Source organism: Nannobrachium achirus, assembly GCF_963921795.1.
Source record: "Nannobrachium achirus genome assembly, chromosome: 17".
Classification (NCBI taxonomy): Eukaryota; Metazoa; Chordata; class Actinopteri; order Myctophiformes; family Myctophidae; genus Nannobrachium; species Nannobrachium achirus.
In genome coordinates this window covers 17,924,363-18,046,258 of record NC_137824.1, presented here as the reverse complement: position 1 = coordinate 18,046,258, position 121,896 = coordinate 17,924,363, and the positions used below count along the sequence as shown (strand labels likewise).

Here is a 121,896-nt window from a genome sequence, read left to right as displayed (position 1 = left end):
CATGTGGGTGTTGGGCTGAAATAGTTTGGTGTAGTTTTACATTCCTTATATAGCCTCTGAGGATCGTGGAGAAGCAAGGACTTGCCTCTTGTCACAAGAAGGAGGGAGGGGGAGAGAGACACAGAGAGAGAGAGAGAGAGAGCTCACCACCTTTTGGCTGTAGACCTCCTCTCATCAGGTTAGGGTTGCCAAGCGAACGCCACAGGACAAGGTATAGGGGTGGGCGATATGGTGATAAATATCGTTGAGACGATACAATTTCTCCTTTTCAGAGATATCGTATATATCGTGATGCAATGAGGGAGCCTTATGAAAAAATCCTGTTGAATTGTTAATACAGAGATTCATTGCAGAATTAATTTAAACCTGCATTTTGGTCTAAATCAGTAGTTCTCAATCATACAATGTCAAGGTCTCCCCTTAACTCTGACAGTATACAAATGAAACCAAATATGGGTCCATTTGGTTTCAATATATACTGTTACATACTTGTAAGGGTCAATTTAGACCTCCCAAAAGGATCCCACAGAGTCCCTAGACCCCACTTTGAGGACCACTGGTCTAAATGGTCTTCACTCCTTTTTCTTTCAGTTTTTGTTACCTTGTAGGTAGTTGTACTGTTAAGTAACTTGAAAAATAACCATAAAAACAAACACAAGAAAGAATCGCGATAAGATCATGTATCGTGATACCGCTTGGGAAAAATATTGTGATATTGTGTTTTTTCCATATCGCCCACCCCTAGGACAAGGTAGGCTTGGATGGCAGCAAGGGGCTGTATGTCATGATGATGAGTGCTGCTATCTTGTAGTGGGGAGTGGGAGGAAGGGGGGGGGGGACACACATAAAGAGTGGAGTGAGGGTGCAGGTATGTAGGTCACGTCAGACAGTCCCTATGCCCGTAAGTCACTTGGTGCCTTTGCCCCGGCCCGGGCGGTGGCTCAAGTTGCCCTTGGTTCTTAGAATTACATGATAGGGGTTGTAATCTTTAAAAAGCCATAAATGCAAAATGCACCATTCAAATGACGTTTAAACATTGAGTCACATGTCTTTCTTCTGCCTTATAGCTGTATTGGCATTCTGTCAAGTGTATAATGTACACCAAAGTTCACGATAATTGACGAACATTTTCTATAGTGAATTGAACCCTGAATCTAATAGTTAGAGATGTGACAATTGATTGGTGAGTGGTCGCGATCGGCTTTGGTCGCTAGATCAGCTATTTTCACAACATTTATCTGTGAGACTGAATTTAACCTCAGCTTCAACTCCTACAAGTTGAATTGGATACTAAAGGATCTCAGCCAGCGATCTCCTTATACTTAATATACAATGTCAATGTTTTGTAAGAAGAATCATTAAATATATAAATGCTGCTACAGTAACACAATAAATGGAAGAATTTACGGATTTGACGCTGTGATCAGGAATATCGGTATTGGCAGATACTGATTCCAGTTGATCGGTGATCGACATCGACCCAAAAATCGCAATCGGAGCATCTCTACTAATAGTCCGCTGATGTTCCAGGTGCAGTGCACGCACGGGGTGTTTAAAGTATTATTATAATATGCACTCCTAACGCGTCTGACTCTTGAATGCAAATGTGTGCCAGAGAGCAGTGTTAATGAACTCCATAAGTATGTAGGTTACACTCACAAGCCAGTAGGTTAGACCTTATCTCTGATGACGATATCCTCCTCAGTGTCTGTCTTCCCATTTTTCTCCCCAGTTCAATTGTTCAGCCTCCTATAGTTGACATTGAAGCATGACTCATGAGGGGGGAAACAATGTTCTAGAACACAATGTTTTCCAAGCGATCCAACTAATTAGCGTTTGTGTTTTTCCCTTCTCTCTCCCAAAGGCCATGAACGTATACAGCATAACCCTGGAAGGCCCAGCGCCCTGGGGCTTCAGGCTGCAGGGTGGCAAGGACTTCAGCATGCCCCTCACCGTGTCAAGGGTAAGCACACCTTCCTGCTTTGTTCTGTACTCCTCTTGTATCTGTGATGTTGATAGGGCTGTCACGATTAGGACATTTTACATGATGATTAATCGTCACTCAAATAATTGCAATTAACGATCTAACGATTGTGTTTTTGTCGTTGACAATTACATTCCTGTTTGGCTTGTATGCTTTGAAGTTGCACATGGCAGATATGACACATAACCTAAATATGCAAAGGAATGACTGACATGTTTGACAACTTTATAATTAAAATAGAACTTTGATAGTGGAAATAGCCGATCTACAAGCTCACAACGCGTCGCATCGCGACGCGTTGTGAGCTTGTAGATCTGCTATTTCCACTGTTTTTGAAAATGTGTACAAATATATATGAACATTTTTCAACATGGAAACGATCATGACGATTATGCCAAAATAACTGTGATTATAGAGAAGAAAGTAGTTTTTTGCCACTCAGTCAGTAGACGTTCCCGCATAACTGGGTATGATGATGATGATGATGTCACGCGCATACCCTCTATAGCCAACGCAAACATCTAAAATGACAGATGCTTTCCTGGGTTTTAATGAATGAACGGGTTTTTATGGATCGAGAAGTCTAGAACACTGGTTCCAAGGGGTCCTTGAGGGGGTTCCATGGGATCTCTAGTTAACATAGCATGTGTGTGTGCACAGTTATATATGTACATTATACTACAGTATGCCCCTCACATTTCTGTGCGTATCTCTCAAACCACCACGCCGATCAGCACCAGATCCCTTGGTGCACACCCCACCGCCTGCAGAGGCGGAAACTCTGTCCCCAAACATCTTTCGTAAGCCGTCGACGACGACAACCCGTTTTGCATTTATTTATTTTAATTATCTCAGACTTAACCACCATCCCTCCAGGGATGGTAAGTCTGGAGCCGCCCCAGTAATTTTAGGCCAGAATTTATGATCCCCCCCAACTCCCACATTTTGGGGGGCGAGTGGTGACGTGATCCGTATGACGTCAATAAAGGAAGCCACTCCGTCCGTGTTAGACCCCCGCCCGTCTAGTTCTTTTCGGGTGGAGGGACCCCCCTCCCTCCCTCCCTCCCTAAAGAATGCGGCAACCAGTTACACTCTAGCCCCCACTGTCACCCCGCCAGAGCACCGTAACTCTGCCTTATGTTTCTATGTATAAAGGGCTTCGATCTATTTTTGAAGCGTCTATTTGCGTTTGCAACACAAGCACAACCACACACACAGCAACGATGACCCAACCTGATCTGGATTCTATCCTCCTTTTGTTATACGTTTGGTCCAGTGATCCTCAAGCTTTTTTGATTTCGAGGTGTCTCAGTTTGATACTCCCCCCTGTCCCCCCCCATTTGATAGCATCCTCTTTTTTCATCCCAATCTGGAAGTAAAATCTTCAGTGTTAATTTAACTCTTGAGAGTGTTCTGTTCGTACACTCTCAGAGTTACAAACTTGTAATGGCCAATGCATACTCTACTTTAAGACAAATTTATTTCGGTTCGGTTCGGGGAGTCACAAAGTCTTGGCGGCACCGAACAGCCGCCGAAGGTTCCCCCGAATGATGTCATTTTGCAGTTTAGACAGAGCCGAACCGAAATAAATTCGGCTCTAAAAGTGGAGTATGCATCGGGCTCTAAGGATCCGTTTTAGACCGTAGAGGGGAGGGGGAAGGGGTAATAAACCTTGACGGTGAATCGGGTTTCTGTTAGTTTTTCCAATTTGCCGTTCGCTCTCGACATTCTTCTCGAGGCATGTCAGCAAGCGGTGGTCCGGTGTGTTTTGTTTTGTTGCCGGGGGTCCGGCGTTCGCTCCGTTGGTATTAGGTGATGCTTGCTTCCCCTCCCTGTAAGGATGTGAGGAGCAGGATGATGATGATGGGTAGGGCTTTGTTTTGTTTATCCGTCCCCTGGAACACGCTGTGCCGTTAATGTGTCCGTTTTAGGTCACTGGATCTCTGCTTTAAATGGATTCTCTCTGATTCTCTTATAAACTGCCGTTGACGTGTAAAGAGGATGAGGAGAGCAACAAGCCATTTCCAGGCCTTATATGTGCAGTGTTTCTTTGCCTTGACACACACACGCGCACGTACACACACGCGCACGTACACACACGCGCACGTACACACAATCATACACACGGTGCTGCTGGCAGACCAGACGTTCTATTATGCAGTCATTTTCCACTGACAGTGTTGTATTGTTACCTTAGAGGCTGAGGTGACCTTTGAACATTATACTGATTTACATAGAATTTACCTGTGTATATCGTCGTTGTCAGGTGGAAACCTTGTATGTCCAAAATTGTTTGTTTTGTATTTATCATTTAAAAAAATGATTTAAACTAGTGAAAACAACCAATGTACAAGCACACAACGCCTCGCACCGCGAGGCGTTGTGCTTGTGCTTGTAGATCTGCTGTTTTCGCTACTTTTGTGCGACGGCCTTGTATGATGAAGCAGGGCTTTGCTTTGCGAAAGAAATTACAAATTTGAAACTTGGAGATACACGGTTTGTGCCCGTGTGTGTGTGTGTGTGTCTGTGTGTGTGTGTTGCCTCTCCAAAACTGTTACTTTTCAAGAAATGGAAAAGAAAACCTGCCTGTGTTCCAATGTTTTTTTTTAAAGAGGTCAGTCTTTAGACGTGAGATGCCTCTGTAAGTTTTGACTTGCGACTTGCAAGAATATCAAACCTGTTTGAATCCGAGTCTCATATGGGTAAAACTAAAAACCGTGTCAAACTATCACCTCATACCTCAACGATTGAGTAACGACTGAATGGCGGGAGCGCGCCTTGACTCGTCAGGATTTTATTACGACTTGACCGTAAAATCAGCAGGTGTAAGGCCAGCTTAACCTGCATCGAGAGCAACAATCATTTCTCTCTCACCTGCCAGTACATGTTCCTTTTACCTGCTCGTTTCACTAGTCTGTCTGGCAGGCATCAGATAGAACAAAACACAATGTTCCCTTTGGACGCACGTCGACAAACACTTTTTCTTCCACCAAAACAAGGCCGGATGGATGGATGCAGAAACGTATTAAGGGAGGCCAAACTTTTTTTTTGGAGCTGTGGAACACAAGCTCCCAATAGACAGGTATGTCCGTGGGTATGTGGCTGGGTGGCTGGCTGGGTGGCTGGGTGGCTGGCCGTGTCCGTAGTCTGGCAATACCTTGAGTGGCCACACACAACACACTAGTTAAAGGAGGGGCGCTGTTTTGTGCAGGCCAGGCACACTCACCACTCACTCATAGGAACAGTTTACAGTTCACACACACACACACACACACACACACACACACACACACACACACACACACACACACACACACACACACACACACACACACACACATAATTTATAGATCTAGAACACATAGAATTTATATATAGAACACTTAGAATTCATAGATCTAAAACACATAGAATCAAAAGCATAGATCTGGAACTGCTCAAATTCACAGCTCCACTTCGAACGAGGTTTGATTTTTTTTTAGGGATAGAGGAGGGCAAGGCTCAGGAATTTACAGCAGTAGCGGTTGGCATTGAATCAAATCACCAGCTTGAACAAAAAAGGCAAAACCTTTCCATTATTGTTTGGGGGGAAAAAAATCTTTTGCCTTTTTAGTGATATACACAAAGAGAGGGACGCCACCTTGAAAGTGGTTGGTCGGTGGGGTTGGTCTTACAATATTCAAACAACACTTTTCTTTTAACTGATTATTATCTATAATATGGTAGTCGTTATTTAGGTGCTTTTCCCCTCTCTTGTAAATTCTAGATACCGATATAAACCTTTCACTCTGCCAGTCTGTTGGTCAGTAGCCATCGTGAAATCGATATTAAAACAAAAGTGGTTAAATAGATTTCCTATATAAATGCATTCACAGCTTGGGATCCCCTGGAACACTAATCAAATTAGTCGACGAATTCCCATATGATTCGACTAAGAAAAAAATGTCTTCTAAACAAGTGGTTCTCAAACTTTTCCGGCCGCGACCGCCAAAATAATCATATTTTAACTGGGGACCCCCCCACCCTTACGAGCACTAAGAGTTGAGAGATTACATTTTGTATAACTCGGTCCTATTGTGAAAATAGCAGATCTACATGCTCACAACGCCTCGCATTGCGAGGCGTTGTGAGCATGTAGATCGTCTATTTTCACAATTTCTAAAAAGTCCTTAAATTGTCACTTTAAAAATGTGCAGATACCCTCTTATCTATACACTTAAGCTTTATGTTGGTTTGTTTACTATCGAGTGAGAAAACAATGTTGCACATTAAGTTAATCATCTGGGGACCCCCCAAAATAATTTGGGGCACAGGTTGAGAACCATTGTTCTAGTCAAGGACAGCAACCCTATGAATCATTTTGGGTTTTGTGCGTGCCTGTGACATGCAACCCCGTGCGGTGACATATCTCTCCTTAATCACCAGCCGGTGCAGACCTAAGCCAGTTTGCTCACAATTCAGGTACATTACATCGTCTTGATTACTTTCCTTCCTGTCATAGAAACATGACTCACATGTTCTCTTGAACTGTGCGACTGCGAAGCCCTTTTCCGCTTCCCTGTTTGTCTCACTCACTATGCCGTCATCATATAGCGTTCAGGAGCTGTCTAGTAGCCTGAGGGAGAGGGTGGATACGGGTGGTTCAATGATGTCATAAGAAGAAGACAAACAAGTGATTTGTGGGCTAATATATACCTAGTGTTTTCCGGACCAGTAGCGCCTCTCTCTGGCTTCGGGGCATGATGGGAGCCGTAAACGTGTGACTCAGGATTGTTGCTTGAGGTTTTTTTCTCCCTGCCGTTCCCGTGTTGTCTGCTCCAGGGCGGCCGTAGCTGAGAGGTTAAAAATGGGCCTTTATGTTGGTTTGTTTACCGTTGAGTGAGAAAAACAATGTTGCACATTAAGATAATCCTCTGGGGACCCCCCAAAATAATTTGGGGACCCCCTGGGGGTCCCGACCGAAAGATTGAGAACCACTGTCTTAGAGAGGCAGGTCTGACTGGTAATCAAAAGGTCACCCGTTCAACCCCCGGCCCGGTCTATTTGTCGAAAGTGTGCCTGAGCAAAGACAGACTAACTGCTTCCCCACGCCCTGGAGCGCTCGTTGTGGCCGTCTGAGCAAGCCAGACATCAGCTGGGTGAGGTGGGACTTAAAGGAGTAGTTCACCCTCAAAAGGACTTTTCTTCTATTGATTACTCACACCATGGAGACTTGAGTTCAACAATATTTTGTTGTTTTTGTTGCAGTCCTAAGACAAAAATTTGATTGCAAGAAATGTACCCCCATTGATTCCGGATGGGGACCCGAATGGATTTGGGCCCCCATCTGGAATCCTGATGGGGGTAAATTTACTATAATCAAAATTTAGGAATGCAAAAAAATAAAAATAAATAAATAAACGTATTAAAGTCAAGTCTCCATGGTGTGAGTAATCATTTGAAGAAACGTCATTTAGGGTGAACTACTCCTTTAACAGAGGTATCCCTCTGCCTGTCAGCTGTGCCTCTCCCCCGTCTGTCGACACTGCTCTGGCCTGTCATGAAGGAATCGAGTGAATCCCGCAGGAATACTGCTGGATTGAAACGAGCCTTCCCGGGGATGTAAAGTTCAAAGATATTCTGTGCTCCCTCACTGCTGGTAAGACTGCTGCAAGGTACGGACAGGCGGCGGAGGGAGGGGGGTGACGGCGGAGAGTTGGGGGGGCTTACAGCACGTCGGTTTCGTGGGTGGTCTTAAGCCGTCAGATAAGCATCTCTCCCCCCCCCCCCCCCCCCCCCCCCTCCTCAGACGAGTCACTTTAAAGGGATTACGCAATAAAGAACCCCGGCGAGGACTTGACGGGACAAAAGGCTCCGTTTTTGAAACGCTGGGAGGCAAAGCCGACAACGCCTCCTGTGATCAATGTGTCTTTAGCGTTTGATTTGTGGTGGATGAGGGAACGTTTGAGATGGGATGATTTGAAAAGGGGAGGATTACGGTTTTATGTGTGGGGGCTTTGGGCCTCCGATTTCTTCGAAACGCTTCAATAAGTTGTATATCAGAGCGTTTATCCTGCAGATGTTCTTCTGTTATTGATTTAGAAAAAAGAGTGTGTGGATTGTTTTAGTAATAATGAAATAAAAGAAATACAGTAAACCAAACGGCACACACTGCTCTGCTGGCTCCAGATGCGAGTGCTAACTACTGTATGTGATGGACGTCCATTGTCCATAAGCTTTCCGCCTGGCTCTTCTTGTGTCTTGTTCTCCCGAGTGCAGCGAGGGAGGATGTTGGCCCTCGTGTTCCTTCTGTGAACACATTTTCCTTCCTCCCTGCTCCGCTCTGCTGTGCGAACCGGGAGAGGAGACCAGAGAGCGCAGCTTTCTCTGCATTCCAGGGATTCTTCTCATATCCATCTTTGGGGTGCCAACAGACTGGCCCATTGTCTCATGTCATCGCCGCCGGGGCAAGGAAAACTTGTATGTCCAAACAAAACCATTGACTTTTCAGGAAATGAGGAGGAGGAGGAGGTGGTTTGTTCCAATCAGCTCCATAAGCTCTGTAACTTGTAGATCTGCTGTTTTTGCCACTTTCGCATGACACTTGCACATGACCAAGTATCAAATCATTGCTGTTGTTGGTCAGAAACGCTCAGTCTTATCTCCCTGTTTTATCTTTTTGTAATTTTTTCCCAGTAAATTAATAATGCCCTATTTGATCATATTACTAGTGTCACGCAAAAGCATCAAAAGATCTGCAATGCGGTGCGTTTTGAACTCGCAGACTCACTTTTGCCCACGGTTTGAATTTGAATCCTGAAATGAAAGAGTTTTGATCATATAAGGTTTCCACCTGACAGACAGGATATACAGGGCACTATTTGAAACGCCACTAGAGGATATATAAGCTTCTCCAGTTGCAGCCACTCGTTGACTCATTGACTAATGAAAAACAAAGAAGGTGAAATTATCACGGAGATATGAGGTATCCAGTCGACACTGAACGAGACGTGCCTGGACAGACATCCAATATGTCCAGCGACACTTCATTTCCTCTGTCAGCTGACCTTCCTCCAGCGTCAGAGGGAATACTTTCCCAGTGAAATCAGTGCAGTTGCGACCCTCTCTCTATTAAGACCAGCTTGGGGGGAGCATAACCCCACATATCCCTCCCTGGCGGATAAGCGTGTCTAGCTATCTATCCATCTGTCCGTCCCTCTCTCTCCTCTCAGCAGATCTGCTGGCGTTGTGGTGGTATAAACATGGCGATAGATAGCGCTGCTCCCAGGCCCTCGGGGGAGCCATCTGCTTCCTATCAACAAACACATGCCGCCCGCCGCTCGGCCGGACTCGCAACGTTAACGTGCTGGAGGAAATTACACATGAAGTCACGTTAATAAGCGTGGTGGTGGTGGTGCCGGGCTCTGTGAACGTCTCTCTCCGGTGCCACAGCTGGATGAGGCCCGCAGTCCTTTGCTGTGGCTGCGGCTGACCTTTTTAACTAGACTGCCTGTTGATTGCACACATACGCACACACACACGCGCGCGCGCGCGCGCACACACACACACACACACATGCGCGCACACGCCTGAGCGCACACAATAGACACGCACACATTTCATATTACTATACTAGTGAGACAAACAGGGACGTGCAGAGAATGTTAGAGAGGCAGGGGCTGAAACTTCTAAAAAGGGCACTTTTGTTGAAAATATTGAAAATAGCTGACCTCCAAGCTCACAGCGTTGTGAGCTTGGAGGTCGGCTATCTTCGGCACTTGATACCACACTGAACTAAGCACAATCAAATCAATAATGGAGATGTTGCATAACTGCATGGATTTCTACATAGAGAGGGCAATTCTTTCAACATAAGATGCTGTATTCAAGTTCAGGAGAGTTTGGACAAGGCAATTCTCTTGAATGCTGCCTTCATGTATGACATGGGAAGAGGGCATTTCCATTTCTTTCACCATAGTAAAAAGTAAACTGTATATCATGGTCTGGAGAGGGCACTTTTTACAGACTGGTAAAAGAGCAGGGGCTCAAGCCCCCTTTGAAGTCTATGTGTGAACGTGCCTCGAGACAAACGTTTCGGGACAACAGCAATTACATTTTGCCGTTTTACCCTAACCCCCGAAGCCGAGAGTATAGCCGATATACAAGCTCACAATGTGTCGCTGGCTGTGTCGCGTTGAGAGCTTGCAGATGATCGTCTATTTGCTGTCCGTGAGACCAACGTGCAACTGGAAGTATAAATGAGGCAAATTGTCCTCACAATGTGTTTCTCAAATTCTTCTATAGACCTACTTGCATTGGGCCTTCGCAAGTATAGTTAAAAGTGAACACACACACACTCTCTCTCTCAACTCAACAGTAACGGTAGACTTGTTAGGGGGGAGCGGGTGAATTAATAATTCAAGGCCACCTGATAGATAATCCCACAGAGGGAGCTTGTGTGCCATGGCTGTTCTTTTTTAAAGCTGTGAATGCCTCCTGTTTGTTGTTGCTGGCCCGGCGGCTGCAGCAGCGCTGTCTGTCTTTGAGGTGAGTTAGTGCTACTGTTAGGGCAGTAGTAAGGGGATTTTATAAGATATTTGACCAATCTGCGAAGTAAATCGTTACCAAGAAATTTCTTCACCAATGTGTTTCTAAAGGTGTGTAATAATATGTACTAAAAGGTTGAAATTCAACTCCTGGGGGAAACCTCATAAAAAACTGATTTAAGTAGCATGTGAGGGGTCAAACTAGGGGTTTTTCATGATGCTGAATCCATTGCAAGCATTTGTTTTGCACGGAAAACATTCCTTGGGCTAAAATCGGACCCACAAAACGATGGTTTAGTGATGAATCGTCACTTTTCACTGTTTTGTGGGGGCCATTTATCGCCCATGGAATGTTTTTCGTGCAAAACAAATGCTTGCAATGGATTCAGCATCATGAAAAACCCCTAGATTGACCCCTCACATGTTACTTAAAGCAGATTTATTTTTTGTAGTTTTTTCCTGTATAGTAAAGTTAATGGGACACAAACACAAATCAGTTTTTTTATGAGGTTTCCCCCGGGAGTTGAATTTCAACCTTTTAGTACATATTATTACACACCTTTAGAAACACATTGGTGAAGAAATTTCTTCGTAACGATTTACTTCGCAGGTTTTCTTATGTTCCCCTTACTACAGTTCTTCCCAGCCAGGCCATTTAGCGGCCGGTTCGGAACCCCGACCGCGGCTGCATGCTACAGGTTTGGCTTTCCATTTCTCGGAGGGATATTTCTGGCCTCGCATCAGCTGTGCAGTTGAGACTGATGTAAGGTCAAGCTTGTCTCTCAGCAAGCCTCCAAATAGCCGCGGAAAGAATAAAAAAAAGTTGTCCGTTTAGCGGGGAGTTAAACGCCCGGCGATGAACTCTGTTGTGATTGGTCTGGTCTAGTTTGTTGGTCTAGCAGTAGACCAATAAGAGTAGGGCTGTCACGATATGACATTTTACATGACGATTAATTGTCACTCAAATAATTGGCGATTAACGATTTAATTGTGTTTTTGTCATTGACAATTACATTTCTGTTTGGCTTTTAGGCTTTGAAGTTGCACATGGCAGATATGACACAAAACCTAAATACACAAAGAAATTAATTACATATTTGACAACTTACCACTTAAAAAATAACATTGACAGTGGAAATAGCCGATCGACAAGCTCACGACGTGTCGCGATGCGACGCGTTGTGAGCTTGTAGATCTGCTATTTCCACTATTTCTGAAATTTTTCAACATTCACGATTATGACGATTATGACAAAATAATTGCGATAATGTCAAATAATCACGATTAGACGATTATGTAATAATTGTGACAGCCCTAAATAAGAGTCTAGTAGAGTCTTGAACCCAGAACAGCCTGTGGGCTGGGGGACCACTGGTGGTCAGTGAGGATATTGCAAGTGGGCCCCCAAATAATTGGCAAAACGCTAAGAAAGAATCATAATAAAAATGTGTTGTGTAATTAATTATACTACAGTAGTTCCATTGATCCAAGCCAGAAAACACAATCGATTGATAGATTGATTAATCGTTTACAATAAACAGGTTCTGAAAATGCACTGGGACCAACCTGTCTGACCACCTGGCTAACGGCTAACAAAAATTCACGATACAAAAAAAGATATACAAGCTCGCAGCGCGGCATTCTTTTTTTTTTGCAAATCTTTGAATATATCTTTTCAATTATTATTTTCAATTATCTCAATTATTTGATTCTGGGGGGTCGCTGAAAACGTAATATGGGGTCGGCGGCCCTACATATAATTCTAGGGTCCCTTGACGTTAAAAACTTTGAGCACCACAGATAAAGAAACATAGCATTTAAAAAATTCGGATTTAGAAGACATTTTGAGGTATTTTGAGGTATTTCTCAGGTATTAAGTAGGCAGATGGGCAGGCCAACGCTTCAAAGATTCTTTCAAGTGGGCCCTTATCTTTTATCAAGTGGTCAAGAACAAACACAAGCCTGACAGGGAGCCTGCCAGCAGGCCTACCTGTAGTCTAGGGTCAACCCAGGGAAGCACTTGGAAGATGTGAATCTGAAACCCTGCCGTTGGAAAAGGTTGGCGAGTGCTTTGAAATACTATAGCACACAAAAATATCTCTCTCCCTCTCTCCCTGTCTCTGTCTCTCTCCCTCTCTCTCCCTGTCTCTGTCTCTCCCTCTGAGACAGTGGGGGAAAGTATCCAAGTACATTTACTCAAGTAGCACTTAAGCTGTTAGGGACTTTTAACTTACTTGAGTATTTCCATTTTTTCTGTATTTTATACTTCAACTGCGCTACATCTCAGTGACTGATATCATACCACCACAATTATTTGACGCATAGTTACATGTCGCTTTACAGGTAGAGATTATTAATACCAAACATACTGTACATTAGATTAAACACTTACAGTAAGCCTCAAGTTATTTATTCTAAATACGTAAAGTAAGTTATACTCAAAAACAGACGACCTACAAGTTCTCATGTGAGCTCTGCTATTTAAAAAAGTTAGTTAAATTATGAAGGATTTTAGCACTTTAACTCATGTCAAATTTTAAATATCCTGAGTATTTTTAACAACAGAAATCTGAGTCTGCTGCTGTGCTGCGCTGCACTTGCTCCGGAAATTAGACAACGACCGCTTAGATTTTTTTTCCCGACTAAACCCCTCAATTATGGCGAGCATCAATCAGATAAAAATGATGTCGCGCCATAAAAGCTGTCCACAGATGTTGTCCGACGGAGTGATCTGCGGCGATAATTCACTCTCCCGAACCGCTCACGGTTTCACACAGTGATGTACGAGGCAGATGTTGCTAGTTTGTTAGCTCGCAACAAAGACGGATGGCACGTATTTAAAAAGTCATTTTTATAGTTTTTTTTTTGGGGGGGGGGGGGGGGGGGGGGGCTCTGTGTCGTGCTGCGTTGTCGCATGTTTTCCAATGTCCTTCGGCCGTATTGACTAACTGTGGGTTGGGAGAGGGGAGGAGTGGGGGTGTTAGGTTTCTGGTGTCCCCCCCTCCCCCCAAAGGTCTGAGCACAGCAACATTACTGCTGCCTTCTCAAGTGAGCGAACAGCTGCTCCTCTGAACCTGAGCCAACAGCACAGGTGTCTGTGTCCATCACGCACGTACGCAAGCACGTACGCACACACCAGGCAGGTGCACACATAGACATCAAAGGGGGCTTTAAAAAGTGCCCTCTCCAGACCATGAATGCAGTTTTTACTGTGGTAAAAACTGCAAATGACCTCTTTCCATGTCATACCCAAAGGCAGCGTTCAAGAGAATTGCCTTGTTCAAACTCTCCTGAACTTGAATGCAGAATCTTATGTGGAAAGAATTCCGCACCACATCTCCAGTATTGCATTTTTTATGCTTAGTTTAGTGTGTTATGAAGTACCAAAACTACTCGCGCTGCGACGCGTTGTGAGCTTGGAGGTCAGCTATTTTCAATATTTTCACCAAAAGGCCCTTTTAGACATTTCAGCCCCTGCCTCTATAACATTCTCTGCACGTCCCTGACACACACACACACACACACACACACACACACACACACACACACACACACACACTCTCGTGCACACATCGTGCACATATCGTGCACATATACTCGTGAGGACATCGACGTTTTAGAACTGCAGTTTTTACCTTGTCTGTTGTTGCCGTTTCGGTTTTCAACGCCCAAGCCTAAAGCCTAAAACCGAGAATAGGCTATAGCCCGATCTACGACCTTATAAATCGTCTATTTTCAGCGCACGCCACCGGCGCGTTACTATATTTGTAAATCGTGAAAAACTCCAACCCCCACCTCAGCCTCTGAATGTCTTCATTCTAACCCCAACCTGTTAGCCTAACTCCCCTTAGCTTAAGCTTTTAAAAAAAATCAAACCTCGGTTCGAAGTGGAGCGGTGAATCTGAGCGTGCGTGCGCGCGTGCGTGCGTGCGTGCGTGCGTGTGTGTGTGTGTGTGTCTGTGTGAGTGAGTGGTGAGTGTGCCTGGCCTGCACAAAACAGCACCCCTCCTTTAACTAGTGTGTTGTGTGTGGCCACTCAAGGTATTGCCAGGCTACGGACACGGCCAGCCACCCAGCCACCCACCCACCCACCCAGGGACATACCCACGGACATACCTGTCTATTGGGAGCGGTTGGGAGCGCTTTCACCGCTCCAAAAAACATTTCTCTTTGTGAGCACCAGGAAACGTCACAACATCTATTTCTCTATTTTAAAAACGATTTAAAATAGTGAAAACAGCAGATCTACAAGTGCACAACGGCTCGCACACTTGTAGATCGGCTATTTTCACTACTTTTGTACAACACGAGATGATGGAGAAGCGGGGCTTTAATTTACGAACACACTATTTTGAAACTTGTAGATACAAGGTTTCCGCCCGACAGTAGAGTCTCTCGATTACAGACTTCTGCATTGCTGCAAAAAAGAGCGACAGAACTTTTCCCTGACGATGGCTAGCCAGATTGGCCCGACAGTGACGAAATCCTACTATAATTGTTTGAACCTTTGGCCCTCACAGGTGTAGTAATCCACACACACACTACTCTGGGGGAAGGGGAAGGGGGGGGGGGGGGGGGGGGGGGGGGCGACAACCACACACACACACACACACACACACACACGTACATCCAATTCCTCAACCTTTTCTCTTGATCTCACCGGGGCGTATCATTAGTGGAATCACACTGGCATCCTGGAAGGAATGCTCTTTTCTCCCTGTCACGCTCTTGACTCGTGCGTGTGTGTGTGTGTGTGTGTGTGTGTGTGTGTGTGTGTGTGTGTGTGTGTGTGTGTGTGTGTGTGTGTGTGTGTGTGTGTGTGTGTGTGTGTGTGTGTGTGTGTGTGTGTGTGTGTGTGTGTGTGTGTGTGTGTGTGTGTGTGTGTGTGTGTGTGTGTGTGTGTGTGTGTGTGTGTGTGTGTGCGCGTGTGCGCGTGTGCGTGCGTGCGCACTCGCGTGCGTGTGTGGACAAACTACTCAACACGCAGTACTTGAGTCACGTTTTCCCCGAAACATTCAAAGGACTTTCCAGAGATTTTCAACAAATCTCAATAATGAGTGAAAATAGCAGATATAGAAGCTCACAACCTCACGGCACATTGTGACCTTGTAGATCTTTTCCTCACTTCCCAAGTCCCGCGTTAGGGTGCGTTTGGATATGTACACTGGAAGCACAATGAGCGCACTTTTTACAGTAGCCTGCCCTGCTGTTGCTCAGACTAATTCACACACTGCGTGCACCAGGGGGTGGGAATAAGTTGGGCTGGAACCCAGGCTACTTTTACCGTACTAATACCCAGTACGTGAGTGCGCTCTCACCTCCCACTGTAAAAAATCCACACACGTTTTCCGCAGTAGCTTACTGCAGTTCTTGGTATCCTTGAAGAATCTCAGCAACACTTGAGCGACTTCATATTTGTCCGTGACCAGACAGACAGTTGCACCCCTGCGTATCAGGGAGAGTGGATTGACAAGCAAGGGACCCTAGATACCGCCTTCCCAAATACAAAAAAGGTAACTATGTTCCCAAAAGGGGCTACAGATCTACAAGCTCAAACGTGTCTGCTACTTTTGATGCTATTGTGTGACGCTTGTAATATGATCAAGTAGGTTGTTAAATATTCATATTTGGTTTTGGGCTTTTATGCCTTTATTGATAGGACAGTTAGATTGACAGGAAATGGGGAGAGAGATGGGGAGCAACTGGCAGCAAAGGTTGTCGGGTTCGGGATTCGAACCCGCAACGCACTGTCAGGCATCAGAGCCTATGTGGTTTGCGCCTGAACCGCAAGGCCAGCGGGCGCCCCATGATGAGAGGTTTCTGCCCGACAGCAACGCTTTGAAATGTAGTGGAGTCAAAGTCACACACTAAGTATACAAAAATACCAACGCTCATTAAAGCACAGATACAAAAAGCTACTTTGGAACAGTACAGTACTAAAGTAAACGTACCTCCTTACTGTCCACAAGCGCTGGCAGCAGGCCAGACTCTCTCTCTCTCTCTCTCTCTCTCTCTCTCTCTCTCTCTCTCTCTCTCTCTCTCTCTCTCGGTGTGACACACGCAGCGTCTGGAGGCCGGAGTTGTTTTTCTGCAGTCCAGGCTGTTTGAAGAGCACTTTGAAGTGCTTGTTCCCCACTGCAGGAACCATGACTCCTTAACCCTCCTAATTGCTTCCAGTGAGTGTGAATCAAAGGCAATTAAAAGTGATGTTTGAACTTGGCTCCAGAACAAATGTGTTTCTTTTTTGTCCGCGGAATGCATGAGCCGATTGCCTTAAAAAGAAACATTTACTTTGCATAGGTCATAGTTTCGGGGCAAGGTTTTGAGGGGGAAAAGGAACAGTGCGTCTTTTGTGTGTTTTCCGCCCCGTTCTACCCTTCGCGTTCCACACACTGCAGCGCCGGCTAGCCCATTAACTCGCTCTCCACGTTAGTGGTTGTCTTTTAATGTTGCTGGAATCAAAGCCAGCGAGCACCAATAGCTTAGCGGGAACATGCCAGAAGGCTATTGATTGAAGCCTTGTGTCCTGTGGGCCTTTTGATGAGCTAACGCTCGCAGGCATCCGTGACATCAGAGAGTAATCCTGATAGGCTTTCTCTTCTTTCTTTCTTTTTGCCAGAAATCCCGGCGCTCATGATGCCGTGGCGCACTGCACACTTATCTGATGTTGAACACTTTGTACTGCAGTTATCTGAGACTCTGACACAGGTCTTGAGTTTCATTAAGCCTTAAGGGACCCGCTGACGAAAGTCCTTACTAAACGCGCCTTGGCATCTTCGCTCTGTGTGTGTGTGTAATATCAACGGATTCAAGAGGACATTATTGATGGTGTGTGACGTGATCCTGATTATTATGATCATAGAGTGTGTTGAAAATCCAATGAAACACTTGTGGTCTCTCAACCTTGGATTACTAAAGGGGAGCACACACCGGATTCGGGGGGCTGCGCAGCGTCGCGGCGCAGTGCAGTATTGCCGTGCGTGAAGTGCAGCGCGGTAAAACCAACTGGTGCCGCGGGGCGCTTCCATATAACTCTATGGGCGCATTCATTTCCCCCGGCGGGGAGAACATCTTCACCGCGCGGCAACGCTGAAAAAATAGAACAGCGTCGTATCGGCGCTGCGGGCGAGGCGGCAGACCCGCGGCTGACGCCGCCGGTGTGGGTTAGTTAATTGAAAATAATGGGTCTGTATGTTTTGAAGCGGCACATCCGTGCCGCCTCCGTGTCCGGTGTGTGTTCCCCTTTAGTTCACCCCCAAAATGTCTATTTTTCAATCAATTACTCACCCTATGAAGCCTTGCATTCAAGAAGTGTATTTTGTGTCACACACTTGATCCAATATTCCAATATTTAGTTTTAGAGTTAAAGTAAATTGGGAGCCAAAGCTTAAATATTTTAGCTAGCTAATCTTTCACTCAATAAGATCAATGCATTTTGCAAGTTGATGTAATTTGTCCATTTGTGGTCTATCCCCGCATGTGAAAAAAACAAACAACGTAATACTTCCTACGGTTAATATCTGCATCAAATCAATATTTTAAATGTATGTTTTTTTTGGAAAGCATGTTTGCACATGCTTTCCATAAATTCCATAGGGATAGACCACACATGGACAAATCACATCGTCAACTTGCGACAGGCATTGCACCCAATGACTCTAATCAACTCTCACACTGTAATGTGTTGAATATTATTGGATGTTATTTTTATGTTGTTCAAAGGGACCGTTCACCGCCAGAATAACATATTTTCTATTAATTGCACACCCCATGGAGAATTCATGGATATTTGTTTTAGATTTTGTTGCATTCCTACGCCAATAATCTGATGATTAGTGGTTCTGGTTCCCTGTGGAGGCACAGGGACCAAACTATTGTCTTAGGAATGTGACAACAACATAAAAATATGCCTGAATTCAAGTCTCCAAAGGGGTGAGTAATGGTGAGTCATTCATATAGATCAGTTATTTCTGTTGCACACCCATGTGTGCATCTAAGTATAAACTCAGACTATTACTCATAGCTTGGGATTCAGTGGTGTAAAATAACTAAGTACATTTATTCAGTTACAGTACTTAAAGGAGTAGTTCACCACTTTTCAACCTGTCTTCATATAATAGGTCCTCACTAATGTTCATGATAAAATATAATTTTTTTTCCCTACTCAGTCCAAGTCTCCTAGGAGAGCTGTGGGAAGTTCAGGGGTGGTATAGCTCAGGGGTAGAGAAACTGGTATTAGAGCACGAAGGGTATAAATCCCGAAGGGTTCCCAGTTCGAATCCGGGCTCCCCCTGAGTGAATGTCGAAGGGTCCTTGGGCAAGACTCTGAACCCCTAATTGCCTCCGGTGAGTAGGTTGGTGCCTTGCATGGCTGCCTCCGCCACCGGTGTATGAATGTGTGTGTGAATGGGTGAATGTAATGCACAATCTATGTAAAAGCGCTTTGGATTAAAAGCGCTATATAAATGCACCATTTACCATTTACCATTATTTCAGAATCCATCGTCTTGTGACATCATCATTTTCCAAAAATAAAAAATGTAATCAATATTTTTGAAAAAGATATTTAGATTTTTATTATCGCGAGAACAATGGCTTCCACTTTAAAATTGCAACTTTTCAGGAATAGAAAGCCTGCAGTTTCTATAAGCTGGATTGGCAATCGATGATGTCACAAGACGATGGGTTTCTGACCTGCCCACAGCCCTCCTCTGAAAAAAAAAAAAAAAAAAAAAAGAATAAGCTATTTTTGAGTGAGGACCAATTATATGAACATGGGTTGAAAAGTGGTGGAGTGCCCCTTTAAGTATAGTTAAGAGGTGTTTTTTTTTTTGTAACTTGACTGAGGTCCTTCCAATTTTCAGTAGCCTACTTTTACTTCTACTCGGTCCACTACATCGCAGAGGCAAATATTGTACTTTTACTCCACTACAACTATTTGAAAACTTTAGTTACTAGTTATCTTGTAGATTTTGATTATTATTACAAAACATTCATTATCCACTTCAGCCCTATATACATTTGAGCATTTGAAAATAGACAATCTACTGTACAGTACAAGCTCACAATGCATCGCGATGCGACACATTCTGAGCTTGTAGATCTGCTATTTTCCAAAGATTTCAATACATTTTGAAAAGTTTGAATTTCTGCATACCTCTTTCAGTACTTTTACTTTTGGTACTTTGAAGTACATTTTGATAATAATACTCTTGTACTTTCACTCGAGTAAATTTCGAATTCTGGACTTGTACTTGTAACAGAGGCCATTTCTACGTTCAGTGTTGATTTCGTTGACTAAAACTATGACGAAAAATGTTTGTTGACTGTTTTTTTCACAGACGAAACTAAATAAAAATGAAACAAAAACTAAGCTGTGGTGACTAAAACTAAGACTAAAAACGTATATTGACAATTTCGTCAACAAAATAAAAACTAGACTAAAACATTAGGGTTGACTAAATCAACTCAGAACTGTAGATTTAGTCGCCTAAAACGTTTGACATTTAGTCAACTAAAATTAGACTAAAACTAAAACTTTTCAGGTGACTAAATCATGACTAAAACTAAATTACATTTTATTCAAAAGACTATGACTAAAACAAAATCAAAAACAACATTGTCTACGTTGCAGTATTGACTATTGATATACTTTTACTTAAGTAAAACAAACGCTACTGCATGGCCCGAAGCAGCAGAGGGGATGTCACTCTTCGTTATTAATGACTACATGATGATGATGATGATGGGGATGATGTCACTTATTGGCTAACGACGTACCTGTCTGGACGAGTTGCGCTGCATTTCTGCCAGTGAATAAATGATGCAGAACATTGCTAACAACAAAGGTCACCCGCCCTCTCTCTGCGTCTTGTCGTCAGTCCAAGTTCATGTTGAGAGTTAGCGAGTTAGCGTACATGTGTGCTGCATCATGGAGATGGGAGCTTGTGACGGGTGACATCATAGGGGGAGGTAAACCTAATAAATCTCTTGTCCCGACAGTGTTAAATTAAATTATCGTCGATGACTCCTGGAAACCTTGTATGTCCAAAAGTCTTACTTTTCTGGCCCATTTAGGCCTATTATTTAATTCTTTAACTATTGAAAAATAGCAGATATACAAGCTCACAGCGCGGCACCGAGTGCCGCGCAGCGAGCTTGTAGATCTGCTATTTTGGAAAAATCATGATTTTTTTCGTTCTTTTTGCAAGTCTTTGAATATATCTTTTTAAAAGTGAACATTTGTAACTCAAATATTTGCTTCTGGGGGGGGTCCCTGGAACAACTTATTTTGAGATGGCGGTCCCCAGCCAAACACATGTAATTTTGGGGGTCCTTGACATGAAAAAGTTTGAGAACCACTGATTTAGAAGAAGGATTTAGAAGACATTTATGGAATCGGGTCAAGAATATTCAAAGACTTGCACAAAATGTTCACGATTTTTCAAAAATAGCAGATGTACAAGCTCGCTGTGAGCTTGTATATCTTCTATTTTTTAATAGTTAAAGCATAAAATAATGATGAGCTATTTTCGCGCGACACTCTTGTATGGCGAAATAGAGGGTATGCGTGTGACATCATCATCATACCCGGAAGATATGTGGGAAAGCCTACTGAGTGGCAAAAACATGTTTTGACAGCCCATACATCCAAACAGTCCTATCTGATTGCCGCTCACTTTGCCACTCGATTTGCCACTCACTTTATGCATGCGCATACCCTCTATAGCAGATCTACAAGCTCATGTATATACTGTAGAGCTGACGTGGTTAATGTGTTGTAATAATAATCAAAATCTACGTAACTAAAGATTTCATTTAATTGTAGTGGAGCAAAATGGGAGTAAAAGTATTTGCCGCTGGAGTAGAAGTAAAAGTACTAACAATTAGAAATAATAATCCACTTAAAGGAGTAGTTCACAACTTTTCAACCTGTCTTCATATAATAGGTCCTCACTAATGTTCATGATAAAATATCACAATTTCTTTCTACTCAGTCCAAGTCTCCTAGGAGAGCTGTGGGAAGTTCAGAATCCATCGCCTTGTGACATCATTTCCCCCGCCAAAAAATATTTAGATTTTTATTATTGCGAGAACAATGGCTTCCACTTTAAAATTGCAACTTTTCAGGAATAGAAAGCCTGCAGTTTCTATAAGCTGGATTGGCAATCGATGATGTCACAAGACGATGGGTTTCTGACCTGCACACAGCCCTCCTCTGAGAAAAAAATAAAAAATTAAATAAAAAAGCTAGTTTTGAGTGAGGACCAATTATATGAACATAGGTTGAAAAGTGGTGGAGTGCCCCTTTAAGTACCGTTTTGAGGTACTTTTACTTAAGTACAGTACTTAAGTAAATGTACTTAGTTACTTTACACCACTGGCAGCGAACAAGGACGACCCTGACCCTTGGTGAACCCAGTCGATGGCTGATTGCTGCCAACAGGCCACCGAGGTGAACTCCGCAGAGATAAGTGTGAGATAAAGCCTGTTGACATAGCTGGCGTTTGAGCTGTTGAAATGCTTCAGCGATTTGTTATTTATTTGACAGAATTACGACTTCCCTCTCGGCGATGATGAAAGGCAAAGTTTGCGGGGAAAAAAGACACAGTACTGTACTGTACGCGGTGTGATCGAGATCTTTTTAAAGGAGCACTGCACCCATTTTAACCTTGTCTTCGTATAATTGGTCCTCCTCACTAATGCTCATCATAAGATGACTCCATTTCGGTCTACTCACTGTGGGTGCGTTCTTGTCGTTTGTTTATTCCGTGCACTTGGTTGACAGTGTGGTGCGTCAATGCAGTGTTTTGATTGGTTGGTTTTCATGGCAGTGTCTCGGGCGTTTTTCAGCGGTGAACAATGGCGTAGGAAATGATAACAAAATGCACCATTTGCGGCATTACTGGTCCTTTGGGCTTTATTAACACATTAACAGCAGGTAGGCCAGGTAGGTATGTCTATGTTATGATTATGAATATAAATTACCTTTCAGTATCAACGTTACGTTAACAACTGCTGCTTTTCAGAGAGTTTTTCTTCAGAGTTCAGACTGAAAAAGCGCACAGCTGCCCCTTAACTGGTCTTTCGTAAATAAGCACGTTGTAGACTGTATTGCACTCTACAACGTCACCGCCCACTGCACTCACTGAACTGAGCACACACCCGATGTGCATTTCCGAACGCACCCACACTGTGTCTCAGAGGTGGGCTGTGGAGTGTGGACAGTTCAGAAACCTACCTACCAGTAGGCAGTTTTGGTCATTTCAAACCTAATTTAAAACGTTCATGGTGCAGTAACATTGCGTTTTTGCAGGGTGGAAACCTTGTACTGTAATGTATGTCCATAACCGTTCGTTTTGTATTTAACATTTTAAAGACAATAGCTGATCTACAAGCACACAACGCCTCGCATTTCCTTTCACTACTTTTGTGCAACAGCCGTGTATGATGAAGCAGGTCTTTACTTTACGGGAGGAAAAAAAACACACGCACATTTGAAACTTGGAGAGGTTTCTGCCCGACAGTGAAGATTGGTTTCTATTTTAGCATGCGGTCTTTCCAAGAAGAGAGGCTATTTGTACCTATTACTGTACAGTATTACCCATTTAGGCCTAGAATTATTGAATGCTTTAACCAGTGAAAAATAGCAGATCTACAAGCTCACAGCGCTGCGAGCTTGTAGATCTGCTATTTGAAAAAGTCGTGAAAATCTTGTATGTATTTTCAAAGCGAACGTTTGTAACTCAAATGTTGCTTCTGGGTGGTCCCTGGAACTAAATACTTTGAGATGCGGGTCCGTGGCCAAATAAATATCAGTTTGGGGGTCCTTCACATGAAAAGGTTTGAGAACCACTGACATAGTATTCTCTCAAGAACAGACTAACTGAGCTCCAGTTAAGTGAAAAGGACCTTTTCTTTGACGATGGCTGGCCAGATTGCTGACATAGAAACATAGGTTTTTCAAAAAATCTTAGAAGGATTCAAAATACACTTATAGAATCGGGTCAAAATTCTAATTTTCACAATTTAAAAAAAATAGCAGATCTACAAGCTCGCAGCGCGGCACTCGGTGCCGCGCTGTGAGCTTGTATATCTGCTATTTTTCAATAGTTAAAGCATAAAATAATGATACACAATAATGTGTACCGAACCCCGTTCTGAATGGGTTGGTACAGTATTATTATATCCATTGCTGTAGCTTGGAATCCACATTGATGACAACATTGACAGGCAGGCTTCTGAAGTGTCCTCTTGAGACGCAGATGTGAACAGACAGACACGAGCGTTCTTGAGGACCGATGTTATACAGTATGAAGATGGGGTCGACAATGGTCGCAGTGCTACTTTTTTTTAGAGTCCTTCTTCTCACATGTCTCGCCGTGATCCTGGAAAACATTGCGATAAAAAGAAATCATGAAACTATTCAACATTTCTATGTGCAGCTGTTCTGAAAGACAGATGGTAACAAGGGAAAACACATCTGCGTGATTTCATGGCTAGTGAATGTTGACATAAAGCATCAGCACCTGTCCTGGATGTAGAAACAACACTATGGTGTCTCTATCCTTGTGGATTTATTTACTTATGTATGAGTTGTATCATATGGAGTAATGTGATAATAATAGCATTAATAATCATTTCTACAAGCAAGTAGTCCACAAACCATAAAGTTCCTGTGCAAAACTGCAAATGAATCAAAGCCGGGAAAGCATCTGTGTCATTTTATACGTTGGCTATAAAGAGAATAGCAGATATACAAGCTCAAAGTGTGTCACTTCGTGTCACGCCATGAGCATGTACAGTAGATCTGCTATTTTTGAAAAATATTGAATTTTTTGTTAAGCGAACATTTTAAACCCAAATAAAAACCTTATAATCGTGACAGCCCTACTCGTATGTTCACGTTATTCCTCTAATGCAAGTGTCTTCAACAGGGGGTCCCGGACCCCTAGGGGGTCCTCAGAGTTACTACAGGGGGTCCTCCAAATCTTTTTGTGATAGAAACCTTTTTTTTTCTCTTTTATATTAACCCTTTGAACCCTAGTGTCCATATTCTGAGAATGCCAAAAATAGCCATTAGCTATTTTCGGCAAAGAGCTTTGGTGTAGAGGGGGAACAGAGCAGTACAGAGTGAAAGGTCAAGTTTATTAAGTATTGATGGTTCAAGTGGTTAAATATCTGAAAACAGGAATTGACAAGAATCCAAAATGCATGCACTGATGATTGTGCCTTCAAACAATGAAACCATTATGGAATCTATGAAAAGCAGGGGTAGACATTAAGGGAAATTTGCCACTGGGCCAGTGGATTTCCAAGATCACTGGCCCTGTAACCACTTGCCCGGAACATTCGTCAAATAGTCCCATTAGGATAATGAACGAATTTGATCCTGAATTTTTCCCTAAAATATAAACCCCCTTATTTTCCCTGATAATAAACAAGCAAAAGATTCCATCATAGAAGAGTGTTGCACTATAAAAGTAAAAAAAAAAAAGTAAAATTAGCAGATCTACCAGCGCGTTAACATATGATGTGTTATGTGCTTGTAGATCGGCTATTTTTTAATTGTTTGTTAAGAAACTGTTTTGGACATAAAATGTTTATGTTCTGTATCAGTATCAGCCAGTTTGAGCAGATTCCATTCTAATTGGCCACTATGACAGCTTATGAATTTCATGGGTAGACAACCCTGGCCTTGCGGAGATCTTCCGCTGCTGCTCCCAGCGGCACAGCAGGACGCAGGTGCAAACAATTGAGTTAAGAAAGGAATTTGCGACTGGCATTGCGCAGCAAAAAAATTATATAACAATGTCAAACTGTTGATGATCTAGCTGCTGAAAACGTTTGGATCTGATTTAAAAAAGGAACAAAACATGGATGTTTTCTGCCAAAGGATTGTAATTATTATTACTAATTGTTGTCTGTCAGAAAATGCCATTATTAAAAAAAAGATTACTTGACCAATTTCCTATGATTATGTTTATAAGAAAGAAGTATTGGTTTGAAGTAGGTAAATTGGGGTAGGAGCGCTTGTTTTTGTTCACCTCATGTCCCAGTGGTAGAGTATTTGACTGCATTAGTCCCACGCTGGTGAATGCTACTATGCCTAAACCTAAACCTAACCCTAACCCTAAACCTAACCCCTAAACCTAAGCCTAAACCTAACCCTAACACCTAACCCTAAACCTAAACCTTACCCTAAACCTAACCCTAAACCTAACCCTAACCCTAACCCTAAACCTAACCTCAGTAAAACTATGCCTAAACCTAACCCTAATCCTAACCCTAACCTCAGTCAAATTATTCCTAGTTCCCCGAAGGAGGCGGCGCCTGCTCCACATTGTGCACAAAAACGAGCGCTCCTGTTCTCAATCTAACTGAATCTCAAACTAACTGTGACATATACACTTAAATGATGTGTGTGCATACTATGCGAGTCATATACCAGTGAATGTATCACCATGACCCATAACATAAGACATCTGATCCTGATATCCTTATCTGTTGCTTCAGGAATGACGTTTCAGAACATGATGAATGGTCATTAATGAGATAATTATCATTATCGCTGATATCTCTCATTATCAAGATCTGCTCTGATTTCTGAATTAATGGTAAAATCACACCCGTGTGAAGTGGAGCTGTGTGTGTGTGTGTGTGTGTGTGTGTGTGTGTGTGTGTGTGTGTGTGTGTGTGTGTGTGTGTGTGTGTGTGTGTGTGTGTGTGTGTGTGTGTGTGTGTGTGTGTGTGTGTGTGTGTGTGTGTGTGTGTGTGTGGATCATGTGTACCGATTTTTGTGACATTTGAAGAAAATATGTAGGAAAAGGAGCAAAAAGTGTGTTTTGGAGAAAATTCAAGATGGCGGAAAATCTATCATGGCGCAAATGGGCGTGGCCTATATGGGGAGATGCGTCATGACCCAAGGAATCCAGGGAAAAAATATTTTTAATTTTCCGACCTACGGTTCAAGAGTTACAGGCCAAAACGTAAAGTGGGGTGTTATGGCGCCACCATGCGGCCAAATGACACAATTATTTTTTATTTAATCCTTGAAATCATTATGAACCTCCTCTCCAAGTCTTGAAACTCTAGCTCCTATGGTTTGCGAGAGACAAATAATTGAATGTGAGTTTTTGCGATTCCCATTATAAGTCAATGGGGAAAATTAATTCACTAATAAATTAATATCAATTAAACTATTGAACCTTTCTCTTAGCAAGTTACTAGCCCACGATTCCCGAGTAAGCCGGTCGATTTGACATATGGCGCGAGTGTGTGGTGGCAAAACTGTGGGACTAGTAGCGTGCCGAAGTCAGGCTACAAGTCAGGCTACATACACACAGACAGACACACACACCCACACAGCCACGTATAGGGAGCCTGTGTTTCACACAGCTCCAAAAACTGATTCAGTTCACAGGATAATCTAATGCAGTGGTTCACGATGTTTTTAGACTGTGACCCAAAAGGAAAAATAGACATTTGATTTGCCAGGGACCCAAGATAGTTAAAATCGAACCTCTGTTCGAAGTGGAGCTGTGTGTGTGTGTGTGTGTGTGTGTGTGTGTGTGTGTATTGCAGTTGATGCTCAGGGCAGGCTAGACTCAACAGCACCTCTCTGGTCACCCAGGGTACTCAGGCTACACCAGAGGCTACATACAGACAGACAGACAGACAGACAGACAAACAGACAGACAGACACACACCGCCACGTATAGGGAGCTTGTGTTCCACACAGCTCCAAAAAAATCTACAGTTGCGACCCGATGGTCACCTCTTGCCCTTGTTAAAATCGCGTCTTACTTGTTAAAATTATGTTGGATTTAGTCTCATTTAGTTGAGGTAATAGTCATGGATTTGGTGCTTGAAGGATATGTTTCCACTGTTGTTCCCTTTATTAGTATTTGGTTATTACAACGTTATGACAACTAAATGTCCTGCCTAGAAAGTGAATATCACCCTACGTTGAAATATGAATATCAATGTGATGCAAGTATTAAGGTTGTGGGGGGGGTCCCTGCTTCATCTCTCTCTCGATTAAGGGGCCCTTGGCCTGAAAACGTTGAAGACCCCTGCTCTAATGCTCCGTGTGTCTCTCTCTCTCTCTCCACACAGCTCACCCCCGGTGGGAGGGCAGCCCAGGCGGGCGTGGGCGTAGGAGACTGGGTGGTGTCCATCGCCGACTGCAACGCGGAGGACATGACCCACGTGGAGGCACAGAACAAAATCAGAGCAGCGACAGATTCCCTCACCCTCACCCTCAGCAAGTGAGTGTAGAGTGCACCCACCGTTTCTCCACACCACCATGCCACCAGTGTTGATTTCGTCGACTAAAACTATGACGAAAATTTGTCGACTGCGTTTTTTTTTTCACTGACGAAAAAGAAATAAAAACGAAATAAAAGCTAAGCTGTGATGACTAAAACTAAGACTAAATATATTGACAATTTCGTCAACAAAACAAAAACTAGACTAAAACGTTAGGGAGGGACTAGTGGAGGAGAGAGTAATTTTATGTTTGGTTGCTCTCAGGTGTTGCGTGCTGAAAATAGCCGATCTACGAGCTGCGACGCGTTGTGAGCTTGTAGATCTGCTATTTTCAGCACGCAACCAAGTTTGAGATCAGTCAATACGATTCCATCTAAGCGTGCGAAAAACACATTTTAGTCGACTAAATCAAAAGTAGATTTGGTTGCCTCAACTAAAATTAGACTAAAACTAAAACTTTTCAGGTGACTGAATTATGACTAAAACTAAATTACATTTTATTCAAAAGACTATGACTAAAACTAAATCAAAATTTGCTGTCAAAAACGACATTGCATGCCACCCTTCACCACACCATGCCACCCTTCACCACACCATGCCACCCTTCACCACACCATGCCACCATTCACCACACCATGCCACCCTTCACCACACCATGCCACCCTTCACCACACCATGCCACCCTTCACCACACCATGCCACCCTTCACCACACCATGCCACCATTCACCACACCATGCCACCCTTCACCACACCATGCCACCCTTCACCACACCATGCCACCCTTCACCACACCATGCCACCCTTCACCACACCATGCCACCCTTCACCACACCATGCCACCCTTCACCACACTAGGGCATTCGCCAAATATTCGAATATTCGAATGTTCGAATAACAAAGTCACTATTCGACGTTGTTCACCGAAGTCGAATATTCGCTTATTTTTTATTTTTTTGTATAGTTTTCTTTTAAAAAAAAATATAGTTTATAAAGCTTGGCTAGGTAGGAAGTCAGAAGAATGAGTTGTCAATGCCCCTGGTGGATGAATTTGTTAATGCTCTATACCAGGGCTTCTCAAACTTTTTTAGGCTGTGACCCCCAAAATAAACATATTTGAACTGGGGACCCCCAACCTGACAAGCACTTCCTCGCGTTGCGAGGCGTTGTGAGCATGTAGATCGGCTATTTTCACAATGTTCGCCTCTTTCTTACTTAATATTTGCCAGTTTGGCCAGTCCGGTCGAATATTCGACTATTCGAATACTTTGAGGTTGAATAATTCGAATACTAAAAATCACTATTCGTGAATGCCCTACACCACACCATGCCACCCTTCACCACACCATGCCACCCTTCACCACACCATGCCACCCTTCACCACACCATGCCACCCTTCACCACACCATGCCACCCTTCACCACACCATGCCACCCTTCACCACACCATGCCACCCGTCACCACACCATGCCACCCTTCACCACAAGTCAGGGGGCCACAAGCAAGCACACACCGCTGCTCCAATCCTGCACCAAACTGCACCGAAAACAAGTGTTAATTTTGACAGCAAATTTCAAGTTTAGTTTAGTTTGTAGTCTGAGAAAGAAGATAGCAGGGGCGCTACGGTTATCCCTCAAACCACCGGTGCTCGTGAAAGGGAATACAATGAGCAAATGAGGACAAAATGTGCCACAGAGGCAAAAAAATCCTGGTCCAGGCACTCAGAAATAAAAGATTCAGAAATAAAAGGCCTTTATTTGGGCAACGGGCAAAAAAAAAAAAAAACAACGTGTTTCGGCAAACGCCTTCTTCAGGGTGTTACTGTTTATAGTCTTTTGAATAAAACTTGTTTTTTTTTAATCATATTTTAGTCTGAAATGTTTTTGTTTTAGTCTACTAAACAGGCCTGGAATTTTGTCACTTTAGGGGCAAGGCCACTTGGCCTTTGGTGTTGTGCATTTTTTGGCCTTCATGGCTTCCATGAAATTCCTGCCCTACTACTAAATATCAGAGACTTTAGGTGACTAAATCTAAACTACGGTTGATTTTGTTGACAAAAATGTATTTTGGCAGGCCTTGATGGCGTCGTAATGGCATATTTTACACTTGGTTGCATTCTGAAAATAGCCAATCTACAAGCTCGGCGTACAAACGCAGCGTATAAATATAAATACCAGAACACATCCATGCCAGTCTTTGCCAGCCTCTCTGGTGCGTCGCCAGCAGGCCATTGCATTGTTGCTTTGTCCTGTTTAAACAGTGCAGAGCATTATTCAGCACAGCCAAGACACACACACACACATCACACACACACACTCTCACATGATGTCTCTCTATTATAATGCAATGGAAGGCGCTCCTCGCCCCGGTAAATGTAAGAACTGTTTGTTGGAAGGCGAAGCCAAGGTAAATCACATTCTACCCCCCAAGTCACTTTAATCAGCGTCGGATAACATTTCCCAGCAGCCAGTTGTGCACACAATACCTGCACACACGTACGCGGCTACGCGCCGTGCCAGAATATTCCTCGCTGAATTGGTATCTCTCAAGGCAGAAACACAGCCAAAGGAGGAACTTAATTATTTGCTTTTACAAAGCTTTTTCAGCCCACAGGGTCAATGCAAAGCTGGATTTAGTTAACTGTAGAGTCAGTGATCGTTTTCTTTTTTTTAGGGTGTAAAATCAAAAGTCTTGAGGATGTCAGGCATTTGTCTCAATTAGACTTTTTACAATGTGGCTGTGCAAATGGCTGGCCGTGTGTCTGTCTGTCTCTGTCTTTGTCTCTCTTTCCCTCTGGAGCTAATTTCGACTGATCAGCGCCAACTCTCCTGTGCGCACACTGCCAGCAGGCCATAGACGCATCTGCAACGTTTTATTTACCGCACATTATGTTGCATACCTTTTGAATTATTTAATTTAATAAGTCAAAACACACACGCTAATCGTATCGTGGAGATTTAATTTATCGTGATATTGTCCTCCGTCATGCACTGCAATTCACCTTTTATTTGCCAAGCTGAATATCTGGTACCACTTAAACCCTATATAATTGGTAAAAGGTATTTGATATCAAATCAAATATCTATCAAATGTCTTTGCCAAGAAATAGCAGATCTACAAGCTTAGGATTATTTTTCAAGTTATTTAATCAAGGTAACAAGGTAACAAAAACTAAAAGAAAAAGGAGTAACAGACCATTTAGACCAGTGGTCCTCAATGTGGGGTCCAGGGACTCTCTAGGTTCCTTTTGGGGCGTCTAAATTGATCCTTACAAGTATGTAACTCTGACAGTGTACAAATGGGTCCATTTGGTTTCATTTGTATACTGTCAGAGTTAAGGGCAGACCTTGAAATTTTAAAGTTTGAGAACTACTGATTTAGACCAAAATGCAGATTCTCTGTATTAACAATTCAACAGGATCTTTTATAAGGCTCCCTCATTGTATCACGATATATACGATATCTCTGAAAAGGCATATCGTGGAGACATTGTATCGTCTCAATGATATTTATCGCCATATCGCCCACCCGGGCCACCCCTAATTCAATTGATTATTTTGGGGGGTCGTGGAATCGCGGCCTGAAAAGGTTGAGAGCCACTGTGTCAAAGCAGCGCTCTGGAATGACTAGTCCATTGACTATGTGACTCACAGTCTACTTGACATTGCTGCTGACTGTTTACCAAAGCATCCTGTGGTTTCATCGGAAGCCATTGTTACCCTTTAATTTCAGCGCGGTATGAAAATGAACTCGCAGAGGACTTGAAACGTAAGAAACTGAAATTTGAGCTCTAGATGGATAATCCCAACACAGTCTCTTATTATTTCTGTTAAAGTTATGCGTGTTTAAAAAGCATGGATTGATTTAGTAAAGTATGGCCTAAAAAGTACTCCCAGAAAAGATTGATTTAGAAAATAATTAAATTCAAATGTCTGTGACTTCTTAGCCATGCAGTCAGGTTCACTGCCAAGGAGTTTAATCATGTATTAACTAAGGCAGTATTAGTGTTTGGCAGCATAGATTGTAGAGTTTAATGGTGTATTAAAGGCAGCATTAGTATTCAACAGCACAGATTTTAGTGACGTTTCTAAAATCTCCTCACGGTTTTGTCTCGGCTTCACTGATGCAGTGGTACACACAGCAGAATTCTGTGTGAATTTAAAGGCATACTACTGTAGGTAGAATCGCAGATCTTTGTGTACCCCGGCCAGCCCACTCTGACAGCTATCAAAGTGATTGCTGTCTTTGATACATTCATTTAGAGCAGTGGTTCTCAACCTTTTCAGGCGGCGACCCCCAAAACAATCATATTTTAACTGGGGACCCCCCGCAGCCTGACCAGCACTAAGAGTTGAGGCATTACATTTTGTATAACACGGTTCTATAGTGAAAATAGCAGATCTACATGCTCACTGTGAGCATGTAGATCTGCCATTTTCACAATTTCTGCCTCTAATATAGGACAATTTGGCCAATGTTTAATTTGTCATTTTAGAGTCCTTAAATTGTTTAGAAATGTGCAGCCAGATACCCTCTATACACTTACATTTTATGTTGGTTTGTTTACTGTTGAGAGAGAGAACAATGTTGCACATTAAGTTAATCGTCGGAGGACCCCCCCAAAATAATTTCCCTGACCCACAGGTTGAGAACCACAGATTTAGAGCACTAACGAGCATGGAACGAGAACGAGAAACCAAAATACAGCCAGAGGGACGTGTCTTTCTGTAGGAAAACACCTCTGCATAATTATATTGTGGCTGGTAGAGGGAAAAAATATATATAAGTATACTGTTATATTTTTTAAATTTAAGCTCAAAGTAGATGGCGCTCTTCGCTAACCTATGAGTCACAATTTCTCTAACACACAGAGAACCAGGGGAACACGTGATCGCAATTTCCCCTCCACGTTTACTCATGTTTTTGGGGAAACTCCTGTATCTGTAACTCTTCTGCCATTTCTGGACAGACATGCTATATTCAAAGGCTCATAACTAGAGAACGGATGGTCGAAATGGTAATATAAGAAAAACGCTTCAATGTAAGAAATTCCACTAATTAGAACACAAATGCAGTAGTGAAAATAGCCACTCCACAAGCTCTCAACGCGGTGCGAAGCGAACACGCTGTGAGCTTGCAGATTGACAGTTTGGGTCCTCCTGAGCAAACGTTTAAATTCTCTTTTTGGGTCATAAGTTAAAAGGTTTGGGAACCGGCGAGTTAAATGACAAGAAAAACCACAGAGATACGAGGTTTCTTCCCGACAGCAACGCGACGGACGACATAATATGCGGTGTATTTCTTGTTAACACGGAGCAGGCCTCCCTCCCTCCCACCCTCTCTGGCGGTGCGCGGCCACACGGCTCTGTGCGCTCAGATAACACCATATGAAGGGTATTATGCATAATTCGTTGTCGGGGTCACGGGACCCCAGGTTCAGACGGCGGTGGAACAGCACATTTCCCGTAAAGGCCGCCAGTCTCTCAACATCACAGAAGAACTGCTGACGGTGACGTTTGTTGCCATTATTTATTTTTTCCCCCTCCCTCCCGTGCAGGAAGAGGTCATTTATTATATACCGCAAACCTAAAAGCCCCAAAAAAGGAGTGTACTGTATATGGGAGTGTGTTGCTCCACATCTGGTCCAGGGACCACTATAGGGCAGTGGTTCTCAAACTTTGAAATGTGAAGGTCTCCCCTTAACTTTGACAGTGTACAAACGGAACCAAATTGACCCGTTAGGGTCCATTTGGTTCCATTTGTACACTGTCAAAGTTACAGACTTTGTAAGGGTCAATTTAGACCCCCATAAAGGAACCTAGAGGGTCCCTGAAATCCACTTTGAGAACCACTGCACGAGGGGTCCAAACGGACTCTTATGGGTCTGTAACTCTGAGGGGCCTTTTCCACCAAAAGAACATGGTTCAAGAACCAGTGCCGTTCGACTTTCTTGGAACCTTGGTTCGTTCTCGCGAACCGGCTGCGAACCGGCTTGCGTTTCCACCAGATTGAACCAGAGGAACCAAGGATTTTGTGGTTCCCGTTCCGAACCAACTTTTACGGTTCTGAACCAACATGGTTCTCGGTGGAAAAGCTCACCTCTGGTTCATCCCATAGGCGGGAGAAAGAACCAGAACCCGGTTGTACAAATGGACCCTGTTCTGGCTTCATTTGGTTTCATGTCTACACTCTCAGAGTAACATAAATACTGAGGATTTTTTACAGTTCAGTTGGATATATACAGTCTAATCCAAAAGGAGGTCCGCGATGACCTAATGCATAGCATCAACGTGGGTTGTCGAGGTTGAGCATCGCTGACGCACTAAAATACCGCAAACCTAAATGCCCAAAAAAGGAGTGTGTGTGTGCGCGCGTGTGTTGTTTATGCAACCCATGAGTGAGACAGCAAATAGACTCATGCTGGAATCCTGTGATGAGTGTTGGGAGGGGAGAGGAGAGGGAGAGGTGGGAGAGGCTAGACAGACATAGAGAGATAGCTCAGGAGACCATGGGAGAGGCTGAGATCATCTCCACTCCACTGTGGAATGATGGACCACAATTAAATGGTTTCTCTTCTTTCTGTCTGTACGTGAGTCACATGTGCTCGCTCACTCTTCTTCATTCTATGCCAGGGGTCTTCAACGTTTTCAGGCCAAGGACCCCTTAGTTGAGAGAGAGAGATATGAAGTAGGGACCCCATAACCTTTTCATAGATTCCATATAGTTTCATAGTTTGACAGCACAATTAGTAATTTTTAATTTGTGTTTTCAGATGTTTAACCACTTGAGCCTTCATTACCTAATAAACTTGACCTTCCACTCTGTACTCTTTTGCCCCTCTACACCAAACCTCTTTGCCGAAAATAGCCGATCTACAAGCTCACTGCGAGGCGTTGTGAGCTTGTAGATCTGCTATCTTTGGCTACAGTTCTCAGAATATGGACACTAGGCCAGGTTTCAATTGGTTAATATAAAAAAGCAGAAAAAAATCACTCAAAGATTTGGAGGACCCCCTGTAGTAACTCTGAGGACCCCCTAGGGTCCCGGACCCCCTGTTGAAGTAGCCTGATAAATCAGTCCGCACATCACCACCCCCTGTTGGTGGGTGGTAAACGAAGTGAAACGTAGTGTGTGTAGAGTCTGACGCTTGCAGTCAGGCTACTGTTGAAGACCCATGTTCTATGCTTCTATCTGTCTGTTCCTCTCTTTCTGTCCGTCATTGTGCTCTGGTGTCTGTCAGTCCTGTCAGTCAATCGAAGCCCAGTCCGATCCTACACACCAAGCTGTCAGATTCCACTCAAACCGAACAGACATTATGCAGGATCACAATGGGCATGAAAAAAACAAGACGTGTTACAGTGCTTGACATTAACTTTTTGAGGCACTTGTCCTTTGGACAAGTACATTTCCCACATTTCACTTGTCCGGGCACAAAAGTCACATGTCCGTATAAAAATGTGACATTTCACAGCAATTTCTTTCTTAAAGGACAACTTTGTTTTTTTACAACAAGGGTTCATATTTTAGATTGTAATTAGAGAAAAGAAAAGATGAGCGTTATAATGTTTTCAGTTACAGCTTTCTATTGTTTTAGAGATTTTAGTATTTTGATTTCAGTGGGTGGGGGCATGCGTACAAGTGGCTAAATATTAGGGATGTGCGCGTGTACACGGTTATCCGTGTACACGGTTTGAAAACCACTATTCGTTTTGAAAATACAATTCGATTATTCTATTAAATATATTTTTCATTATTGAGATATTAACTTTATTAAACATTTAAACTCTGCGCCCATATTACTGTCTTGTCTTAATAAAATGTTACTTTTTAACAAGCAAATTAAGCAATCCCTTGGTTGATTTGCGGAGCATGACTGTCTGTGTCACAGTCTGACTGACTGTTGCGCGCTGCAGTGGTCGCGCTGACACGCAGCCAGCCACACACCAGGCAGGCTGTCCGCTGCGCAAGTAAATTAATGGCAATTAAGCGACGTGAATCACTCGCCTGCACGCTGCATCTGTGATCCGGTCCATGAATTAATCCATATTTTGAGGTGAGAACAAGCCAAGGAGAATGCTTAATCATACATTGGCTGAGTATGGAATACCATTATGTAGCTAACTTTGAACAAAGCTGTTGCTCATTACTATAGCGACTCCAGTCAGACAGACATCAGCTGTTGTAGCGAGTCTAGCGACCCAGCTGAGACTGATGCGCTAATTATTACTGACCCAAATTCACGCAATGACATAATTGATAAATTTGAGCAAGATTTCAATATTATATAACATTTTAAAAGGCTTTTATATACTCTTGATACTTTTTTCAAACGAGGTTTGCCCTAATAGATCGAAGTGCTCAGTTTTGGCTATTTTCTGTGTGAAATTACAATAAAAAAAAAAATAACAATTAATTTTAGATTAATCGTGTATTCGATTACAAAACGGTCGTGTACACGTCAGTGAAATTAGTCGCTAGGAACATCCCTACTAAATATGTATTTTTAGACACAGTAAGCCGGCAATGTCTTTGTTACTATTTACACCAGCCCCCATAAGTCACATCTGCCCATGAAAGATTGTGGTGCATCATGGGAATGGGCTTATTGTCTAAAAATACATATTTAGCCACTTGCATGCATGCCCCCAACCTGGGGGCATGCATGCAAATAAAAATCTAAATCGTTAAAATCACTAAAGCGATAGAAAGAAGTAAATGAAAACCTTTTAACACTCATCTTTTCTTGTCTCTAATGATTATCTAAAATGTGAACCCTTGTTGTAAAAAAAACAAAGTTGTCCTTTAAACGCATGCATAGGAGTCAGACATTGAAATAGAATAAATAACAAAAGGACTGCTAACGGCCCCCTTTGGTCCCTCCACTCCATTGTATCGCCAGTCCAGTCTGCACAAAGCTGCTGGGAGCGTCATAGAAAAAGTGAAAACCAAGAGCCACTTGTCCAACGGACAAGTACATTTTTAATGAGCTTGTCCCGGAAGGATTTATTACTTGTCCCGGAAAACAGGACAAGCCTTAACGTCAAGCACTGCATGGTGTTACACATGCGATTGCAAACACAATTGGCCCGTGTTTGGGCCGGGGGAGGAAGCCAGGGTGGGGGAGTGTGATATTGGTCAGTGCGTTGTGTACTCCTACAGGCTGGAGCTGTCAGCGGGGAGTGTTGGGAGGGAGGAGGAGTAGGACGAAGGCCCTACGACGTCCTCCCGCCGGGGGAGGTAGAAATGTATTGGCTGCTCTGAATTTACAGAGAAAGAAAATACACACCCACTTGCTTTGGCTCTTCTGTGGTACAGGGAATCCAAGATCCAGTTCCACATAAGAACGTCAATTCCTGTACACGCGCTCATCACCTCTGCATTGATTCATATTAAATAAGACCTGGTCTAATGGCTGCATTGATGAATTAATAAGACGGGAGCTGACAACGCTGTGGCTTCCCTGTTCCCTCAGTAGTTGGAGGACAGTCTGGAAGCCATGATAGGAACTCCATATTTATAGTAAGAGAATATCTTAAAAGGTCCTGGAATAAATTCCTTATCAAAAACTGTATTCACCAATGTGTTCGTAAAGGTGTCTAGTAACACATCCCACCAAGACTGAAATTCAGTTTCCCAAGGAGAATCTGTGACAGCTGCTGAAAGTTGGGGTCCCTTTAAATTAACTATACAGGAAAAAACACACCAAAATAAATATGCTTTAAGTAGCATGTGTGGGGTCAAACTAGGGTTTTTTTATGATTCTGAATCCATTGCAAGCATTTGTTTTGCACAAAAAACATTCCTTGGCGTAAAGGCGGCTCCCACAAAACTGTGAAAAATGATGACTCATCAATAAACATAGTTACGTCGAGTGAGGGTGTGTGAAGGAATTAAATGTTTTTTAGTGGAAGATGGTATTATGTACATATGCCAAATCTTTAAAATGACTCCAGCAAGAATGCTTTTGTATATTCACATTTAGCATTTTTCTACACACATTAAAGTGGGGGAAGATGTTTTTCTAGGGCCAACAGTCTGTCATCGTGGTGTTTCATTATGACTCTAATGCATCAGCGCCTTCAGACTGTTGGCCGTAAACGTGTCCTTCTAGGTTCAGTCTCTGGTGGTGAGTCAACAGTTTAACGTTAATGTTTTTTCGAGGGGAAGTCAGGAAGTTGACAGGGAGTGAAGTGCAGTGCAGTGTAGGTGTGGCGTTCCAGGTTTCGCCGTTGCCAAAACTAACATTTGGTGCTGTGTGTACAGCCCTTAAGATAATAAGATATGTGCCTGATCCTATCTGTCTGCTTGCCTGTGCCAGAAAGTGTTATTAATCTGCATGAGAGAGAGATTTTGGAGGAAAAACCTCCGGTTTCAGTTCCCTATAGAACAACACACATCTACTCTTCACCTGTTTTCTGTGGAGAATGGAGACGTGATGGAGTTGACTGTTCCAGGTGTCACAGTGTCACGCTGACAAAAAGAAAACAATGTGTATCCCCAATATCAGAGGTTTAAAATGCACTTAAATTCCCAACCCCCTCAAGATAAGCTGAAGTAATTAAAGCATCAGTTCTACAAGCTCAAGCTTTTTGAAAAATCGTGAACATTTGTCTTTGATTTGTTAGTGGTTCCCAAAATGACATGTGTTTGGCCGCGGATGCTCACAACAGGCGTTGTGAGCATGTAGATCTGCTATTTTCACAATAGAACCGTCTTATACAAAATGTAATGCCTCAACTCTTAGTGCTCGTCAGGGTGGGGAGGGGGGTCCCCAGTTAAAATATGATTATTTTAGGGGTCTCGGCCTGAAAAGGTTGAGAACCACTGCTCTAAAACTAGGGGGTTGCAGTGGTGAAGTGTGGATCGTGTTGGTATTTTTTTAGGTCATGTCCTGTCATGTCTCCTCAGGCAGAAGATCCCGTCCCAGTGAGGGAGGGGTAGGTGTGATTGTTTGGATAGATGTATACAGTACCAGATTCCATCCTAGGGAGGAGGGATGGGACGATATGAAAACCTCATATCACGATTATTGTGACCAAAGAAATCACGATTTAGGATATTATCGCGATAATCAAAATATCCCCAACATCCATTATCCTGGTGGTGGAACATTTGCCAAAAGAGTAGAGAGTGGGGAAAAAAAGACGTCAAGTACGTACATTATAAGTACGTTTTACCAATAGAGCGTTTAAATAGCATACCGGATATGCAGCTCGGCAAATAGAGCCTGCGGTAGTTCTTTTATTTGTGGAAGGCAGGATGTGTTGTTGCGATCTCCCCGGACCCCCTCTTCATTAAGTAGTTCATTCATTCACACTCCCACAGAGCAGTCATGTTCATTCTCATTGGCTACAAGCTTAATTCTCATACGCCCTCTTACCCACAATGCATCTCAAGCAGTCTATTTAAGCAACTTCCTGTTCTATGTTCATTCTAGATGTTTAGCTGTTACTACTGGTTGTGCAGCTGTATGTGTTAAAAAAATCCCTCCACCTCCCCGTCCTCTTCCTTGTAAATGTAGTTACTCATGTTATATGTATTGTTTACAGATAGTTCTGTGTTCTATGGATTATGATGTGATCTCTTAAATCATGCAACTGAAGGTTCAATGTTATGTGCATGTAATCTGTATATCATGCTTTGCTCTGGGGGATTGTGATATATCAGATTATGTCTCATGTTCGAGCAGATCATTTGATTATCACAGCAGAGCTACATCGCCAAACTAAACTGGTTATATCATTGCAATAAATGGTATGGTTAATCTTAATTGGTGTCGTTCATCCTGAGCTGAAACATATAAAAGAAATAAAAGGTGAATGGATCCCAGTGCTTGACGGAGGACGATTTCGAGATAAATTAAATCTCTTCACGATACGATTATCGAGTGTTTCTTATCATGATAAACGATAATATGGCTTATCGTCCCATCCCGCCCCAGGGAGTGGTAGGTGTGATTGTTTGGATAGAGGTATACACTACCAGCCCATCAATGGTTACTTGACACCTTACTTTCAGTTCTTCTAGCATGCAGTGCTTTCCCTCCCTGCCTGTACAGTACAGTAGTTCTCTGCTCACTGCAGAGAGGCCAGCTTTTTGTAAACGGAACACATTCCTCCTCGGTTTTACCCTGGGACACTCCTTCCTTCAACCCCCCCCCCCCATCCATCCATTCCATCCCTCCCTCCTTTTTGTTGTTGTTGTTGTTGGTATAAAACAACATCCATTTTCCTTCTTCCTTCTGTTAAAACAAGAGAAGTACTCCAGTGTTTAACTTAAAGGACAACTTTTTACAACATATTTTAGATTGTAATTAAAGTATATAAAAGATGAGTGTTAAAATTATTTCAGTTCCAAATTGGTCTGTAACTCTGAAAATGCACAAATGGAACCAAATGGATTCTTGGAGTCCATTTGGTTCCATTTGTACACTCTCAGAGTTAATGGTGTCCTTGAAATTCAAAACTTTTAGAAACGCTGATCTAGGAATGAATCAAAATCTTGTGCAGCTACAAGTTAGTAAAACAATAATGTAAACAATCCAGTGAGTATAAAATGTTAGTTCAACACAGTGTTGTTTTTGACAGCAAATTTTGATTTAGTCATAGTCTTTTGAATAAAATGTTGTTTAGTTTTAGTCATAATTTAGTTACATGTAAAGTTTTTGTTTTAGTCTAGTTTTAGTCGTCTAAATATCACAAGGTTTAAGGCGACTAAATCTACAGTTGATTTAGTCAATTAAAATGTATTTTGGCCGGCCTTGATGGTATCGTAATGACTGATTTTACACTTGGTTGCATGCTGAAAATAGCCGATCTACAAGCTCACAACGTGTCGCAGCGCGTTGTGAGCTTGTAGATCTGCTATTTTCAGCACGCAACACCCGAGAGCAACCAAACATAAAATGACTCTCTTCTCCACTAGTCCCTCCCAAACATTTTAGTCTAGTTTTTATTTTATTTACGAAACTTTCAATATATTTTGTCTTAGTTTTCGTCTGTGAAAAAAACACAGTCGACAAACATTTTTTGTCATGGTTTTAGTCGACAAAATCAACACTGGTTCAACATCAGCCGAAGCACTCAAAATACAAAATAATTGATGACTGTAAATGAGTTCATCATCATGCGTTAAATTACATGGTATCTGAACGTCATAGACTGGCGTACTCGCCAATATCAGCATTTCAGGCAGTAAATTCAGTCGGCTTTTCCGCTACCGATAACGCTAACGGGAAAAAAACAACTCTAGTTGTTCTTGGTTCGATGCCGTTGGGTTAGGTTTTTATCTATCGTACTGAGGCCTTTTGTTTTAAGGACGTTGGAATGGCAAAGCACGGGCCCTGCAGTCGGTGAAGGAGGAAGAGCTCCACCCTCTTCATTTATAATCGAGAGGGACACAATAAGTCCATATTTCACCGCTCCTCCACCGCACTGACCTGTCTGGGAGGGGGAGGGAGGGGGGGGGGGGGGGGAGGGGGGAGGGGGGGGGGGGGGGGGGGGTTCAGGCGTGCCCATGATGTATGCGACCTTGAGAGGAATGTCCTGGATCATTTTTAGTGAAATATCTGAGATCGCACTGCTGACGGCCGCTCGGAAGCCAAGCACGTATCGGGCTGGAATAAATGAGCCTTGAAACTTTGTGCGCGCGCGCGTGTGTGTGTGTGTGTGTGTGTGCAGGGGGTGGGTGGGCATGATTGTATAAAGTGTGTGTGCGTGTAAAGTTTCAGTCTCTAGGTCAAACCCAGTCCATAAACTCGGCTAATTTATTCCCGGAGGCTGCGACTTGATCTTAACACTTTCCCTTCACTTTGCCTTTTTCGGGCCTGGTCGAGTTTTTTTTTGTTTTTAGGCAAAAAAGAAATGGAGAACAAAAAGCTGTGGTATCTGTAGCTGCCTGCTGTCATAGCAGGATAGCACGCGCATGCACACGCGCAGGCGTACGCACACGCGCAGGCGTACACACACACGCACGCAGGCCTGACACCCTAGACTTGAGCCACAGCTTGTCAGAGTTTGCGTTAACCCATAAAAAACAGAAATATACCTAAAAATGTCTTCTAAATCCTAATGGTTTTCTGAAAAACTAACGTTTCTTTTTCTGTGGTGCTCAACGTTTTTAATGTCGAGGACCCCTAGAATTATGTATCTGACCGGGGACCCCCATCTCAAAATATTTTGTTCCAGAGACCCCCCCCCCCCCCCCCAGAAGCAAAGATTTTAGTTTAAAATGTTTGCTTTGAAAGAATACATATTCAAAGATTTGCACACTTTCTCCCAAAAATAGCAGATATACAAGCTCATAGCGCGGCACTCGGTGCCGCGCTATGAGCTTGTATATCTGCTATTTTTCAATAGCCAAAGCATGAAAAGAATTACGGTTAAAGTGGTGTAAACGTGACACACAGACGCGTTCCCGGGCTTCGCGTGTTAACACTAAGACAATAGTCTGGGTTTGCTAGTGCTATGGGTGTCAGCCAGTAGCTTTAACTTGTCATGTGGTTTGGTGTGAGGTGTGAGTGTGTGACGCACGCTGTGTGTGTCCTCTCCTCCGCTATCAGCCTGCTAGCTGCCTCTCTATATCTCTCTCTCTCTCTGTGTGTGTGTCTCTCTACTATCTACACAACACTCTGGCATTTTGTCATCCTGTCTGTCTGGAACGCGGCTCTATCAGTGGTTGCCCGCCGGCCACCATGACACCGCTGGATTTGACTGCTCGTTGTCACACTGTGTCTGTGTGTGTTCACTGTGTGTGCAGGGACGTGCAGAGGATTTTAGAGAGGCAGGGGCTGACATTTCTAAAAGGGGACTTTTGGTGAAAATATCAAATAGCAGACCTGCAAGCTTGGAGGTTGGCTTTTTTTTGGTGCTTGATACGACACTGAACTAAGCGTAATCGAGTGAATACTGGATTTCTACACAGAGAGGGCAATTCTTTCAACATAAGATGCTGTATTCAAGTTCAGGAGAGTTTGAACAAGGCAATTCTCTTGAATGCTGCCTTCACGTATATGGCATGGAAAGAGGGCATTTGCATTTCTTTCACCATAGTAAAAACTGAATTCATGGTCTGTAGAGGGCACTTTACACACGGATAAAAGGGCAGAGGCTCACGCCCCCTTTGATGTCTATGTGTACACATGCCTGTGTGTGCGTGCGTTCGTTAATCGCAGTTATCTGTGTGACAATAAGTAAAAAGTAAAATGACACAATTGTGACAGCCCTAGATGATGGGTGTGTGTGGAGAACTATTTATATATTAGTCCCAGCACCTCTGTCCCGGTTGAACCAGGGTTCCTCTGTTTTGCATTAAAAGTGAATCATAATTATTAGAATGTGTGGTGGTGGTGGTGGTGGTCTCCCCGTGCACTGCATGCAGTCTGCAGGGACCTCCAGTGAGTAAGGTGATCCGTGTGGGACTGGATCTCTAGATATGTACAACATGGCTGCTCGTCGTGCTATGCTTAGCGTGATGAGCCGTGAGTGCATCTGGTTTGGGTTTAGCCAAGGTAGTTCGGCGCCTACGCCGGGGCGGAAGATTGATTATGATGATAATATTGTTACCGTCGGGCAGAAACCTCGTATCTCCATATTTTCCGACTTTGTGTGTGTTTTTCTTTTTCTTCATCTACTGCATAGTACTGTGTTCTATCTGTCTGTCATTCAATGTTATGTGAATTAAAGAGAAGGATCTCAATGTAAACAAGCCTTGGCTTACATGAGTTTCCCTTTAGTTGACCGTGTACCAGTGAACTGTGCTGTCATGAAACTGTACCTTTCCCTATGCAAACGTCTAATAAATACTTCAGTCAATCAATCCCATAAATGAATGCCCCATGCAACAGTGTCACACAAAAGTTGAAAGAATAATCGACGCCAATGCGTTGTGATGTGTGAACTTGTGCGCTTCTATTTCTGCTATTTGTGTATTTCTTTTTTTTTTGGAGCTGTGTGAAGCACAGGCTCCCTATACGTGGCCGTGTGGGTCTGTCTGTGTGTGTGTCTGTATGTAGCCTGAACTTCCTAAACTTCGGCACGCTACTAGTCCCACAGTTTTGCCACCACACACTCGCGCCATATGTCAAATCGACCGGCTTACTCGGGAATCGTGGGCTAGTAACTTGCTAAGAGAAAGGTTCAATAGTTTAATTGATATTAATTTATTAGTGAATTAATTTTCCCCATTGACTTATAATGGGAATCGCAAAAACTCACATTCAATTATTTGTCTCTCGCAAACCATAGGGGCTAGAGTTTCAAGACTTGGAGAGGAGGTTCATAATGATTTCAAGGATTAAATTAAAAAAAATTGTGTCATTTGGCCGCATGGTGGCGCCATAACACCCCACTTTACGTTTTGGCCTGTAACTCTTGAACCGTAGGTCGGAAAATTAAAAATATTTTTTCCCTGGATTCCTTGGGTCATGACGCATCTCCCCATATAGGCCACGCCCATTTGCGCCATGATAGATTTTCCGCCATCTTGAATTTTCTCCAAAACACACTTTTTGCTCCTTTTCCTACATATTTTATTCAAATGTCACAAAAATCGGTACACATGATCCACACACACACACACACACACACACACACACACACACACACACACACACACACACACACACAGCTCCACTTCACACGGGTGTGATTTTTTCTTTTACGTTAAAGGACGACTTCGTTTATTTACAACAAGGGTTCATATTTTAGATTGTAATAAGAGAAAAGAAACGATGAGTGTTCAAATGTTTTCATTTACTGCTTTCTATCGTTTTAGCGATTTTGATTTCAGTGGGTGGGGGCATGCTTGCAAGTGGCTAAATATGTATTTTTTTACAGACAATAAGCCAGCAATTTCTTTATTAGACAGTAACACTACTAGCCCCTATAAGTCACGTCACATCAAAAAAGTCATATTTAGCCACTGGTAACGCATGGCCCCAACCACTGAAATCAGAATCATTCAAATCGCTAAAAGGATAGAAAGCAGCAAATGAAAACATTTTAACAAATATTTAACAATCTAAAATATGAATCCTTGATGTAAAAAACTAAAGTTGTCCTTTAAATGGTTAAGTGTGTCTATGGGTTTTACGAATACCGTACCAATACTGAACCAATACATAAGTATTAAAAACAGCTTGTGACTAAATGATAACGACATTGGACTCATTGGAATGCAGCGTCTTTTTTTCTTCTCCATTTTCTGAAAAGGCATACAAGGTTTCCCGGCCGACATACGGCCATGATGTGGTGTTTGTTAATGTCTCCGGCTCTCCGCGGACCAAAAGTTATCATGGAGAAACAAACTATTCAGAAGGGTCGTTTACATTTCCAAAAGCAGATTAGAAGCAGATGTAAAACAACAGTGCACTGCTCTCCCCCTTATTCAAACTAAGTGGTTGACAGCTCAGCTCATTTGAATTCAAACACACCAATATTGTGACTATGGTGTTGAAAGTTGTTTGTCTTGGGGTTTATTTGTGCTGCCCTTTTTGTTTAACCGAATAAGACCGGGGACGTCGTATCTGTGTCCCGTTAGACTTGACTAGAACAGCTTTAACCATTATTTTATGCTTTAGCTATTGAAAAATAGCAGATATACAAGCTCACAGTGAGCTTGTGGATTATTTTTTTAAATCATGAACATTTGTGCAAGTCTTTGAATATGACCTGATGCTGATTCTATAAATGTCTTTTCTAAATCCTTCTAAGGTTTTTTTTTTAAAAACGCATGTTTCTATAATGTCAGTGGTTCTCAAACCTTTTCAAGTCAACCCACATCTCAAAATATTATGTAGCAGGGACCCCCCAGAAGCAAATATTTGAGTTACAAATGTTCACTTAAAAAAAAAGATGTATTCAAAGATTTGCACTAGTTTTCATGATTCTTTTCAAAAATAGCAGATCTACAAGCTGTGCTGTGAGCTTGTATATCTGCTATTTTTCAATAGCTAAAGTATAAAGTAAATCCAGGTCTTCTTGGATTAAATACCAGTTGATCAAAGCATCGTTCATCATTGTACGTAAGTACATGTTCTGACCACTTTTCCCCCCCTCTCTTTCCTTTCTTTGCAGAGCTTTCCATGCGGGCGGCGAACAGAAGGTAAGAAGGATGGTATTTGCTTGAAAAATGAGACGCTCGCCCCATGAGTGAGACGGGAGATGAGGGATGCTTTGGCAGTGCAGTGCTTAACGGGTCCTCTGTTCTGTTAGAGAGCTGCTTCTCAAAGTGGATTCCAGGGACTCTGTGGGTTCCTTTAGGGAGGTCTAAATGGACCCGTACGAGTCTGTAACTCTGACAGTGTACAAATGGAACAAAATGTTATGTCACCATGCATCACGCCTCAAACCAGTGGGGTAAAGTAGCTGAATTACTTTTACTGAAGAACTTTAGTTTAAGTTACAGTTTTGAGGTATTTGCTTTGCCTTACCGGAGTATTTCCAATCTAACTATTCCTCCAACATTACTTTTGAGACTCCTACATTTAATCCCTTATACTGTACTGTGCACACCCCCTGGCAAGGTCCTAGTTTTCTATAATTTTACTTCTACTCCAATATTATTAAGAAACTTCAGACCTATTGAAAATAGCCCCTCTACAAGCATAGATCTGCTATTTTCAAAGGATTTTCTTTTTCTTCATTTCATACATTTGAAAACTTCTGCATAATGAGTACTTACTTTGTATATACCTTGAGTATATTTTGGTGCCAACACTTTTACACTTTTACTCAATCCACTTTGAATACCGGACCTTTACTTGCAACAGAGTATTTGAACCTTGTGGTACTCAAACATTTGAGTGCTTCTTCCAACACTGCTCGCAGGGTCCCTACGTTTTTAAAGCGTGCATTACCAAAGCATCCGTCAGCTAGACAGACAGGTGATGTGTTGTTCGCTTGCAGGAATGAATATGGTGTTACTTTAACAAGTGGAATGTTGCTTTTGAATGCTATAATCCTGAGGTGGATCCTTTTAATGCTTTGTTTGCACAATCCCCGCTTCAAGACTAGTAACGTCTCTGTATTATTTAGCATTACAGGCCTATTGGAATATCCTTTACTCTACCGGAATACTGCAGTTGCCAACATGTGGGCCTGGAGGATAATGCAAGTGGGCTGCCAAATAATTGTAGTACATTAAATATTCATACAAATTGATCTGGCCCACCAAAGTGGCTGCTTTTCAACCTTTTTAAATACTTGTATTGGAGTCATTCACTGCCATGTGCTGGCACAGCACAACACATCCACAAGGTGGCATAGTTCTGCATCTGTACTGCAGCAGCCCCCTTGTGTTGTGTTAAACCCTTTCGGAAGAAGAAGAAGAAGAAGCGTGTCATTTAAATGTGACCACTTCAAAAACCTCTTCTCAACGCTGAGTGCTTTTTCCTCTCCCCACCAGCAGGAATCGGTTCATATTATTCTGGACAAGCCATCCCAGCCCGCTGGCTGACATCCAAAGCAAATATTTGTCAGACAATGGGTTTGTGTGTTCACACCTCTTAAGCACCATAGCCTTGGTGTTGCAGGGGAAGAGAAGTTCAGCCGTGTGTGACAACAGAACACAGGCTCTTGGCCTGGCCCGGCAGGGCCCTCCCTGGCTGCAGCAGGGTGTAGAGTAATGACTTGTTGTTGTGGTGAACAATGATTCCATGTTACTGTGGGAGACGAGGAGGATGAGGAGGATGATGATGATGAGGATGTCTCAACTGAAAAGCCTGGGATTGTGCAAACAAGCAGAGATGAAATATTTGCTGTGTCTGAAAACACCTTAACTGCATGATATGTGTGCTGTGCTCTTTCTCTGTCTCTCTGTCTGGCTCTCTCTCTGTCTCTCCATCTCTCTCTCTCTCTCTCTGTCTCTGTCTGGATCTCTCCCTGCCCATCTCTTTCTCTCTCACTTCCTCCCCCCCTTCCCCATGTAGGATTCGCTGGCCGCAGCCTCCGTGCAGCCAAAGTACTCCTTTGCCCCCAGCACGGCCATTAACAAGATGGCGCGGCCGTTTGCGCCGGTGGCAGGGGGCGGGGGAGGAGGTGGCGGGGGCGGCGGCGGGGGCAGTGCCACCAACGCGGGCTCCGTCATAAAGCCTGTGACGTACTCCCCCAAACTAAACACCCCGCGCTCGCAGAGCCCCGCCGCCGTACTGCAGCCTCACAACGGGTAGGTCACTGGTGGTGGTGGTGGGAGTCTGTAACTCTGAGAGTGCAGACAGAGAGTGTGCAGACTTTTGCACACTCTCAGAGTTATGGGGGTCCGTGGATTGATGCGTACCTAACTCTAGGGCAGGGGTTTTCAAAGTGGGTGACGGGGCACCCTGGGGTGCCGCGACGTCAGTCCAGCGGTGCCGCGAGACAATTTGATAATATTTGGGATTTATTTGGACAAAAATATTTAGTATCATTTTAAACTTTGAAGTACAAAGTTATTTTCAGTCAGTTCTAACCAAAATGGCTATTATCTCAACGTTTTCCTCACAACATAATCACTAAAATATCGTCACTGTCGGGCAGAAGCCTCGTATCTCCAAGTTTCAAATGTGTACGTCTTTTGGTAAAGCAAAGCCCTGCTTCATCATACAAGACTGTTGCACAAAACTAGTGAAAACAGCCGATCTACGTTGTGTTTGTAGATCTGCTGTTTTCACTAGTTTAGTACATTTTATAGATGACCAGTAAGGCTCCCTAATCGTGAGATAAGCGACCGTAGGTCACTTATCTCCACAAATAGGGCAAAAATGTGTTTTGCCAAAATCTTCCTGATCCATGTTGATGACATGAGTGTAGACATACTGTGTAGTGATTTTCGTGATTTTAGGGCAAAATCTGTAGGAGCAGTGTCCAAAAATGTGTTTTTAAAAATCGGCCTGGAGGTGGCGCTATATGGGACAGATTCATGTTGATGGGATGAGTGTAGACATACTGTGTACCGATTTGCGTGATTTTAGGGCGAAAATTGTAGGAGCAGTGTCCAAAAATGTGTTTTGCAAGAATCGGCCTCATGGTGGCGCTAGAAGAGGGCCATGTGAGAAATGAGGGGTGGGGTCTCCGCGCCGGCAAGGCGGACGAATAGGTACCGGCCCCGGCTGTCCCGGTCGCTCCTAGCCGTAGTTACGGCATTTTATGTGAGCTGCAGTGTAGGGGGTCCTCCACTGGGGGCGCCACCACTTTTGCATCCGTTCTGGAGCACCAGGAGTCGGTGGTCCCCGGGAATTCCCCGTGAGCAGCCCCGTTGGGGTGGTCATTTGGTCATGTTTGCGCATTTGGTCATTTTTTACATCTGGGGGTCCCCCAGGGACCTGGGGGTCCCTGGAGCTCTGGGGGTCCTTGGAGGTTGTAGTTTGGCAGCCAAGGAACATGTGTGCAAAATTTGGCATGGATCGGGGCAACGGTTGCGGAGATATAAGCAGGGAAAAAGTGTGACGTGTGAGGTGTGACAGACAGACTGACTCACTCACACTTTGTGCAGGTTTTGATAGTAAATGCGACCTACGGTCGCAATAAATACAAAACCAACGGTTTTGGACATACAAGGTTTCCACCCGACAACGACGATATGCTATAAATATAAGGTGATGGGAGTGAAAATTATAATGTATTGTATGTACAAATATTTATGGGTTGCCCTGAGACAAAAAAGTTTGGGAACCCCTGCTCTAGGGGGTCCTTGGAAATTAAAATACATTTTTGAGAACCACTGGGGTAGATGAACACGCTGAACTGTGGATGTTGACGATTAATTGTCGCTCAAATCATGTTGATTAACGCTGAACATTCGGAACATATAAATCAAAAGCTTTGTAAACGAAAATTGCAATATGACAGATAACCTAAATACACGAAGAAATGACAACTGACAAATGACAACTAAACAGAAATTGAGCATATAGATTGGCAATTACCGATATTTTGTGATTATCTCAAATGATTGCGATAAACGGCTTCTAGGTGAACAGAAAGACGGTTCCGGTGTGGTGTTATCTATGTTTTTAGTGGACCAGCCTGGATGAAACGTCTCGTAATATTGATGAGGATATTATCTTGGAGATGAAAGTCTGGAAATAATTCGGCTAATACAACAGCAACGTTTGCCTCCTGTGGCTTATGTACTTTAAAGTATACAGGATTAGAACATTCGCCAATTAAGGCCTAATATTTCTACAGTTGCTACAAAACCTGTACATCCTGTCATTTTGGGCATACATTTAGGTCTGACATTTGGTGTACTGTGCTTGTTCAACCTACTTAAGAAGATTTTCCAAATTCTAAATGTTTGTACATTTTGGTTTAAAAAAAGAAGCCATTTTAACATGGTGGCCGGTGACCACTCTTCCTTGGTGCCAACTCTTCCTGTTCCCTTAACACTTTGACAGCCGTATGGAGATGCCCATATTAAAACCGTTTTATACCGGACATCTGAGCAAGAGTCTCAGCCGCGCCGTAATTTACCGTACTGGGTCATTAAAAACGAAATAAATGATTTTTATCCGAAAATCGGCGATCGTCTAACCTTCCCTAGTCACCGCTCGTCCATCGATAGCGCATGGCTCCTCTGACATAAAGCGGGAGTGACGTCAGGTCCTTTCCCTGCTATATCTTCCCAGCTCCCATCCATTTTCTGTTTAGACGTTAGCGCTAGCATAGCTGGAGTGCTGGGGGCTAAGCTAGCGAAAATGTTCATATCGATTGTAGAGTCATACTTGGATTATTTGAGCCCACATTTACGTGAACGGATCGCGCACGCGAAACGCACGGGGAGAAGATGCCTCGGCCGAAACCGCCACTCTAAGCCAATGCAGATTGAGGAATTTCGCTGTGGACTGTGGTGAGAATACAACGGGGATCGCGTGATGTTTATGGGGGATATAGACTACGTGATATAGCGCTGAAGGTCTTGTAAAATGAATGCGGTTCAGATCATAATATAACTAGAAGCAGTGCTCTTCCGAGCACAGGTCTCCACCAGGCCACACAAATCAGCCTGTTATAGCGCCACCATGAGGCTGATTTAAAAAATGTGGGGCAGAGGTTCTGAATTAGCATCCAGGGAGTGTGTGTGCTCAGTTTGGCAGCGATCGGGCCAACGGCGCCGGAGATTAGCTGGTAACAACCAGGCCACACAAATCGGCCTGTTATAGCGCCACCATGAGGCTGATTTGAAAAATGTGGGGCAGAGGTTCTAGATTGGCATCCAGGGAGTGTGTGTGCTCAGTTTGGCAGCGATCGGGCCAACGGTGACTGAGATTAGCTGCTCACAAACTGCGAGGACGCACGGACGCACGCACGCACGGACGGACGGACGGACGGACGGACGGACGGACGGACGCACGGACGGACGGACGGACGGACGGACGGACGGAGGGGAAAACATACTCTCCCTCAGCCTTCGGCTGGTGGAGACAATAATAGAAATTTCACGGCTAATCTACCAACAAGCCATTCTATTTCGGCTGGTGAAGTGTTAAGAAAGAACTCATTGGGAGCATTTCTCGTATTGCTTCAATAAGCAAATCTGTCTCTCTCACCGCTCTGTCTCAAAGACACAAAATGAAGTTGACGGTTCAAATCCTAAAACAGAATCTCGTGGCCCATTTTAGAGCCCATCACTTTCCACCATATGATGTCATTATTCCTCCACATGTCTCTGCGGTCGGAAAAGGCAATCTTCCTGTCTTCTGAAAAATCTGAGGGTTTACTTCTACTTTTCCACTTGATTTAGCAGATAGTTTGGTTTCAGAGCCGATGATGTGTTTTTGAAAGCCATTCCCTTCGCGTCATCCTCTGGTGGTTTGAAACGTAAGCCCTGTTTTCTTGTTGGCATCGTTCATGTCACAGTGAACCTGCGAAGGTCTTTTCTTGCGCGACACCAGACAAAATATCACGGCGGTCGCTCAAGCATTTTCATATAACCCCTCAAAATCGTCAACTTAGCTTTTACAGTTGACAGGCCGGGAATATATAAACATTTTACAAGGGGTGCCGGTGCAGATCCAAATACATTTGTCATGTCGTCTTGCATGCGTGACATTAAAACGGTCCACTTCTTAAGAGGTCTCCTTGGAATGGACCGAATGGTATTTGAGTGTTAGAGCGCTCTGGTTGCTCTAGGAGGGGAGAGAGGGGGGAGTGAATGCCTGATCTAGAATCTTCAAAACAAATTGCCACATTTTGAACAATTTGAATACTTTCACTGGCACTTTAAGCCAACACTTTGAATACTTTTGAATACTTGCCCTTTACCAGTGGTATGTACTCAAGTACTGTACTTAAAGGGGGACTGTCACCTAAAGGGATACTGGCACTTTAAGAATCATCTTAAAAAAAACAAGTTAATATTTTTATGATGTCATTTTGGGGATGCACAATTATAAGCCAATCAAATTAATTGTCTGTATAGCCTGACTGTATGACTACGTACTGTACTGGTCAGCTGTTGTTGGGGGGCGAGGGGCAGATTACACTGTGACATGAGCTTCAGACTGTTTCAGACCGTTTTCAGAGAAGCTAATTTTCAGGTGTTTGTACTTTACTTGAGTATTTTCGAATTTCTATTACTTTTGCTTCTACTCCACAACATCCGGATCCAAATATTGTACTTTTACTCCCCTACAATGATTTGAGAACTTTAGTTACTTTGTAGATTTTGAGTATTATTACAAAATGTACTTTAACCACTTCAGCCCTATATCTATCTACGCCTCGGCCATTTGAAAATAGACAATCTACAAACTCACAATGTGTTTGCAATGCAACGCATTGTGAGCTTATAGATCTGCTCTTTTCAAAAAAAAATTATACATTTGAAAACTTGTAAAATGAGACATTCTGCATAATGAGTTATTTTCCTTTTGTACTTTTAAGTATATTTTGACGCCAATACTTTTGTACTTTTACCCGAGTACATTTTGAATTCCGAATTTTTAACTTGTAACAGAGTACTTCTACATTGCAGTATTGATACTTTTACTTAGGTAAAACATGCGAGTACTTCTCCCACCTCTGCCTTTTACTTGTAAAACACAGCATTCACTACATTGAGTTATTGCTACTTCTACTCTAGTACTGCTTCCTAGTTCTACCCAGTGGTGTAAAGTAACTAAGTACATTTACTTAAGTATTGTACAATTTTGAGGTGTTTGTACTTTACTTGAGTACTGTACTTCCAATGTCCAATATTTTCACTACTCCACTACATCTCGGATCCAAATATTGTACTTTTACTCCACTACATTTATTTGAAAACTTAAGTTACTAGTTACTTTGCAGATATAAATTATAATGTTATAAAACATACATAAACCACTTTAGCCCTATTTTATACCAAGACTTTTTGAAAATAGACGATCTACAATATCGGTGCGACGCGTTGTGAGCTTGTAGAGCTGCTATTTTCAAACATCTTGTACTTGTACTTTTGTTACTGTAAGTACATTTTGATACCAATACTTTTGTACTTTTACTCAGGTACATTTTGAATTCCTGACTTTCACTTGTAACTGAGCATTTCCACATTGCAGTATCGAGACTTTTACTTGAGTATAAAATGTGACCACTGGTCCTACAGTACCTCTGCACCGGGCCACAGGCAGGGTGGGGTGCTGGGGTTAAGTTGACTTCTTGGCTCTGGGCTGGATGTTGTCTGCTGCTGTTTTTAGAAGGCTCCCATAAAATCTGCTGAGTTCTCAAAGTGTTTTTTACTGCGGCCGGTGCCCTGTTACTGGAACAGCCTTTCACTTCAGTTAGAGAGGCCTCACATGTACCCTGGAGGTTCACAGTCTGGTCCACTGGACGTATTCCTCCTCTCTGCCATCTTTGAAACCAACTAACAGCCCCCCATGGTAGGTCTGTCCGTCTCAGTCCGACCATATCGCTTTATATCGGCAACTATTATAAAAATAGCTGATCTACAAGCTCACGGCGTGCCGTGAGCTTGTAGATGAGCTATTTTTTGATATGTAAAAGTTTTAGATTGATTACAATTTGGTTTGGCAGTCTGGGACTCTCTAAAAATCGGGATTAAGAATTAGACGCATAACATCTGGCATCTGGCGGGGCTCTCTCTCAGTCGAGACATGTCTAGTTGGGGCTACAGCAGGCTTTTCGTGCGTGCCATGTGTGCTGGCTGGCACACACCGCTACCGCTGTCCCGTATGTTTGTGCTTGTCGTACCGAAACGGGTTTGGCTAGACGGTATTTGCGCAAAAGCCTGTACATGCTTTTTTACTAGCGCGGTGACATTCTACATTATTGACAGGGTGTGTTGGAGAACAAGCAGGGGAAACTGTTTGAGTTGCTGGGCTAGCTATGGAAATGAGCCTTGATTCCTTTGGCAAATGCCAGCGCTGTTGACAGACGTGGGAGTATCGTTTTGTTGAACATGAAGGGAGAGGAGCAGGGTGGCAGGCGAGCCGAGTGTTCCGCGCTGATCCTTGCTCAAGCTCGGGGGGTGACATCAGATACTGTTTTCCCACCTACATTAGCGCATATGTATGTGTGCATACTTGCTAAAAATAGGTGATTGACACCTTTTCCATTAGCAGCAGGAGAGTCTGCCTTTCTGCTTTTGTTTTTCGTCGTGTTTTGACGTCACAAGCACACAGGAAAAGGCGCGGAAATTGGCCTTTCTGTTGTCCGGGTGTCAAGTTTCTTGTGGCATTGGGGGGGCGGAAAAGAAACGTCAGAAATGGCAGCATGTTGGCCAGTGAAAGTGTTACGTTGTTTACTTATTTATTTTTTATATCCGTCACTTACTGAATGTTGTTCCCGTCTATTTACGTTCCTTCCAGCGTCCGGAAACTTCAGCGCGCGTCATCATAGCATAGCATAGAAAATGTGCGTGTCCTTCCAGGTGTCATGTTTCCATTAGCGCTGATAGGAGCTGGAACCGATAACATCATCTGTGACTTGCAGAGTCATTTTGTCCTCCTGAGTGAGTGAATGCCAAGTGTGACCTTTACTTTACCTCCGAACACAGAATTCAGATGTCAAGTATTTTGTTTTGCGTTGCTTTCATCCAAAGGGAGAGGGACTCAAGTCAAGAACATTTTTAGGTCATTATATTTTCAAAAATGGCAGTTGTAAATCGGCTATTTTCACTAGTACCTGTAGTCGTACGAGAAGCATATACAGATCCATCTAAAAAATGCGGAAACTTCCCACTGGACTTAAAGCAAATCTGACTTCAGAAGGTTGACATTTCTGTATTATAAATCCTTGTTTTGAGTGGTCTCGTGCAATATTTTGAGATACAGTTTAGATTTCCACGAGCCGTATGCCATACAATCTAAATAAAAACAAAACAAAGAAAAGGTTTTTGAATATTTCACTGTATGCACATCTAGAATATATATGAAGGTTTACATTTTTGAATTATATTACAGAAGAAAATGAACTTTTACACAATATTCTATTCTGGATCTGTAAGGCTTAGCTGGGTAAAACTTTTGAGAAACGTGTGTGTGTGTGATGGTGCAAGTGTGGGACGGCCTCAGCTTTTGTCAGATGTAAGAAGCGGGGGCAAAATGCCACCACTGGTCTAGAAGAGAAATACCCACAATGATGCCCATGTACAGTATGCTCCAGGGACATGCTGGGTCCCTGATTCAGCCCGGGAAAAAGAGTTGGAGAGGCCCTCATTGGGAGCTATAGAGAGAGATCTCTCTCTATATAGCGCTGCTGCTACTCAAAGATTTGCCATTTCAAAGTGACAAGCCAGTGGGCCAATTACTGTACATGAGTTATATTTCGTCGTTGTCGGGTGGAAACCTTGTATGTCCAAAACCGTTTGTTTTGTATTTATCATTTTCAAAATGATTTAAACTAGTGAAAACAGCCGATCTACAAGCACACAACGCCTCGCGCCGCGAGGCGTTGTGTGCTTGTAGATCGGCTGTTTTCACTACTTTTGTGCGACAGCCTTGTATGATGAAGCAGGGCTTTGCTTTGTGAAAAAAAATTACAAATTTGAAACTGGGAGATACGAGGTTTCTGCCTGACAGTGACAATTTACTTTGTTCCCCAAAATGGAACGAAGGCCGACATTTTATTTTTTAATTTTTTCCTAATGGCCGGCCTGGACTGGCTGGGAATGAACCGGCCGTTCGGGAGTTGTCCCCCTTTTCCCAATAGCCAGCACGTCCCTGGTATGCTCCCTCCCCCGGATACCAGGGCCTGCCTGCCTGCCTGCCTGTCATCTTTTGTCACTTACTGCATGTTGGGTGCATCTTCCTACACTATGCTTTCCCTCTGCTGTTGTGCACGGATCTGCTCCTACACCCTGCTTTTCTCTGTCCTCCGTACCGTGCTGTGTGCACGGTGCGGGGAAGCCTGTCATATTTTCACTCCTCGTGTTTAGTGTGCTCTGCCTACGCTGACCCCTTTCCTTTCACTGTCTGTTCTTTCCGTTCTGCAGATGGAAACTCTTGACAAGTCAGTAAAAACTCCTTTTACCCTTTTTCTGCTCTTTTACCTTCAACACACACACACACACACATACACACACACCGCACAAAAAATGTCACATTTCGTATTCATTCTCATACCTCTTCCATCCACAATTAGAAACACATTTTTCTTTTCTTTTCTTTCTAATAATAGGTAAAAGCCCCCGTGGCTTTTTCAGTGCTTTGTGTAAAAAAATCTGTTATATTATTTGAGCACCCGAAGGCAATGCTGAACTACTAAAAACCTTTTTAGTCTTTGATTTACGGTAGCTTTTTGCCTTCCTCTTTTCTCTTCACCTCTGCTTTTTGCTCTTGTACCTTGTCCTGGTGTGGTTGGTGTGTCCTACAGGGCTGAAGCCACTTTCTATGAAGACGCTCCCTACAAGTAAGACCCGTGCAGGGTGCATGCCAGGCCACTGCTTCTCAAATATAGTCAGGGAAAATTAGCAGAATACCTGTCAAATCTGGGAATAAATTCCTTACCAAACAATTTCTTCACCAATGTGTTCGTAAAGGTGTCTAGTAACATATCTAACAAAGATTGAAATTCAACATCCCTAGCAAAATGTACTATACACTGTACTATAAGGGCAAAAATCACTCCCAAAAATATGCTTTAAGTAGCATGTTAGGGGTCTAACTAGCAAGCATTTGTTTTGCACAAAAAACATTCCTTGGGCCAAAAATGGACCCCATACACCCTGTGAAAAGTGATGACTCATTACTAAACCATCATATTTTTGCGTCTGTTTTTGGCCCAGTGAATGAGACCCAGAATTACCCTAGCTGTCAAAGAGTTTGCTAGGGATGTTGAATTTCAATCTTTGTTAGATATGCTACTAGACACCTTTACGAACACATTGATGAAGAAATTGTTTGGTAAGGAATTTATTCACAGGTTTTATTAAAATTCCCTGACTAAAAGTGCGTCGGGGAGGTCCTCTTGAAGGACCCCCAGGGGTCCTTGAGGGGAGGGTTCCAGGCAGTGTTCATTTCGTAGACTGAAACCATGACTAGAAATGTTCGTCGGCTACCCTTTTCCGCTGACTAAAGCTATGACTAAGCTATGATGGCTAAAACCAAGACTAAATATGTTGACAATTTCGTCAACAAATAAAAACTAAACTAGAAAGATTAGGGAGTAAGGGAGGGACTAGTGGTGTAGAGATCCCGTAGTAGAACTAAAAGTCAAAAATCAAAGGTAGATTTAGTTGACTGTAAAATCTTATGATGGTCCTAGGAGCTCACAGCGCGTCGTATCATCGTATGTGAGCGCGCTGTGAGTTTGTAGACCTTTTTATCGTCGTCATTGTGAGCTTCTTATAGATCTGCTAGTTTTGAATTTGTTTTGAAGAATCTAGAATAGTTTTGAAACATTTCGAGCACCAATCTTCTCTCTTATTGGAGTGACTGGAGTCTCTGTCATGAAACCTTTTCAGATGGGGTGGGGGGTAAAGTATCAAATACTTTTCCTTGGCATGAAAACTGTTGGAGAACCACTGGTGTGTTGGGTCGGGTGGAAACCTCATATTTCAATCAGCAGATCTGCAAGCTCAAAACATGGCGCAATACGGCGCAAAGAGGTGTGTTTTGAGCTTGTAGATCTGCTACTTTTGCAATCTTCTTTGTTAAGAGTCCTGAAAAGTTACAGTTCTGTACATACAGTATGAGGTTTCCACCCGACTGCATGTTTTAGGTATCTACTTCCAAGTGTGATGCTTTTAGAGATATTTGTAACCCTAAGCCTATAATATAATTGTGCTAAAGCAGAACTAAAGCCGACTGTAGGCATGTTGTGAATTTGCTGCCATCTATAGGTAGAAAGAAGTAACTCATCTAAAGGTTGAATCTCATCTGAAGGACTTGGATGAGCTCAGTAACACGGTACACTGTAAGCATCGCAGCTGCTAAGGAAATGATAATGGGTGTGTTTGCTTCAGGCGTGCCAATGTGAAGCAAACGCTGTTGCTCATTGGCACGGCTAATTCTAACAAACCCATCTTTCATTTTTATAAACTGCAGCTGTGCCATGCTCAGCCTTTTTACGGCAGCCAATTCACAAAATTAGCCCACATTTGGAATAGGGTTTAGTTCCCCTTTAAAGGACAACTTTGTTTTTTTACAACAAGGGTTCATATATTTTAGATTGTAATTAGAGAAAATAAAAGATGAGTGTTAAAATGTTTTCATTTGCTGCTTTCTATTGTTTTAGCGATTTTTGTATTTTGATTTCAGTGGGTGGGGGCATGCGTACAAGTGGCTAAATATGTCTTTTTAGACACAATAAGCCAGCAATTTATTTGTTACCATTTACACCAGCCCCTATAAGTCATATCTGCCCATGAAAGATCGCGGTGCATCTTGGGAATGGGCTTATTCTGTATAAAAATACATATTTAGCCACTTGGCATGCATGACCCAAACCTGGGGGCATGCATGCAAATCAAAAACCAAATCAAAAATCAAAAACCACTAAAACGATAGAAGTAAATGAAAACAATTGGAACACTCATCTTTTCTTTTCTCTAATGAATATCTAAAATATGAACCCTTGTTGTAAAAAAACTAAGTTATCCTATAATATAAGATAATGAATACACACAATACATATTTATTTTGCTCCTGAAGTACTTTTTTCCAAATGCAACAGCAGCTGCTATAGTCTGGCATTCTTGTTGTCAGTATAGGATGTCTCATGACGTAATGTCATGTGTGCCCTAGTAGTGCACGTGTGCTGTGAGATGTTACCGTCTTAATCAGTGCACTCTGTTAACGCTGATCTGTTACACTGCCATGACGGGTGTTTGTCTACATGACCCACACACACGCCGGGTCACGGTTGGCCCTCTTTGAAGTCACCTGATGGGCTCCGCTTGTAGTGGAGCGGGTTAGTCCCTAGGTGGCGTTGTTGTTGTTGTTGTTAACCCAGGTGTGTGTGCAGGCACGGCCTGAGGGTGGACAACGCGGCCATGTTCATCCCCAACGATCGCAGCAAGAAGAGGCTGATCGAGGACACTCAGGACTGGCAACCTCGCACTGGCACCACCCAGTCTCGCTCCTTCCGTATGCTGGCCCAACTCACAGGCACCGACTACAGTAAGTGTAGGGCCCTGGCCTGGAAGGGACCGGGAGAGAGAGTGGTCAGATATATTTATATACAGGGAGAGAGGGATTGGGAGTGAGAGGGTGGCACGAGAAGGGGGAGATAGAGCAGTGGTTCTCAACCTGTGTGGGTCTGGACCCAAATTAATTTTGAGGGGGTCTCCAGATGACAATTTAACCCATTTAGGCCTAGGATTATTGACTGCTTTAACAATTGAAAAATAGCAGATATACAAGCTCCCAGCGCGGCACCGAGTGCCTCGCTGCGAGCTTGTAGATCTGCTATTTTTGAAAAATCATGATATTTCTTTGCAAGTCTTTGAATATATCTATTTAAAAGCGAACATTTGTGACTCAAATATTTGCTTCTGGGTGGTCCCTGGAACAACATATTTTGAGATGGGGGTCCGCGGCCAAATACCTGTAATTTTGGGGGTCCTTGACATGAAAAGGTTTGAGAACAGCATGATTTAGAGGAAGGATTTAGAAGTCGGGTCAAAGATCGGGTTAAAGATATTCAAAGACTTGCACTCGTTTTCACGATTTAAAAAAAATAGCAGATCTACAAGCTCGCAGCCGCGCTGTGAGCTTGTAGATCTGCTATTTTTTCAATAGTTAAAGCATAAAATAATGGTTAAAGTGGTTAAAATCTAACGCGACTCGGGCGCGTTCCAGGTATTTGAGAGTTAAGGACCTTTAGACCATTACTGCATCAAACATAACTACAAAAACTCGTCAAACATTGGCCAAATTGTCAAATAATATAAGAAAGAGACACTTTTTATTTTTTAAATTGCTGATCTACAAGCCGTTGTGAGCTTGTAGATCCTGCTATTTTCACAATATTTATCTGTGGAACAGAGTCAAACATTTCATGTCCAAGTGCTTAAGTTGTCAGGGTTGGGGGGGGACTGGACCAAATATGATTATTTTGGGGAGGTCACGGCCTGAAAAGATTGAGAACCACAGAGATGGTGAGAAGAGAGGGGGGGGGAGAACAGTGCTTAGGTGTCCAGAGGATGTTTACCACGTTGTGATGCAACGTGTCTTGAGCAGAAATAGATCTGCCTTTTTTTTATGTATAGTCATTTTCTTTTGATATTTCTGGACATTTTATAGACTTTTAGAATCCCATGGTTGTATTGGTGAGGCTCAGCAATCTGAAGATGAGGTTTGAAATGGGTGATTCTTCTAGTTTTTTGAAGGGTAATTAAATAAATGCAGGAGGAACTGTGCGTGCATTCTGTCAGTATAGACAAAGACGTTCATTCTCATGCGTGTTTCTCCTGGATCTCACAGTGCAGGACCCAGATGATGAAATCCTGAAAAGATCCAGGTAAAAAAAAGGCATTGAATGGACCGCTAACCGTTGTGGAAAAGGTTTTGAACGGACCGCTAACCGTTGTGGAAAAGGTTTTGAATGGACCGCTAACCGTTGTGGAAAAGGTTTTGTATGGGGGGTTTGCACCAAAAACAGCAGATCTCCAAGCCCGCAACGCTATAGGCGGAGAGCTTGCAGGTGTGCTGTTTGTTCGGTGCGCGACGCCGGCGTGACGTGTGCCACTAGCTATAATACTGTACATCGGGTTTTCATAATAATACGCCTTGCGTGTGCAGTGACGCTTACGTTGTGCTCGTGTGTTGTTCAACCGTCACTTTCAAGCAGTTTCCGGAATGAGGAAAAAAAGAAAGTTGTGTCTGTGTGGGTGTGTGTGTGTGTGTGTGTGTACTGTAGCTGTTAGATTTCACTGCTTTGAACGTAGAGTGTGTGTAGTGTGCAAGTTTTTACCTTCATCCTCTTTCTGTATCAGCCTGGCATGCACAACTCTGCTTCATACCTTAACCCATTTAGGCCTAGAACTATTGAAAAATAGCAGATATACAAGTTCGAGTGCCGCGCTGCGAGCTTGTATATCTGCTATTTTTGAAAAATCATGAAAATGTGTGCACATTTTTTTAATATATATTTTTCCAAGCAAACTTCTGTAACTCAAATCTCTGCTTCTGGGGGGGTCCCTGGAACAACATATTTTGAGATGGGGGGGGGTCTGCGGCCAAATACCTGTAGTTTTGGGGGTCCTTGACATGAAAAGGTTTGAGAACCACTGATTTAGAGGAACGATTTAGAAGTCTGGTCAAAGATCGGGGTCAAAGATATTCAAAGACTTGCACACATTTTCAAAAATAGCAGATCTACAAGCTCGCAGCGCGGCACTCGGTGCCGCGCTGTGAGCTTGTATATCTGCTATTTTTCAATAGTTTAAAAGCATAAAATTATGGTTAAAGTCAAATCTAATGCGACTCGGGCATGTTCCCGGTCATTGAGAGTTAACCACCATCCCTTTCAACCCTCCTCCCCACTGGTTGGATGCGGAGATAACGACTTGAGAGTGTCTGCTCTTTTCCTTTTTACATTTCAAAACCCTGTTTTTAACCTTATTCTGTCTCAGCTGTTTGACCTATTTTGTTTCTTCATAACCCCCTTCCCTCCCTCCTTCTCTCCCTTCCTCCTTCTCTCTCTCCCTCTCTCCCTCCCTCTCGCTCTACATTCTTCTTTCTTTCATAACTTCTTGTTAAACTTTAAACTCCATCTTTCGTTTTCCCGTGTGTTTGTGTGTGTGGCTGCTTGTCATCTTTCCGTGACTCACTCCCTCTCCCTTTCTGCATGTCGTCGGTTAGGGAAAAGTTCCTCACGGAGATTCAGAGCCCCCGTTACGCGCGTCTGCGGGACTGGCACCACGAGAGGTCCGCCCGGGCCCTCAACATTAAGTCCTGAAGCGTGGGACCCGTCCCCCTAAAGAGATGTCCTCGAGGGAAACGAACGCGCCAGGAAGACCCAGCCGCCACTGCCGAAGCCCAACAGCTAAAGCCATTTAGCCACCACCACCAACCACAACAACCCGCACGAACCGACGACGACGGAAAACGAAACAACAAAAAAGACGACGATAGCCAAACTTAATCACAAATGGCAGATTTAAAGAAAACAAACTCTCCCCCGGATACAGAGGAGGGAGAGGGAAATAAAATGGAATGGGAAAAGAATACACCCTCCCCTCACGACCCCCCCAACCCCCCTCCACACACACACACACAAACCACACAAAATTAATAGAAATACAGAAGTAACGCTGCCTAGATCACTGCCAGTTTCTCATCGTGGCCTCGATGACAAAGCCCAGGGTGGAGCCTTTACTGTGTACTGAGCCTGATAAGTGTCTTGATACTGAATACCGATGATGATAATGTTTTATCGCCCTCTGAACGTGTGACGTGATGTTTGATGGGTGCCGAAAGTGTCTGATTTCTCTCTGAATTCTTCTTTTTTTTGACGTGACGGCGATGATGATGGGTGTTTGTCAACACACTGTGCCGGGAACACCTGCTGTCTCTTGCCCCCATTTCCTGTTTTTTTCTCACACTGTTTTGCGGGAGTCATATTTAGAGGAGAGGGGAGGGGAGGGTGGAGGGGCTGGTACCATTCTGTTCTTTAAGTGTGTGTGGTGGTGGGGGGGTAGTACCACTATGTTCTTTAACAGGGGGGGGAAAGCACTGTTCTGTTCTTGATTCTTCTTTGTCTGTGTAGTTCAGACTCCTTTGATCTGTACGCTCTCGCTCTCTCTTTGTCTCTCTCTCATTCTCTTCTTCTCTTTTAAGCCTGTGTTCCTTTTTGTTTTTTGAGTTCTTCATCTATGACTGTTTTCATTTCTGAGCCATCATCATTTTTAGGCTTCTCCCTGCCATTAAGAAAGAAAGAAAGGGAAAGATACATTTGCTAACTTTTCCTCTTCTGTCATTGAAAAATACAAAACCTGAACCCCTTTTCTGCATCTGTCGTCTGTTCTTCCTGTGTCTCTTTTCTTTTCCCTTCTTCTTCTTCTATGATGTTGAACATGTTTTTAAAGAGTGTGAAGTCATATCATTTATCATCGTACGCCGGTGCCGAGCGTCGAGAATGTCCGACATGCAAGCTCACACCGCGCCTCAGATGCACTGTGTGGTGAGCTTGTATATCGGCTGTTTTTGCACCGCGACACCGTTGTGCGGCGGAGCATAAATTAGGTATGACTGAACAGTGTTTGACATGTGGTTACTTAGAGTATAATACAAAATACTGCTGATGCTTTATAGCAGGGTTCCCCAATTAGTTTTCCCCAAGGGCCGAATCATGTCTAGGGTACCAAGCAGAGGGCCACAACATTGCAGGGGGCGACGGTGGCGTTCCCACTACTCCAGCGACAGTTTTCGTCGTTGTCGGGTGAAAATCTTGTATGTCCAAAACCGTTCGTTTTGAATTTATCATTTTAAAAATGATTTACACTAGTGAAAACAGCCGATCTACAAGCACACAACGCCTCGCACCGCGAGGCGTTGTGTGCTTGTAGATCGACTGTTTTCACTACTTTTGTGTGACGGCCTTGTATGATTTGCGAAAGAACGTACAAATTTGGAGATACGAGATTTCCACCCGACAACGACGATATACTAATGTTGTTGCTGCTCTTATACCACCATTATTACTGGGGTTGGTGTGGGCCAGACAGTAGCCCCCCGCGGGCCGCAAAAGGCCCGCGGGCCGCCTATTGGGGAACCCTGCTTTATAGCGCTGCTTTGGTTGAACTATCATAGGCCAGGTAAACAGCATGGAAGCTACAGTACCAGGGGTACATTGTATACAGGCTGTACACAGTGCCGGTGCTAGGACTCAGGTGGCCCTATGCAAGAATATTTTAGGTGGCACCCCACTGATGGATGCGCACACAAAGCGCACGCAAACATTTTCTTTTTTTCTTTTTAAGACAGATCTTTGTATGACAGGTGTCGCAATGTTATGGTAGCCCTGATCGCCTCAGCACATTGATTTATTACTGACAGTGACTGGAGCAGCTGTGTGACTGGCAGGTAACAACACACAGTCATAACCACTGCAGCATCAGATCTACATTTTCTTTTTGGAGGCATATTGACTTGCTCATGAATCAAGTACAGGCAGCCAAGCCCCGAGTGAAGTTGGGGAAGGAGGAAGGGTGGGGACATAGCTGCAGTGGCATATTATAAGATTACTGTGTTAATGTCTTGTGTGAGATCTTCGTTTTATGCATACTAAAATAATAACGGGTACCAGAGAGCCGGAAGAGGCGTCTACCTTTTTATGTCTGTGGTTTCTCTGGTCTGGAAATGTGTTCATAATAAGTGATTTCTGGAGCCGAAATGACGGCTCCTCCAATTAGCGCAGGGGGTGGGTTTAACAAATAACCAATCGGTGCCATCAAAGTCCCTCCCCTCCACAAATGGCTCAAACAGGGCACAATGTCAGACTCAAGCTTCAGCTGAGTCTGAAATCAGGCTAGCGTCCCGCCAAAAAGATCTGTACTCCAACACTGTTTGGGGTACGGTCACACCAACATTTAATTCTACCTATGAGGGCAGATTCTGCCAATGCTTTTCTATGAGAACAGTGCGGGGACGTGCAGAGAATGTTAGAGAGGCAGGGGCTGACGTTTCTAGAAGGGCTTTTTGGTGGAAATATCTAAAATAGCAGACCTCCAAGCTATTTTCGGTGCTTGATACCACACTGAACTAAGCATAATCAAGTCACTACTGGAGACGTGGCGTAACGGCATGGATTTCTACATAGAGAGGGGCAATTCTTTCAACATAAGACTCTAGTAAAAAACGCACTTATGGTTTGGAAAGGGCACTTTTTACAGACGGATAAAAGGGCAGGGGCCCATGCCCTCTTTGATGTCTATGTGTGCACGTGCCTGGAATGGAGTGGTTTCTTACCATAAGCGGGTTTCTACTAAAATACACTCCGTTCCCATAGAAAAGCATTGGCATTTACTCATTTAGAAAGTCATTCCAGGTCAGGCTATCCCTCATGCTGTGCTCTGTACACGAGAACATCCACATATAAAGTTGATATTGTCGCTGTCGGCTAGAAACCTCGTATGTCCAAAAAACTATTACATTTCAGGACACAGAATATTTTGCAAGGCGTTGTGAGCTTGTGGATCGGCTATTTTCAAATTTTTTGCCTCTTATATTATTTGACAATTTCACCATCGTTTGACCAGCTTTTATAGTAGTGTTTGTTGATTACTTTTGATGCAGTACTGTAAATGGTCTTTTTCTTCTCTTTCTTTTGAGGTATTCAAACAGTTTTTAAAAAGTCTGTAAATTGTCACTTCACTGTCATCTGGGGACCCCCCCAAAATTGTGTGAGGTGGGGACCCCCTCTGGGGTTAGGGTTAGGGTTCTGGGGTGGTCCCTGGAACAAGATATTTTGAGATGGGTCTCAGTGGTCAAATACATATAATTCTAGGGGTCCTTGACATTAAAAAGTTTGAGCACAACTGAACATAGAAACAAATGTTTTTCAGAAAACTGTTATGATTTAGAACAGTGCTTCTCAAACGTTTTAAAAATTCAAGGTCTTCCCTTTAACTCTGACAGTGTACAATTGAACCAAATGAACCCGTTAGGGTTCATTTGGTTCCATTTGTACACTGTCAGAGTTACAGACTTGTATGGGTCAATTTAGCCCCATACAAGTCAAGTATACAAGTATACATTTCCAAAAAAACTAAGGGAAAAAAAACTGCAAAGAGTTGAAATATGGGACATACAGGGTTTCCGTGGGACATCATGGATATAGTTAGGATCCTAGCATGCAGGGATAAATGCGCTGTGGTCTGGGCAGAGGAAGTGCATTCCACCTGGCCTCGGCAGCTACTGCTGGAACGCCAGTAATGGATGGTCCACTGCAGGCCTGCTGGACAGGCCTGGACCCTTCCCAAGTATGCAACCTTCTCCCTGGCTGCACCTGCCCACCACGTCCACGGGGCCTCTGCCGTTGATCATTTTATATTAACCCATGAAGACATGAAGACCCCATCGTAAAAATGTCTTCTAAATCCTAACAGTTTTCTGAAAAACCTATGTTTCTATACATCTGTGGTGCAGATGCTTTCCCGCTCTCTCTTAATGGGTTAATGATTAAGCTAACAGACGTAATGCTTCTCAACGCTGGGCCCGAGGAGGATCAACAAGGGGTCCTTGAGCGGGTTTCCCCCCCAACCATCCTAAATTATTGTTAAGTATGGACCACAGGGACCCTTACGGATCTGTAACTCTCCAGTGTGTGTGCAAATCACAATCGGTCGTATTTGACTCATCAGTTTTACAGGTGTAAAGCAGATGGTGAAATTATTTTTTTCTTCCTCCACAGTTTTGTAGTGCTAAAGGAAAGGAAAAGTAAAGTAAAGCCCTGCCTCATCATACAAGACTCGCACAAAACAAGTGAAAATAGCTGATTCTATGCACGGTGCGAGGCATTGTATGCTTGTAGATCGGCTATTTTCACTATTTTAAATTGTTTATTTTTATGATGAATACAGGGTTTCCACCCGACAACAGCAATATGCTGGTGTGTGTACATGTGTTCTTTTGAAACATTAGCATCATACTGTATGCTAGTGGTGTTATATGGATTTATACGCGGGTGAGTGGACATGTTCCTTTGAGATATTGTATATGAGTATTATGCAGGTCTGTACGTGTTCCTTTGAAACATTAGCAACATATACAGGTGTGTGTGTGTGTGTACATAACATGATGCCATAAGGCTGGAACCGCATGGACCCTTCCAAAACAGGCTAGTCCAAAACTAACTTTCCGTCGGAGAGTTCCGACTTTCCGACGTGCAGCTTTCCTCTCTAATTCTGGGTAATGCTTTTCAGAAGTTCGGAGTGACATCATTTTGTAGCCTATTGAACCAGACCTTTCCAACAAAAAGTTCTGTTTAGTAGAGAGTATGGCATGCCTCAAGGCTCATCCATACTCCAGAGAATGTGAAGAGCCAGTTCACTGCGGTGTAGTTTTCTAAAGTCATACTAGAGTGAAGTGAGACGTTAGAAAACTACACCGCCTTTACAGGTCTGTAACTCTTGAGTGGTTCCACTTGGTTCCATTCTGTACGCTTTCAGAGTTAAATTAACGCCAATCATAATTTTACAGCATTAGATTGGTGTCACAGAGATAAAAATCCAATTGCACGGCGGCCCTTTAATGCATATCAAACTTGAGCGCGGCACTTTGATATTAGAAAAAAAAGGTTGAGAATCACTTCAGAGAGGCCTAGCGATGAGCCTTGATAACGGTGAGAGGCGGCGAGTGAACCGCAAGGATCGAGTAATGTGTGTCACGTCTGGCTTTTCTTGTTTTCCCCCCCCCTCGAAACGAGGAAGGATTTCATCAGCCCTTCATTAGTCTATTGTGGATGGCACTTTAGATGATGTAAACACCGGCAGGCCCCCAGGCAACTGCATTATTTTCTTCACCGTGGAAAGCTTCTCTCTCCCTCTCTCTCTCTCTCTCTCTCTCTCTCTCTCTCTCTCTCTCTCTCTCTCTCTCTCCCTGCCTCCTCGGCTCACAATGGAGCTTGTTTTCATGTGTCAACGGAAGCGCGCCACTGGCTTAAAGTGACGCTCGCTGTGGGTAACACACTTTCTCCGAGAGGTTTTGACGCACGACTGCGGCGGCAACAACTGCTAGATTAATCAAAAGTTTTAGCACCGATACGAGAGCTCTTCTGCGAGAACCAAACTTTTCTGTGGCGTCAACACACCGTCCTCGCAGCAGAAAGCCTAATTCTCAAACGCTGTGTGGTGGGGTCGCTCGCCAAAAAAAGGAAATGATCTCCCAGAATAGACGAGGTTATTCTTTTGGCAAGCGATACCCCGGGGTGATGGAGTTAAGGTGTCAACGTGCCGTGTCCTGCCCTTGCTTTCTCTGGGCTGAGGAATATCCTCGGTACAGGTGAAGATTGTCCTCACTCAATTACTGTACTTTAATTTTGAGTATAATTTTATTTTAAAACTAATCTTAACACATACAGTGCCTATCCCGAACATGTTCGGCTTTATTTCAATCCAATACAATTTTTTTTTATTTTTTTTACTTACCCTGAGCTGCTTGTAGAGCCGTGGGTGGTCCTGGCTCGTCCTACGCTAGCCAGCGAGCCATTTTACATGGTCCGACGATATATTCCATTAAAAATGGTTTAAAATACATTTTTGAGCCCCCCAATGTTCACCGAATGTTCAGCGCCGCTTCCGGAACGTAGTACAGTGTGCCGATCCCGAACAGGTTCGGCTTTTTTAATGAAATGAATAAAATGATCCGAGGCCTTCTGAAGCCTGGGCCTAAATTTTCAATCCAGTGGCCGAGATCCGGCCGCCCCCCGGCCGGCCGTTAGCGAGTAACGTCGCCGCGAATCGCCGCCGAATCCAATGAAAAACCACATCTTTGAAGGTCCATATCTCTGGATTGTGTTTTTAGGGAGGCGGCGCAAGGTTTATTTACGGCGAAATCGCCGAAAAATGATCTTTAAAATGAGAAAATGCTAATAGCTATTTTGTAGCCCTTTTCATCCGGGACCTTTCCATGACGTGCACGAACGTGAGCACGCGCGTCACTGCAACGTGAGTCCCCGGATGCTAATGCGCTCGCCTATGGGACAAACCCTGGCATTCTTTGGTGCCCTCTAGGGGCTGGCACTGGAAGCGTTATTAAAATTGTCCTAACTATTAAATCGCTAAAGTTTTAGAACACCCACTCCGTTATTTTCAGCCCCGAAAGCCTTTTCTTTATATGTTTTTTACTGAGCCATTGAGCCGTGACAGGGGCTGCATTTCGCTGCAAAATTACGTCATCTGTATACGTTGTCTCCAGATCATACACTACCGGCCAATCACAGCGCGGATCATACACTACCGGCCAATCACAGCGCGTCTTGCCGTCTCTTCAGGAAGTAGCTTGCTTCAACAGCAGTGTTTACGCTGGTGTAGGAGTCTAGCCTGTAACTGCCCAACGCCTGGTCGCATAGGAACGTGAGACCACTCTACGAAAAAAGCAATACCGCTACTGACCAGTAGTTGAGCAACTTCCATAGTATAGCTTTAAGTACACTTTGCTTTTTTCAATACTTTACTTCCTACTAGTTGGCTACTTTGCAGGTTTACATATAGTATTATTCAACCGAAAACCTCAACCAATTAAGCCCTATTTTATCTTTCTTTGTCTTTTCCAAAATATCCTATAACATGTGTACCTTGTTTTTTAAGTCCAATTTTAAATGTAGCCTTTTTTTTTACTCATAACAATAGTATTTCTGCATTGTGGTATTGCTATTAAAACAAGAAATCAGGGGGCGCCCGCTGGCCTGGTGGTCAAGGCGCATACCACATACTAGGCTATGATGCCTGCTGGCGTCGCCGGTTCGATTCCCGATCCGGACGACCTTTGCCACATGTCATTCCCCATCTCTCTCCCCATTTCCTGTCAGTCTACTGTCCTATCAATAAAGGCATAAAAAGCCCAAAAACAAATCTTAAAAAAACAAAAACAAAAAAGCAATCAAAGGGCTTCATCCTCCACTGGATGTCAAACCACTCAAATGGAATTGTTTCTTTCGTCAGAGAAACGCTGCTTTTCTGTAGCACTTTGTTGCAGAGGCACACGCACACGCACACGCATACAATTCCCGCTGTGCTTGAAGGCATGAGAGAAACCAACCGCACTCCAATTCAAGTGGAAAGAAAAAGATAAAAAATAAATACCTTTATTTCGCTGGTGAGTCCTATACATGGAGCATGATTAAAATAATTAACTCTGATGCCTCTCAGCGTCTCTGGCCTCCTTCAGAACCACACAGCAGCTGTGCTGATAGTCGGAATTCCTGATTGATAATTTTTTATCAAATGTCACTCGACGTCGTGAAAACACGCTGCAGGGTCAATTTGCGCTAATAAGAAAAACCTAATTATGATTACTTTAATTATGATTATTTCAATGGCCGTAAATGTAATCATTTTATTAGACTTTATTTTCATTTTTTTTTGTCATAAAACTCAAAAGAGATTCACTCTTCTGGATCAAATATTGCAATTACATACTTTCAACTGATGATAGTTCTGCTCATCCATAAACCAGTGGTTCTCAAAGTGTGGTCCAGGGACCCCCCACAGGTCTTTGAGGGGACTCCAGGGGGTCCCCAGAAAAAAGAATGTGTTGATGTAGCTTAAAAATCGGTTTAACCATTTTAACTCTATATATACATTGGCTAAAATAGCAGATCAACAAGCTCACAGATCTGCTATTTCTGAGAAAAAAATAAACATTTTGGACAATTTTTCTTCTTAACACCAAAATATTTTCAGATTTTGTATCTGAGGCCAAAGTTATTGTTGTTTTAATATAATCCCTGGAGAAAAGATTGATTCATAAACAATAATTCAGGTAATGACTAAATTCTTAACTGCACAATGATGATTGAACCAATTATCGAGGTAAGTTTGTGTAACATTTTAAGACAGAACTCGGTCTGGGTCACCATGGTTACTCAGGTGTGTCTTTTTGTCTGTCCACAGTGTTGAGTCAACTCCTTCACCTGGCAAAGTACAGGCAGCAGATAAACCTGACGGTAGGTTTATGCCGTTGGTAGAAAGTAACTAAGTACATTTACTAGTACTGTATTTGAATGTTTCAATTTTCGATACTTGAAAAAAAGACGCTAAAATAAAAATGTTTCGAAAATATTTTATAAAAAAAGATTAAGCTTCATATATGTGTTTCTATTCAGAAATGACCACAAAAAGTATAAAATAATAGTAAAATAATCATTTTGGTCATTGTCGGGCCGACAATGTTTACATCCGATGTAAACTTTTTGTGGTCATTTCTGAATAGAAACACATATGAAGCTTAATCTTTTTTTTATAAAATATTTTCGAAATTTTTATTTTAGCGTCTTTTTTTCAAGAAAAAGTTGACTATAGCTCCTTTAACTCCACTACCTCTACCTACCTAGGAAAATATTGTTCTTTTTACTCCACTACTTTTGAGTACTTTTCCCACATGGAAATAACTGACATACAGTAATGCTTGTGTCCCAGGTTCCAAGACCCCGGCCACCACGGGTTCGTCGGGGGGTCCGGCCTGCAGACCCCCGTGGGTGACGGACCCGGGCTTCGCCGACCGCTACCGTCCGGACAAGACCAGCACGGTGCTGACCCAGCACAGCCAGCCCGTGCAGCCCACTCCCATGCAGAACCGCTCCTCCATCATGCAGGCAGCGCAGCAGGCACCCGAGGACAACGCCAGGACCCCGCTGTGTGGCGCCTGCAACAAAATCATCAGGTAAAGATTTTTAATATACCAAGATAGGGCAACCTGGTTGGAGCCGTGTGACATGGTACACAAAGACTACAAATAGCCTCCTAAATGGGTGCCGGTGTCTGATGGCAAATCTCGCGAACGTCCTGTTTACTGTTGCTAGATCAAGTGAGAGTGTGTTGTTGGGACGGAAACAGGGCGATTATAAAGTAGATTTTCTCCTAATTTGAGTCTCTGAAAAAAGCCATTTTAGTATGATATTTTTGGGAATATTGTGTGGCTTGTTGCGATCGGGTCCAATATTTAGTTCAGTGACCGTGGAGCTAAAGAATGGTTCAGAAGCTGGGTTCACATTCACTCCCCCTTTGGAAATGAATGTCTCCAATCTGCTTCCGCTCTAAAAAGGTATCCAACTACAGTACGTCACACAGATACGGGAAGTAAACCGGAATTGCTGTGTCTTGCTATTTCCGTCTTGTGTAAAGTAACTAAGTACATTTACTCAAACCCCACACAGGTCGTTGAGGGGATTCCAGGGGGTCCCCAGACACATTTTGATGACATAGCATCAAAATCGATCGAAAGATGTTTGAACAATTCAAGGCAGCAAAAAAATAACTTACAACCTGGTGTCTTATGTCTTTATAGGTGAAACAATAAATAAATAAAACAATAGCAGAGAATTGCAAAAATAGCAAACCTACAAGCTCACAATGCATCATATTGCAACGTGCTGTGAGCTTTGTAGATCTTTCTTTTTTTGTTTGTTGTTGTTGTGCTATTTTTTGAAATAAGGATTGTATGTGACGGCTGCAAAGCTGTTAATACGAACACAGAGGATGTCTCCCAGGAACGTCTCCATGTGTATGTGTTGACTTGTTTTGTTTACTTTGCACTTTGGCTGTGTGTTGTTTACTCATGTGTGTCTTTTTGGGATGTGACATTTCCATTACAACCGCTCTGTTCCCCCTGACTGGAGTGCAAAACCCTGTTTCAGAGCTCACTCGTGTGTGTGTGTGTGTGTGTGTGTGTGTGTGTGTGTGTGCGTGCGCGTGCGTGTGTGTGTGTGTGTGTGTGTGTGTGTGTGTGTGTGTGTGTGTGTGTGTGTGTGTGTGTGTGTGTGTGTGTGTGTGTGTGTGTGTGTGTGTGTGTGTGTGTGTGTGTGTGTGTGTGTATGTGTGTGCGTGTGTACGTGTGTACGTGTGTGTGATGTGTGGGTTTGGTTGAGCTTGTGATGTCTTTGCTGGCATCCCAAAAAAATACACCGGATGTTGTTTTTGTTGACACCAGTCAGATTCTGGAGGTGGGATGTGTTTTGATCTGTACATGGACCAGGCTTGCCAAGATAAGCATTCCCTACCAACCATTACTTAGAATCATAACAGACCTTGGGTACAGATGTAGATTCTCAATACTCAAGGCCAGGTTATGTACATAAATCCACCACAAGTGGCTTAACAAAGAGCAAGGCCAAACAACTCGCTAAATATTGCTCTGTTTCAGCAGTTATGGGCAGTTTCCCTGTGTGGAGGAGGAGGTGCTACAGTATGTGAATCATTAAGTGTACAACTATCAACCTGTTAAATTTGTTTCCCTGTAAATTAATTGTAATTTGTGGATTCAAAGATTGTGTGCGTCATTTACAAGCGAAGCGTTGTGAGCTTGTAGCACGGTTATATTCTGTCACCACACACACAGACACACACACACACACACAAATACGTGTTGAACAGTAAACAGCTCCACGACCACGGTCGCTCTAGTCAATCCGGACCGATTAGACAGATGGACACAGCCGCTAAACATGTCCAGAGCATGGCAGCAGAAAGCGAGACCCTATTCTCACTGCAGTCAACTCTCTCCGGGCGACAGACAGTAGAGTGCAGTTAGTACAGTAGAGGCACTGCGTGACGTCATCAACAATATTAGCCAAACTGATAGCCTGATTGACCTTGTTTTTGAGTGTCATAACCACAGATCTAGACTAGAGATACCTCATACCGCCGCTGCAGTTCATTGGCGCGACTGGTAAAACAGGACTGGGGGAAGTGCAGAACTGTGGAACTGTGGAAGGCACTCTGCTGCCCCCTGCAGTGGGAAAGAGGGAGTCCCGCACCTGATTGGCCTACCGAGCGTTCCTTCAGAACAGTGTTGATTTCGTTGACTAAACTATGACGAAAAATGTTTTTCGACTGCATTTTTTTTACTGACGAAAACTAAATTAAAACTAAGCTGTGATGACTAAGAATAAATATATTGACAATTTCGTCAACCAAATAAAAACTTGACTAAAACGTTTGGGAGGGACTAGTGGAGAAGAGAGTCATTTTATGTTTGGTTGCTTTCAAGTGTTGCATGCTGAAAATATCAGATCTTTTCAGCACATAACCAAGTGTAAAATCAGATTACGATGCCATCGAGGCCTGCCAAAATACATTTCAGTTGACTAAATCAACTGTAGATTTAGTGGCCTAAAATCTTATGATATTTTGTTGACTAAAATTAGACTAAAGCTAAAACTTTTTCAGGTGACTAAATTATGACTAAAACTAAATTAAAATTACATCTTATTCAAAAGACTATGACTAAAACTAAATAAAAATTTGCTGTCAAAAACAACACTGGGCGTCTACCATTCTATGTCTATGGTCATAACATCTTTAAGAGCGTCTGCTAAATGCCTAAACTGTAAACTGTGTGTGTTCCAGGGGTCGGTACCTGGTAGCGCTGGGGCGCTCCTGGCACCCTGAGGAGTTCACGTGCTCCCAGTGCAAGGTAGTCCTGGAGGAGGGAGGCTTCTTCGAGGAGAGGGGCTCCGTGTTCTGCACCAAGTGTTACGACAACCGCTACGCACCCAACTGTGCCAAGTGCAAAAAGAAGATCACAGGGGTACGTGTACTGTACACGCACGCACGCACGCACGCACGCGCACACACACACACACACACACACACACACACACACACACACACACACACACACACACACACACACACACACACAGAGGACTGTTCTTACTCCACATACAAAAATCATGGCGGTAGTTGTAAATAAGAATGTGTTCTTAATCTTGCTTGCCTGGTTAAATAAAGGTTAAATACCTTGTTTACTTTGCATGGTATCAAACATGACACACGTGCATATCTCCTTGAATGGGCCGTTCTGTCTGTGGCGTTAGTTATCTCCATACATGGAGAGCCGTGCTCATACGGACATTCCGTGCTTATACATGCATACACACAAAGCCAGACATAGGAGCAGTTGGTACCGCTCAAAAACGTCACAAGGCAAGAAATGAAGGCAGATTTAGACGGTGGCTGGAAGAAGTACTCTGATTAGTTCTTACTCAAGTAAAAGTGGCAGTATCAGAATGTAGAAATGACTGTTAAAAATAAAAGCCTTCTATTCAAAACTGTGAAAACAAAGTATTGCAACATATACTTAAAAACTATAATAAGTAAAAGTTTGCAAAATGTGCCAAATCTGCAAGCACACAACGCATCTCGACACTCGTAGATCTGATATATTTTGAAGAGCCAAAGTGTAAAATAGGCCTTGTTTGGTTAATGCATGTTTTGTAATGATAATCTAAATCTAGAAAGTAACGTTTCAAATTGTAGTATATGGAGTATAAAGTACAATATTTGCCTCTGAGATGTAGTACTTTGTACTTTGGAGTATTGTACAAGTATAATAAATACTAAACTAAAGTGAAAGCACCTGAAAACTGTAAGTACCTTCCGCCACTGGATTTAGATGCAGGCTGACTTCTTCTTGGCCTGCTGAGAGGAAGAATTGTTGGAAGACAGTGCTCTGCTCTGTGCATGTTTGCTTTGCTGATATCCCAGCAGCTCCATAAAACAAAACACAGAACAAGGGATATGAAATGGGCTGTAAGCGACGCTCACGCAGCGTACTGTAATTCACCGCTGCGCTCAGACTTATGCCTCCCGTTCACCACAGGATAATTGAACAACTAAAAGTCTTGACAAGCTCTCACGTTTAACCGCAGTCTGCCATCAGTCATGTGGGCTTTTAGTCCTGCGGGGTGGTGGCTGACGTTAGTTTAAAGACTGGGACTGTCTGGAAGTCACGTCCGCTTAACACATTATCCAAAAAGGATTCTATAGGACAGTGGTTCTCATTGTGGACCCTCAGGGGTCCTTGATGGGGTTCCAGGGGGTCCCCAGCAAAACGTGTTAATCACGATCAGTTTAACCACTTTAACCTTAGAATCTTGAAAGAATGTGAAATAAATTAGACATTTTAACAAGCACAAATCATGTATGGAGGTCCCTGGCACCAAATAGTTTCAGATGGGGGTCTGTGGCCAAATACATATTAATTTGGGGGTCCTTGACAACCACTGCTTTAAGAGATTATGGGCCTTATTTTCATCCATGCCTTACCCCTTATCCCTAGACTCTTTTGCCATTTTTTACCATTTAGATATTTTTTTAAATATATTTCAAATAGCTGATCTACACGCTCACAATGAGTCGATGTAGTCTAGATCGACTATTTGAAGTATTTTAAAATGTTTTTCAAAATGGTAAAAAAAGGTAAAGAATTTTAGGGATAAGAGGCGTAAGGCATGGATGAAAATATAGCTCTGTTTTCTAATCTCTTACACAATAAACACCATATACAGTATGCATATATTTTTGCTATAGCGCTGTGATTATGTGTAGGTAGAGGTCTAACACGCGTGGCCATCGTTTGCATCTAGATCCAGATGCATTTAATGTTTTCATAACACGATACTGAACACATACTGGCTTCTATTGCATCAAGCATCGATCGCCACCAACCTTTTGATCCAGTACTAAAGAATGATCAGTTCATGACGAGACCGCTCTGACTGAGTCTGTGACTGAACACAAGTCGTGTCAAGGGCGCGTGCCCAGCGATTCCAGACCGTGACATGATTTTACTATGACATTGGAAACTTGTGCAAGACCTTTTTCTTTAAGATCACTTCAAATCTCACCAGATGTAAGGCGAGCATAAGTTTGATTAAGACCCCTCTGTGGCTGCATGCGGGGTCTGGGTTCCTGCAGATTACAGTAATTTACACCCTCTCCTCCCCCTCGCAGGAGATCATGCACGCCCTCAAGATGACCTACCATGTTCAGTGTTTCAAATGCTCCGCCTGTAAGACTGCCATCAGGAACGAGGCTTTCTACATGGAGGAGGGAGAGCCCTACTGCGAGAGAGGTGAGAGAGAGAGGCGCTCTGCCTTTCATCAAGGAAGATGACGCATTCGCACGCACGCACACACACACACACACACACACACTATGTCTCTCTCTCTCTTGAACCTGAACTACAAATTAAGACTTTTCTTTTTGATTTATTCTCTTAAGTTGGCTCCGGGTGCAGGCACTTGCACACACAGACAACATCAAAGGGGGCTTGAGCCCCTGCCCTTTTACCCATCTGTAAAAGAGTGTCCTCTCCAGACCATGAATGCAGTTTTCACTGTGGTGAAAGAAATGCAAATCCATGCCTCTTTTCCATGCCTTACGCCGAAGGCACCAGTCAGGAGAATTGACTTTTTTCAGAACTCTCCTGAACTTGGAACGCAATGCAGTGGTTCCAAAACTATTTTAGCTCAAGACCCAAAAGACAAGTTTACCCGTGACCCAAACTAAAGAAAACAGCTTAGATCAGCTATTTTCTTTAGTTTGGGTCACAGGTAAACTTTTCAAGCTCACAAACATCTGCTATTTTCCTTGAATCCAGTCCTTGAAATTAAAATAAAATAAATACAAATAAATCGAGAATTAATGCTGTATTATGATGTATTATTTTTTGGCCCCGGCTAACGGTATATACGCCCCCTGTGGGCCGTAAATGATTTAACAGCGTGGCGTGGCGTGCTGCACCGCGCCTCTCTCTCCCTCACAAGTGGATTGCTGCTTTTATCAGAGGCTAAGCCAGAAAACCTGAGCACTCTCCTCTCCTCGGCGCTCCTCTGCCAATATAAAGCCTTGAGTGTTGATAAACATTGTGCTGTGTCAGCATCTCTCTCTCTCTCTCTCTCTCTCTCTCTCTCTCTCTCTCTCACTCTCCGCTCTCGAGTATCAGCGTTATAGCTTGACCCCCACCCCAACCCCCCTCCCCACGGGCCATGGCTAACCCCCCCCCCCCCCCCAACACAAGTCTGTGTAATGAAAAAAACTGGCACAATCCAGTTAATCCATGTAGACCAGAAACACATTATTATTATTTTAACCATTATTTTATACTTTAACTATTAAAAAAATAGCAGATATTATACAAGTAGATCTGCTATTTTTGAAAAATTAAATCCTGCTAAGGTTTTCTTAGAAGAACGCATGTTTCTATGTCAGTGGTGCTCAAACGTTTTCATGTCAAGGACCCCTATCTCTAGTCTAAATAGTTAGTTCCAGGGACCCCCCCCAGAAGCAAAATTTGAGTTACAAAATGTTCGCTTTAAAAAATACATACATTCATAGATTTTGCAAAAAAATAATGTTCAAGATTTTTCTAAAATAGCAGATCTACAAGCTCGCAGCGCGGCACTCGGTGCCGCGCTGCAAGCTTGTATATCTGCTATTTTTCAATAGCTAAAGTATCGAACAATTCCAGGTGTTGAAGGCTTAAGTATCTGGAGCAATTTCCCCTTATCCTAATCCGTCCTCCTCCTCCGCGCTCGGGGAGCAAGCGCTGAAGTAATTCCCCTTTCTCTCCTCCATTGATGAGAGTCTGTTGCGCCGAGGCGCCGACACACCCGCATTTTGCTGGAGCTTACGCGAGCCTCCCTTTTTTTCTGCCTGCATCTTCATTACCTCCCCGCACGCACGCACGCACGCACGCACGCACGGCCCTTTTCTAATGTATGACTGTGAGTCTCTACTTACTTTTTTCTTTCTTGTTTTAAACTTAAGTAAAAGCAAAGTGATGCCAAAAAGTTCAAACACCTGTATTAAAACATATATATATTGGTGTCATCATATGCTTACAGATCCAAAGTGAAAGTCAAAAATGTGTCGAACATTTTCAAAAATGGCTCTGCAAGCTTGTAAATTGCCTTTTTTTTTATAGAATAGACAAAGTATAAAATAGGTCTAAAGTGGTTAATGTATGTTTAATAATCTAAATCTGCAAATAAAGTAACTAGTAACTATTAAAGCTGTCAGATAATTCTAGTGGTGTAAAAAAAATCTATCTAAACGTTAATTTTGGAAATAGACGATCTACTGTAGATCTGCTATCCGGACCTGTGTACCCACCTTTAAGCACCCCTGGGCGGGCATTAAGCGGACTGAGCCACGCGCCCCCAGCACCGCGGTGATACTCTACACTTAGAAACATTTTCAGTCAGGTACACAGGACCAGGCGCCCCGGCCGGACCTGCGTACCCACTTTTTGAAAATACATGAACATGGAAACGATTATGCAAAAAATAATTGCGATAAGTAATAACTATTTGACTCTGAGTTGTAGTGGAGTAGTACAGTATTAAGTGGAAATGGAAATAATCAAGTAAAGAAAAAGTATCTCAAAGTTGTACTCGCTGTAAGTACAGTGCTTGATCTGTCATTCTCTCTCTCTCTCCCTCCAGACTATGAAAAGATGTTTGGTACCAAGTGCCACGGCTGTGACTTTAAGATTGATGCTGGGGACCGCTTCTTGGAGGCCTTAGGCTACAGCTGGCATGACACGTGCTTCGTCTGCGCAGTAAGTCATTCTGATTCATACACCTCTCCCTGTGTCTCTCTGTCTGTCCCACTACTACAGTCATTCTGATTCATATAGCTCACCCTGTGGGTGTCAGCGTCACAAAGACCTGCCTCTCACCCTGAAAGAGAGACTCTGTCTTTCTCTCACTCTCTCTCTCTCTCTCTCTCTTTCACTCTCTCTCTCGACAATTTCGCCTAATTTATGCTCCTTCATATGACGGTGGCACGCAGCGAAAATAGCAGACCTACAACCTTGTAGGTCTGCTATTTTCGGTGCCGTACGACGAAGAATAAATTAGGCTTTTCTCTCTCTCTTTTTCTCCTCCCTCCTTCTCTTCTCTTCTCTTCTCTTCTCTTCTCTTGTTCTCTTTCTTTCTCCTCTCCTGTCTGTCTCTGTCTCTCTCTCTCCGTCACTCCAGTTCGTCACTCCTGTCAAACTGTCACCCGCAGGCCCTCCTTTCTCTCTGTTAAGTTTTTCTTTTCTTTTTTTTCCATCCGTGGAGGACGGGCGGATGGAAGTAAAGTAAATAAAGTCAGAATAATAAACAGTGTGCAGCAGCTGTTCGCCCGTAACCTTCCGCACCTCGGCGGAACTGCCCGTGAGACCTGAGCGGAACGTAACCCCTCTCTCTCTCCCTCTGTGGCTTCTCTCCAGCCACGTGCACACATAGACATCAAAAGGGGCTTGAGCCCCTGCCCTTTTACCCTCTCCAGAACATGAATGCAGTTTTTAAGGCCCTTTCCCACTGGGCGCGATAACAATAAAAATATGTCGTTTTCTATTGAAGTGGATGGTAGCGTCCACACCACAGCGATAAAGCTGTCATATGTGAACGCCGATGTATCGTTATCGCTATCTTTATCGCATCCGGTGGGAATGAAGCTTCACTATGGTGAAAGAAAGGCAAATGCCCTGTTTCCATGCCATACCTGAAGGCAGCATTCAAGAGAATTGCCTTGTCCAAACTCTCCTGAACTTGAATGCAGCATCTTATGTTCAAAGAATTGTCCTCTCTGTGTAGAAATCCATGCTGTATCTGCAGTATTCACTTGATTATGCTTAGTTTAGTGTGATATCGAGTATCGAAAATAGCCGACCTCCAAGCAGTTCTCATAGTCCATTCTAACAGAGATGCTATTCTAAACATGGTCTTATAAGGACATGTACTAAAGATAAGGTTAACATACAAACAGTTACAGAAATACAGTTTTGCTGACAGAGTTGAAGTAAGCGTGGGGGAGACAACTCAGCTGTTAGATTGACAGCTGCAGTTGAGTTGAATTAGCATGTGCACTGTGAAAGCCATTTCAAATGAGTTTTAATTACATTTCTGCCACCACACTCCAAGCTCACAGCGCGTCGCGACACAAGCTTGGAGGTCTGCTATTTTCAATATTTACACCAAAGACCATTTTAGAAATGTCAGCCCTTGCCTCTCTTAACATTCTCTGCTCGTCCCTGCTTCTCTCCTCTCTTTCATCAGCTCTGCCAGATCAACCTGGAGGGAAAGACCTTCTACTCCAAGAAGGACAAGCCCCTGTGTAAAGGCCACGCCTTCGCCCCCGTCTGAGAGAGAGAGACACCGCGAGAGACAGAGAGAGAGACAGACAGAGAGACCAAGAGATCACCTACAGAAGAGAGGAACCGCCTTTTTTATTTTCCGACTCTTCACACTCCCCCGGAATGCCAGTGTCAATCAATCTCCCTCTATGGTCTGTCACCATTGTTTCACTTGACGATTGAATTGTCACACAAATGATTGCGATTTACGATTTAGTTTGGTGTTTTGTCGTTGAACGCCGGAACGTATAAGTAAGTTTAGGATTTGAAATTGCACAGGGCAGATATGACGAATAGCCTAGATATAGCCTACAAAGAAATGTTTAATAACTTTATACTTTTATAAGGAAACATTAATAGTGGAAATAGACGATCTTCTGTAGATCTGCTATTGCCACTATTTTTGAAAATGTTTGAAAATATATGAACATGGAAAAGATTATGCAAAAAAACAATTGCGATTTAAGTAATAATTGTGACATGCCTAAAGTAACTCTCCTCTGCCATGCCAGTGTCAATCTCCTCTCTCCTCTCCTCTGCAAACCCACACACATCTTATTCCTTTCACACAGTGTGCATCATGACTTCCTCAGTTTTCCTTGCCCGTGGGCTGTGTGTGGTGTGTTCACAATGCAAGACTTGTTGCAATGCCAGTCCAAACCTGCTGTTAGAGGACACAGACCGCTGTCACCGACCGTTAAGTACATTTAATACAGTACTGCACTCCATGTACATTTGTTTTTTTCTTTTTTGCCCACTCATTACCTAGTACAAAAACAATTATTTGACTTTGACTTTGCACTCCACCTCATTGCAAGGAAGAGTCTTAACCACTTAAGCCCTACTTTAAATATTGTTTAAAACGATGCAGATCTTCAAGCTCAGCTTGTAGATCTTCCCCTTGTAGATTTGTGCTTTTGAATACTTGAGCATTTTCTGTCCCACCACTGATCACTGCCAACCGGTTTTTGAAATGGAAGCCATGGTCGACGAGTCGTTTCAAAGACATCACTTAAAGAAATATTTTCTCTGTCGGGTGGAAACCTCATACAGAATGTCCAAAACTCGTACTCAAATTCGGATTCGGATTCAAATTCAAAAGCATCAAAAATAGCACATCTACAGGCTCAAAACGGGTTGCTTCGTGCTGCTTTTTGAGCTTGTGGATCTGCCACTTTTGATGCTTTTGTGTGATGCTGTGGTATGATGAAGTAGGGCGTTAATTTACGAATAAACACAACGTTAAAACATTTAAGGGCTTTGCACACCGATGCGTTTTTTTTTTTCCGCACAGAAAAAACTGACTATTTAATTTTTTTAAAAGAAAACAATGATTCTCTATGACCTCATGCACACCGGCTCCGATTTTGCCATGCGGCAGGTGGCTGCGGCAGTGCGTTTTTTTCCCCGATCGAACCCAGTTCGATTTGTGCGTCTTGTCGCATGCGGTAAAAACTCATTGACTCCTATTATGACTCCTTTTCGGATCCGCAGTGTGGATTCCGCGCAGCCTTGCACACCAAATCCAATGCGTTTTAATCATGCAGCAAATGGAAAAAAACGCAACGGTCCTGTGTGCAAAGCCTTTTACGAGGTTTCCGCCCAATAACATAATCGAAATATAATTTATTTCCTGTTGTGGCTTGTTGGGTTTGTGTAGGTCATTTCCTCTCAACAGTGTGTGTGTTTGTTGCGACGCTATTGAGCGTTGAAAATGTCACTTCGGCTCTGCCGGGTTTTTGGGTCTTATTATTTTGTGTGTTCGGTCAAAATGTCAACGTCTGCTCCTTGTCCTCCTTCACTTTGCAGTATAATAATTACCCTTTAACCTCAGCTAGTCATTTAGTCAGCTGGTAATTGTTCAAATTATGACCGTAACGATCCACCGCCCTGACATGTTTGTTACTTGTTCTGCGGAGGTCCCCACATCATTTTGGGGGGTTCACAGATGACGGTAAAGTGACATTTTAAAGACTTTTAAGACCATTAAACAAATAAAAGACCAACAAACTGGTCTGACATTGGCCAAATTGTTAAATAATATAAGAAAGATGCATACAGTTTGAAAATGGCTGATCTACAAGCTCACAACGCGTTGTGAGCTTGTAGATCAGCCATTTTCACAATATTTATCAAACTAAATGTAATGTTTCAACTCCTACAATTTCAAGTGCTTTTCAGGGTGGAGGTCACCAATTGAAATATCATTATTTTGGGAGGGTGTCATGGCCTGAAAAGGTTGAGAATTACTCTTTAATTCAAGTACATTTATTACGTATTGGCTTCAAAGTTTTGTCTGTACGTCGTTGCCAGGGAGCAGCATGGTTAGAACCAAACACTGAGGGCGAGAAGATGCCTTTTTGATGTCAACCCATCTGTCAGATTTCTTCTTTTTTTTTTTATAACTGACATTTTTGGGCTTTCTCCATGTCATCATGAAGCACCTGCTTGTGATTTAAGAGGATTATTATGATACAGATTTGTATGTTTCTTTTTATATATGAAAGTATAGTATATCAAGTGCCTTAAAAGGAAGAGCTTTACGTCTGTAACAAGCTTTGCAACATTAAAAACCTGCTGAATTCACCAAGTGTGTTCGATTTGATGTTGAGCATTGGTGTTCTGTGTTTCTAGCCACTTGTGTTCCTGTATGTGTATTAGCTGGATGGATTATAGTTAGATCCTGTAGATGGACAGACAGACACAGTGTGGCTTTATCAGCCTTTGTCTTCATCATACGTGTGGTCCTCTTGTGTTTGTACAGGTATATTCTAAAGGAGAGTACAAAAATGCTGTGGAAGATTCGTATGCCCTGTCTGAAGAAGTGTTGAAAGGTCCAGTCAGATATCCCTAAAGCATGGGTCTTCAAAAGGTGGTCCTCAGAGTTACAACAGGGGGTCCTCCAAATCTTTGAGTGATAGAAAGTTTTTCTCCTTTTTATATTAACCACTTGAACCCTAGTGTCCATATTCTGAGAACTTTAGCCAAAAATAGACGATCTACAAGCTCACAACGCCTCGCAGCGTGAGGCGTCGTGAGCTTGTAGATCGGCTATTTTTAGCAAAGCGCTTGGGTGTAGAGGGGGAAAAGAACAGACTAACTACAGAGTGAAAGGTCAAGTTTATTAAGTATTGACGGTTCAAGTGGTTAAATATCTGAAAACACAAATTGACATCAATCCAAAATACACTGATGATTGTGCTGTCAAACGATGAAACTATATGGAATTTATGATAAGGATGTGGGGGTCCCTGATTCATCTCTTTCTCAACTAAGGGGTCCTTGGCCTGACCCCTGCCCTAAAGGCAATGTATTGCATAGAAACAGACCTCATCCTATTCCTACCAGCAGCCTGTCACCTCTGGGTGGCACACACAAACAGCCTGCCATCTTCAGTCAGTTTATATAGCTGAACATGCATAGAAGGTGTGGGGACAAAGGTGGGTCAGTGCAGCTCATGAGAGTGCTGATTAGATTAAAGCCATTTCTGTCTTCTTATCTTTAGCCCAAACCTGCAAAGAGATGGGGATGATCTGGACAAAGGGCAGAGAGCGCCCCCAGGATGTCAGCTGTTGACTGTCACCTAATTAAGAATGTCCATTTGTTTGGTCCACCGCCACCCTTGATTCAGCTTATATTTAGGGAGAACAGAAATATTACTAGTCTCACAGTTAAAACCATAATGTCGTTATCTCCTAGAAAGGGCCTAATAGGCCTACAGTATTTACATGTTCACTCTGTACTTTGCATTTTTTACAGCTCTTTTAACAATTATTTTGGCTGAAGTCGTCCTAGGTTCAAGTGAATGTTAAAAAGATCATGCAAAGATTTGGCTTGTGTTCAAAACTCAACTTCAACATTTTCACTGTCCATTTGAATTCTAAATGGTCGGTTAAGTATTACATTCCTGGTTATTCCTCCATGTCAGCATGGCTCAAGAGATAAGTTCAAGGCTTTAAATATGAAAGTCCTAGAGTTTGAAACTCATGATCAACATTTTCACTGTCCATTTGAATTCTAAAAGATAGGTTAAATATTGCGTTCCTGATTGGTTCTTCATGTCAGTGTAACAGAGGTGATCCGAACCTCCCCACCCGGCATCAAACCCAGGTCTCCCACGTGAAAGTGGAATATCTTAACCATTACTTCAAAGGGACATCCCTATGGAACGAGGGCAGATACTAGACTTTTGATGCTTCAGGCTGGGGCTGCGACTCTCTCTGCCACACTCACCCCCCTTTGACCTTCTCCTACGGGGAAGCCCGGAACCGGGTCACGGCACCAATGTAACGGAGGTGATCCGAACCTCCCCACTCGGCTTCGAACCCGGGTCTCCCACGTTAAAGTCCAATATCTTGACCATTACTCCAAAGGGACATCCCTATGGAACGAGGGCAGATACTAGACTTTTGAGGCTTCAGGCTGGGGCTGCGACTCTCTCCGCCACATCAGCATGGCACAAGACTTAAGTCTAGGGTTTATATAAAGGTCTGGGGTTTGAAACTCATGATCAACGTTTTCACTATCCATTTGAATTCTAAAAGGTGGGTTAAATATTACTTTCCTGATTGATTTTCTATGTCAGCATGGCTCAAGAGATAAGTCAAGGGTTTATGTGTGGAAGGTCTTAAGTTCAAATCCCATGGTCTACATTTTCACTGTCCATTTGAATTCTAAAAGGTGGGTTAAATATTACTTTCCTGATAAATTCTTCATGTCAGCATGGCTCAAGAGATAAGTCCAAGGGATAATACATGGAAGTCCGGGGTTCAAAACCCATGATCAACATTTTCACTGTCCATTTGAATTCTAAAAGGTGGGTTAAATATTACTTTCCTGATTAATCCTTCATGTCAGTATGGCTCAAGAGATAAGTCAAAGATTTGTATGTGGAAGGTTGGGGGTTCAAACCCCATGAACGACATTTTCATTGTCCATTTGAATTCTAAAAGGTGGGTTAAATATAACATTCCCGATTATCTCTCTGTGCCAGCGTGGCTCAAAAGATGAATCAAAGGTTCATATATCAAAGGTTGTAGGTTCAAAGCTCAAACAAAACTAAAAGTCAACTCAAATAAAAAAGCTCTAAACTAAAAGTCAACTCAAATAAATCAACAAAAATCTCAAAAACCTCAATAAAATAATAAGTATAACAAAGGAAGAACTGAAAAAAATTGCAATGGGGTAAAAAACACAATTAACCAATGACTAAAAAAAAATCATACAATAAAAATTAATTATATAATTAATATGTAAATTTCCTAAATTAATTATATAATTAATATGTAAATTTCCTAAACTCCTCCCCCTAGAGGCAGGCTTTATCTATGCTCCACCCTCTCCGACCGGAGCTAAAAGAGGGCGTGAAGAAAAGGTTGGGCTCCTCCCTCTCCTACCAGAGCTAGACGGGGGCGGTGGGCTGATTCCATGCTCTTCGGCTTAAAAAGACCAAATTTGAAGACTTTCCAGTAGTGAGATTCAAACCCACAACCTTCAGGTTGTGAGTCCTCTGCTTTACCACTGCACCACCAGGATTTTCACACTAATAACTGGTCGGAGGTTATATTTAAAGTGAAAAGGATAGCCGACAGGTAAATAGATGAAAATCACCTCTACCCCTGACAGAGTGACTGAATCTAATAGATACACCCTCTTATGACCAGGGTTCATAATGACAACTGCAATTTAGGTTGTTCTTTAAAACCATCTTATTAGAACACCCAGATTTACACTTTTATTGAAAGCACAATTTCTTACTTTCAGACGATCAAGAAAAAGTTATTTTTTAAATATGTTTTTTGTTAATTCAAGTGCATTTGCGGTTTTCACTTTGGCTGTTGAATAAAAAAATATGACTGTTTGCAACTAGTCATTGTAGTATTATAACCATACCTTCATTAGCTAAATTAATTTTATTCAAGAAAACTTTGCTTTGAGCTTTGAGCTGTTCTAATAAATTATGTAAATTGCAAAACTACCACTTCCATTTTATGTATTTATTGCAAAAAAACAAATGGTTTACTGATAGCTGTACTACATACAATTTAGCCTCACAAGAAAGTATGATTTTTTTTAGCGTGATGTTAAGTGACATTTTTCATAGATACTCCGATAAAACATACTAAACCCCTTTTGGTCAGGGTGTGACTCAAGTGATAATCAAGAGGCAGAGCAGGTCTAATAGACGATGGTTTATTCCGCCAAACACAAGATCACAAGAATAAACAGGCATATGAGACCACTAAATCGTAGGTACTGCTACAGAACACTGTGAAAGCATTTAACTACTGGCAGGGAGCTCAAGAAACTGAGGGTTTAAATACTCACAGGGTTAACCAGACACAGGTGAACACAACTGACAATCAACACAGGGATTGGCTAAGAGACTTAACAGGACACAGGTGTAGAAAACTAGCAAGCACAGGGAAGTGAGATAAGACAGGTAACAGTAACAGACGAGAAGGGGAAAATAGGAACAGTAATGCTTACAGAATAAAAAGGAACACAAGAACAAAGTAAAACCTAAGACACAACAGGACACAATGATATAATGCTACAAAATAAAACACAAAGATTTTGAACAACATTAGCCAAAAGTTATATTATTCTGACAAATCATGTCCAAGCCTCAAGCAATGCAGTACCCATATCTAATCATGTGCTCAAGACCTGTCAGTGTGATCTTACATGGTACTGACTATCTGTGATAGTGTTAATTAATGACAAAGCTTTTCCATGCTTCTGTGGCAGCAGAGCTATGTCAGTGGTTTGTTAGCTCACGGTTTGCGGTTCTAGACCACATTTGTCTTTGATACCATGGCGCCATGCTAATCTTTTCTGTATCGTTCCAATTTTAGCATGGCACCATACTTAGCTTCTCTGTATCGTTCCAATTTTAGTACCACTTTACCTCATAGCTCCCCCTCATATACAGTATATACTTTTATATAGGCCTAGTCTCAATAAAATATAGCCTCCAATAGGAAATGGGCCCTGGTGTGACCAGTCCCCTTTTCAGGAGAGAACTGTTCTGACACACTCACTCAGAAAATCACAGAAATGAAAACCAAGGCTTAAAGTTAATGAATTGTATTTTTGGGGTGGAAAAATACACTGGGAATAATAAAAAATAAGTCATTTTTGGGCATAAAACGACAAGGGCGGAATTCAAGTGTGACTCGCATCACGGCAACCACACTTCTTCTTTCTAGTCTATTCATGAAATGACTGAGAAATATGTCAGAGCCTGCTTACCATCCAGAACATGATGAAGTACTGTAGGTCTGTAGCGGTGATGAACAGGCAGTAGACCAGTGAGTAGGCCAGGAACAGCATAAAGAACTTATAGTTAGAGAATCCTACGCAGTTGTTGACCCTGAAACCAGACAAAACAACAGGTCTTCAGCAGTGGTTTAAGAATTACTCAGAAGTATTTATACTGCATATATGTTTTTGTCAAAACAAAGAGGATTTTGTTAAAGTCTAACAGAGGTAAAGGTAAAGTTCCTGCATACGCATGGAGGTTGAAACGTGTGGATTCAAATCCATTGTGGTGCATCTGACTTGGTAACTTGTCAGCTAGTTCAGATTAAATATCAAAATGCCCTTTGTTGGCAACAGGGTGCTGTCTTTGGAATAAAATTAGATTGATTCAAAGAAGATTAGCATGGTACCTTGGTGAAAAACATATAAAGTCAATCCATTCACCCCAATCCAATTTTAGTACCACTTTACCTCATGGTTCCATCTCATATAGTCTCAATAGAATGTTGGCCGATTATCAATTCAAAGACTTGGGGAGTAGAGACTTCCCTCCTTGGGAGTTCAGACCATATCTATGGTTCAGACTATCAAGTTCTCCTTGGGAGAAGTGACTTCCGAGGACGGGAGGACGAGAGGAGGTAGCATACTCAATGACGTCACCGTCTCAGCTTGCTCCAGGGCATTCCATTGCGCGTTTCTGTGAATAAGCCTATATTTTGGGCAGATCTACAAGTTGGACGCATCATGACGTGATGATGAATTACGCTGAATGACTTTTCTCTTTCACTGCTGTAGAGTGTGACTGACTCTGCTGCGGTCTGCCTTCCTGAACCACGTGGGCGGGTGCATCAGCATAAGTCCCCAGTAAAGACAAACCCCACATGTCCCAACATTGTGTTCTAATGGATCCACTGTATTTTGTTACAAGGTCTAGTGATATCATTTTTATTAAAATTAGTGTTGAATAACAACAATACATTCTGATAGTAATCACTGTTATAGCCTGTTTGTTCAGTAACTACTGTAAGACACGTTACTGAACAAACACTCCATAGCAATGAAATATAGAGGGGCGATATCACTCATTTTCAACATTCAACTATGTTGTTTATATATCTTAGAGTTGTGTGGAAATACCTTCTGTGTTGCCTAGAACTGGAGAATTGTTAATTGTTTGGGTCATGTGATCAGTGAGGAGGGAGGGACCCTTTTCATATTTCCACACAAAATATTTAAGGTATATAAACTACATATTTGAAAGTTGGAAATGAGTGGTATTCTCCTTTAATACATATCCTCTAATAGAAACAGAACACAAACTCAGCCCAGCTTAGTTGTTGCTCTATAGCACAGAGGAAAGAACTTAACTTAGGGAACCAAAGGTTGGTGGTTCAAGATCAATGAAATGCATTTTCTGTCTTTCACTGTCTCTTGTCTTGTATGTCATGACTTTTGAATAAAGATTTATAAAAAAGTGGACGTGGATCATTAGCTCAGTGTCCTATCTCATTAAGCTACTTACTGCTTCCATCCTTACTGTCTTTATTCTTATTAGATATTCTTATTAGAGGAACAACAAACAACGATACAAAAGAAAGAAAAAGGAAAAGAAGACTTTTAACTGCAGTCATTTGTTGTGCTGTTGCTTGTGGAGATGTTTGAATGTTTAGGAACTGCAATGGAAATAATCCTTTGGCTTTTCTGTCATTATCCATATGTACATGTTTTCACATGGGGGTCTGTGGCCAAATAAATGTCAATTTGTGGGCCCTTCATTCAAAGAGGCAGCCATAGGTGAATGGGTGGCATAACTGTCATGTAAACAGAATTCCATAGGTTCAAGACTTGTCCTCTAGGTGTCCCCAACATCTTGAGGAAGCTTGATACATGTTGAAGAATCATTTAAAGTTAAATGAAAATCTATCTCATGTGGCCCCCTGCCACTACATCTTGTCAGATGCAGCCAAATTGGTATCATTTTGTCGGTCCTTGACATGAACATATTTGAGAATCACTATGATTTTTAGAGAAGCAGGTATAGCTCAATGGATAGAGTGAATGTCCAGTACGTAAAAGGTTACTGGTTCAAGGCTTGCTTCAGGCATTGAGTCAGAGACACATAATCACCGCAGAGAGACTGCTGTGATATAGATAAAAACTTTAACTGTCCATAGCTGCACGAGTTGTATTTTGTCATGAAGGCAGGTGCCTATAATATTTTTTATTATAACTTGATCACACAACATCGCCACACAAAAACATCAAAAGTAGCAAGATACAGAAGATCAAAATGTTGTGCGAAGTGACACATTATTGAGCTTGTATATCTGCTGCTTTTGCCATTTATTATTTTATTTGAATGATTTGAAGGCTAGCAGTCTGTCTCAAATAAAGTTGATTGCAGAGCAAGGATAATGAGGTGGGAGGGCACTTGGCGTCTCTGCATCAGGTGAAAAGTAGAACTAAAATCGACTGATGCCAGTCAGCTCATTTAAATTATAATTATAAATCATAATTATGATAGTGAAATTATAATTATTTGTCTTTTCTTTTTTGGAAAAGGGCACTTTGAGGAGCCCAAGCACGCACTTTTAGAACCAAATGCTCCACATTAGGGGTCTTCAATATTCTTTTCAGGCCAAGGACCTCCTAACTGAGACAGATGAAGCAACCAAATACTTGTATAAGATTGTTTTGCAGATTAAAACTTTTTATAGATTTCATAGATGGCTTCAAAGACTTGTTTGACAGCACTATCATCAGTCTAATGTGTATTTTCAGACATCCAACCACTACCATACGGCAATAGTGAAAGTAAAGAGCAAGTCCTTGATTTAACAATATATAATTTATTTACAACAATTTCAGGTTGAATTACTATACATACCTTTCTGAAATATCATAGATAGATATATACATAAGGCCAAGTAAATACTTGAAAGCACTTAGAAACGAATTTCCAAAATTCTACCCACAAATCCATATCATTGTCCAAAAAAGTACAGAAAACCTCCCTTTGCAGAAGTTTTTCCTTTTGCCACAAAAGTTTTGACAACAATTTACGTCGACAATAAGGAACACAAAAAGGTTTAAAAAAAAAAAGAAAAAAAGTAAAAGAAAAAAAAAGAAAGGGGAAATAAATGAATTATACAATTGCATAAGCGCTGTGGCATGTTTATAAGTACAGCATTTTTGACTTGCAGAAAGGCAAGGAACATTGGCTCAAGAACTAAATAGAAAAGCACTCACAGGTACAGAAGTGATGTTCTCAGCTCAAAAGAAATTTTGAATTCAGTCATGAACGATGACAGGTAGTTACAGACACACGCACGCACGCACACACACACACACACACACACACACACACACACACACACACACACACACACACACACACACACACACACACACACACACACACACACACACACACACACACACACACACCCTTGACACTGAATAGTAATGAATTACACTTAAAATAAAAAAAAGGTACAGTTGTGAAACATAACAGGATTATTTCTCATCACCATGGGACGAACGTTTAAAATCCTTTAAATTAATAAATCATGTAAGTGAAGTTATTTCTATACAGAGCTTTCAGGCAGGGAGGGACTCATAAGTTTCGACGCTGTTAGACACTCCAGATCTACGCGTAATCTGAGTGAAAAATGCCCCCTTGTGGCTGGTGATGTGCGTTACAGCTAATTTACGCGGTGTCGTACGACGCTGTCGCATAACCGGATAAAACAGCCGATCTACAAGCTCCGCCGCGCAAGGATCTGCCCTTTTCGCGTGTGGGACACCACCGTACGACAGAAACATAAATCAGGCTTAACTGAAACATGCCGACTTAACACATCCAAGACAAAACACTGGGAGAAGATGAAAACTTCCCAAAGGCGTTAATCTGACCGCGCGACTGTCAAACGGCTCGTCTAAAACGTGCCGCGTAACAAATGCCGCCTGCCAGTGTTCAGTGAATATATTAATACAGGGGTCTTCAACGTTTTCAGGCCAAGGACCCCTTAGTTGAGAGAGAGATGAAGCAGGGACCCCCCCACAACTTTTTCATAGATTCCATATAGTTTTATCATTTGACAGCGCAATCATCATCGTCAATTTTTCAGATATAGTATGTATTAACGACTTGAACCGTCAATACATAACTTGTCCTTTCACTCTGTACTTAGTCTGCTCTTTTTTCCCCTCTACACCAAACGTCTTTGCCTAAAATAGCCGATCTGCAAGCTCACAATGCCTCGCAGGGCGAGGCGTTGTGAGCTTGCAGATCTGCTATTTTTTTTGCTATAGTTCTGAGAATATGGACGCTAGGATTAAAGTGGTTAATATGAAAAAGGAGAAAAAGGTTTCTATCACACAAAGATTTGGAGGACCCCTTGTAGTAACTCTGAGGACCGCCAAGGGGTCCTGGACCCCCTGTTGAAGACCCTTATATTAATATATACACACCCCCTTATGTAAGATGTGCAGGTCCAAGTGTTGCAGAACTCGCATGTCTTTCCTCTGCCTGCAATTTAGTTCCCCGCACGGATTTTCAGTGTAGTCACAATTTCTACCTTTTGTGTTTAAATGCTTACAGTTATATAGAAATAAGTCAGGTAGCCATAATGCAGCGAAAAAGGACAGACAGGACATATTTATAGAAACTTCTTGAAAAACAGTCTCTAAACCCTTAACACTGCAAAAAAGTCTTCACTGCTAGAATCGCCAAACAACAGTATTATATTATAGGCAAAACACGTTACGGTTTAGACTTGACAAATGTTGCGCCGGTTAAGTGTCTTCTCTCTTTTTTTCTTTTTTTGGCTTCATATTAAAATATAATTTACATTTCTTTACAAAGTGATAAAATAATCTTTGACATATATTTACTGCTCGAACAGATATAGCATGAGATTTGCGTCAGAGACAACAACAGCGAGAATGCGATAAAATAAACGGTTTCGATTTCTTTTTTTTTAACTATATCTGCAATATAGGGGAGAGACGCACACGCGTGACGGTACATACAGTACCAATGCTAGTTAAAACACGGTTTAAAACGCTGAAACGATGCAGACGTTTACGATATGAAGACGGTGTGGCCTCACATGGTGTTCATAAAACTTTGGTTACCAATTCTGCTGATATACAGTATGTAAAGTGACAGCAACACAGCGAGTATAGAAAAAACTATTTACATATTTCATTTGACGATTCATTTCTACATGAAAAATGTGATATTCTTTTTTTTCGTGGTGGTGTCGCCGTAGTATCTAAAAAGGATTTGATCAAAATGTTGGAGATGTCGAGATGAGGAGAAACTGGACAAAAAAACAAACAAAAAAACAACTGTAATTGTCATGGCATCTCTCAGACTAAATCATATTGGTCTGTCTTGTCGCGTTTTAACAAAGTAAAGCGAAACAGCAATGGAGCGATGCAAATCACTGGCGCTGTGGTGACACGAAAAGACATATACGGTAAGAAAACACATTTTCAAATAAACGAGCGGTCAAAATGGCAGAAAGGCAGGTGCACCTTAAACGTTGACGACGGGTGCGCAGGACAAACGCAGAGCTCAAACGAGAATGTTCGTGAGCGCTGTCGAGAACTTGCAAACATCTTTATTTACAGAACAACATTTGGGTCCTTAGATCAGTGTTTCTCAACCTTTTTTCTGCATGGGCACACTTTTCATGTCCAAAGAATCCATGGGCACACCAACATAATACGGGGGTGTAAATATCGTCACTGTCGGGAAAACCTTGTTTCAAATGTGTACGTTTCTTCGTAAAGTAAAGCCCTGCTTCATCATACAAGGCTGTCGCACAACAGTAGTGAAAACAGCAGATCTACAAGCACACAACACGAGGCGTTGTGTGCTTGTAGATCGGCTGTTTTCACTAGTTTAAATCATTTTTAAAATGATAAATACAATACTGGCTTTCAAGCAGTTTCAAGGGGCTCACTTGACCCTTCTCAGGGGCACACCAAAGGTCCCCAGGCACAGTGGTTGAGAAACACTGGTCTAAGGACCGACACGTCGTTTTGTAACAAAGATTGTTTTGCCAGCTCTAGACAGCGTGAAACCTCTTTCTCGTGCAAATAAAGAAAGGGAAAATAAACAGAATAAAATAATACAAAAAAATACATTTTTTTTCCTTCCACATATGACTATAAGGGAAAACCAAACACAGATGTACATTCCAAATAGCTGACAATCGTAAAGACCTGCTCCTGTTTGTATTTCAAGGGTCTCATCTTTAGCCGTTTTATTGAAAAGGGGCTTCCAGGGAAGGGGGGGGGCTTTGTCTTTTTCTGCAGCTTTCATCAGATTCCTCTGCATGCGAGCAGCCCTGAGGCAGAAGGAGAGCCAGAGAGAGGACTATATGGCTAATTTGGGATTACTCTGAACTTTTGACATCGCTGTAAAGCGATCTTGCTCTACTAAAAAGATAAAGTGATGTTAGGAGGCCGAGCTGACAGCTCCATTAATAAACCATGACAAGAGTCATAAATTAATGCAAAGCGGCTAAATATTGAGAGCTGATAGTTACGGTTTATGCTTTGTTGCATGAATCCCCGCTACGACATTATTCGCTGTCTTGGCAAAAAAACACAACAACAAAAACCAAAACAGCAGCAACTTTCTAAGCATTTTCGTTAGGCATGACATGGAAAAAAAAAGAAGCTCCTACTACTTTCACGGAGAGAGAAAAAGAAGGCTTATCATAGGCATGAAAGGCGCGTGACCCTAACGTGGTCTATAATATGCCACGGCGCAAATGAGGAATTCCCACCCAACAATGGCTTATGAATTATGAAGCGAGGAGCTGCATAACTATCCTTTGACTGTGAGTAATTTGGTGGAGATAATTTGTTGTTGTCAGATTTTCTGTGGGGCAGTAGTGTGTGTTCCTGCATTATTCATGCTGAGGAGAATAAAATATCCCATATATACTTCCCTTTGGCGTTGCTTGGTCTTTAACACTCTCTCTCTCTCTCTCTTCTCCCACGGTAGTAATCTAATAAGGTCGGCGATGCCATTTTAGAAATGAGTTTTCAAGACATTCACCGCGGCGCATACGTCGTGTCCCTGTCGGGGGAAGAAACCTAGTATCTCCATAATGCAACGTTTCGGATGCAACTTCGTCTTAGCCAAGAAATTGCAGATCTACAAGCTCTGTTGAAAGAGAAAGTTAAAGTTTGTCTGTGGGTTTCTATAAATATTGGACCAATGAAAAGCAGTGGTGGAAAGTAACTATGTACATTTACTTAAGTACTATACTTAAGTAAAAAGATTAGTTATTTGTACTTTACCTTAGTGTTTCCAATATCCAATAGTTTTACATCTACTCCACTATACTCAGATTCAAATATCGTACTTTGACGAACTACAAGCTTGCGATGTCACGCATTGTGAGCTTTTATATATTTGAAAACTTCAAATAGGACATTCTTGCCGTATTGATACTATAATTGAGTAAAACATTTGGGTACTTTTTCCACCACTGATGAAAAGTAAGATAACAAGCGCATGTGTGACTAAATAACTTGACACTCGTTTTCAATTCGCTTAAAAAGCAGCGGTTTTGGACGTAGGAGTTTTCCACCCGACAGGGTACGGTGTACATCATGCCGCTGGAATGCCCATCAGCCCTCCTTCAGAAGCCGTGTAAATCGTTAGAGAGAGCCAGCCCACCGCGGTGAAGCATGGGCTAATATAAGACACGAAATAAACCGGATAGATCAAAGTCACCGGGCTTCAAATATAAATGGCTTTTGAAATGGGACTTCAGTGAAGATATTACTCACACTTTCCCCTCAGAAGTTCAACGAACCCCAAACCACCCCTCTCTCTCTCTCTCCCGTATACGCATACTATATCGATTTTGAAAAACAAGAAAAGCTCGCTGGAGCGTCTCACAGAATGGAGATGTTACATTCACAGTTGTGATACCGGCTTGACTTAAAACAGGCAAACAAGACGCCACTGAGGCATGTTGCGGGGTTTTGACACAAAATCTATCTGCAACCTATTAGTCCATGATTTGCTACAGCTTTTTTTCCCTGTCTTGTTCAGAGATAGATGATAATAACGTGTACTGTATGTATGTGTGTGCGTGGGGGGAACACCTACTGTATACATATATATAATGCCACTGGATTTGGGGAGTGTTCACAGACCCTGATGACCTTGTCATAACTGTATTCAATGTCAAAAAATAAAATAACGTTATTCAGTGAAAACAGCCAATTGCATAAATGGCCTCTAGTCTTTTCCCTGAAAAGGCTAGCTCAGCAGCGCTACCGTTTCTTGGGACAAAAATGTGGACAAAAATGGCAACGTTAGCTTTCGTCCCATCGCGTGTTTTTAAAATCCCCCGAATTCTCGATGTGTTTCTCTTTAGCGATGGCCATTTAAAAGTAGCACTGTTTTTGCATATTGCTCCTTGTTGGCTATACAGACATAAGAGTACTGTACTGTACTGTATGGCCTGTCTATACAAAATGCTTCGTGTGACTTTAAGTCTCAAGTAAAACCAAGGGTTTGGACTACTTTTAATCTCTCACTGCTCCGGGAAAAAAACATTAAAAATATAAAATCAAATAAAATCTTTTTCTTTTGGCCGAACATAAAGGCCTGACTTCAGCTCAGCGGAAACCATGTTTTGCTTTTATGAACTTACGTGTCCAAAACAACTTCCTCCCTCATTCATTCACTCTGCCACGTTAACCTTTTTTTCTTTTTAGTTTTGAAGATATCTTCTTCTTTTACCGGGGGGGAAAGAAAAGGGAAACCTGAACCTACGGTTAATTCTTTTTCATTGAATCTATCCTCTAACGTCAAAGAGAAGGGCAGACGAACAAACGAGCTCTCCTCTTCTTCTTCCCCCCGCCTTGCAGTTTGTTTGCCGTCGTCGCCGCCATTGCGCGCTGTGCTGCACTGCGTTTATACGGTACTTTGCTCTGCACCAGTCTCTCTCTCTCTCTCTGCCCGGGTCTCCGTGGTTAGCACTCGCCGTCCGACACCAGGAATATCATGGCCTCCTGCTTGCCGATGTCCGCCATGACGGTGGCCAGCTGGTTGATGTTCCCGCTGTGGAAGTGCTGTGCTTCCCACAGGTCCAGGATCACAGAGGTGGGGCTCGCTTTGGATGCCAAGAAACTCATGTGTCTGTGGGGACAGGAGAGGACCAGAGACATGCAGAGAATGTTAGAGAGGCAGGGACTGAATCTTCTAAAAGGGCCTTTTCAGTGTTACCAGATGTACGATAATTATCGTATTTGTACGATAATTTGACCCGCTGTAAGATGTACGATCAATAATTCAAAAAATGCCCAAATGTCCGATAATTTCGGCATCGCCAAAAAGAGCGTGAATTCACAAAATTCCCTGGCTGCTGATCTGGGATCCGATTTGGCTTCTCAAAATAAGCCAGTAAATCAGTCAATCTGACCCTAGATCTGTACTTGGAAGCATTAAAAACACCGGTCGTGTCTTTCCAGACCAGTTTTAGGCTTTTATTTGTGTAAGCTCCAGGAAGTTTCCTGCCTCCACGCAGCTTATATGATGCGTTTTTGTCACACAGGAGTCTCAAACAAGGTTGTTTTACACTAAAGACGCATTTTTTGGTGAAATAACTTTTTTACGCGAGTGATTTCTCTTTTTTGACTGTGTACGATAGTTTTATGTCAAACGCGATAATTCTGAGCCTCCAGTACGATAATTCAACATTTCCCACCTGGCAACACTGGGCCTTTTGGTAAAAATCTCGAAAATAGCAGACCTCCAAGGCCGATGCTTGATTTCTACACAGAGAGGGCAATTCTTTCAACCCGAGATGCTGCGTTCAAGTTCAGGAGAGTGTTTTGGACAAGGCAATTGTCTTGAATGTTGCCTTCAGGTATGGCATGGAAAGGGCATTTGCATTTCATTCACCATAGTTAAAAACTGCATTTATAGGTCTGGAGAGGGCACTTTTTCCGACGGGTAAATGGGCAGCCCCCTTTGATGTCTATGTGTGCACGTGCCTCCCACGGCAGGGGAGGGGAGGGGAGGGGAGGGGAGGGGAGGGGAGGGGAGGGGAGGGGAGGGGAGGGGGAGAAGGTAGGCGAGGAGAGAAGAAGGGAGAGGAGAGAAGAGGAGAGCGAAGCGAGGGGTGGAAGAATCGAGGAAAAGTCACAGAAAGGTCAATGAGAGTGAACAACGATGTTCTTCTTTTCAAACGATGCCATGTACACGTGTCAACGTTACATTTCTCTCTCTAAAACCCACGCAGCGCTTCAAGTGAAACTCTTTCATCCCTTATTTCTTTTGAAATAGCGTATGTTGCGAGTCGTTCAAAGCTCAGTTCTTTGCCGTGCAGCGTTATACTGAATAGTGACATGCCTTGATATCATGTCAAAGTGCAGCTAAAAAGAAAGGAGACAAAACACTAACAAAAAGGCTCGTAATCCTTTAGACTTTGCTCAATGGAGACCTTGAAGATATCATCAAATAGTCAATCTCATGCAGCTTTCATTAGACGGTGCCTAAGTGCCTAAAGCTTCCTTTCATTTTCATTTGATGCTGACACTGGCCCATGAATCCCATTGTAAATCCTATGTGTCGCCCGGGAGGGAACCTTGTATGTCCAAAACCGCAACCTTTCAGGAAAAAAGTACCTGCATTCCAATGAATCCACGGTAGTCATAATTTTAGTCACAAGCTAGCCATAAATTATAACTCCTGTAGACGACTTTTATTTTGAAGACGTTTTCTCTCTACAAGAGTTATAAAGGCAAGAGGGGGAGTACGGCCGGTGAGGCCGTTTGGTCCTGTAACTGCTCGGAACGTGCACAAATCCAAAATATAAGGGGGTTCCCTTCTTACCCCAAGTGTTCTCTATCTATTCGCAACCTCCTCTGGATGTGTCAGTCCATATCTTTCAATAAAGAAGTGTTTTACTCCAGCTTGTCTCTGAATCTAAATGCATTTCCTTGTTTCCCCCGTTTCGTTTCCCGCTGTTGCATTGCGATTCGGAGACAAGCTAATTAAATGGTCGTCAAACTCGATTGGAGAGCATCCAAAACTCATCAAACTGACAGGTTTGCAGTGGGTGAGTTAACACAAGTTAATAGTTTTCATTGGTTCAATCTTTTTTCCTGTCAGTCTACTTTCCTATCAAATAAAGGCGCGTACAAATTTCCATTCCTAAACCTGCCATTCCTACGCACTGCCATTCCTACGGAGGCAGCTGTGACCACCTAAACCAAACCCTAACCTCAGTAGGAATGGCAGTGGGTAGGAATGGCAGGTTTAAGAATGGAGAACTGCCCCCAATAGACCCTATTCACAGCCCGCCCACGCATGCGCACTCAGCGAATTTCTCAGCAACTTCCTGGTGCTGACGTCAGCTTTGGAGGGTAAAATAACATAGAAATAGCTGGACTTACGAACGGTAAAGTAAATTATACCGCTTTGTGCCTTTTACTATCTTGTGTTCTTGATCATGCTAGCTGTATTTTATACATTACTATTCGGAAATTGCATAGCGATTTCTGTGTTAACTCTATGGGATATTAGTAGTTTTTCCCCTTCTACCGTGACGTCAGCGCCAGGAAGTTGCGTAACGTGAATTCGGTCAATAAAGGCATACTGTAAAAGCCAAAAAAAATAAAATAATAATCTTTAAATCCTTTTTAAATTGATAAATATGAAAAAAACGGTTTTGGACATACAAGGTTTCCACCCGACGACGACGACGATAAAAGCTTGAAACATGGAGATACGAGGTTTCTGCCCCGACAGCAACGATTACGCACTTTCACACTTGAGTCGGAAGCGACCTTTTTTTCCCCCGTTTGGGGAGCAGGACCTTTAGGATCAAACCCAATCAATGACAACAAAGCAGCGGCCCGTCCCGGGCAGGCAGCCGCTCAACATCTGATGTGGACCCGGGGAGGATCCCTGAGGTGCCTCCAGGAGGCATGTTCGATTTAATGGCCTTTTTCTGTTTCCTCCAAATGTCTGGGGCTTTAGCCCATTTAGAACGGGTTGGCTACACATTATTGTGTATCATTGTTTTATGCTTTAGCTATTGAAAAACAGCAGATATACGAGCTCGCAGCGCGGCACCGAGTGCCGCGCTGCGAGCTTGTAGATCTGCTATTTTTGAAGAAATTGTGAAAATTTGAATTTTGACCCGATTCTATAAGTGTCTTTTGAATCCTTCTAAGGTTTTTTTGAAAAACTTATGTTTCTATGTCAGCAATCTGGCCAGCCATCGTCAAAGAAAAGGTCCTTTTCAACTTCAAATGGAGCTCGGTTAGTCTGTTCTTGAGAGAATACTATGTCAGTGGTTCTCAAACCTTTTCATGTGAAGGACCCCCAAAATGATGTGTATTTGGCCACGGACCCCCATCTCAAAATATTTAGTTCCAGGGACCACCCAGAACCAAAATTTGAGTTACAAACGTTCACTAAAAAAATATATATTCAAAGATTTGCACACATTTTCACGACTTTTTCAAAAATAGCAGATCTACAAGCTCGCCGTGCTGTGAGCTTGTATATCTGCTATTTTTCACTGGTTAAAGCATTCAATAATTCTAGGCCTAGATGGTTTAACAGGTTACTGTTATATAGACCGTAGTGCAGCATGTGACACGGAAAAAAATAAAATGGGATGAACCCATGGCACAAAGGTTATGAGGGGGGGTAGGTGTGCTTGCTGAGTGCAAACACACTCACTCGCAGGGGTGTCACAAGGGGGGGGGGGGGGGGGGAGTGGGACTGAGTTAGGGCCCAAGGTGGAGGGGGCCTTAATTATTTTATACTTTAGCTATTGAAAAATAGCAGATATACAAGCTCACAGCGTGGCACTCGGTGCCACGCTGCAAGCTTGTAGATCCGCTAATGTTTTAAAGTTGTGAAAATCTGTGCAAATCTTTGAATATATGTATTTTTTAAGCAAACATTTGTAATTTTGCTTCTGGGGTGTCCCTGGAACAAAATATTTTGAGATGGGATTTGAAATATTGCACACATTTTCATGATTTTTCAAAAATAGCAGATCTACAAGCTCGCAGTGAGCTGTGAGCTTGTACATCTGCTATTTTTATAAATAATGCGTTTCCATGCAGTCTACAGTAAATGGGTTAAACCCCCTCCCCTTATGAAGAACATTCATGTGGGGGGCCCGCAGTGAATCCTTGTACCCAGGGCCCAGAATTTGGTGTGACACCCCTGCATGTGTGTGTGTGTGTGTGTGTGTGTGTTGTGGGGCTTGGGGGACAGGCTGTGTGTGTGTGTGTGTGTGTGTGTACGTGTGATGGGGAGTGTGGGGGGTCGCAGAGTCTTTCCATTTCACCTTGAGACAAGTTGGACAGAGTACACGGACAGACCTCTGCTAGGGCAGGGAAAGTCACTTAACAAAAAGAAAAAAAAAATATCCCATCGATTCACTTTACACTCTGCCTCGCCTTTATGTGATGATGATGATGATGAAGATGTATGGTTACTTTGCAGGGAGACAAGAGGAGGCCAGAGAACGTAATGTCTGTGTTGCTCTTTATTCCAATTAGACCTGAACACGCAAATCTGTGTCACTTTAGATTTGAAGCACTTTAACCATCATTTCATGCTCTATAAAAAAATAGCAGATATACAAGCTCACAGCGCGGCACAGAGTGCAGCGCTGCGAGCTTGTAGATCTGCTATTTTTGAAAAATCGTGTACATTTTGTGCAAGTCTTTGAATATTTTTTACCCGATTCTATCAATGTCTTCTAAATCCTTCTTCTAAAATCAGCGGTTCTCAAACTTTCTCATGTCAAGGATAACCAAAATTACTTGTATTTGGCCGCAGATCCCCATCACAAAATATGTTGTTCGAGGGACCACCCAGAAGCAAATATTTGAGTTACAAATTTCAAAAATAGCAGATTTACAAGCTCGCAAGGGTTCATATTTTAGATAGTCATTAGAGAAAAGAAAAGATGAGTGTTAAAATGTTTTCATTTACTTCTTTCTATCGTTTTAGTGATTTTAATGATTTTGATTTGCATGCATGTCCCAATTGGGGGCATGCATGCAAATGGCTAAATATGTATTTTTAGACACAATAAGCCCATTCCCAAGATGCACTGCAATCTTTCATGGGCAGATGTGACTTATGGGGGCTGGTGTAAATAGTAACAAAGAAACTGCCTCCTTATTGTGTCTAAAAAGACATATTTAGCCACTTGTAAGCATGCCCCCACCCACTGAAATCAAAATACTAAAATCTAAAAACTAAAACAATAGAAAGGAGTAAATTTAAACATTTTAACACTCATATTTTATTTTCTCTAATGACTATCTAAAATATGAACCCTTGTTGTAAAAAAACAAAGTTGTCCTTTAAAGCAAAACATAATTCTAGGCCTAAATAGGATAAATTCCAATTGGATTTCGTAGTGCACACGCGCGCCTCTCTTCAATTGTCTCACGCTGTGCGTGGAGCGGCATAGGCGAACACAAAGGGAAAAAAAGGGCTCGTTAGAAATATGCCTGCGCACGATCCTCTCCGTTTTCACATAAAACATAACATAAAAAGGATTCAAGCCTCGACTCCAGCATGGTCAGCCCCAATCAGTCACATTACCGGGTGAGGCATCGGCTTATCTAGTGGCGTAGCTGCAGTAGCAGCAGCTATTTGCACAGCAACCAGGGAGTGAAAATCAAATACCAGCTTCTTGGCATTTTACGTTTTTATTGATTGGTCACGTTTAGTCGTCTCCCCCGTCTGAAATCTGTACACACAATAAATACACAAGCCCCGCATGACCAAAATGTCACGGAGCGACTGAATTCTCCACTAGAACATGTTGTTAAGGACGATCGCGGCCCCAAAACAATGCCAGGGCGTTGTTTTCCTTTATAGGGCGTAAATGAGAATCGATTAACGTCCGGGCGAAACCGCTGTTAATTGAGGCTGTACCACATCAATTCAATTTAGATTTAATTGGGGTAAGTAAACTGATTGGACTAAACGAAGTGTACGTATTTGATTCCATTACCAGGAAGAAGTTAAATTGGGGTTTAATTGATCGATGTCTTGGCTCCTCTTTCCTACGTATAAAGGCAATCCGATGATAAAGTACAGTAGCGGTGAGAAACAACCTGTTCTTTAAGTAACAAGTATAAGCCAGGCGCAGACACATTACTCTTGATATCGTGCGGTCTAGTGTAGTGCTGGCCAGTAGGCTCGCTAACTTTCCAGGTAAAACCATTAAGCAGATTGCAGAAGGAAAATGTGTTGTGTGTTGTTGAGCTGCCATACATTTCTATGGTAAAGAAGCGCTAGTTATGCCCCTCTTGCTCTCACATCTTGGCGTCTTTTGGTGGAATGCCAGAACAGTAAAATCCTGGGTGCATGAAGATAAAATGAAAATAACATGGGAGTAAGGGTGTTAACTGTTAATTAAACTAATCGATTTAATCGATTATAAAAAGCATCTAGTCGATAAATTAATAGGATAATAGGTTAATAAACTACTGTATCTCTATACTGGGAAAGTCTTTATAGAAGAAAAGTCTCAAAATGTTCAAAAAAAGAAGCCTACAAGGTCACAACATGTCACATCATGTCGCATTGTGATCGAGGCCTTGCAGATCTGCTATGTTTAATATTGTGGCACGACACCGTTGTGCGGCGAAGTATATCGTGCTTAAAATAAGTGCTTTATCGATTATTTGATTAATCAAAAAAGTAATCAGTAATATAATCACCAAGTAGTTAATCGATATTTGCAGTCCTAATGGGGATAGGAGTGGCACACTTCAATGTCACTTCTTTCGAAACTGACCAATGAAAATCAAGGAAGAGGCAGGACTAAAAACATCAACAAACACGGCAGAGGATAAACTCATTTTTCTGGCATCCATTATTCCACATCCGCTATTTCGGTTACGCCATTTGTGCTAAGAAACGTAATGTTAAAACCTACCAACAATACCGGCTCTTGTGAGTATTCTGGAGCGCTCTATGGAATTTTATTTTTATTTTTTGATATTCATAGAGCTACAGGCGTGAAGGAAATAAATCAAAATAAACACTTTCCGTGGTCACATCCGCTTAAGCTGCTTACGTCTGTCAGGGGGAAATTGAAGACGGTCATGTGGTTTAGAAGAGGAGCGACAGCTAGCTATCAGTCCACGTTTAACCCATTTAGGGTGTTAACACATTACTACTTCATTATTATTACTTCAAACATTATTTTATGCTTTAGCTATTGAAAAATAGCAGATATACAAGCTGCGAGTAAAAAGTAGTACATTTTTAACACAAATGTTGCTTCTGGGGGGTCCCTGGAACAACATATTTTTAGATGGGCGTCCACAGCCAAATACATATAGTTTTGGGGGTCCTTGATATGAAAAGGTTTGAGCACCACTGACATAGAAACATATTCCTCCCCCCCCCAGAAACCTGTTAGGATTTAGGAGACATTTATAGAATTGGGTCAAAGATATTCAAACACTTGCACAAATGTTCACGATTTTTCAAAAATAGCAGATCTACAAGCTCACAGCGCGGCACGCTGTGAGCTTGTATATCTGCTATTTTTCAATAGTTAAAGAATACAATAATGGTTGAAGTAATAACGCGTAAAATGGCGTTCCCGTTCTGAATGGATTAAAGCTCTAGTGTTGGCTTTGTAATGATCCACCACGCGCGTACGACTGCACCTCGAATCATACCGGTCCCAACCGTTCTATACTGAATAAGCATGATTATCCCCCCAAACAATGATACGGTGACGCACAAATATTTTCTGTTGCTTCTTGTGTGTAATCTTCGGAATTTCCTGGCTGATTTGAGCGAACTAAGAAACAACAACAAAGTGGATAACAGAAGGTGCAAAGCTCTTTGGAGGGAGCGCACCTGCCTGCCTGCCTGCACATTTCCATGTTCTAAACTAGATAAGGACCAGGATATTTCAATGCATTTCTGTATCCCTGAACATCAAATTCTCCAGTGCAACCCTCCATTCCCCAGAGGAATGGGGCAAAGAGATCCCACTGTATTTTTAAGGGGAGGCTCCCACGTCCCGTGCGTAATCTATCTTTTTCTTTTCCCAGGCTGTGCTCAAGGGTAACAGATAAGGCATACATAAGGATGTTGTACCGTAGCTATTTACCAGTGGTGTAAAGTAACCAAGTACATTTACTTAAGTACTGTACTTAAGTACAATTGTTTTACTTTACAGGAGTATTTCCAACATTTTCTGTACTTTTACTTCTACTCAACTACGCCATACTAACTAACATTAACTGTTAACCACTTCAGCCCTTTATACTATATATTTCAGACGATTTAGCTACAAGCTCTGATAGTGTACAAATGAAACCAAATGGTCCCGTAAGGGTCCATTTGGTTTTGTATACTGTATACTCATTTTTATACTGTTACATACTTGTAAGGGTCAATTTAGACCTCCCAAAAGGAACTTTTCCTTTTAGTTTTTGTTACCTTGTAGGTGGTTGTACTTTTAAGTAACTTGAAAAATAACCCTTAAAACCAACATGAAAAAGAATCGTGACAAGATCGTGTATCGTGATACAGCTTGGAAAAATATTGTGATATTGTATTTTTCCATATCGCCCACCCCTAATCTGAGTACTTTTTCCCCACCATTTCTATTTACCTCTCCAGTTTAAGTCTTTGTGCCAGCATTCTCCAGTCTGCTCCGTTGGGACAGGGGGCGTCCAGGCTGCCGCAGATCTTCTGCCGTATGAGGTATGGGATCTGGAAGGCGCTGGGCCCCGCCAGGGCCGTGGCATTACTGTCCATTAACACAAAGTCACAGTCCACGGCTCGGGTGTCCTTTGAGGGGAGGGGGGGAGAAGGCATTAGGGCATGGGATAGGTCCATATATCAGTACTTCTGCACCAGAAATCAATAGAACATCTTTTAGTTGGTCACAACTAAAAGACTGCTTCCTCCGACTGATGATGAGACTGGGGGATGCAAATAGCTGCTGCTGTATCCGGGATTAAATGTGTCATTTGTTACATTAAGTACAAGCAGCCAAGAGTAAGGTTATTTGGTTTCGGTTCCGCAATAAGATCGAAATAAAGAATTAAGAATAACAAGAAGTAAGGTTAGAAATAGCTGCACATCAGGGGTGCCCACGCGTTTTTGACTTGAGGACTACTTTTAAAATGACCAGCTCAACAAGATGGGGGTTTGCCCACTGTGTCATGAAGGGAGCTGACAGGCCCTCCTTGATGTCAATCAATCAAGTCACGTTAATTAAAGTGGCAGATGCCATGCCAATCAGAGGAGGAGTTTTGTGACATTTCTTTATATTTTAATTATATATTTTTAGGGGCATGACATGTGGTCTTCCTACACAGCCTTTCTCGTGAACTATCTTTTGGGCACCCCTCATGCACATTAATGGGGCTGCAGTGGCTTAGGGGTAGAGTGGCTGGTAGTGCGGCCGGATGGAGAACCGCAAAGGTTCCCAGTTCGATCCCGGGCTCCCCCAGAGTTACGCCCTTTGCACACAGGCGCGTTTAACCGCACGGATAAAACGGACAATATAATTTTTTGAAAAGAAAACAATGATTCTCTATGACCTCATGCACACCGGCTCCGAATTAGCCGTGCGACGAGTGGCTGCCGCCGTGCGTTTTTTTCTCGATCGAACCCAGTTCGATTCGTGCGTCTTGTCGCATGCGGTAAAAAACTCATCACTCCTTTTATGACTCCTTTTTGGATCCGCAGCGCCGATTCCGCACAGCCTTGCACACCAAATCCAATGCGTTTTATTCATGCCGCAAACGAAAAAGAACGCAACTGTCCTGTGTGCAAAGGGCTTAAGTGTCGAAGTGTCCTTGAGCAAGACGCTGAAACCCTAGTTGCTCCCGATGTGCTGGTTGGTGCCTTGCATGGTTTCCTTCGCCATCGGTCTATGAATGTGTGTGTGAATGGGTGAATGTAATGCACAATCTATGTAAAGCGCTTTGGAATAAAGCACTATATGAATGCACCATTTATCATTTACAATAACACCACTTTGAGGTGCTTGAAGGTGCTATTTCTAAATATAACATACAGGCATATATATGCGCTCAATATATACAAGCATCTATTTACGTGTATGTGTATGTAGTATGTACATAAATAGCCTACGACGTAGGCTATATATGTACATACTACATACACATTATACGTTAAACATTTAAACATTATACACACACGTAGGCCCTACGTGTGTGTATAATGTTTAACGTATAAGCCACAACAACAAAAAACACAACCGGCTAATTAACCAATATTTACACGCAACTTTACAGTAAAAACAAGCCCAAAGTCACTTATGAAAAGCAAACACGACACTTCTGTTTATGGTACTTCTGTCGCAGAGGCATCAACTGGGTATGGCAAGGTATGGCAACTGCCATACCTTGGCTCAAAAAACAAACAAAAAAAATACTTCTTAAAATAAAAAAATAATACTATCCACTGAAAGTAATCATCAGCATCACGCCTGCTGCTAAGGTATGGCAACATGACATGTTACCATACCTTAGCTTTTGCTGAACTGACGCCACTGTTCTGTCGTGAGGGAAAAAAAGCACGGAAATGTCAGAAACCGTTAGCGAGCGCAGCCTGTTGCGTTGCGCGCGGCTCACCTTGGCTATGTTGAAGTCCAGGCTGAAGCTCTGGCCCTCGCCCTCCACCTGCCACACACACAGCTGGCAGGTGAGCTCCGTGGTGCCCAGGCTCAGGCGCTCCAGGGTGAAGGTGCAGTGCAGGTACCGCTGGGAGCCGTTCCAGATGTGGTAGAACGGGATCTCCTGTGGGAGGAAAGATACCAGGGATATCAACAGCTGCCCTCGTCTGGCTGACATGTCTGAACGGATCCAAGAACAGAACAATAACGGCCATATAAACCATCTCCTTCATAGCATTCCATCACACACCCTGAATCAGAGGTAAACAACAGGTGACTGTAATCAAATAATCTCGCGAAGCCAGACAACTATTCCACAATCTCCGAATGCTATATAGAGTCTGGAACTACAGTTCCCGAAAGGCGAGTAACGGAAGTAGTCACTGCTGCACGGAACTGTAGTCCCATTGGAAACATAACAGAAGCACACTAGCACAGACAGAGCAGCATATTCTTGTTATGCGTGTATAGTTTAAGCAAACATTTGAAAACATCATGGAAGTAACACCAACACCACCAGAGAAAGACGCCCCCAAAAATATTGAAAGACATAACACGTCCAGTAGGACTTGTTACCGCAACTGCGCCAAGGGAGCGGGCGCGTCACATCCTACTCATGATTAGAGCTTCCGTCTCCTAGACTGTATGATGGGAGCATTTGCAAATTGTTGGAGTCAACAGTCTGACCATGCAAGACTAATAATCAAATAACAGGTGACAAAAACCATGTGGCCAATTCGCTGTGGCATTGCACCTTATCGAGTACTGTAAGTCTAAACAGCTTGAGAGTAAATAGGTTCTATCCTTATCAATAGTTTCTTCACAGGGAGTTCTGGCATGCCTGTCTGGCCTGCTGGTCAAGCAGCGTCACAAACGGAATACATTTAGGGTTGTTTACGATAAAAGCATCACAAGTATCTAGCTGGGGGAAAGATCAACCGCTCTGTGTTTCCATAATACTGTATATATGATGCGTAGCCTGTTCAGGCAGAAGCACAGGAGAGGTTTATATGTATGTGCTCAGCACAGGGACTGCCCATGAGTCTGACATCTCATGGCACCGTGCAGCATTACGTGGGCGATGTACAGTATGTGACGTGTCGAGCAGTTACTTAAGCTCACCTGATTCATGGCACTTCATCCTGCTGTCAGTGCTGCCACTGATGTTGTGTGTGCTTTGTTTTTCTCCCACCACCACCCCAGCACCACCAGTAGGTGGTGCTGTTCTATGTGCGTTGTTTTTCCTCCCACCACCACCACCCCAGCACCACCAGTAGGCTCTGCTTCCCCTAAGGGTTCCGTTTGCCCTTGGGAGGGGGTTGTTATAGATACAGTATGTATCTCCCTGCTCTTAAATTGTTGTCTGCTAATGTGCTGAGCACGGAGTAGTGTGTAGCAGAGCCTGAACGCCAAGATCAAAATACAATATTCCCACTTGCATTTGCATTTTATAAATGTTCTCAAGCTTATTGGTCTAAATCTATTTGTGAGTTATCTGACTGAATTTGTATTCATGTAAATGTTTGGAGGGGGACACTACTACTATGTCTTAAGTAGCATCAGGTGAAACATACATTAGGGTATAAGGGCCGGTAGTGGCTTAGTTTAGGGAGAAGAGTGGATGCTTGGGAATCGGAAGGTCCCCAGTTTGATTCCCAGCTCCTCCTGGATTAACGTTAAAGAGACCTTGATTAAGACAACGAACCCCAAGCTGCTCCCATTGAGCAGGTTGGTGCCTTGCTAGCATCCACCTCGACCGCCGCAGTTGAGTGTGAGTATTCTTATTTCCACGTTGTGTCTGCGGCTGTGTAGTTGGAATAATTTTATTTAATGACAAAAATAGTGTATTTTACAGAGTGGGTGAGGTGCTGAGAGGTTTCCCACCGCAGAGAATAGACTTTCAACTATGCACGACTACCTTTGTTTAGGTGAGTAGCGAAGTAGTTTAGTTTATTTTGACTGAAGTTGAGCCCTCGGAGGGCAGTGGAATGCCTGGTCCTGTATCTGAGCCTGCTTCCAGGCAGAGCATTAGACCAGTGTTTCTCAACCACTGCGCCTGGGGACCTTTGGTGTGCCCCTGAGAAGGGTCAAGTGTGCCTCTTGAAACTGCTTGAAAGACAGTATTGTATTTATCATTTTAAAAATGATTTAAACTAGTGAAAACAGCCGATCTACAAGCACACAACGCCTCGCACGTGCTTGTAGATCTGCTGTTTTCACTACTGTTGTGCGACAGCCTTGTATGATGAAGCAGGGCTTTACTTTGCGAAGAAACGTACAAATTTGAAACTTGGAGATACAAGGTTTCTCCCTGACAGCGACGATATTTACACCCCCATATTATGTTGGTGTGCCCATGGATTCTTGGGACATGAAAAGTGTGCCCATACAGAAAAAAAGGTTGAGAAACACTGCATTGGAGAGACCTCGCTAGCGCTCTGGACCAGAGCCAGTGCGGTGCCTTTCATGGATTCATACGCTGTCCGGTGTGTGAACGGGTGAATATAATATCCTTGCTGTGAGGCAGAAACCTCTTATCTCCATATTTTGACTTAAATTAATGCCCTACTTGATCATACTGACAGCGTCACACAAAAGTGTGAAAAACAGCAGATCTACAAGACTGTCGATCTGCTATTTCTGAATTGGAATCCTGAAAAGTACGAGTTTTAGACTCGAGGTTTCCACCCGACAGAGACAATATGCAAATTGTGAAACGCTTTTGGAGAAAGGCCCACCGTTTATATATGATTTATATTTTCAGCACATTACCTGGTATTTTGTGTGCGCGTGCGTGCGTGCGTGCGTGCGTGTGTGCGTGCGTGCGTGCGTGCGTGCGTGCGTGCGTGCGTGCACAGATCAAAGTACAACCTGGGTTATAGCACAACACAGGATTGCATCTGGCAAACAGCCAGTGTAGCGGGGATTGGGGAAGTGTTTGGTTGGAATATATTCATGGCTAACCATTTCTGGATCTCTCTCTTGTCTCTTGTTCCATATTCATGTCTCATGTTCATCTCCCCCCGAGAAGGAAACGCTGTTAAAAAACAGGCCAAAGCAGACTCCTCGTTCGACCTCGGCAGCAACAGCTGACACCGGTGGAAAGTAGCCGAGTACATTTACTCAAGTACTGTACTGTACTGTACTGGCAAATATTATAATTTTACTCCACTACAATTATCTGAAAACGAGTTACTTTGTAACACATACCATTTCAGCCCTGCCTATATACTGTATATACTTTGGCTACACATCACTTTTTCTGACCCATTGTGAGCTTGTAGATCTGCTATTTTCAAAGGATTTGTATTTGTTTCGTACATTTGAAAACGTAGGCCTATAAAATGGTACATTATGCATAATGAGTACTTCTACTTTTGCTACATAAAGTATTATTTGATGCTAACACTATTATACTTTTACTCAAGTAAATATTGAATACAGGACGTTTACTTGTTAACAGAGTATTGCTACAGTGTGGTATTGATACTTATACTTATGCAATGTGAGTACTTTGCCCACCACTGACAGCTCATTTCATCAGGGAGGGGGCTGTGTGCACTGCCCGCAGTGTGCCCCGCTGACCAAGTGGGGGCACTGTTACCCAGGCATACGGACCGGAGCAGGGCCGGGGGCACACAGGACAGGACCAGGCACAAGGGGCAGGCAGGCAGAGATGCAGAAAGCCTTTCACAAGGCCCCGGGGACTCTGACAGACCTTTTCTGACCGGACTGCTGAGAGGGGAATAACACTTCCAAATGAACAGGCAGTGGTCTGGAGGGATGCATGGGGCCAGTTGTTCAGGGCTGCGTTCAGGGTGCATTGTTGATGCTTACTTGGCACTGCCTCCTCTCCTCTCCTCTCCTCTCTCTGCCTGTTCTGTGGGGACTTGGTGCTGCAAGTGCTGCTCAAACAGTTACAGCCACAACCTAGACTCTTTCTCTCTCTGTATACTGTATGTATCTTTCTCCTCTCTGTATCTCTCTCTGTATTTCTGTATTTCTGTCTCTCTGTATCTCTGTCCCTCTCTCTCTCTCTCTCTCTCTCCCTCTATATCTCTCTGTATCTCGTGTAGTGTTACGTGTAGTGCTCAACATCAGCAAGAGTACACACGTTACCAACAAGAACCTGTATGTGAGCGATAAAATAGCAGCCAGGAGAATGAGACTCGCAGGGACACTGCCAAAGACACCAGGAGCTGCCAGCCAGCAAACTGCTGCTGTGGGAACCAACACATGGGCACCGGTCACGAGGACGTCCCACACTAACATATTATGTGGATGTACTCAAGAAAGACGCAGGAGTGCAAAGCACCAACGAGCTGGCTGGATGTATGGAGAACCGGGATGACTGGAGGCGACGACGTAGGGCTTGTCTGAGGACGACCTAGAGATCTCTGTCTGTCTCTCTCTGTAGATCTCTCTCTAGATCTCTCTCTAAGTATCTCTATCCCTCTGTATCTCCCTCTCTCTCTCTCTCTTACCTCTGTTTATCTCTCCTCCCCTCTCTCTCTCTTTCTCTCTCTCTCTCTCTGGGCTGCAGTGCAGTTGAACAGGCAGGTGCAGTGGACGTGAGAGACAGAGAGAGAGAGAGAGAGAGAGAGAGATAAAGGTGCAGAGGTTGTGGACTGTGTTCCACATATTTACATAGTGTTGTGTTGAATGTGTTCAGCTCTGCTCCTCTACACACCACTGAGTACCATCAATCAGCTAGCACACGCACGCTGCCCGCACGCACGCACGCATGCTGCACGCACGCACGCACGCTGCACGCACGCACGCACGCACGCACGCACGCACGCACGCACGCACGCACGCACAGCAAATATATGAATCCATTTAAGACCCCCAAACGCTCAGACACCATGCATGGACACACACAACGTACATTATACAGTAAACATCCATACATGTGTGGTGGGCATTGGGCAGTGGTGGGGATACTTGAGCGCGTTCCACATCTGTATTTGAAAAAAGCCCATCTATACAGTACATATACGCTTACATACACATGTCACATCTATTTTCAGTCCCTGGCAAAAATGTTTTCAGACAGTGGTCCCTGGCCAAATACATATAGATGTAGGGGTCGGTCCTTGACATGTGATCATGAATTCCACATCAGTTCTAGGATAGACCTGCCTTCCCTGTGTCTTCATTGGCTTTCTGGCAGGCATAGTTTTACTGAGGTTAGGGTTAGGTTTAGGCATAGTTTTACTGAGGTTAAGGTTAGGTTTAGGCATAGTTTTACTGAGGTTACGGTTAAGGTTAGGTTTAGGCATAGTTTTACTGAGGTTAGGGTTAAGGTTAGGTTTAGGCATAGTTTTACTGAGGTTAGGGTTAAGGTTAGGTTTAGGCATAGTTTTACTGAGGTTACGGTTAAGGTTAGGTTTAGGCATAGTTTTACTGAGGTTAGGGTTAGGATTAGGTTTAGGAATAGTCTTACTGAGGTTACGGTTAGGTCTAGGCATAGTTTTACTGAGGTTACGGTTAAGGTTAGGTTTAGGCATAGTTTTACTGAGGTTAGGGTTAAGGTTAGGTTTAGGCATAGTTTTACTGAGGTTAGGGTTAAGGTTAGGTTTAGGCATAGTTTTACTGAGGTTAGGGTTAAGGTTATGTTTAGGCATAGTTTTACTGAGGTTACGGTTAAGGTTAGGTCTAGGCATAGTTTTACTGAGGTTAGGGTTGTGGTTAGGAAAGGAAAGGGAACATGATGTACATAAACAAACCGTCGGACGGAAACCTCATTATGTCGAAAATGTCTAAGGATTCAAATACATAAAAAAATAGCAGATCCACAAAGAGCTTGCAGAGATGCTACTTTTGATGTTTCTGTGTGCATGTGATCCACACACATACATCAAAGTGGGCTTGAGCCCTTGCCCTTTTATGCATCCTTCAAGAGAATTGCCTTGTCCAAACTCTCCTGAACTAGAATGCAGCATCTTAAAGAATTGCCCTCTCTGTGTAGAAATCCATGCTGTTACACATCTCCAGTATTGACTTGATTATGATTAGTTCAGTGTGGTATCAAGCACTGAAAATAGCCAACCTCCAAGCTGCTGCGACGCGTTGTGAGCTTGGAGGTCTGCTATTTTCGATATTTCCACCAAAAGGCCCTTTTAGAAATTGTTGTCCCTGCCTCTCTAACATTCTCTGCACGTCTCTGGTATGATCGAGTAGGATGTTGATTATGGGGAAAAAACTAAATAGAAGATGAAACGGCACGATACGAAACACCACACAAACTAAGTTCCCTCTGGAGTTTGGGGAGAGTGGCTTTTAGTCACATGCCGTGCCAAGGTTATCGAGAGAGCATTGGACTGAGACCCTCCTGCCTGGGAGCCACCTCAACAACACAGCCAGCAGCACAAAACAAAACACACAACAATAAAAAATCACTCCTTTGTGCCGATCTTTAAAGTGATCAACCAAAGCAAAAACCTAAACACGCTTAATTAAAACTCTGCACTCTGCAACCAAACGAATAACTGGCGCACAGAGGGAGGGAGAGAGAGAGAGAGAGAGAGAGAGAGAGAGAGAGAGAGAGAGAGAGAGAGAGAGAGAGAGAGAGAGAGAGAGAGAGAGAGAGAGAGAGACAGAGAGAGAGAGAGAGAGAGAGAGAGAGAGAGAGAGAGCTGGAGCATGAACTCTCATCATCAGCAATAAAAGGAGAGCAGAGCTGACTATCTGGTGATGTGCAGCCTCCACTAATCCTGCCAGGCATCGAGTCGCTGTTACACCTCCTCCCAGCATGCAACTGGGAGTCACTAACTAATGTACTTTTATACCCAAGTAGCTGCTGCTGCACTTCTGGGGAAAGATGGACAGGTGTGGATGGATTTGGGTCCCCCATCCGGAATCAAATGCATTTAAATCCATCCAGAATCAATGAGGGTAAATTTACTATAATCAAATTGTTGTCTTAGGAATGCGACAAATACAAAAATAATATTATTGAACTGGAGTCTCCATGGCATGAGTAATCAATAGATCAATTTTCATTTTCGGGATGAACTACTCCTTTAGATAATTTCTTTTTAGACTTTAACCACTCAAAACCTCTAGGCCAGGGGTCGTCAACATGTTTCCAGTCCAAGGACCCCCTTAGCCTAGAGAAAGATGAAGCAGGGACCACCCACTACTTATTATATTCGTGTTAAATGTGTGTTTTCAGAGTCAAATTTTGATTACAGGCCATCAAGTTACTTGCAACAGTGAGTATTTTTTATATTGTGGTACTGCTAATTTTTACTTAAGAAAACAAAACACCACTAACTATCTCCACCCATTCCCATCCCTTCCAACTAGGGATGGAGCTTGTAATCTTTTATTGATAATGAGCACCTTATCGATCCTGCTTATTGAGCCAGGCTTTTATCAAGCCCACTATTGAGCATTTTCTAATATTTCGTGGCTGACCATCATCTATGAAGATGACTATTGACAAAAGTAACACATATTATCATAATTAAAACGATACATTTTAAAACATAATTGTGCAATACGTGTTAAATGGCTTTATATTATGAATAGTACTCCAATAATTTCTTGATCGCCTCTTGTCTTGATTGTTTAAAGGTCCATGAAACACAAAATCACTTTTTCTATAAATATATATTATATCAATGAGTCACTTATAGGGAGCAGTGATATGGTTCAGTTTGCCTATAGCCTTGTGGATTCAGAGCTTTCTGCTGGTCTCTGCAGCTATTTCTGTTTATTTCCGGTTTCTAGAAGAAAAGAAAACTTTGGCGCCACTCATTAAATATTAGCTATCATTGTTCTAGAGTGCAATGTGACGTAGGCATATCTAATTAATATTGTTTGTTTAATATAGAGTTGTATCAAGGGGGGGCGTGGTTTCATTCTGCCCTTGTTGTGGCGTCTCGTTGTGTTGTTCAGAGCATAGACTGTAGGGCTGTCGCAGTGGGGCACTTGTTGATTAGATTCGGCAACTCCATGTTCTATAACCAGTTAAAATGGGCAAGTATTTTACAAACAAGCTGTCTGAGCTTTTTTCCATGGACACTTTCTCCAGCTTTGGACTGTTTACCACGGAACCGAAGAAGAAGGGACGCTAAGCTATCGCCGATAGCTATTGTCTGTGTAGTGTGTGTGTGTGTGTGCGCGTGCGTCGTGACAGCGCGCACACACACACAACGTCCACACACGAAAAATAGCAGATCTACAAGCTCACAACGCGTCGCGAAAGTGACTCGTTGTGAGCTTGTATGTCAGCTACGTAGCTATGTAGCCGAGCTAAATAGCCGTACGGCTATTAGCTCGGCTACATAGCTGATATACAAGCTCACAACGTGTCACTTTCGCGACGCGTTGTGAGCTTGTAGATCTGCTATTTTTCGTGTGTGGACGTTGTGTGTGTGTGCGCGCGCGCACTGTCACGACGCGCACACACACACACACACACACACACACACACACACACACACACACACACACACACACACACACACACACACACACACACACACACACACACACACACACACACACACACACACAACACAAAAAATAGCTATCGGCGATAGCTTAGCGTCCTTTCTTCTTCGGTTCCGTGGTAAACAGTCCAAAGCTGGAGAAAGTGTGTCCATGGATAAATGCTCAGCCAGCTTCTTTGTAAAATACTTGCCCATTTTAAATGTTTATAGAACATGGAGTTGCCGAATCTTTATACTTTTTGAGCGGTGGTCACAACGCTCCTATACGTGGCCGTGTGTGTGGGTCTGTCTGTCTGTCTGTCTGCGTGCGTGCGTGTCTGTCTGTCTGTCTGTCTGTAGCCTGCCCTGCAGTAACCTTTTCTGACCACACATGTTAAGGGAGGGGCGCTGTTGTTCAGGCCAGGCCAGACCAGGCACACACACACACACACACACGCACACACACACACACACACACACACACACACACACACACACACACACACACACACAGGGGGGAAGGGGGGGGGGGGGGGGGGGGGAACCACCGCTCAGTTCACACGGGTGTGCTTTTTACACCTCCAATGGCTGGTTTTAAAAATTGTTTCCGAAATGGAAACAGCAACAAGTGCGACAGCTTCGCTCTGTCTCTCTGATAGTTCTAACACAATGATGTGCACGCATTACTCCGCCCCCTCCCCCCACAACAGCAGATAACCACGCCTACATTTCAGATTTCTTTTCATGTTTGAAATCCCATAAAACAAATAAAGAGGCGGGGTTTCTTATCCCTTTAAACATGACGTCATGGGCAGCTGTGCTCGATAACAAGCTTGATAAGCCCAAAGCTTATTGATGCCGGGTACTCAATAAATGTGTTATCGAGTTTGTAGCGGACCCTTGTTTGGAGCTCCATCCCTACTTCCAACCCCCTCCCCTCCTCCCCCAACCCCATCCCAGAGCCCCCTGCCAGGCGGTTGGTACAGTACCTGGTACCCGGCCAGCAGCTTGCTCCTCCAGTGGGCCAGGGGCATGTCGTGGATGGACAGCCGCAGGTTGTGGTAGCTGTCTTTGAACAGCAGGACGTGGGGCTCGTCGATCAGCCGGCCTCCCAGCTGCCGCTCCATCTGCACCACCTCCTGATGGGGGGGAGAGGTGGTGTTACTGTATGTCTGAAACAGTGGGTCTCATAGTCAAAGGAACACAACATGTTTATGCATTCGGCCCACAGCGCAGAACCCCATCTGAAAGGGTTTTGTGAAAGAGTTTATTCAAAATTTCCGATACTTTTCAAACACTTTCAGAGATATCATAGCAGATATACACGCTCGCAGTGCGGCACAAAGTGAAGCCCTGTGAGCCCGGACCGGACCCAAAAGTGTTGAGAATCATTGCCTTAAAACACCGGGGACAATGCTCTACGCGTCCCAGACTCTTCTCCCTCCAGGCTCCCAAACGGGCGTGAGTGCACAGTGTGCACACTCCCAATTTTCCGACTGTAAACTGAAGACTCACCTCTTCAGACTCCACCTTTTAGTCCGTAGCACTTGACCAAGTTTTAACGCCCATGCAGACTTATGCTATGGTTAGAATGTCATTATTTAGATAGCATGTTATTTAGACAGATGCTAGGTTCATTCATTGTTTACCTGGTAGGCCTGTCCTACAATGTGCAGATTATCATAGTGATAGTATATTGTTTAGACTAGGTTCTCTGTGATCCTAGTTTACTGAGGCACGACACTATATTGTTCCATCCCGTGCCATCCAAATGACTTTCCCCCAAGCTTCTTGGAATTGCGGAGAGGGGCATCCATCTGCGTTTTTCTTTTTCTTTGTTGTGACTCGAGTCTCGACACTGGCCACTTCTCTTTTTTTTGCACAGACTTTTGGACACTTTTTTTTTTGGTTCTGCACTTTTATTTTTATTTAGGCTAAGCATTATCATTATTGTCTTGGTGCAGACGCCTATGTATAGACCTACTGTATATTTGTGTATATATATTTTTGGCACTGTGTTGATAAGTAGTTCCTAATGTTTGGATGAATGGACCATTGTAAGTTCTTTGAGTTTGCAATATGCTTAGAAAAGTCACTTAAAATTGCAATCCATTATAGAAACGTTAAGCACTACTATTCTTTTGTTGTGTTGTGTTTTTTTCTTTTTCAAACTGTTCTCGACACTATATATATATATATATAATTAACTTAACTAATTGCTCTGTATGGTTGATTCTCCTCTATTGTTGTTTCTTCTTTCTTGTTTGTTTTTGTCGCTCGGCTGTACACAACAGTCCTTTTTCTTTTTCTTACTGTCCTGTAACCTTAACTGCTGTGCCGCCTCTGGGTGACTTAATTTCCCCTGCCCCTTCTTTGTATATAGTCTACTTACTGTTTGTTTAGACTTACTGTTTTCTCTTTTTTTTTTCTCTCTCATTTTCTTTTATTTACATATCTACTGCATAGTACTGTGTTCTATTCGTCTGTCATTCAATGTTATATGAGATACTTTAATGGTTTCCTGTTGAAATAAGCTTAGTCTTTTCAGGATCTCCTTTTAGTAGACCTTGTACCAGTGAACTGTACCGTCATGAAACTGTACCTTTTCCTATGCAAACTTCTAATAAAGCCTTCAATCAATCAATCAAAACTGTCTCTCTGCATTTGATGTATGCGTTTACCTTGCTTATTGTAAGTCGCTCTGTATAAAGAGCGTCTGCTCAAATGGCTAAATTGTAAATTGTTATGATGATTATATGATTAGGACTGAAATACACCTGCCCCCGGCCAGTAAATGCTGAATCACTCTCATCAGCGGAAGCGCATCAGAGGATGACATGACATGACCAGACGATGTGAGAAATGGAAGAGAACTGAATGAGAAGGAAAAACAACAGATGCATCCCATGTCATTCACTGTGCACAGGCGTCAGTCTGACGAAGCAGCTGGTGGTCATGGCACCAACTAAGTCATGGGTCGTCAACATGTCCGTACACGTTGACAAATGTGTCCGTGGCGAGGACATTTAGACACTTATTTTGATCACAATCCCCAATTACTGGATTGTCAAGTCTCAAGGTTTTCTTCAGAATATGTATGACACTGAATTACTAAGGCTAGGGCTCCACCAAAATGACGGCATCGTGCCAGCGTCGGACGGCGTCAAAAAATGAAACCGGGGCGAATTTGAGCGTCCGACGCTGACGTTGACGTCGGCAGTGGAGCACCCTTCATTAATTAAAACGGGAGCGTTCCCAGCGTTGACGTTGACGCGACGCTCGACACGCCCGGTGGAGCCGGGGGGTAAGACAGTGTGACACTATGGCATATTAGGAGTCCACTAGTACTAGTACTGGTACTGGTTCTGGTTCTTTATTTGCAAGGACTCCCATAACTCTCAGAGTTACAGACCTGTTACGGTCATTCAGTAGCCTGGGTGCCAGACTGTTCGCTCCGTTTCCGCGATTTGTTTTGTCTCTCCGCGTCAAAGTCTGGAAATGATTCAGTTGACTCGTATTTCAGGAAGCAAGTTGTGACGTTGGCGTCGTCGTTGCTGATTGGATGTTCCAACGAATCAGAGTAGGGTTATCGTAGCAATGGAAACACACTCAGAACACTGGTGTGTTTGACAGACATCACCAAAGACCAATCGGAAGCCACGGATGTGTGAATCCCGCTTCTATGTCCCACCTTCCCTTGGAGATAGGAGGCTTTCCAGACTGTGATGCGGAGAGACAAAACAAATCGCGGAACGGAGCAGGAGCAGGCTGGCACCCAGGCTAGTCATTCAGGGCTGTTTCTGTTAATATTATTATCATTTTCTATGTCCGTGGCAACAATTTAGACATACAATTTTGATAAAAATGTCAAGTGTGTCATGTCCGCTTACACATATGAGAGCAACTACTATATGCACTGTCAGTCCTGATATATTCTGTAGAATGAAAGGCGGGTCTAAAATAGCAGACAGACGAGCTCATCTACGCTTGTAGATCTGCTATTTTCGCTGAGCGACCCCGAGTGTGAATAGGGGCTTCAGTGTCCTGACTCCTGACCTTTAGAGTTTCAAAACACCTCGGAATGTGGTTCAAATCTGACTCACAAAAATTGTTTTATGCTGTTCAGGCTTGAGAAAACAAATCGGATTCCAGTCTGGATACTTGGATATGCCGCCAAAAAAATGGCAGTTCTGTGAACATACTGTAGCCAAAGGGCCGTGGAGAGACGTGCATTCAACATCGCGGATCGCACTGGTAAAGGCAGGAATATAAGTGCAGCAGGGATGTCAATTGGGTATGGCAGGGGTATGCAGCTGCCATACCCTGGGTCCAGGGTGGAAAATAAAAGTTACTTTTAACTATAAATCCATGAATGTCTCTTTGTCTATCTGTGCTGGTTATTATGTTGTTAAATTACCTAAAAATTACTACAAATGCAAAAATTTAACGAAATTGTCACTTTAACAAGATATCATATTTAGCCTATATTCTCCACACTTGTATTCTCCCCATCTTGACAAGATGGTATATTCCCAGGTTTCGCAGGTCAGCTGCACAGGTGCAATTCATTATTTTTAATTGTGGCATGTTTACTAACATGCCAAGTTTAGCTGCACTTGAACAACCATTCCAGGCTGCAATATCAAGCCCAAAAAAACGTAGAAACGGGGGGAAAATTTTATGTACTTCTTAAAATAAATGTATCATGCCTGTTGCTAAGGTGTGGCAACATGACTGGTGTCTTGCACGCGCGCCTTCGTCATGTTGCCATACCTGAGCTTTTTCTGAACTGACGCCACTGAAGTGCAGTCGCACATACACTCACAGACACACAAGGGTTCAGTAAACAGAGTAGCACTCACAAAGCACGATGAACGACCGGGTGAATGCGCGCAGTCAGGCTTGTGTGCACACGTGCAATGAATGTCCACACCGACATGCTCTATACACAGACACACATATGCAAGCACGCAGGCACACGCATGTACACACACACACACACACACACACACACACACACACACACACACGAGGAACACAAATCAGGCGCACATCCCTAGGAGATAGCATCCCTGCATGATGCCTCAGTGGGTTGGACCAAGTTGTCTCAACTGTGCTGTAATGTCATCGCAAGGTTATTTCCCTGACTCTGTGTGTGTGTGTACGTGCAAGCGCTCGCATACCAATGCGTGCGCGCGTGTCTAGCTCTCAGGAATCACATTAGCATGCAAATGCTGCAGCCGGCAAGAGAGAGCGAGAGAGAGAGAGAGAGAGAGAGAGAGAGAGCCACTAGCTACCTGGACTGTGATGAAGTGACTGAGTAAGCCATTAGTCAACTGCTCATTGTTCCCGCATGGCGAGTCTCCTTAATTTCATTTTTGTTTTTGTGCCAGCAGAGATTTGTAAATGCATGCTTAATATTTTAACCCTCAAATACCTGGAACGCGCCCGAGTCGCGTTAGATTTTAACCACTTTAACCGTTATGGTTTGCTTTAACTTTTGAAAAATAGCAGATCTACAAGCTCGCAGCGCGGCAAACATTTTTGAAAAATCTTGAACATGCGTGAAAGGCTTCGAATATCTTTGACCAGATCTTTGACCCGACTTCTAAATCCTTCCTTTGAATCAGCTTGTTCTCAAACTTTTTCATGTCAAGGACCCACAAAATTACATGTATTTGGCCGCGGAGCCCCATCTCAAAATA

General features: G+C 42.9%; 2 protein-coding genes across 2 annotated transcripts in view; one reads left to right on the top strand and one right to left on the bottom strand.

The window, feature by feature from the left end:
* Window positions 1–1,867: 1,867 nt before the first annotated feature.
* pdlim7 (PDZ and LIM domain 7) lies at window positions 1,868–80,817 on the top strand (the record flags this gene model as incomplete). The annotated part of the gene is made up of 12 exons (XM_080745462.1): window positions 1,868–1,963; window positions 27,628–27,779; window positions 45,854–45,881; window positions 47,707–47,942; window positions 59,162–59,316; window positions 60,622–60,658; window positions 70,755–70,807; window positions 71,280–71,523; window positions 74,208–74,388; window positions 76,596–76,716; window positions 79,091–79,206; window positions 80,693–80,817. 12 exons carry the CDS (start codon window positions 1,868–1,870, stop codon window positions 80,777–80,779), a joined length of 1,506 nt encoding a protein of 501 aa, XP_080601588.1. The 3' UTR covers window positions 80,780–80,817.
* A 16,233-nt stretch (window positions 80,818–97,050) lies between these two features.
* The window catches only part of unc5a (unc-5 netrin receptor A), a gene marked incomplete at both ends in the record, with an annotated part of 299,628 nt that continues 274,782 nt past the window's right edge, over window positions 97,051–121,896 (bottom strand). Inside the window, 4 exons of the mRNA XM_080746558.1 lie at window positions 97,051–97,216; window positions 105,714–105,892; window positions 107,710–107,874; window positions 117,181–117,330. Coding sequence (XP_080602684.1) covers window positions 97,051–97,216; window positions 105,714–105,892; window positions 107,710–107,874; window positions 117,181–117,330 — 660 coding nt within the window. The remainder of the gene's footprint in view (window positions 97,217–105,713; window positions 105,893–107,709; window positions 107,875–117,180; window positions 117,331–121,896) is intronic.